Source organism: Bos indicus, chromosome 19, assembly GCF_029378745.1.
Source record: "Bos indicus isolate NIAB-ARS_2022 breed Sahiwal x Tharparkar chromosome 19, NIAB-ARS_B.indTharparkar_mat_pri_1.0, whole genome shotgun sequence".
NCBI lineage: Eukaryota > Metazoa > Chordata > Mammalia > Artiodactyla > Bovidae > Bos > Bos indicus.
In genome coordinates, this window is record NC_091778.1 from 62,831,037 (window position 1) to 62,952,932 (window position 121,896).

Genomic DNA, 121,896 nt, shown 5'->3' on the forward strand with positions numbered 1-121,896 from the left:
CATGTGAGTGTGTGTGCACATGTGTGTGAGTGTGTGTGCGCACGCACACGTGTATGTGCATGTACGTGTATGTGAGTGTGTGTGCACACGTGTGTCCGTGTGTGTGTGCGCGCACGTGTATGTGAGTGTGGGTGTGTGTGCACACGTGTGTGAGTGTGTGTGTGCGCACGCACACGTGTATGTGCACGCACACGTGTATGTGCACGTACGTGTATGTGAGTGTGTGCGCGCACACGTGTGTGAGTGTGTGCACATGTGTGTGTGCACACGTGTATGTGAGTGTGGGTGCGTGTGCACACGTGTGTGAGTGTGTGCGCGCACACGTGTATGTGCATGTACGTGTATGTGACTGTGTGTGTGCACCATGAATTCAGGGAAAAGCTGACTGCAGCCCTCAGTCTGTGACACACCCCCTCCCCACCCCCCGGAGAACCCTACCTTTCTCTCTGACGCTCACTTTTCTCCCCAAAGTGGAGAAATTCTCCTGCCCAAAGGGCGGAGCCCCCGTCTGGCAGACAAGGCCGGCCTGGGGAACCACATACCACCATCTCTGCAAAACTGAGCCCCAAGCTCCAGGACACAGATCTAGAAACAAACTGCTATCACAGAGCTCTATTTTTCCTACAAAAATAGCTAATGACAAAGATCTACCCTATAACACAGGGGACTAAACTCAATAAGCTATAGTGGGAAAGAATCTGAAAGAGAATATATATGGATATAATAAGAATATACATATATTATAAGAATATATGTATGTATATACACATACATACGTGTCTGTAACTGAATCGTTTTGCTAACACCTGTCACTAACACAACACTGCAGATTACCTACGCTGTGCTGTGCTGCACTCACTCACTCAGTTGTGTCTAACTTTTTGGGACCCCATGGACCGTAGCCCACCAAGCTCCTCTGTCCATGGGGATTCTCCAGGCCAGAATACTGGAGTGGGTAGCCTTTCCCTCCTCCAGAGGATCTTCCCAACCCAGGAATCGAACCCACGTCTCCCGCATTGCAGGCGGATTCTTTACCACCTGAGTCACCAGGGAAGCCCAAATTAACTATACTTCAATTTAAAAAGTGAACCGAAGAACAAAAACAACAAATAGCCTATCCCATTTCTTTATGATTTTGTTATATCAAGAATTTTCAAACAAGTCTTGCTCCTCATAAGCAGGCCTGGGTCTCACATTATCCACATCCTTGTGAAGCCAAACAAAGCAGGAAAAAAAAAAACAAAACCAAGACTTGCTCACAGTTTTGTTTTGTTCCTATTTTTTGCTGACTGGGACTAAATGCTGCCATATGCTGAGAAAACATCCAGCGCTTGCATGTTGGGTTTTTTCTCTTGTTTAGTTTTATCTGGTCGAGTCACGGAGCCGTTGGCTAAGGAAGCCTATAATCTGTACTTCGTGAATAACCATGTAATTGAGCGATTGCAGTCACGGCTGCGGGCTGCTGTGTGGACAGTAGTCTTTGGGGTTTTTTTCTAATTTTTTTTCTGGAATGCCCAGAAAGGGAGCACGCGAGTTGGTTCTCAGGGCTCCAATCCTGGAATCTGCAGCCTTCTTCCAGGAGTGATGAAGGTGAGGAAACAGGGCCTCAGGAGCCCAGGGAATCCAGCTTGGGAGAGTTTCCCAGGGTGATTTTCTGGGTTGGTTGGTTTGTTTTGGTTGGAAACGGGAAAAGCTAGATCTGTGCAGAACCCACTTCAGTGTTTGGAATGGTCTTTTCAGAGCTCCGTGTCATGGGAGTAACTGTCTGCAGACAGGCTTCTCTCCTCAGTGCACCAACACAAGCCCACTGCTTGATATCTCAACACATAGAGGGGTGGGTGGAGGGGTGGAAGGGTGGGTGGATGGATGGGTGGGTAGATGGATGGATGAATGGGTGGGTGGATGGATAGACGGTGGATGGATGGGTGGGTGGGTGGATGGATGGGTGGGTGGGTGGGTGGGTGCGTGGGTGGATGGGTGGGTGGATGGATGGATGGGTGGGTGGATGGGTGGGTGGGTGGATGGATGGATGGATGGGTGGATGAATGGATGGGTGGGTGGGTGGGTAGATGAATGGATGGGTGGGTGGGTGGGTGGGTAGATGAATGGATGGATGAATGGATGGGTGGGTGGATGGGTGGATGGATGGATGGATGGGTGAATGGATGGATGGGTGGATGGATGGGTGGGTGGGTGAATGGATGGGTGGGTGGACAGATGGATGGATGGATGGGTGGATGGATATATGGATGGGTATGGATGGATGGGTAGATGGATGGACCACTGAATATTCTCAGGACCCAGAATTGCTTTAAGTTAATCAGATACATGAGAAAATTATAATGCTTCAAGGTGCCAATATTTCAACACTCCAAGTAACACAATGATTCAGCCCAAATCCTCAATATTACTTTAAGGAATGACACTCATGAGTGAGATGTGAGAGTTTTCAGAAGGTTGCAGGCATTGACATTTTTTGGTCCCGAATGACACCGACTCTGCCTGCATAAAATACTAGTCCTGGCAGGAAGTACCAGTGGCTCCTCACCACTTAGGAATGAAAATAAGTGGCAAACAGGAAACCACGTTTATTTTTTACTACAAGTCAGCCAAACTCCCACACCTGTGCTGTGCATTTCCTCTGTTGGGCGTCATAAAGGGCAGCAAGAAAGTGACACTTGCCTCCTCCCTCTCTCCCAAGAGGCCGTCTCTCTGCTGGGTAGCGTCTGTGAGGGGAAGCAGGGGAGCGCAGCTGAGACAGCGCAGAGAAAGTCTCCATCCCCCAGCCCTGATCCCTCAAGAGAGTCACTGAGCAGCTGGCCCTCCCAGGGATGCTGGGGCTCCTGGCTGTGGCTCTGGGGACAAGGTAGCATTTGATGAAACACCCCATCCAGGACTCAACTGAGTCCCAAGGCAGAACAAGTTGCTGCTGGAAATTATCCTGTGATGAGATGATTTGGAAGGAAGCGATCGGCCCTGAGAGCCACTGGCCGCGTTCCCTGCTTCTTGCTCACCGGGCTGGATAAGGTTTGCCTTCAAAAGATGACTTTGCCCACAATTCCTTCAGGAAGGTTCTTTATCCCGGGGAGCCTCTTCTTGAGAACGGCTGAACTGTGAATACCCGTTCTAAGTTAGACCGCTCTTTCAGCTCCATTTAAATTACTATCATCATGCTGGCTTCCTTAATGACGCACCTTGGGAGGCCAGAACGTCTCTGAGGTGCAGGTCCTTAATGAGGAGCTTCGTCCAAGAGGTATAATTTGAGCTGTCTGCCGTGAAGCGGTCCTGACTGAGCCGGGCCCGGTCCCCGCTGGCGCTGAACTTCCCCTGCCCCTGAGGAGCGCTCAGCTTGGTTCTCTCCCTTTTCCTCACGGCCCGGGCACTGACGTGTCTTTCTGCTTGGAGCTGCCCGTCTGGTCCTCTCGTAAGAACAGCATCACAGTTGAACACGAATAGACAAATTGGAGACACGTCCTTCTTCATATTCACAGGAGTCAAAATATGACCATCAGTTTGTCTAGTTGAGGACCAAGTTGCTTTGTTTTTTAACTCTTTTTATTGTACTGGAGTAGAGTGGAGTCACTGTGCTGTGTTAGTACCTGATGCACAGCAAAGTGACTCACTATATACACTCACACATGCATATGTATGCGGTCTTTTTCACTATGGTTTATTACAGGACCCTGAGCAGAGTTCCCTGTGCTGTGCAGTGGGTCCTCGGTGTTCATCTATGTTATATACAGCAGTGTGCACCAGCTAATCCCAGATTCCAGTTTTATCCTGGCCCTCCCTGCGCTTTCCCTGTTGGTAACCGTAAGTTTGTTCTCTATGCTTGTGAGTCTTTTTCTGTTTCATCGATGAGTTCGTTTGCAGCCTTTTTGTAGATCCCACACACAAGTGGTACCGTATGATGTTTGTCTTTATCGCACTGACTTCACTTACGTGACAACTTCTAGGTCCATCTATGTTCCTGCAAGGGGCATTATTTCATGCTTCTTATGGCTGAGGAATATATACGGACCACATCTTCTTTATCCAGTCCTCTGCTGATGGACATTTAGGTTGTTGCCGTGTCTTGGCTATTGTAAATAGTGTTGCAATGAACACTGGGGTGCGAGTATCTTTTCAAATTATAGTTTTCTCCAGATACCTGCTGAGGAATGAGATTGCTGGGTCATATGGTAGCTCTCTCTTCAGCTTTATGCTGTTCTCCGTAGTGACTGCACCGATTTACATTCCCACCAGCAGTGTAGAAGGGTTCCCTTTTCTCGACACCCTGCCCAGCAACTGTTATTTCTGGACTTTTTAATGATGGCCATTCTGACCAGTGTCAGGTGGTAGCTCATTGGACTCGCAGCTGCATCGAAGCTCAGCCCTCTCATTCCCGCCCCACGTCCCCACCTCCTCCACAAGTGAGCCCCTAACAGCACACACCAAGGGACCTGGTCACACGCATCTCCAACTCAGAGCCAACCCTGCCCTCATGGCAATCCACCGGCCTTCTAATCCATCCCCCTCCAACCTGGATCCACTCTCAGGTCTGACTTCTCTGAGCGTCTGCTTAAAACGGAGAATTTAGCATCTGGAGAGTGAACAGCCAGGGCCTTCAGGAAAGTCTGCCAGCCGTTGTTTGCAGCTTGTCAAAATCACATCACCTCCACCCTTCCCTCTGGCCAGTCTCTCTTTACGTCTCCCTGTCTCCACTGAAGCTGCAAACGCCACGTCTTCACAGTTAAAGGTTTGTTTAGTCAGGACAGCGTTCACCCAAAACAAAATCTCTCGTGAGTGGTTTTCTGCTCGCCCGTCACTCCCCTGCCTGCTGACCTCGACTCTCAGACCAAAGGAAATGAGGGCCAACAGGTCACAGGCAAAGCCGAGCTCAGACCTCAGCGGCGGTCCCCGGGCTGGATGGGCCTGTCCTCACTCCCACCGTCCTACTGATTGCTAGGTCTCTGCTCCTGTGGACTCACTGGCATGTGGGCCTGGTCTGGTCTTGATTTAAGAGGAGGAAATAAGTCACAAATCTTTATGGGCAAAGATAATTGCCATGGGCCATGTTTTTCCTACTCCGAGTCTGCTCCTCATCGGCACTGGACGTCACCCCCCAGAGCGGGCGTCCGGGCCCTGGGCCTCGTGGCTTTCAATGCGGCCATCGGCTAGACTTTGATTTCCTGCTCCTCCACCTCCTGCTACAGAGTTCCCGGGCTTAAAGAAGTTTCCCTTAACTCTGCTCAGGGTTATGTGGCAGCCTGGGTGGGAGGGAAGTTTGGCGGAGAGAGGACCCGTGTACGGCAGGGCTGAGTAGCTCTGCCTTGCACCTGAGACCATCCATGCGGTGTCAATCAGCTACGTGAAAGCCAAAGTGTTAGTCGGGCTCAGTCCTGCCTGACTCTTTGCAACTGCACGGACTGCAGCCTCTGTCCATGGGATTCTTCAGCCAAGAACACTGGACTGGGTTGTCATTTCCTTCTCCAGGGGATCTTCCCAACCCAGGGGCTGAACCTAGGTCTCCCACATTGCAGGTGGATTCTTTACCTTCTGAGCCACCAGGGAAGCCCAGTTGGCTAGAATTCAATATAAAATAAAAAGTTTAAACAATAAATAAAAAACAAGAGAAGTTTCCCTTTAGAGAAACAACTCCCAATTGTCCAGAGAAAGGATTGCATACTTGGCCATTGTCCATAGACAGAGGAGCCTGGCAGGCTGCAGCCCATAGGGTCCCAAAGAGTCAGACACAACCGAGCAACTTAGCCCACATGCACTGTCTAATTTTTCAATTCATAAATTGATGCATGAATTGGCCTCTTATTTCTAAATCTACTTATGTTGTGAACTGGTCTGGGGCTCAGGCACAACTTGGAAGTTGTTTAGGGAGACCATGACAGCTGCTGAAGAAGCTGAGGGTGGGGAAGGTCTAGCTACTCTCTCATAAGCTCCCTGTCAGGGTGTAAGGAAAAAGAGCCTCAGACCGAATTCTTCCCATCACACGCACATTTACTCGACAAATGTTTCTTGGCAAGCAGACACAAAATAGTTCATGCAATCAGTTCTGTAGACACAAATAAAGTCCCAGCCCTGTATCTCTTGGACGTGATGAACAGTTCATTTATTAGAAAGGTTTGGTTAAGACAGACACAACTCTAGAAGCAGGATTCAGCTCTCTCCGCTGGACCCAGGCCACTGGAAATGTTCCAGTGTCAGAGGCTGAACACGAAATTGCTCACTCTGAGTGGATGGGCAACAGCCTTGCAAGACTTTCCTAGCCTGGTCTTGGAAGATAAGGGCGTCTTCAAAGCACTTTGTTGTTGTTATTATTTAGCTATTCAGCTGTGTCCAATTCTTTGCGACCCCACAGACTGTAGCCCACCAGGCTCCTCTGTCCATGGGATATTTCCAGGCAAGAATACTGGAGTGGGTTGCCATTTCCTCCTCCTCGGGATCTTCCTGACCCCAGGGGTCAAACCCTCATCTCCTGTATCTCCTGCATTGCAGGCAGATTCTTTACGCTGAGCCATCAAGACATGGGTGCTTATATGCATATACACGGCATTAAGAAATGGATTCCTTTATAAAGGAACTAGTTGGTTGAGTCTGGATTTGAGTTGTCTGAAGTAAAAATTCTAAGAAGTCTCTTCTCTTCTCTTGACAAACATGAGCACTTATTTTAGCAAGACTCAAGTAGGCCCCGATGCAGGGCTGGCAGGTTGAAACATTACGATTCCATCCATCATGTTCATAATTCATGCATTTGCATCTCTAAGGAACCAGATCAGAATAAACAAACCCCTGGCACTTTCTCAAATTTTGGTCTCTGTCGTCTATCTCTTAATGATTTCCAGAAGAGGCGGTGGAAACAAGAAGCAGCGGTTCACCCGGGGTCAGCTTCCAAGCAACTGACTGATGCTAGCGTCAGAATCGTTCTTCAAAGACATCTTCAGAAGGGAAAGGCGTGTGGGCGTGTAACGAGTAATCCCCTTATCCCGAAAGGATGCGACACTCCACAGAGACACTTACAATCCAGCGCTTTGGATTTTCCTTTCTTTCTTCTGTGGCTTTGCTGTTTAATCTTGTTAGGAAGGTACCCCAGCTTGTTCCACTGAAGTGAATGTCAGCATGGCCTTTGGAATAACAAGACTCAGAAGTATATCTGTACCATCTCTTGTTGGGAAACCAGGAAAAGCGGTCCTGGAGGATCATTCACTGCCCCAGATGTTTTCTTCTCACAGGTCTGGTTGCCCAATTGTTTTATTTACAAATGAGAGATTAGCCATTAGGAAGAGCAAAGTGAAGTGACAGTGAAAGTCACCCAGTCGTGTCCAACTCTTCGAAACCCCATGGACTACACAGTCCATGGAATTCTCTAGGCCAGAATACTGGAGTGGGTAGCCTATCCCTTCTCCAGCGGATCTTCCAGACCCAGGAATTGAACCGGGGTCTCCTGCATTGCCGGCAGATTCTTTACCAGCTGAGCTACCAGGGAAGCCCAGGAAGAGCAAAGCCCTAGCTTTTCAAAGGTGCAGATTCTAGGGCAAAGCCGCAAACCAGTCAAGTGTGGGGGTAGACCTAGGAACCTGAATGCAGTTCTGATCATCTATGACTCCTCCTCACTCCTCAGAGTCCAGGGTATTGTGGTTTCTCCTGGAAGCAAGTAAGACAAGGTCAAAAGAATAATCCAGAAGCAAAGTCTGCTGAAAGTGGCTAAAAGCAGAGCTCCATAGAGAACCACACACTACTGGGGAATATGCAAGATAAAAAGCCACCAGGACTTCCCAAGTGGTCCCGTGGTTAAGGCTTTGAGCTACCAGTGCAGGGGACTCAGGTTCCATCCCTGGTGGGGAACTAAGATCCCACGTGCTGTGGAGTGAGGCCAAAAAACAAAAAAAGCTACCAGACTTGCTGCCATTTATTGGGGAAATCAAGTCTTTTCACATGGTGAAATGTTACAGAAAGAACACCGAGTAACATGCCGATGGGAGAAAGGAGACCAGCCATAAACGCCAAAGGTACAAGTGGTGAAAGAATAATCAGAATTGGAAGGGGACTGTTTCTTGCAAAAAAAAAAAAAAGTGTTTTTATATCAGGGAACCCCACATCTTCATTAGCAATATTGACTTGGTGACAGTTATATATTTAAAAAATTAGGGTTTCACCAACAGCTCAGTGGTAAAGAACCCACCTGCCAATGCAAGAGATGCATGCAGGAGATGTGGGTTCGATCCCTGGATTGGGAAGATCCCCTGGAGAAGGAAATGGCAACCCACTCCAGTATTCTTGCCTGCCCAGTACCATGGGCTGAGGAGTCTGGCGGGCTACAGTCCATGGGTTCGAAGAGTCGGACGTGACTGAACACACACATACATATATTAAAATTAATTAGTTTCAGCCCAGAAACAAAAGCATGAATGTGCGGGCATATAACGTAGGATGTAGCATTGTCAAAGTGAAGGGGGAAAGAACGGTATTTAACAATTGTGTTGAGATTTTCCATTTTGTGAAATGAGTGAGATCTCTGCCACATATAAAAAATGAATCCCAGCTGGATTAAATAATCAGAGACAAACCACAAGCTACAAAAGAATTAGAAAAATAGACAAAATATTTTTGTAGCTTTAAGGATAAGGAAGACTTCACAATGAAGACATAAAACTGAGAAGGTCAAAATGAGAGACTCTGACTGACCTGACAGCACCGGGATGGGAGACCCGCAGATGGAGGGCGTCCAGAGTCAGAGACGCCAGAGAGTCAGACCCCAGCACGGGACACCCGCACACGGAGGGCGTCCAGAGTCAAAGACGCCAGAGAGTCAGACCCCAGCACGGGACACCCGCACACGGAGGGCGTCCAGAGTCAAAGACGCCAGAGAGTCAGACCCCAGCACGGGACACCCGCACACGGAGGGCGTCCAGAGTCAAAGACGCCAGAGAGTCAGACCCCAGCACGGGACACCCGCACACGGAGGGCGTCCAGAGTCAAAGACGCCAGAGAGTCAGACCCCAGCATGGGACACCCGCAGATGGAGGGCGTCCAGAGTCAGAGACGCCAGAGAGTCAGACCCCAGCACGGGACACCCGCACACGGAGGGCGTCCAGAGTCAAAGACGCCAGAGAGTCAGACCCCAGCACGGGACACCCGCACACGGAGGGCGTCAGAGTCAGAGACGCCAGAGAGTCAGAACCCAACAAACCGATAACAGCCTGGAAAGAAATGTCTCCAGCAAAGAGAAAGAAGCGATATCCAGAATGCTGTGTTTATTACAAATTGACAAGAAATGGGTGAACATGGCACAGAAAACTAGCAGACAATGAGACCAGCTGAAGGGCAAGACCCGGCAGCAGGAAAGGAACCCAAATCACGAGCACACACGAAAATAGGCTAAACTCTGTCTAAACTCTAGAAGGACAAAAATGGTTACAGCAAGTATTTTCATAATATTGATAATATCCACTGTTAGCAAGAAGGCAAGATCAAAGACCCTGCCACACACTGTTGATATGATTGTAACCCCATAAATATTAACTCATTAACGCCCACATCTCTGGAATCAGAAATTCCATTTCTAAGAGTCTATCCTCCAAAAATATCGGTACTACCAAGAAAAGTCATTTAAAAAAAAAATTATGCAGTTGCCCGTTGCCACGATACGGAAGAAACCTAAGTGTCCATCAACAGATGAGCAAATAGAGAAGATATGGTTACACATGGGCTTCCCAGGGGGCGCTAGCGGTCAAGAACCTGTCCGCCAATGCAGGAGAGGTAAGAGATGAGGGTTCGAGCCCTGGGTTGGGAAGATCCCATGGAGGAGGGCATGGAAACCCACTCTGGTATTCTTGCCTGGAGACTCCCATGGACAGAGGAGCCTGGCGGGCTATGTAGTCCACAGGGTCACAAAGAGTCAGACACAACTGAAGTGCCTTAGCATACACACACACACGTACATACACAGGCAACAGAATACTACTCAGCTACAAAAAAGAACAATTTTTTTTTCCATTTGCAGCAACATGGACGGACTTAAAGGGCATTGTGCTAAGTGAAACAAGTCAGGTCGAGAAAGACAAGTACTGCATGGTATCCCTTACGTGGACGGACTTAAAGGGCGTTGTGCTAAGTGAAACAAGTCAGGCCGAGAAAGACAAGTACTGTATGGTATCCCTTATGTGGAGTATAATAAAAACAACAAACCAGCACATATAACAGAAAAGAAGCGGATTCACAGATACAGAAAGCAGACTAGTAATTACCAGTGGATTGGGGGAGGGGCAATGCAGGGATGGGGAGAGGGCACAAACGATCGGTGTAAGACGGGCTCAAGGCTGCACTGTTCAACATGGGGGATACGATCAACATTGTGAAATAACTAAATGAAGTATAGTCTTTAAAAATTGCATAAAAAATTAAAATGAAAAAATAATTTTAAAAAATTAGAAACATCCAAAGGCAGAATTCTTGGTCAAAGGGTAGGAAGATTTTTAAGTCCTCTATTTTAAACTGGCCTATTTCAAAAAATACTCTGTACATGTTCCACACAGGACTCAGGATAAAAATACTTACCCTACCCTATAACTGTTCATTCCGCTATATTAGAGTTCTGCTGTGTTCTGTAAGCCACGCCCAGCCTGGGCCTGATGGTCATTACGGAATAAGCGAAACTTTCCCAGCCTTGATCAAACACCAAATTCTAATGAAAGAAATAACTTCAGCTATTTATGAGAGTATGAGACTTAATCCAAAGGGAAGTCAACTCTGAATATTCACTGGAAGGACTGTTGCTGAAGCTGAAACTCCAAAACTTTGGCCACCTGATACAAAGAGTTGACTCACTGGAAAAGACCCTGATGCTGGGAAAGATTGAGGGCAGGAGGATGAGATGGTTGGATGGCACCACTGACTCAGGGGACATGGGTTTGAGCAGGCTCCAGCAGATAGGGAAGGACAGGGAAGCCTGGCAGTCCATGGGGTCACAAAGAGTCGGACACGACTTAGGGAAGGAACAACGACGTGAGCCTCCAAGAAGGACCAGGCTTTGTCTAATGAAGATGAAATTAAACTAGCAACTGGAGGACGAGATGACCTGAGTCAGATCCCCTTGCTGTTTAGCCCCTAAGTCGTACCCGGCTCTTCTGTGACTCCATGGACTGCAGCCCCCAGGCTGCCCCACCCATGGGATTTCTCAGGCAAGAACACTGGGGCGGGTTGCCATCTCCTCCTCCATTTCCAAGTCACCTTAAGCAAGCTATTTCACCTCCCTGACCTCCGACGAACACGTTTGCAGAATGACGATAATAACACCCATCCTTCTGAAGGATTCTTGTGAGGATTCATGACACGAACTAGGAGATCGAGCTCTACGGAGACCTGGAGTATTATCAGGGCTGAGTCTCTTGGGCAATAAAGTGAAAACTGAAAGACGTGCCTGACAGCTAACTGCCTCCTCTCAGGAAATGGTTTCTCCTAATTCTTAGAAACAGCAGCGACGGTTTACCCCGTCCCTGGCACCTGTGTGTCAGCAGCGCCAAGAGTGAGCAGAAAGGACAACCCCCCCCTGAGCTCTCAGGAACCAGGACTAAGCTTCAGGAAACGAGCCCTTGTCACTTTGTTTCCATCTCAAGCTGGGGTTCTGACATACATCTAATCTTCGCATCACCTCCTGACTTCGTGTGCTGGGTACTTGAACAGGGTGGGTCCGGAAACCCAGGACATGTCCTTGGGTCCCTCTGCAAAGCCATGAATGCCTGGGACTCATTCTGGGCGTGGTCAGTCCCTGGCCACAGGGTGAGAAAGGGGTGGATGCCCAGGCTGGTCCAATCAGAGCATCTCTTCTAGACTCCTGCAAAAGGTCAGCCTCTCTGTTGACAGAGGCTGTTAACTTTAACCCTGAAACGGTACAGCAACCTGGCCCTGCCTCACCGCAGAGGATTTACAGCAGAGGTGAAGCCGAACTCACAACCCCTTCCGTGGCTCTGGCCCTGGCTTTCCTCTCTGTCTTCCCCTCTCCCTCCGTCTCTTCCTCTCTGTCTCTCTGATCAATCTCTTGATAAACACGCACATAAATGGGGGCAGAGAAAGTCACAGAACGTTCGTACTTGTTAGGAACAACTTCCCCCACCGCTGTGCATGTTGAAAAAGCAATAACAATAGTAAGCTTTCTCATGCACACCTCCCGCTCTCCACCAGCGGTTGATACTTTATGCACCAACAAAACAAGCTTGTGGCTGGACAAAAACAGCACACCATAAACAGACAGACTGCTTCCCAGGTCAGAGTTCACCTGGAAGCAATAGCGAACTCTGTGTGGCTTCTCCCGGGCATCAGTGCAAATTTTTGCGGCAGCGAACACATGAGCAGAAGCACGTGACCTCGGGCTCATCAGTCAATATGACAAACGACTTCGAAGAAGACCTGTGTCACCAGTATGGAAAGTCCCCAAAAAAGTGTTGTAAAATAATGTCTTGCAAAGCCAAGTTCATACAGATATCCTCCCAAAATCCCCTTCCCCACAAAAAGTAGCTGAGAAGTGAGTCTGATGGGTGGGGTGAAAGAATGAAACTTTCAGCAAGGGAAAAGTAGAAAAGAAAGAAGTTTTTATTCCTGGATTGCCACTGGCTTTCCTGCTCCTGGTTTTTTTTTCCTCTTAAGTTACATGAGGTAAACCTGGGGTAGGGAAAGAACCATGAAATTAAAAGACACTTGCTCCTTGGAAGGAAAGGTATGATGAACCTAGACAGCTTATTTAAAAAGTAGAGACATCACTTTGCTGACAAAGATCCGTCTAGTCAAAGCTATGGTTTTTCCAGTAGTCGTGTACGGATATGAGAGTTGGACCATAAAGAAGGCTGAGTGCCAAAGAACTGATGCTTTCAAACTGTGGTGCTGGAGAAGACTCTTGAGAGTCCCTTGGACTGCAAGGAGATCAAACCAGTCAATCTTAAAAGAAATCAGTCCTGAATGTTCATTGGAAGGACTGATACTGAAGCTGAAACTCCAATACTTTGGCCACCTGATGCGAAGAACTGACTCATTGGAAAAGACCCTGCTGCTGGGAGAGATTGAAGGCGGGAGGAGAAGGGGACGACAGAGGATTAGATGGTTGGATGGCATCACCAACTCAATGGACATGAGTTTGAGCAGACTCCAGGAGATAGTGAAGGACAGGGAAGCGTGGCGTGCTGCAGTCCCTGGGGTCACAAAGGGTCAGACGTGACTTACGGGCTGCACAACAGCATGAGACACAGATGCAGACTTAAGATAGACTGCTGAGGTTGTCTTGAGTGAGGTTCCAACGTTTATAACAGAGGAAGTCTGAATATTTCTGATAGATGTTACGGGTCCCCTTTCTTAATGAGGAAACAGAGGGTTAATGAAGAGAAGGGACTTGGTCAAGGGCAAATGGTTCTCCACCTCTCTCCCCACCACCAGGCTCATCTAACCCAAAGCCTGCGGTCTTTCCCCTGAGCTGATGAGCACAGGATGCGTCCAAGCCCCCAGCGGTCTGAATTATCTGGGTACACTGTCTCATTGATTTCCTTCTTGGCTCCAGGCAGTAAGTTATCCAATGAGAGAATCTCGTTCCTTCCTTCCTTCCTCCGCTGCTTCCCATTCTCCTGGTCAGGACTGGGATTCCATGCCCGGCCACAGCCCTTGAAATCTCTTCGTCATAGCAGCTCAGGGAGAGAGGAACCTGGGGAAGAAAGCTTTGCGTACCTCTCCTCTCAGACTCAAGGCTGGAAACTGTTGACCCCTGTATTATCTGACTGTGCTCTTAAAGATTAAACGGCAAGAGATAAACTCAAGTCCTTCCAAAGGTCAACTCACTCCATCTTACCTCCCACTTTGCCTCACAGAGAGGCATTTCTGAAATCAAGGATGTGGGCCCTGCTGTTGAACAGAATTAATGAGTTATCCTTATTTGAATTATCCTTATTTCAGTAAAAATTAGAGGAGGGCTTCCCTGGGGGCTCAGTAGTAAAGAACCCGCCTGCCAATGCAGCAGACGCGGGTTCGATTCCTCGTCCAAGAGGATCCCACACGCTTTGGAGCAGCTAAACCTGTGCACCCCAACTACCGAGCCTGTGCTTTAGAGCCCGGGGGACACAGCTACTGAGCGACGTGCGGCAACCACTGAAGTCTGCGTGCCCGAGGCTGCGCTCCTCCGCACAGGAAGCCACTGCCGGGAGAGGCCCACGCGCCGCAACTAGAGGAAAGCCCGCACGGACTGAAGACCCAGTGCAGCCAAAAATAAGTAAATAACACATGTTTAAAAAATAGAGGACCAGAAAGATGTGTCACACAGAATCCTCCCATTCTAGCACTACCAGTGTTAGGAGTTTGGTACATTTTTTCCCATCCTTTTTCTTAAGCATCTGTTTCAAACACAGTTGTTATGAAGAGGTCTAATTTTGTAGCATATTTTCTTTAATAAGCATTTTCCATGTTGCTGTATGTTCTTTACAACCATAAATGTAAGGATAGACCAGTCCTAAGGATGTCGTATCATCGCGACGGACATTTACAGGGGTTCTTTGCAGGGAACTGAGTCCCTTTGCTGTCCACCTGAATCACCGTAAATCAACTTTAATTTTTAAAAAAAGGTTAAATAAGCCCTAGGGATGTTGTGCACAGCAGGATGACTATAGTCTCTATTGCTGTGTGATACGTAGGAAAGTTAAGAGAGTAGAGTCTAAAATTTTTCATCATAAGGAGAACATTTGCTGTCTTTTCTTTCTATTGTATCTACAAGTGGAAAAAGTGAAACTTGCTCAGTCATGTCCAACTCCTTGTGTGACCCCATGGAGTGCAGCCCACCGGGCTCCTCTCTCCGTGGGATTCTCCAGGCAAGAATACTGGAGTGGGTTGCCATTTCCTCCTCAGAGGATCTTCCCAACTCAGGGATCGAACCCGTGTCTCATATCTCCTGCATTGGCAGGTGGATTCTTTTACCACTAGGGCCACCTTGGAAGCCCCTTATTTCTCAGTAATACTGGGAAAATACATATACAGTTAGTGGGTTTTGAAAAACACACACATCTGAGTAACTACCAGCATAATTAAGATGTGGAGCTTTGTCTTCACTCCAAAAAGTCCCCCATCTCCACCCTCAGCCCCAGACAAGCACTAAACCGCCACTGTGGATGAGCTTTCTCTGCTACAGAATTTCATATAAATAGAAACATACATTTATTCTACTTTCATGCATCATAATATTTTTGAAGTGCAGCCATGTTGTTGCATATGTAAGTCATTTTTGTTTCTTTTTATTGCTGAAGTATTCTACTGAATGGACGCGTTACAGTTTCTTTACTCATTCACTATCTGATGAACATCTGGGTTGTCTCCAGTTTTTTGTTTTTTTTTTTTGGTTATTATAAATAAAACTGCACTAAGCATTTCTGCATAATTCTTCTTATGGATGTATGTTTTCATTTCTTTTATGTACATACCTAACAATGAAATCTCTGGATTGTATGGTAAACGTATAAACATCATAAGAAGCTGTTTGTAAAGTGCTTCTACAATTTTACATTCCCCCCAGTAATAAGTTAGGTTCTCATTTCTCCACATCCCCACCAACACTTTTTGTTGTTAGCCATTTCAATGTGAGGTGGATGGAGGCAGGATCAAAATTTCAAACTTTTTTTATTTTTGGAAAGAGGTAAAGTATTATTCTACTATAAAAGATATAACTTGTGCCATGCCAAACGATACTGGTTAATTTCTGTGATGTTCGTTTCGTTAGAAAGCAGACTAGAAAGACTCTAGAAAGACTCTACTACGGTGGAGGTAGAGATGCGGGAATATTAAAGAAGTGGAGGAGAGTCTATCGGTGGGAAGAGGGGCCCTATGGAGACACTCCAGGAGGATTAGCTGGGTGACATAGGAGCCACCCACATGAGCCGGAATTCAGAGGTGGGCAGATGTTTATCACTCCCAAGCTTAGGGTCCTGGATTTAAACTCTATAAAAGGAGTTCCTTATATGTGGAATCTAGGAAAATGGTACAGATCAACCTATTTGTGAAGCAAATAGAGTCACAGACGTAGAGAACGGACGTGTGGTCACGGGGGCGAGCAGAGGCAGGGGTGAATCGGGAGGTCGGGCCGGACGTGTACACCCTGTTGATGCTGTGTGAAAAGCAGACAACGGCCGGGCACAGCTGCTCAGCACAGGGACCTCCACTCACTGCTCTGTGACGGCCTGAGGGGAAAGGAAGCCTAAAACAGAGGACCAGATGCCTCTGGTGCCTGATTCACCGTGCTGCACAGCAGAAACTAGCATATTATAAAGCAGCTGTACTCCAAATGAAAAGTTAAAAATAAGTAAATTTCACCTTTATAAGTTAAAAAGCGGGGAGGAGTCCATAAAATTGGAGCAGAAGCCCAGAAATCACACTTATGACAGCAGACAGATTCCTCCATATTTATAAACTTCCCAATGGTAAGACGCAGCTTAGAGTTCTGTGAATTTGATCAGTCCTTACTCATGGCCTTGTGAACCCTTGTCTAGAGTTGAGAATATCTAGCCTCAGTTACTGAAATGAGCCGTGTGCTCAGGGTGAAAGTACTCTTTCCCTTGCCAACTCCAAACCACACGTCTCGCTTTTTGGCCGTAACCAATCATGAGGTCAGCAGGTTCAGCCTAACCTAGCCTACCTAACACAAGCATTAGGGAATATTTTGCAAGTGGCCATGCTTCAGATCTTGTATGTTAAACCCAGGGTCTGAGGTTTGTTGAATCAACACACTCACAATAAAATATGCGAGAGCCATAATTCCCATGCAGAAAGACACAATGGTTAGTGTACATCATAGGCTTTGCCCGCTTTCAGAACCTCACACAAGTTAAATGACGTCTTTGTGCCTCTTGGGTTTTTTCCATCTTCATAAACAAGGACCGAACAAAGGACCTCCTTGATGATAACTGAAGGGGGGAAATTTTGAGAAAACCAATGCTATTTGTACAACGATCATCATAAATTAACATTTATTCTGTGCTGGCCAAACTCCAGGCACTTGTTGTCCTGAGCTCTCACCATGCATTAAGCAGCCCATTCTGTCATCAGACAGTCCTGCCCCACACGCCCTTCCCTTGGCACCCATGGGGAATGTGCCCCAGGGGTCCCTGTTGATGCTAAGATCCAACGATGCTGAAGCCTCTCGTGGAAACACCTTCTAAGGGAAGAAGTGTGCTTCCCAGGTGGCTCAGTGGTAAGAAATCTGCCTGCAATACAAGAGACCTGGGCTCAGTCCCTGGGTCAGGAAGATCCCCTGAAGGAGGAAATGGCAACCCACTCCGGTGTTCTTACCTGGGAAATCCCATGCACAGAGGAGCCTGACGGGCTGTAGTCCATGGGGTCACAAAAGAGTCAGACACAGCTGAGCAACTAAACAGCAGCAATGAAGTGAATACGCAGACCCTCCACACCTGCAGATTCAACCACAGTGAAAGTCATGGTCGCTCAGCCGTGTCCGACTCTCTGCGACCCCATGGACTGTAGCCCGCCAGGCTCTTCTGTCCATGGGATTCTCCAGGCCAGAATCCTGGAGTGGGAGCCATGCCCTTCTCCAGGGGATCTTCCAGACCCAGGGATCAAACCACGGTCTCCTGCATTGGAGGCAGATTGCTTACCATCTGAGCCAGCAGGGATTCAACGAAGCACAGATCTAAATTTCACGACTGGAAATCCTCAGTGGGCTGAATTCCCAGAAATAAAACCCCAGGACGCGGAGGGTGGGTACTGCACTTGCCCACAGTCAACCACATGAGGCGTGTGAGACCCAGGAACCGAACACAGGCTTTCTCACCCCGACGCTAGTGTCCTGAACCACCCCCCAGCCATAGCACACAGTAGAATGAACTTGCCTCCAGCACTGTCTTGATGAATTGAACTGAGTTAGCTTATCTCACATCGCGACAAATGCACAGAGGTTGGGGCCTCGGTGTAAGTCACATTTTTTGAAAGCATAATCCAGCCAAGTTCCTGGGCGAGTTCTTTTATTCTCCTTCCTTTTCCAGCCCTGAATTTCCCACCTCTTGGGCTTTGGTACTACTTTAGCAGACATGGGGTGAAACTGAAGGAAAAAAAAACAAATGTGAAGAGCACCTTCTAGGAGAAACATAGCATCATTAAAACGCCTACAAGGTGGAAAAGGAGTCGAAACACACTTATTACACACAGATTACACGGCAATTCATCTGAGGCGTTAGATTTTGCAGCAAGGTTGGCATATTTCAAATACTCTTCACTTTGGGTCTCTCCTTTTTGGCCCTTCGTTTTTAACAGCAAAGGTATTGTATGCTTTTGTTTCAGGGGATGATGTAAAGAAGGAAGTAAAGAGGGGAAAAAAAACAGTATTTTCCTGGCTCTACTGTTTTAAAAGCTTTGGATGGCAGGAGCCTGGAAAGGACTCTCAGTTTTTACAAAATACTTCTTGGAAAACATCTTGAATAAGAGGAAAGCCAGGTAGGAACTGTGCAGACAGGAAAAAGGGAGTTCCTACAGAGACAAGCTTGGGCCAACAAAGGAGGACCGAAGTGGGTGGCAGAGGTCTCATCCAGGAGCCTGACAACCAGATTAAAGAGGAGATGTGCCCACGGGACGTTTATTTCCCCAGATTTAAACACAATCCAGGAGCAGAGAAAGAAAAAAAAAATTAACTGAGGTGAAATGCTTTTCCACTCTGCTGAAATGAGGGTTGGAAAGAGAAGTTAGACTGAATCTCAAAAATCCATCGAAAGTTGTTTTTCCTGTATACTCGGGCTTCTGGGCTAAGATTCGATTCACACCTACAGCAGCTCACACAACGGAGTGCAAACCAGGCGCGCACTCCTGGCAGGCTGCTGTCCCCCAAGGTTTCTCAGGGAAGAAGCGAAAGGAAGAGGCTACAGGCCACGAGTCAGGGAAGTTTCTGGACAGCCGAAGGGACGGGCCACACTCTCCTGCCAAGTCAGCCCGGGTGAAAGGACAGCTTGTCTCTTTACAGATGTCCCACAGCAGAGACGGCAGGCGGTTTCGAAACACTTCTTCTCAGGAAAAGGGCCAAAATGTTACATAAAGTTAAAAACCAGTGTGCAGCCTAAACCCCAAGATGAGCGAGCACTGAACCTTCTCTGAAGGCTCTGGGAGCCCTGCTAACCTCCACTTCAGTGCTCCGTGGACGCCAGGCCATAGCTCGCTCTTCTCCTTAAGAGGAGCTAGACAGGCTTCATTTTTAGCCCAAAAAGTGATAGGAGAAATCCATAGAAACGCAGGTGCTGAATCTAGCTCCCCTCTGATTGCAAACATCCCAAAGTGCATCCAATTTCCTACACACTTTTGACTCAATCGATGGCTTGGGGATGGCGCAAGAACAGAAAGGACAACAGAGGTGCCTCCTGCAGACAGAAGATTCTGGGTCCTTACGTGCAAGGTGTGTGTTCCAAGGATCCACAGGAACCGCGGCGCCCAGGAGCTTGTTAGAAATGGATGGTGGACCACACCCCAGGGCACAACAGAGGATTTCTATAGCAGTGAAAATACGCTGTCTGATATTATAATGATAAGTACGTGTCGTTATATCTGCCTGCAATGTGGGAGACCTGGGTTTGATCCCTGGGTCGGGAAGATCTCCTGAAGGAGGACATGGCAACCACTCCAGGGTTCTTGCCTGGAGAATCCCATGGACAGAGGAGCCTGGCAGCTACAGTCCATTGGGTCACAAAGAGTTGGACACGACTGAGCGCATGCATGCGCACACACTCACACACAAACACACACACACACGTCATTATAAATTTGTCCAAACCCATAGGATGCTCAACATCAAGAGTGAACCCAGGGACTTCCCCAGTGGTCCAGTGCAGAAGACTCCCTGCTTCCACTGCAGGGGCTACAGGTTCAATCTCTGGCCGGGGAACTAAGATCATGCATAGCAAATGGCCCGGCCGAAAGATGTTTTTTGAAAAAGAGAGTGAACACAACGGTGAACGAGGGACTTGGAGCGATGGCGATGTGTTAATGTAGGTTTGTCCATTGTACCAAACGTCCTGCTCTGGTGAGTGATAGGGATCTCGGTGGGCGGGGGTGGGGAGGAGGGGCAGGGCTACGGAGAAAACTCTCTGCCTTCCTCTCAACTTTGTTTTCAACCTAAACTTCTCTAAGAAATATTGTTGCTACTGTTGTTTAGTAGCTAAGTTGTGTCCAATTCTTTAAGACCCTATAGACTGTAGCCTGCCAGGGTCCTCTGTCCATGGGATTCTCCAGGCAAGCACACTGGAGTGAGTTGCCGTTTCCTTCTCCAGGGGATCTTCCCGACCCAGGGATCGAACCCAGGTCTCCTGCATTGCAGGCAGATGCTTTGTCCTCTGAGCCACCAGGGAAGTCCAAAATTCATGGGCAGTTCAGCCAGTTCTAGGAAGGAGAGGTTTACATCGATGTTTCTCAAACTTCATTCATTCTAGAAACATTCACTCTTTTTTTAAAAACCATTTCCATATACAACCCTTATACATTATTTTTGCATTAGTCAATTTACAATGAATTTGGTTTCTTTAGAAGCAACCTTCAAGTCAATAAATAAGACCAATGAAATCAGAAATCTGATGGTCTAAGTTGTGTTTTTTTTTTTTCCTAATCCACTTTAAAGGGAGACTATTACTTAGGAAATAAAAACAGTCACACCTGCATAAAAATGTGACTTAGAACTCCAAGAAGCCCCTTCGTTCCCACATTCGCTTCTTATTAGCTCTCAGTGGTAGCTCTGTTTTGACATGGAATCTCTTCACCCAAGTGGTGGGAGCAAAACTTCTCGGCTCCCAGCTCGTCCAGGTCAGTCAGGGACCAGAACTGACAATCGATTTGCCCAAAGTGACGCGCGTGCTGCGAGGTGGGAAGACTAGAGCGCGGCTCTGCCCCGCAGGGCTGAGCGTCCACACCCCACCCCAAGCCCCAGCCGCTCCGGGACTTGGGTCTTGCTCCTGCAGGTGTATAGCACCCCTCCCTTCATGTCAGGATGACTGGTGGGTCTGTACCGCAGAGTGAGGAGAAACTATTCCTGAGTGTCAAGCCTTTCATTTTGCAGCTTTCTGACATCCAAGGGGCCCGATTTCTTTCAGAGCCGCTCATCAAAGTTTCTCTTCACAGAAGCAAAGCCACGTCTTGCTCTTCCTGCCATGCTGCTTGTCACAGAGCAGATTTCAAAGGCTGAGCTTCCCAGGCCAAATTCTATCCTCCTTAAACATGTTTTTTAAAAACAGCTCCTACAAAAGGACTGTGTGAGCAAGCTCCCGTGACTGACAGCCTCTGGCCCAATTATTTCTTCTCAAAGTTTTTTTTTCTCTGTGACTTTCCTGGCGATATTCTAGTGATTCTTGGCAATATTGATTCATGTCTGAGGAACGAGGGTAAATTAGCAGTGTCTTTCCGCTCTGCTCTATGACAAGCATGAGAACATCCTTGCACACTATATTATCAATTCTCAGTTCAACTCTGGAAATACGTTTTGAGGGTCCCAGACAAGCCACAGGTGGTAAATGCTTCCGGGTCACAAGAATTCCATGTGACATATTGCAGTCTTCGCAAAAGAGGGATGTGTCTTTTCCACCCAACAAAAAAGTTGTCAACTTCTATTTTTCTAAATCATGTGTCCTCAGTGGGGGCAAAGTTTGTTCTTGGAGGAGAAAGTATCTTGGCTATGAGAATGGTATGTGGCCCTTCAAAGCTCACCTCAACTCAACAAAATCTTCTTCACCCTAGAATTTAATTTCTCTCATCAGACTGAAATTTAATTTTAATCAATTTAAGTAGTCCATTGAATTTAAAATTCAAGTTTAATTTTTTTTTTCCTTAGGGACAGTGATAATGGTGGCGGGGGGAAAGGTTGAGAAACACTGAAAATGCAATGAAATTGTATTTCAATTGTACTTCTCCTCTGACCTATAAATTCTTCTATTTCCCTCCTAGAGAAAAGATTCCCAAAAGAAGCATTTACACGGAGTTGCTGACAGCACCATCTTTTTTAATGGTGGGAAAACCTGAATGTTCATCAGTTGAAAATGGTTAAAAAAAAGAAGAAGAACGTCTGTATTACGAGAGGCTATGTACGAGTGCTCCTTGGAAGGCAAGCTGTGACAGACCTGGACAGAGGATTATAAAGCAGACATCACTTTGCCAACAAAGGTCTGTAGTCGTGGACTGATGTGAGAGTTGGACCACAAAGAAGGCTAAGTAAGCACTAAAGAATTGGTGCTTCTGAACTGCGGTGTTGGAGAAGACTCTTGAGTCCTTTGGACTGCAAGGATATCAAACCAGTCAACCGTAAAGGAGATCAATTCTAAATATTCATTGGAAGGACTGAAGCTGAAGCTCCAGTACTTTGGCCACCTGATGGAAGAACTGACTCATTGGAAAAGACCCTGATGCTGGGAAAGATTGAGGGCGGGAGGACAAGGGGACGACAGAGGATGAGATGGTTGGATGGCATCACTGACTCACGGACATGAGTTTGCGCAGACTCCGGGACACGGCAAAGGACAGGAAATCTTGACGTACTTCCAGCTCCTGGGCTCACAGAGAATCGGACACAACTTAGCGACTGAACAACAGCAAAGGACACGCTGGCGTTTTCTGTTCCTCCTGGAAGTAAATGAGACGCTCCCAATAAAGTCACAGCACAAAGTTTACTTATCACTTTGAATTTTCTGTCTACTTATTGAAAAAGCTGCTTTAGACATCAGCGATTGTTTATCACAGATTCCTCATGTGTCTTAATGAGAAAGAAAATATAAGAGATATAAAGTGTTCAGAGTCTGAATGATCTAAATTGTTTTTCAATTCGAGTCAGCAACCATCACATTTCTCCAAAATCACCCGTCAAGCGACCAACGATTCTCCTCCAGGATTTTCTTTTAACGCTGACACCCGTTCTGCAGCTTTTGATGTCGGCGCTTTCTTGATCAGCAACAATCCATCACAACAACCTTTCATGGCTTTGAAATTTTCTTCATCCAGTCTGTGGAACTTCACAATTTCTCCTGCCTTCAATCACATGGCTTAGCATGGGATAATAAAAGGAAAAAAGCCCTCTTGTGTGCATTTCCAAAATAAATAAATAAATAACAGCTTTATCAACTTAAGAATCCCTTCCTTAGGTCTCATGAAGCAGTCATCATCTGGCAAGAAAAAAAAACACATGGAACCGTGATCATTTCTCTAATGACGAAAACTTGCTTCACAAATATGCAATTTATGCACCAGCTGGCAATAATTGTAAGATGCATCACTGATTTCAAAGATGTTAAAATATGTACTATATACACCCTAGAATTAATGACATATAGTGTCTTACTTGGGGCTTCCCAGGTGGCACATTCGTAAAGAATCCACCTGCCCACGTGGAGGACACAAGAGACTCGGGTTCGATCCCTGGGTCAGGAGGATTCCCTGGAGTAGGAAATGGCAACCCAGTCCAGTATTCTCGCTGGAGAATTCCATGGACAGAGGAGCCTGGATACATTAAGTGTCCTGTTTGAGCCTCCCAGCAGCCCTGTGAAGTAATTACTGTGTTTACAGACGAAGAGGCTGAAACATAACTAGTGAAAAGAACTCTCCCAAGGTCACAGAGCCATCGAGCGAACACAGATACTCAACTCCAGAATCTTCTGACGCTATACCCAGAGCACATGACCTCCGCACTCTGGCTTCTCAAGTCAGCAGAGTCATCTTCATCCCTGGCACCATTATCAACACGATGGTCATTGTCACCACCAGTCGTCCTGGGCATAGCCCTCATCATCAAAGTCACAGTGAGACAGACGGGGCCTCGGACTCTGCTGCACTGCCTGCGCCTGGACGGACGTCTCCCTCAGCAACAAAGCGCAAAGTGACCATGAAAGTGCTGCTCAGCTCAGCCACGTCCAACTCTGTGGCCCCATGGACTGTAGCCCACCCGGCTCCTCTCTCCTTGGAATCCTGCAGGCAAGCAGTTGGAGTGGGTTGTCATTGCCTTCTCCAGGGGATCTTCCTGCCCCAGGGATCGAACTCCCGTCTGCATTGCAGGCAGATTCTTTACCATCTGAGCCACCAAGGGACTGAAAATATTTATAAATACATGCATGCGTAGTTGGGGCAAATGCTGGACAATGAGATACAAAGAGACCAAGAAGTCCAACTGCCACTTCTGAAGAGCCAGGAGCGAAAGCAGAGTGCCCCCTGCACACAACACCACATCAGGGGTGGGCAAAACACCCAAGCCACCCCTCCGTCCTGATTCCTGGACACCTCTCTACCCTGACCCCAGGTAAAAACCAGCTCAGCCCGCCTGAGTGGGCAAGGAAGCCTGTTACTTGTTCTTGCTCCTTCCTGCTGCAGCAAGGGCCCCGTAAAGCCTTGCCTGAATGTCCTGTCCAGCCTCTTATCAATTTCTATTGATTAAGGAGGCCAAGAACCCTGGTCGGTAATGACAGTAATCAGCAGCATTGTCGTCACCATCGTAGCTAATATTTACTGAGCACCTATTTACCGTGTGCTAGGTTCTATGCTAAAGTTCAGTTCAGTTCAGTCACTCAGTCGTGTCCGACTCTTTGCGACCCCATGAATCGCAGCATGCCAGGCCTCCCTGTCCATCACCAACTCCTGGAGTTCACTCAGACTCACATCCATCGAGTCAGTGATGCCATCCAGCCATCTTATCCTCTGTCGTCCCCTTCTCCTCCTGCCCCCAATCCCTCCCAGCATCAGAGTCTTTTCCAATGAGTCAACTCTTCACATGCCAAAGTTAGCATAACTACCCTATAGATACATTTATTATAGCTTCATTCTACAAGCACTGATAGTAAGACTCAACAGGATCAAGTAACTTGTTTAACATCATTCATCTGAGGCCCAAATTCATACCCTGGCCATCTGACTGTAGATACCACACTCATAACTACTAAGGATTAAGTACAGGACCCAGCAAACTGTAGGCATTCAGTAAATGATGCGTATACTTGTGCCTAGCCCAGTGACTGGTATGTGGAAAATAAACAATTATAACAACAGTAGGGGCTCCCCTGGTGGTTCAGTGGTAAAGAATTCACCTGCAGTGCAGGAGACCCGGGTTCAATCCCTAGGTAGGGAGGATCCCCTGGAGGAGGGCATGGCTACCCACTCCAGTACTCCTGCCTGGAGAATCCCATGGACAGAGGAGCCTGGAGGGCTACAGTCCATGGGGTCGCAAAGGGTTGGACATACTGAGGAACTAACACTGAGAGCCTTCCACTCTCCGATGGCAAGATGTGGGGCCACCGTAAGCTGGATGGAGACACACGCAACGTCCAGCGTCTTTACCACGTGTCTCTGGTCCCTAAGGCAGGACTCACCCCACAGCAAATGCTCATTTGTTTTCCCCTACGTGTGATGCTTTGTTCACTTCAAACTCCCTGTTACAAAAGCACAACCTTTGCCACCTCTCAAACTCGATGTAAACACACCCAAACGCAACGTCCTCTCCTCACTTGCTCCTCCTTTTTCTTAGAAGGTCCTTCAGCTGCCTCCAAGTTCTTCAGGGGCCCAGGCGCACCCTCCACTATGGTTGGAAACTCTGACCACTCTCCTGAATTCTGCCTGAGTCAGCCTCTTCCCCAGCCTCCCTTCATCCTGGCCCATCCTACACACTGCTTCCCAGAAATGTACAGGGTTGAAAAAGCCTGACTCCATGTGGATCTCCTTCTTCTACTTTAGCTTTTGTGCTCTGTTGCCTGGGCTGAGTCATCCTGACTCGGCACCTTCTGTACAAGAATGCTGCCTATAGCCTGAGATATATGGGACAGCCTGTTCCCAAGGCTCTGACCTTTAAGGGTGTAACACTTTTCCATTCATACAGAGATAGAGAGCTGCAGAACAGAAAATAACATTTGTCTTGTTGGAGGTTTACGGGAAGATCTAGACCTGACCTAGGTGGACAGCTGCAAGAACAAAGCATTCCAGCACCAAGAAGTTTGTACCAACCAACCCCACACCCCTTCTCGCCTGGCCTTTAAAAATGCTTTCCTGAAACCCTGTGGGGAGTCTGGGCTTGGGGACAGCAGCCACCCGTCTCCTTGCATGGCCCTGCTATAAACCTTTCTCTGCTTCCAACTGATGTTCCATTTTGTTCGACCTCTTGCGTTGGGCACATGAATTTGTGTTCAGTAACAAAACCCACGGAGAAGGCAATGGCACCCCACTCCAGTGCTGCTGCCTGGCAAATCCCATGGATCAGGGAGCCTGGTGGGCTGCAGTCCATGGGGTAGCGAAGAGTCGGACACAACTGAGCGACTTCACTTTCACTTTTCACTTTCATGCATTGGAGAAGGAAATGGAAACCCACTCCAGTGTTCTTGTCTGGAGAATCCCAGGGACGGGGGAGCCTGGTGGGAGCGACTTAGCAGCAGCAGCAGCAACAAAACCCAACTATTCACTCCGATGCTTAAAAATGCGCCATGGCTCCTTACCTCCCATCTGCTACTGCTAAGTCCCTTCAGTCGTGTCCGACTTCGCGACCCCATGGACTGCAACCTACCAGGCTCCTCCGTCCATGGGATTTTCCAGGCAAGAGTACTGGAGTGGGGTGCCATTGCCTGCCGTCTAATAAAGACCAAATCCCTTAATGAAGCTTGGGAAGGCCCCTTCTAGCTCCTCCCAAGCTCAGTTTCCCCCGTCTCTTCGCCCTGTCGGGAACACCACCCGCCCTACGCTCTTGCGTCTCTGTGGGTCTCTCCATGCCCAGCGCTGCTTCGCTCTCACGCGAGGTCACAAGTCGCTTGAACCCCAGCACATGTGCTGTTTACCTTTACGCCTGCCTGGGCCGCCGCACACAATACGAGCGCCTGGTTTGGGGAGGGGCACTTAATACACAGCCTACAGGAAGGACATCTACTAGATTCACACTCAGGGCTCTCTCTCCCCACTCGGTGACTCCACCCCAGGGAAGGGGAAGATGACCCGGCTGACTCACGAGTTTGGCAAAAGGATCTGAATGTGCTCAGCTCAGCATCCCTTCCTCCATCCTCCCTTTGAGGAAACAGCCACTTATACTTAACCTGTATTCGCGCTGAATTCTCTTTTCTTTTTGGCCATCCAGAAAGTTTATTCAGGCAGGATCATTCCAGCAGAGAAGACTTCCACTTTGCGGGAGGGATGGAAGTTTGAACGAGGGATATGTAAACAAACTTACCGGCCAGATTAGCTCCTGCCCTCTGACAGAGCGCTTTGTGAGTAAGAAAGGTGATATTTTTATCTCCATCTGTCTGCTTCTTATAACAATTTTTCAACTCTTTCCAATTAAGGCAGGTTAGAGGGATGTTATGTTTTAGGTTGTCTTAAGACCTAGTGTCTCGTACAGACAGTGTGTGTCTTACATGTGTCCTTGATTTAACTGACTTGAATTCCTTCCCAAAGACTTATTTTCAGCTTTCTTATCCTGAGTGAGATTGAGCAAACAAAGCCTTACTTTATAAATAGTACAGCAGCGAGATGGCATCTTTCAGCTGAGGAAACTGAAACATTTGGGGTTTGAGAAACATCATTTGTTATTTCACAAATAGCAGGCGGTTGGGAAAAGCCAAAAATGGATTTTCCATGTCAAATTTCTCTTCATCTATAAATCCGTCCCTTCTTGGGGAAATTTATAGGTTTCTGGCTTCCTTTTCCCAATGGTCATCAAATTTAATTTCCCAGGAGCTTTTTTTTTTTCTTTCTCTTTTTAATTTCTACTCAAAACTTGTAAAATTTTCCTGATTCTTGATGTTCCATATCTTTTAGCTTATTCCTTCCTTCCACCTCCACTCTCCACTTTTATTCCTCTATAAATTCTAGAGATGACCAGACCTCCTGCTTCTCTAAGATCTATGTTGAGCCTTTGTATTTAACATCTCAAAACATCTGCCAACATTTTCATCCTTCTCTCCAGCCTCTGATTATACATATGCCTCTCTCCCTCCAAAGTGAGCTTTTGACTTCTACCTTCCGTTGAACCCAGGAGACCCCCTTTCCTCCATTCCTCTTGCATCCTTTCTATCTCATTTTCTCCCCTGGCTCCTCCCCGCCTGCCTGTAAACATACCCAGATCCCCTCATTTTGAAAAACCTCTCATTTTTCACTCTGTTCCTTGCCCACCTCTAGCTGCTTCCCTCTGCTCCATTCACTATCAAAGCTCTAAAAACCTCATCACACAGGTTCTACCTGAATTTCCACGTCACTGAACTGTTCCACGATTCCATGACCTTTTGCTTCCAACCCAAGCATTCAATGGAAAGAATTACTCTTAAAGTTCACCAGCATTTTGTTTATTGACACATTCTTCAGCCTTTACTCAGTCCTAATTCTTCTTGATTTCGTTGCTTCTTTCAACACCGATGGCCACTGTCCACCCTACCAACACCAGCAGCTTATTTACGTGTCTTTCGTCTTAGTCTAGTATTCTTTCTCTCAGAACTGGGATCCAGTCCTGAGTCCTGATAAACTTCACAGCAAGCACTCCTGGTTGCCAGTTGACAGCGAGAGGCGCAGGGATGAGCGGGTGGGCCGTTTCTGATCCAGGGTAAAGGGGAGACCTCTTAGGAGCTCAGGGAAACATTTTGTTTCCTGTAAGAGAGAGGCCCAGGGAGAAAAGCACTTTTTTCCTGCCCATCCCTTTTTCCTTGGGATGTTGTCACATAAGAACATGAAGTCCTGAGCTGTGCCACCTTGTCACCAAGCAGGAAGGTCAACAGAAGAGCACGGAAGCCAAGACTGTTTCTGACATGAAGGAAAGCTTCCAAGTCAATGCTGTAACTTCTGACGTGTTTGAGTAACAATAGGTCTAGATGTAAGTAATAACTATTGGCTATATTTCTATTACTTGCAGCCAAATACATTGAAACATTCTTCCAAAATGCACTGCCTCATCCACTCTCAGAGAATAGGTTGTAGTGTCTAAGCTGACATCATCAAAATCCTTATTTCCGAATGTCTATCCCACCCTCAACTCCCCAGATCCTAGATGTTTCCACTCGGATTCTCACACCATCAGCTTGAAGCGGCGTGTTCAAATCCACACTGATCAGTTTCCCCCTAAAGTCAGCCAGCCTTCAGTCACCTTCATAAAGACTAAGAAGCCCTTTGGGCTTTATTAGAAGAATGTGCATCTCCAACCAGCTAGTTGCAGTGGGGGAGGCAGCCAATGTGCAGACACGACAGACAGAATTCAGTGTTCCTGTCTTATGGGGCTTATCTCTGTCTGGGTGTGCTAGGGATTTCACGATGGATTTGGGTATAAAGGCGTGGATGACACACAGGATACCCAGCAAGAAGTGGCCAAAGATAACGCTGAAATGAAGACCATCAGGGGGCCACGAGAGATGCCTTCCTAAAGAGCGAGGCTTTGGGAGTGAAGATCCTGTCAGATTGTAAGCGGTGGAACAGCGGGATCAGATTTACATTTTTCAGAAATAGCTTCAGCGACAGCATGAAGAATGGATCAGAAGATGAAAGCCTGAGATACCGGAGCTCTCAAGGCAGTTAACTGAGCCAAGCAGCAGTTGCCAAGATCCCTTCTTAGCTGAGGTAGCCCTGCCAACGACGGAGCAAAGCATGGTGAAAACCCCCACCGACACAGGACGCCTCCACCAGGCACTCCTGACTCCAGAGCTCTCTGAGGGGCTTGGAGATGGTCAGAGCTGCCTTGCAGTCAGATGGCCCCCTCTGCCCAGGAAATCTTGTGCACTTAGCCTCTGCATCCCAGAGAACCCAGCTGATACCACATACATGAGTTAACACCTATTATTTGATTTGGTTAAATAAGCATTTAATAAACATTAAAAAGGTGACAGGCTGGTGATTTCCTCAACTAACTAAGACTACCTAATACAGCAATTCTTACTCAAAGCAATTCACTTTCTATTAATTAATGTGCTCCGTCCTCCCTGGTTCTTTGCTTCTCTTAACTTAGAATATAACCACATCCCAGCAATATTCTCTCCAAAATATCATCCATTTCTGTTGTCCTACTTTGTTCTTAAATTTTACCTTGCAATCAAATATTACACAGGAAAAATAAACAGGGATGAATCAATCAGTCACGGCTAACAGAATTCATCCAAGCCCCTTTATGCATGTCATTACTTATTATTTCCCAGATTCAACTATATTCGACATAAACCACAATCATTCAACACAGAACTCCATATGGCAAAAGGTCTGTATGGTGAGATGAACATACAAGGCATGTATTATGTCTGTTCCCAGGACATCATGGTCACAAGCATTGCCAATAGGAGTAACTGAAAAGATTCTTGTTTCTGAGAATCAAACCGTTTAGTTAACAAAGACAGAGATTCATTTTCTCTTTCTTCCTTTTATGCCAATCATCACTGATCCCAGATTAATCTTCCAAGAAAAGCACATAGAACTACAAATATGTTGGCATTTCCTTCTTACAAGGAAAACATCAAAGTAGGTAAAAATCTGCTTTCTCAGATTCTAGAGAGCCAGTACTGTATTACTGGTATCCTATTCAACTTTCAGGGGTCAGCAACCTACCAACCTTGGACCTAACCTGGCCCACCACTTGTTTTTATGTATAAAGTTTTATTGAAACACAGAGATGTAGTGAGTTTATGTATTGTCTCTGGCTGCTTTCCTACATCAATGACAGTGTTGAATCATTGCAACGAAGACCATCGAGCCATAAAGCCTAAAATAGTTATTATCTGGCCCTTAACAACAACAACAATAAATATTGCCTTAGTTAAAACAGCGTGGTATTTACTCTCATATTGGGTATTTATTCAATCATCATTTTTCATTCATAATATTTTAACTGACATTTTAACATCATTGCTAATGTGTCAACCTGAAATTAGCAATGATTTTTGAAGATCACAATGAATGCTCTCCTTTACTTTTGATTAATCAGTTCAGTTCAGTTCAGTCGTTCAGTCGTGTCTGACTCTTTGAGACCCCATGAATTGCAGCACACCAGGCCTCCCTGTCCATCACCAACTCCCAGAGTTCACTCAAACTCACATCCAACGAGTCGGTGATGCCATCCAGCCATATCATCCTCTGTCGTCCCCTTCTCCTCCTGCCCCCAATCCCTCCCAACATCACAGTCTTTTTCAATGAGTCAACTCTTCGCATGAGGTGGCCAAAGTACTGGAGTTTCAGCTTTAGCATCATTCCTTCCAAAGAAATCCCAGAGCTAATCTCCTTCAGAATGGACTGGTTGGATCTCCTTGCAGTCCAAGGGACTCTCAAGAGTCTTCTCCAACACCACAGTTCAAAAGCATCGATTCTTTGCTCTCAGCTTTCTTCACAGTCCAACTCTCACATCCATACATGACCACAGGAAAAACCATAGCCTTAACTAGACAGACGTTTGTTGGCAAAGGAATGTCTCTGCTTTTGAATATGCTATCTAGGTTGGTTATAACTTTCCTTCCAAGGAGTAACCGTCTTTTAATTTCATGGCTGCAGTCACCATCTGTAGTGATTTTGGAGCCCAAAAAAATAAACTCTGACACTGTTTCCACTGTTTCCCCATCTATTTGCCATGAAGTGATGGGACCGGATGCCATGATCTTCGTTTTCTGAATGTTGAGCTTTAAGCCAACTTTTTCACTCTCCACTTTCACTTTCATCAAGAGGCTTTTGAGTTCCTCTTCACTTTCTGCCATAAGGGTGGTGTCATCTGCATATCTGAGGTTATTGATATTTCTCCCAGCAATCTTGATTCCAGCTTGTGCTTCTTCCAGTCCAGCGTTTCTCATGATGTACTCTGCATATAAGTTAAATAAACAGGGTGACAATATACAGCCTTGATGTACTCCTTTTCCTATTTGGAACCAGTCTGTTGTTCCATGTCCAGTTCTAACTGTTGCTTCCTGACCTGCATATAGGTTTCTCAAGAGGCAGGTCAGGTGGTCTGGTATTCCCATCTCTTTCAGAATTTTCCACAGTTGATTGTGATCCACACAGTCAAAGGCTTTGGCATAGTCAATAAAGCAGAAATAGATGTTTTTCTGGAACTCTCTTCTTTTTCGATGATCCAGCAGATGTTGGCAATTTGATCTCTGGTTCCTCTGCCTTTTCTAAAACCAGCTTGAATATCTGGAAGTTCACGGTTCACACAGTGCTAAAGCCTGGCTTGGAGAATTTTGAGCATTACTTTACTAGCATGTGAGATGAGTGCAACTGTGTGGTAGTTTGAGCATTCTTTGGCATTGCCTTTCTTTGGGATTGGAATGAAAACTGACCTTTTCCAGTCCTGTGGCCACTGCTGAGTTTTCCAAATTTGCTGGCATATTGAGTGCAGCACTTTCACGGCATCATCTTTCAGGATTTGAAATAGCTTCACTGGAATTCCATCACCTCCACTAGCTTTGTTCGTAGTGATGCTTTCTAAGGCCCATTTGACTTCACATTCCAGGATGTCTGGCTCTAGGTGAGTGATCACACCATCGTGATTATCTTGGTCGTGAAGATCTTTTTTGTACAGTTCTTCTGTGTATTCTTGCCACCTCTTCTTAATATCTTCTGCTTCTGTTAGGTCCATACCATTTCTGTCTTTTTATTGAGCCCATCTTTGCATGAAATGTTCCCTTGGTATCTCTAATTTTCTTGAAGAGATCTCTAGTCTTTCCCATTCTGTTGTTTTCCTCTATTTCTTTGCATTGTTCACTGAGGAAGGCTTTCTTATCTCTTCTTGCTATTCTTTGGAACTCTGCATTCAGATGCTTATATCTTTCCTTTTCTCCTTTGCTTTTTGCTTCTCTTCTTTTCACAGATATTTGTAAGGCCTCCCCAGATAGCCATTTTGCTTTTTTGCATTTCTTTTCCATGCGGATGGTCTTGATCCCTGTCTCCTATACAGTGTCACGAATTTCCATCCATAGTTCATCAGGCACTCTATCTATCAGATCTAGTCCCTTAAATCTATTTCTCACTTCCACTGTATAATCATAAGGGATTTGATTTAGGTCATACCTGAATGGTCTAGTGGTTTTCCCTCCTTTCTTCAATTTAAGTCTGAATTTGGTAATAAGGAGTTCATGGTCTGAGCCACAGTCAGCTCCTGGTCTTGTTTTTGCTGACTGTATAGAGCTTCTCCATCTTTGGCTGCAAAGAATATAATCAATCTGATTTCAGTGTTGACCATCTGGTGATGTCCATGTATAGAGTCTTCTCTTGTGTTGTTGGAAGAGGCTGTTTGCTATGACCAGTGCGTTCTCTTGGCAAAACTCTATTAGCCTTTGCCCTGCTTCATTCCGTACTCCAAGGCCAAATTTGCCTGTTACTCCAGGTGTTTCCTGACTTCCTACTTTTGTATTCCAGTCCCCTATAATGAAAAGGACATCTTTTTTTTCTTACCCAAGTAAGACGGTAGGTGTTGCGAGCAGGCATCAGAGGGCAGACACACTGAAACCATAATCACAGAAAACTAGTCAATCTAATCACACTAGGACCACAGCCTTGTCTAACTCAATGAAACTAAGCCATGCTGTGTGGAGCCACCCAAGACGGCGGGTCATGTGGAGAGGTCTGACAGAATGTGGCCCCTGGAGAAGGGAATGACAAACCACTTCAGTATTCTTGCCTTGAGAACCCCATGAACAGTATGAAAAGGCAAAATGATAGGATACTAAAAGAGGAACTCCCCAGGTCGGTAGGTGCCCAATATGCTACTGGAGATCAGTAGAGAAATAACTCCAGAAAGAATGAAGGGATGGAGCCAAAGCAAAACAATACCCAGTTGTGGATGTGACTGGTGATAGAAGCAAGGTGCGATGCTGTAAAGAGCAATATTGCATAGGAACCTGGAATGTCAGGTCCATGAATCAAGGCAAATTGGAAGTGGTCAAACAGGAGATGGCAAGAGTGAACGTCAACATTCTAGGAATCAGCGAACTGAAATGGACTGGAATGGGTGAATTTAACTCAGATGACCATTATATCTACTACTGCGGGCAGGAATCCCTTAGAAGAAATGGAGTAGCCATCATGGTCAACAAAAGAGTCCAAAATGCAGTACTTGGATGCAATCTCAAAAACGACAGAATGATCTCTGTTCGTTTCCAAGGCAAATCATTCAATATCACAGTAATCCAAGTCTATGCCCCAACCAGCAACGCTGAAGAAGCTGAAGTTGAACAGTTCTATGAAGATCTACAATACCTTTTAGAACTAACACCCAAAAAAGACGTCTTTTTGATTAATAGGTGATTATTATTTTTCAGTGAACCTAATCTTTAAAAAAAATCTACATCCCAGAAGACATTTAGAATTTTGAGTTGCAGTCAATATTTATCCATGTTTTAGGCTAGCTTTAAACTTTAAGCTTTAAAACAAAAAGAGATTAATCTCCAAATGAGGCTGGAAATAAAACTACAGCCTTAAGAAAAATTAAAAGATAATTTTCCCCTAACTGCCATGTTTTCCTGTCTTTCCTCTTGGAAAGATCGCCTCTCTAAATACAAGATGTCAGCCTTTTAAAATGCCTTTCATCCCCAGATCTTTTGACATCACAGACCTTCTTTTTTTAATGGAGCAACATCTTCCTAGGAACTTCTCAATGAATCATAGCCTGAGAATGAAGAGGAAACGGAGGAGGTCTGCCCTGAAACAAAGTGACACAGGGAGGCTCCAGCCTTGATCCGGACTCTAGGCAGTGAGGGCTGCACAGGCCACAAGTCTGTTCAGTAAAGACTTACTGAGCACGAACTGTGAGTTGGATCTTCTACGGAGGAATTGTCTGCAAGACACCAAACCTTTCAGTCTTTTTCTACTTCTATATAGAAATATATGCAAAAATATATTTTAATGGGTAATAATGTATAAGTTGCAATTATTACATCTTTTTACCTGATAATATAGACACATTTTCATGAAAATAAATAAATAGAGGAGCTTCCCCAATGGCTCAGAGGTAACGATTCTGCCTGGCGATGCAGGAGACACGGGTTCAATTCCTGATCTTGGAAGATCCCACATACTGCAGAGCAACCAAGTCTGAGCGCCACCACTGCTGAGCGGGTGCTCTAGAGCCTGGGAGCCTCAGCTGCTGACGCCCGAGTGCCCTGGAGCACATGCTGCACGACAGGAGGCGTCATCGCCTGTACTGCAGGAGAGGGCAGCCCCTGCCTGCTACAACTGGAGGTAAGCCTGCACAGCAACAGAGATCCAGCCCAGCCAAAAATAAACAAACAAAATTATTTAAAATAAAATTATTTTAAAATAAAATAGAGCTTCATTTTATAGATGAACCATCATTTTTCTTAAGTAGTTCTCAATTTTGGAACATTGAGTTTATTTCCTTTTTTCTTCCCTATACAGCCATAACCATTCTTTATCTAAATACTCATGTACACCTTTGATGACTTCCTTAAATTTTTTAAAATGGAATTTAGAGGCCAAAGTCTGTGCCGACGATGCTGGATGCTTGGGGCTGGTGCACTGGGACGACCCAGAGGGATGGTATGGGGAGGGAGGAGGGAGGAGGGTTCAGGATGGGGAGCACATGTATACCTGTGATGGATTCATTTTGATATTTGGCAAAACTAATACAATTATGTAAAGTTCAAAAATAAAATAAAATTTAGAAAAAAAAAAAAAGAAGTCTGTGCCGATTGTCAATTTCTTATCTCCGTTCCAAATCTGTTCCTCTTCCCCCTGCCTTGTGAAACCAGAGCCGGACCCTGTACACGTTTCTCCTCCACCAGCTGGCACCACGCGGGGCTTTGTCAGCAGAGGCTGTTGGAGAAACCCCGCAAGCCAGTGGTGGTAGAAAGACTACGGGTCCTGGCACACAGCGGCTGGAGACAGCACGGGTGTGTGAAGTGAGGGGCCACAGGTGAGGCTGGCGAGGAAGCCCGGGCCGAGACGCGGAGACCCGGAGCCGGAGCAGAAGGGAACGCGTATTTCCAAGAGGGAGAAGCAGCGGCTTAGACAGACCTTGAGGCTGGTGACACGCACTGCCCATCCCGCCCCTAGATTTCTCTCTGCCCACAGCCGCCGCCACACTTAATATCTGGCTTCCACGTGCAGTTTGCCCTTGACCTTTATGTAGCAGAGGAAAACGTGTTTAGACAGTTTCTACTTGAGTTAGGAATATTGCTTCCTGAATGGAGCTCAGACAAAATGGGTGTGGAAGGAGGGAAGTCGTAAGACTCGTGATGGCTCCGCGCCCACACCCTTTGCCAGCCCGGAAACGCAAACCACACTTCCTCCTCGTTGTTACCGACTCAACGCCGACGGGTGCCTGACTCCTTCATCCTGGCCAGGAGGCCTAATTAGGCACGTCCGAAGCGTCTTAGAAACTGGAGACCTGCTTGAATATGATTGCGAAAAAGAAGGTGGTTCCAAAACCCTAAAACTCCCGCCAGCATCCTCAGCTGAGCAGAGCAGCTGGCGATGGGATCATCCGGGCACCCCTCGCATGGACGCGGCTCCGCAGGCCACCACGTTGTATTGCTGACCACGGTCCTTTTCTGGCGTCTTCCTTTTCAGTACTTTCCTGTCTTCGTCCCTCTCATGAACAGTCTCCAACCTTCCCCAGTGTATGACAGGAACTAAGAAGCAATCGTATTTCTGACAAACACATCTCTCACACTCACCACGTGCTGGGGGCTGTTCAAAGCGGGTTATATACTTAAAGTCCCTTAGTGAAAGTGAAAGCCGCTCAGTCATGTCCAACTCTTTGCCATCCCGTGGGGTAAACAGTCCATGGAATTCTCCAGGCCAGAATACTGGAGTGGGTAGCCATTCCCGCCTCCAGGGGATCTTCCCAACCCAGGGATCGAACCCAGGTCTCCCGAATTGCAGGCGGATTCTTTACCAGCTGAGCCACTTTAAGCCACACAGTCACCCTATGGGTATGTGTGTGTGTGTGTGTGTGTGTGTGTGTGTGTGTTCTTCACTTAGTTGTGTCTGACTCTGTAACCCCATGGACTGCATCCTGCCAGGTTCCTCTGTCCATGGGATTCTCCAGGCAAGAATACTGGAGTGGGTTGCCATTTCCTCCTCCAGGGGATCTTCCTGACTCAGGGATCTTACCCCAGTCTCCTGTATTGCAGGCGGATTCCTTATGGCCTGAGCCACCAGGGAAGCCCAACCCTGTGGGGTAAGCTCTATTATTAGCTTCATTAACAGATGATGGGGCTGGCAGAGGCCACAGGGATCTCCCACCAAGCCACAGGGGGAGGAACTCGAATCTGAACCCACAAGCCCAAGTGCGTCTGAGAGTTCTGACTCCAGGAGGGCAGGAGGGGGTTAGAGAGCCAAGTTCACAGAAGGAGGACGTTCTGTGCCTGGGCGGGCAGCTCCTGGCAAAGATGCCTCTTCATACCCAGGAAGGGCTTCGGGGTGGGGGGGTGGGGTGCTGCCTCCGCCGTCAGACCAGCATGTCTCCATCCCACCAGCTCATTAAACGGAGGAGCCAGGAGTTCAGGGCCGGGCAACCACCTCGCCCTCCGTCTTCCTCAAAGGGAAAAGGGGTGGGAAGGGGTGTGAATGACCTCACAGGATACCAGGGGAAAGCCTAACACAGTCCTTCAGTGATTCATTTGGGCGGACCCGCTTTCGCACCCAGCTGAGCACGAAGTTCGGAGTGGGGTCAGCTGGAGGGCCCGCTCCTTCGCGAAAGGACACATTCCCGCTCCGTAGACGCGGGCACAGCGGGGACCGCGCTCCATCCAGACAGGAAGTCGGCAAGACTTCTTTTCAAAGGTCAAACTTTTTCCCTGGCTGAGCGCGGCTGTTTCCTGAGCGCCTACTACGCGCCGAACACCGGACACGCGGTCTTTCTGGATCTGGACGGGGCTCTGCGGGAAGACGCAGAGAGCGAAAGGGCCACACACACGCACGCACACACACCTGGCAGCTCTTAAGGGGAAAGGCTCTCAGGGAGCTGTCTTGTTTCTAGGAAATAAACACGAAAATCGAAGGTCTCTCGTGCGCAGCTTCGAGCCCCCTCAAGCGCTTGGCTGAGCCCCGAGCGGGGCCCGCGCGCGTCCGGGGCGAGAGGCCGGCGCGCGGTGGCCGGGCGACCAGGTGGCCGGGCAGGGCCGGAAGAGGGCCCGGAGTCGGCGGGCGGGCGGGCGGCGCCGGGGGCAGGTGCCAGCGGCAGTGGGCGGGGGCGGCGGCGTCACCCCTCCCCCGGGGGCCGGGCGCGCACACCAACTCGGCCCGAAGAGCCGGGGGCACGGGCGTCCCCGCCGCCCGCCGGAGGAGCCGGAGCGACCGCATCCTCCGGAGAGACGCCCCGCGCTCCGCGGCCGCCCTCCGCCGCCGCCGCCGCCGGGAGGCGAGCGCCGCCCGTCCCCGCGGCCCGGCGCCCCGATCCTCCACCTGCCGCGGCTCCCGGGGCGCAGAGGGTGTGAGAAGCAGGGGCCCGGGGACACCGGCCTCCGGCGGCCACTGGGCGCGGAGAGGGACCGCCGCCCCCGCCCGCGCGCTCTGCGCCCCGGCCGCGACTTCAAGGGCGACCCCCTCGGAGGGGGCTCCGCGCGCGCGGCGCGTCCGGCCGCGGGGCTCGGGCGCCTCTGCGCGCACCCGGCGGGGCCATGCCCGGGCTGCGCCGGGACCGCCTGCTGACCCTGCTGCTGCTGGGCGCACTGCTGGCCGCCGACCTCTACTTCCACCTCGGGCCCCGCGTGCGGAGCCGCCTGCAGCCCCGGGAGCGCCCGCTCGGCTGCCCGTGCGCCCGCCGTGCCGCCTCCCCGGCCCCCGCCCCGGCCCCCTCGGCCCCGCGGCGGGTCGAGCCGAGCGGCGGCGGCGATCCCGGCTCCAAGCTGCGGGCCCTCTTCGCGCACCCGCTGTACAACGAGCCGGAGGAGCCGCCGCTCCTGGGGCCCGAAGACTCGCTGCTGGCCGGCCCGGAGGCGCTGCGCTATTACCGGAGGAAGGTGGCCCGCTGGAACAGGTGAGCCCCGCCCGGCCCCCGGCCGCGCCGCGCGCCCCGCGCTGCGCCCGCGCCCATCTCGGGGAGAGAAGTTTGCAGGCAGTAGCGCGCCCGGAGATGCTCCCAGACCCGCCCCTGAGCCCCCGGGGTTCACCCCAGGCCCCTTCCGTTCCCGGGCCATCTCCTCGCTCTTTCTCCCGCTCCTGATGTGGGATCTCGGTTTTCCAGAATGAGGTTTCCAAACAGAGCAAGTCCAGCGCTTCTCCGCACCCAGCACTTAGCTCTAGACCTGGGCGCCTTTCAGAAACCAGGGCTACTCCCGGAAACCCCGCTCTCCCCTCTTGTTTATTCCCCTGCCCGGGGTCAGAGATCAGGAGAGGTCAGCGGGCCAGAAAGTCAGTTTCCCCAAGTGGTCACCACTCTGTTAAGTGTAAAGCGTGGCTTGCCCCTTTCTCCTGAGTGTTATAACCTACGAGCAGTTTTATTATTGGGGGGCTCACTTGGAGCTGAGCCTCCATGCTTGCATAGACTACCTGGGAATTTTTTTACATCCAAGACTAAATATAGAGGGGGAAATGCCAAACATATGTAGGGTAATATCAAGAAGGATTTTGTGTGTGTGTGAAGGGGTGGGGAGGGAGGGTGTTAGAGAAGCTGGGATGGTCAGTTCCGAGACCCCCAGCTGATGACAGAGGCCTTGGAGGAGTTAGGACTCTGGCTGAATATGGACTGGTCTGAGGATAACTCAGCTCACGTTTGGACACATTCATCACTTTTCTTAACACAAGAGATTTCCAAATGAGCCCTCTTGGCTGGTTTTATGGTCCCCCCAGAGGATGGACAAACATAAGTCTCTGGAAATTCAGCGCTTGTCCAAGTAAAAACTGTTTGCTCCTCATTCTATAGCACTGAGAGTGGCCAGGGGTGGAGGGGGCCTTTGGAAAGTAAAGAGAAAAAAATGAGAGTTATCAGCTGAAGTCACTACAGTGCGTTTCAATTGCAACTCTGTGGCTGATAATTTTATATTAAAAAGTGGTTCCCAAGTCTCTTGCTAATTGAATGCAATAAAAAGGCAGTTTGAGATTGCTTCTCAGATGCTGTCATTTTCGATATTACCTTTATTTCATCAACCACATGAGGATCGGTGAACTACTAAATTATGCCCTTGGAAAATGATCGACACGTCAGTTGAGGATTTGAGGGGGGACGCGGGAGACTGCGCTGTGTCAGTGTTGATCAGTATCCACTTATTCACACAGCTGTGGCCTTAAATTCTGTATGCTACTTTGGTCCTTAAGGAGAGTCGGAGGAGTATTTTGGCAGAAAAGCAAGACTCTTTGTCACCAGTCTGTCCTACAGACCATTTTGAGCTTGACCTCTGTGTCATTACGTGTCAGAAAACTTCGTTTACTGATTAGGAGTGATGTTGGCCGTTTAACAGTGGATGGGTGGGGGCTGTGGCCTCGTGTACTCGGAGGTAACAGGATGGGTTTGTGTGGTCGGTTGAATGTGATAGTTGTGATATTGACTCATCAGTGAAGTGAAAGTCGCTCAGTCGTGTCCGACTCTGTGTGACTGTTGAGTCCATGGAATTCTCCAGGCCAGAATACTGCAGTGGGTATCCTATCCCTTCTCCAAGGGATCTTCCCAACCCAGGAATCCAACTGGGGTCTCCTACATTGCAGGCAGATTCTTTACCAGCTGAGCCACCAGGAAAGCCCATTACTTCCTCTTAATCCATGAGAGCTCAGATGAGGTTTGTGGGCTGTAACAGGAGGGGGAGCTGTTCTTCCAAGTGTTGAAACTGGACCCTAGAGGCAGAGAAGCTTCACCCAGAGTGCATGGTAAGCATCCAGGCAAGGATGTTAATAAGCATATTCCGGCTTATGGGGTGTGTATCAGGGCTTCCCTGGTGGCTCAGCTGTTAATGAATCCACCTGCAATGCAGAGACCCGAGTTTGATCCCTCCGTCAGGAAGATCCCCTGGAGAAGGGAACGGCAACCCACTCCAGTATTCTTGTCTGGAGAATCCCATGGACAGAGGAGCCTGGCGGGCTACAGTCCATGGGCTCGCAAAGAGTCGGACACGACTGAGTGACCAGCACTTCATCAGGCTAGAAATGGAATGTGGGGGGCTGCCCTGGTGGTCCAGTGGTTAAGACTCTGAGCTTCCAATGCAGGGGGCCCAGGTTCAATCCCCAATCAGGGAAGTCAGATCCCCCATGTCGCACAGCATGGCCAAAAAATAAATAAATAAAATAAAACCATGATGTAGAAGAATTTTTAACAGAAGATAATAATCATAAATGGAGCATGGAAGGCCCACTAGCCAGGATGCATCTGCATCGCACTCAGAGTTCCGTTATAAGAGACAGCCACCGTCACCTTACGTGAGGTGGTGCCCCGTCGACGTGAGCACACGTGAACGCACCTACTGTGATGCGCAGGGCCAGCGAGAGCTGCAGGCTTCAGTGCCGACGGCGAGAACGAACAGCAGAAGAGAGAAGCAGGGAGGGACCGTGCCAACCGCTTCTCTCTTGCACACACAAGCCCGCGCCCCCACCCTCGTCTGCAGCCACTATCCAGCCAGTACTGAAAACCCAGAGCTTTGCACACATATGTGGATGCCGTCGTGCCAATAATTACTTAACGTTAGCTGCTTTCCAAAATAACTGTGGCAGCAAACCAGCTGCCTCACCTGGAGAAGCGCAGGTAACACAGTAGCCAAGTCAGCCACCCTCCCACGTGCTCAGGTGAGCCCGTCGGTCTGCCTGACTGATTCTTCTAACCACCGCCCTAGCAAGCAATGCATGAAGTCAGAAGTACGTTCCTATAACTTGAGCTTGTGACCAGAGTTAGGATATGTCCCATCTTACCTGCCGCCTCCCAGCACATCCCTTTTTTATTTCAGTGGAAGATGGAGCTCACACACTGTTTTGCATATTTCAGGTCCTCAATCAATATTCATTCATGGAATGTCAATATCTAGTTAAGTTGAAGCGATGTGAAAGGCATGTCATGGGTCGGGTGGGCGATCCCCGTGCTGACCTGAAGCCTGCTGCAGACCTCCTTAAGTGCCGTCCTTCCTTCCCTTCCTCTCTGTCCCCCTCAAAGTGTAACTAAGTGAGGCACAGTTCAGTTCAGTTGCTCGGTTGTGTCCGACTCTTCGCAACCCCATGAATCGCAGCACGCCAGGCCTCCCTGTCCATCACCAGCTCCCGGAGTTCACTCAGACTCACGTCCATCGAGTCAATGATGCCATCCAGCCATCTCATCCTCTGTCGTCCCCTTCTCCTCCTGCCCCTAATCCCTCCCAGCATCAGGGTCTTTTCAGATAAGTCAGTTCTTCGCATGAGGTGGCCAAAGTATTGGATTTCAGCTTCAGCATCAGTCCTTCCAATGAATATTCAGGACTGATTTCTTTTAGGATGGACTGGTTGGATCTCCTTGCAGTCCAAGGGATTCTCAGAAGTCTTCTCCAACACCACAGTGAGGCACAATCCAGGTTAAAAAAGTAATCAGGGAAAATGTTCCTGTCGCATCGTCGGCCGCTGATCCCTCCAGTGGTCCAGGACCAGCCCTCAACGGGCGTGAGGACACAGGGGGCACGGGGAGCCAGGGGGGCCATGGGGAGTCAGGGGGCCACGGGGAGCCAGGGGGCCATGGGGAGTCAGGGGCGGCCACGGGGAGTCAGGGGGCACAGGGAGTCAGGGAGGCATGGGAAGCCAGGGAGCACCAGGAGCCAGGGGGGTCACAGGGAGCCAGGGGGCCCACAGGGAGTCAGGGGGGCACGGGGAGCCAGGGGTGTCGCGGGGAGCCGGGGGGGCCACAGGGAGTCAGGGGCGGTTACGGGGAGCCAGGGGGGCCACAGGGAGTCGGGGGGCATGGGGAGCCAGGGAGCACCAGGAGCCAGGGGTGTCACGGGGAGCCAGGGGGCCACAGGGAGTCAGGGGGCATGGGGAGCCAGGGAAATGGGGTCGTCAGTATTTCAGACCTTAAACCAACAAGCTGCTGCTGCTGCTGCTAAGTCGCTTTAGTCGTGTTCAACTCTGCAACCCCGTAGATGGCAGCCCACCAGGCTCCCTGGTCCCTGGGATTCTCCAGGCAAGAACACTGGAGTGGGTCGCCATTTCCTTCTCCAATGCATAAAAGTGAAAGTGAAGTCGCTCAGTCGTGTCCAACTCTTAGCGACCCCATGGACTGCAGCCCACCAGGCTCCTCCATCCATGGGATTTTCCAGGCAAGAGTGCTGGAGTGCGGTGCCATCGCCTTCTCCGCCTTTTCCTGTCAAAGCAGTGATGAAGGGCAGTGCATACCTGGAGCCCAGGTTCACGGTGCCACTACCCTCACAGCTTAGAGGCTGAGCTCTGGGTTTCGCCCCCTCCCAGAAGCTGCGAGAACCAGACCACATCTGTCCTTTGACTTGTCAAAGCCGGTCAGCTCAGCTTGGCCTTGCGCCCACATATCTTTGGTCGGTTCCTCTGTAACCCTCTGGTTCTTACAGTCAAGGTCAAACGGGGTCATGCCTCCGTGGTGTAAAAACTCCTGCAGCTGCGACACAGACACACATTCTCTTCTCTCTGCTTTTCTCTCTGGACCCCCTCCTCCAGGATCAAGAAGGTTCTGTTTTCCTGTAATTACGGACTGTGTCCATCTGTGCTCTTCCCCCCATCAGATGCCCCGTCTCCCTCCTCCTGCATACTTGCTCTCACTGAAGAAAGTCTGGCCCAAGACTCTCTTTGAAAGTCACAGCAAAGAGACGCTGCAGCTCTGCAAAAGTGACAGGCGTTCATGGGGAGTAAACTGGCTCCAGTTTTTCTGGGAGAAGCTCTGACAAACTCCAGAAGCCAAAGCAGTGATAGGAGGGCAGGGAGAGAGCCAGACAAGACGAGAAAGAGTTCAACCAGGCACGAGAACGGTCTGGCCTAGGAATCGGCGGAGGGAAAGCTGCTTCCCACCGTGCATCTGGAGAAGGAAAAATAAAGCCTCTTCTCGCCTCTTCCTTTTTGCCTCTTTCCTACTGATCTCACGCTCGCCCAGATCACTTGGAGAGCAGGGTTATTGGGAACGGGCGGCTCCCCTACAGAGCCTTGGATAGAAGCCCAGGGCCCAGCTCAGAGACTGCTGTCTGTCTTTCGCCCAGAGTCAGCAAGGCCAGCACCCCCTGCTGGTTCTTCCGCCAGTGATGCCAGGCTGAGAACGGGTCTGAAAAGGGCCCTCAGCCACCACCCACCCGCATGTGGTCAGCAGAGGGGGTGGGAGTCCGGACGTCCATTTCTCTTCTCTCCCAATTAGAGCCTTGCTGGGCTAGTTGGGGAAAAGCTATGACTTCAGTGGTTTCTGAGTCCCTGGACTTTCAGCTGGAGGAAACCTCCCCTCTTGTCAGAGCCAAGAGCTCCAAGCAGATGGTTTCGTAGAGGACTGGGCCAGCTTCCTAGTGCCTCATCCCAAAGCCCAGTCCTCGCTGTGGTCAGCACGGCAAAGAGCCAAACTGGGGAGGGTACCACGAAAGGGAGACCCGCACCTCCTGTCTCCAGTGTCATCAGAAAGAAGCCCTTTGGCCGAGAGCCGGAAGGTGCTCATCGACTGCTCTGCTGGTCCTAACATCTGCCACCCTGCCTCCTTCACCCCCAGCCAAGTCCTTGTCCATCTGCGAGAAGGGCTGGCCAGTTCTCTGCATGCAAATCCTGCCCGAGACAGGCGTGGTAGCTGCCGTGTACTTGACATACACCTGCTAACTCAGGCCTCACAATTTCTCAGGAAGAAGGTGTATGATTCCTAGACACGTCCCTAGAGGCCCGGCCCTGGTGGGAGTTTACAGATGTAACTAAACCTCTCTACCAGAGAGGGTGACCTTGGGATAGGGAGATTACCCAGATATTTGTTGTCCTTATTGTTCAGTTGCTACATCGTATCTATCTCTTCAAGACCCAATGGACTGCTGCATGCCAGGCTCCTCTGTCCTTCACCATTTCCAGAGTTTGCTCAAATTCAGGTCCACTGAGTCAGTGATGCCATCCAACCATCTCATCCCTTCTCTTCCTGCCCTCAATCTTTCCCAGAATCAGGGTCTTTTCCAATGAGGCGGCTCTTCGCATCAGGTGGCCAAAGTATTGGAGTTTCAGCTTCAACATCAGTCCTTCCAATGAACACCCAGGACTGATTTCCTTTAGGATGGACTGGTTGGATCTCCTTGCAGTCCAAGGGACTCTCAAGAGTCTTCTCCAACACCACAATTCAAAAGCATCAATTTTTTGGTGCTCAGCCTTCTTTATGGTCCAACTCTCACGTCCGTACATGACCACTGGAAAAACCACAGCCTTGACTAGATGGACCTTTGTGAGCAAAGTGGTGTCTTTGCTTTTTAATACACTGTCTAGGTTGGTCATAACTTTCCTTCCAAGGAGTAAGCTTCTTTTAATTTCGTGGCTACAGTCACCATCCACAGTGATTTTGGAGCCCAAGAAAATAGAATCTGTCACTGTTCCCACTTTTCTCCCATCTATTTGCCATGAAGTGATGGGACTGGATGCCATGACCAAAAAACTCAAGTTTTTTGAATCTTGAGTTTTAAGTCAGCTTTTTCACTCTCTTATTTTACCCTCATCAAGAGGCTGTTTAGTTCCTCTTCACCTTCTGCCATAAGTGTTGTGTCATCTGCATATCTGAGGTTATTGATATTTCTCCCAGCAATCTTGATTCCAGCTTGTGCTTCATCCAGCCTGGTATTTCGCATGATGTACTCTGCATATAAGTTAAATAAGCAGGGTGACAACACACAGCCTTGACGTACTCCTTTCCTGATTTGGAACCAGCCCATTGTTCCACGTCCGGTTCTAACTGTTGCTTCTTGACCTGCATACAGGTTTGTCAGGAGGCAGGTAAGGTGGTCTGGTATTCCCATCTCTTGAAGAATTTCCCGCAGTTTGTCGGGATCCGCACAAAGGTTTTAGCATAATCAGTGAAGCAGCAATAGATGTTTTCTCTGGAAGTCCCTCGCTTTCTCTGTGACCCAGTGAACGCTGGCAATGCTGACCTGGCTGTGTTGGACATGATGACATGAGCCCTTTGAAGGCAGAGAGTTTTCTCCAGCTAATCAAAGAGGAGGAAGTCGAATAAGGGCTGGAAGTGCCTCTGCTGACTTGCAGATGGGGTGGGGGGGGCTGTGGCAAGAGAGACAGTGACCTTCAGGACCTAAGCTGAGCCCCGCTGACAGCCAGCCGGGAAACAGGGCCCTCGGTTGCACAACCACAAGGAGAGGAATTCATCCAACAACCGGAACAAACACGGCAGCAGAGCCTTCTGCAGACTCTCCGGAGGAGCACGCAGCCTGGCGGACAGCTTGACCTCAGCCTTGTGAAGCCTGCGCTGGGCACTCAGTCACGCTGAGCTGGAACCCTGACCTGCAGCTCGGAGAGCGGGTCAGTGGGGGTAGCGTAAGGCCACCAGGGTGGCGGTAATTTGCTCCTCGGCATAGAAAACAAACGTAGCACTACCATTGACTTCGTTTTCTGGAGAAAACCGGGGATGGGAAGCTGGTTGCCACTTGCCTTCTGTGTCAGGCAGCTGGCAAACCTCAGACGGGCTTGGCACCCCGAGGGGCTAGGATCCACGCGGTCTCACCATCAGCTCCAGCCCTCTGCATCCTTGGAAGCTCCAGGTCCTCATTTCTCCTCTCTGGGAAAGGCCTTTCCAGCCACCTCCCTCCACGCCGGTCCCTCCCCGACGGGACGCATCCTCCCCTACAGCATCACGGGAACTGTTGTGACTGTGCAGCCTCACGGCAGCTGTCACATGAGCATGAATGGCCCTCGCTCCTGGCATGAGAAGCCCCAAGCCTGCACGTGGTCGCACGGATACATCTGTTCCGTGGTTCCCCCTACGGGAGAGCCAGAGTGAATATCTGTGGAACAAATAATTAGGAACAGACGACCTCAGGACTTGGGGGCTGTTACTCAACATCCTTTTAGCCCCTGTGGGGGATGAAAGCCTTGAACAAAAACAATCTTGACCAAAAACAAGTCATCCCACCTATAACCTGCCTCTTCCCCCTTTGAAAGTCTCAGGCGAAACCCTCCTACTGAGACATCCTGGCATTTAGACCAGGGGTGCTCTCTCTATTGCAGTAACGTAAATAAAATCAACTTCCAAAATAAAATTTTTTTTAAAGCCCTGGAAGAAAGTCGAGAAGGTGCCGTTTGCCAAAAAGAGAGAATTTCCTCAGCTTCCTGCATTTTCTGAGGAAAGAGCAGCCAAGAAGTCATGCATTTAAAAAAGCGGGAACCACAGAGAAACCCTGATTTAGCCAAAAGCACTCCCCACTCACCCCTCTGTAGGCGCCGACCTGTGTCTTCCCCGTGATCATCTGTTAAACCAGACACTGCTGAGGACCTGAGGGTTCTGCTGAAGTCGGCTTTCCGTGGCTCCAAGCCGAGGCGGGGACACCATTCCAAACAGCTGCAGCCCGGATGGAGCAGAAGTTCTAGGAGCCAGAGCATATGAGTACCTGTTATTATAGGCAGGCGCACACACACAGGACTAATGAAAACCACAGTATGGAAAAAAAGGCCTAGTTCTCTTTATGGCTTGTCACTTGGCAGGATGTCTTACAGTGGAAATGTGAAATCAACCCCAACCCTGAGTCTGAGTGCCCTGGAGACGCCGGGATCTGGGAGTGTGGGTCCCTGGAGGCCGACCTTGGAAATCAAGACCTGGAGCCCGCCAGCATCTTTCGTCTGGAACAAGAGGCGAAGCTAAGACCCAGAGAAGGCCTGTTTTATTGGACTCTCTGGTAACAAACCCGATAAATTTGGACAGCCACAGGGGATAGAACATGGTGGAGGACTGTGACTGCTAAGAAGCCAAGAACCTGTAAGAAAATTCAGCAAAATGTGGAGAGGAGAGCGAAACTGAAGGAGTTGTTGGCACGAGGGCAGATGAACGGAAGAGCTGGACGATGAAAGTAAGACGGCCTGGGAAGAGACAGGGTTTTAGGAAATTCGGGGGAGGTGGGTGGGTGAGAAGAGCGTTCTGCTGGCAGAAGAAAAAGGAAAGCTGTTCAGCCCTGGGAAGCCGAGTTCAGCTCTCACGTGGCACCCTGGCCTTCAGCTGTCTGTACCGGGTCAAGCGCATGGGCCGTGGGTAAGCTCATTTTTCGTGATGCTCACCACAATGGAGTCTGTGTGGAGGGACAGATTGTCATCCGAGTTTCATCCATTTAAGTGGGACTTTTATTTTATACTGGAGTACAGGTGATTAACAATATTGTGATAGTTTCAGGTGGGCAGCAAAGGGACTCAGCCACACATACACATGCATCCCTTCTCCCCCAAACTCCCCTCCCACCCAGGCTGCCACAGAACACTGAGCTGAGTCCCCTGTGCTGTACAGCGGGATAACCGGAATTTTTCTATTTCTGGTTCATTTTCTTCAGTGGCCGAGTAGTGACTTTGTGGGGAAAGTGTGTTTATCTGCACTCACAGCCCAGCTCCTGTTTTGTTTTGTTTTAACTCTGAGTTAGGAATCCTGCACCACCAGCAGCTGCTTATTTCTGCCTCCTGTGCTTCTCCGGGCACTTAGAGATTCTGGAGGAAGTCAGACTGACCAGCTGCAATTCCATCATCAAGTCAAGCCCCGATTCCCCAACATTTCATTGCAGCGTTGTTTTTTAAACCGGGATCATCGGATCCTACCCAGTTCAACTGATGAGGTCTATATTTCCCTTACATTTTACACATACTTTGCATTCTGTGGCTACGTTTATTTTCTTAAGAAATAGTACATGATATTTGCAAAGTGCTGCCTACTCTCTTCAGGATACTTTGATGTCAAGCGACAGAAATCCAACTCCAACCAATGCAAGCAGTTAAAGGAAATGTGGAGAATCAAGTAACCAAAGCTCGGTGAGGTCAGCTAGCTCTACTCTGTCGCTTAGTCCTTCTGCCTGCCTTAATCCCCTCTGCAGGTTCGGAGCCCCAAGAGCACTGGGACCCGAGAGAGAGAAAAGTGCTTCTCAGATTTCCAAAAAGAAAGATCCTGGGCAAAGTCGCTGATTGGCCAGACCTGGGACAGCCAGGCTGTAGAGGGTTATGATTGGTCCAGTTCCGAGGAGTGCAGGCGCTTCAACCAATCACTGGCTCTGGGGAGGTGGAGTCATTGGAAACTTTCTATTGATGCTCTCTATTCGAGCCACGTGGCTCAGGGTGGGAAGAACAGTTCCCCCAAACCAGGCTGGCTGCCCAGACCTCAAGTGACCTGGAAGAACTTCTGTGACGGGCGTGAGCTAGACATTTTCTCAACTTGTGCCTGCTGCAGTTTCTGACTCTGATAGCCACCGTTCTCGAGTTTTAATAAGACCTTTTAAATTTTTATTTTTGGCTGTTTGTTGCTGCTCTGGCTTTTCTCTAGCTGTGGCGAACGGGAGCTACTCCCTAGTTGCAGTGTGCAGGCTTCTCATTGCCGTGGCTTTTGTTGCGGAGGCTTCTGTTGTTGCCGCGGAGCACGGGCTCTGGGGTGTGAGGGCTTCCTTAGTTGCGGCTCGCGGGCTCCATAGCACAGGCTTAGCTGTGGGACAGCAGCTCAGCTGTTCCGCAGCACGTGGGCTCTTCCCGGATATCAGGGATAGAGCCCATGTCTCCTGCGTTGGCAGGCAGATTCTTTACCACTGAGCCTTTCGGGAAGCCCAATAAGACATTTTTAAAGCAAATTCATTTGTTAACAAGTTCCTATTGTGCAAATCTTTTACACCAACCATTAGAATTCCTGCAAGAGGATAGGAATCTTTATTAATTTGGGCTTTCCTTTAAATCAACCGTGCTCTCTTTATAGGAGTCCAAAGGAGGAGTGGATGTGAGCTCATGTGTCTTTCTCTCAAAACTCCACTGGGACCCAGGATGCCTTGTGTCAGTCCCCAGGGAAGCACTTGCCTCCTTTTTAACATGAAGAGGGTGAGTCTGTGGTTCTTCTTGAAGCTCCAGCAGCCCTGTTTTCCAAGCTCTCTCCCCCCTCAACCAGGATTTCTTCTGTCTGAGTGAAAACACTGGACAAGCACTTTCCAAGTGTGCTTCATGAACTTCCAGGGTTTCTGGAGGTGCTTCACAGGTTCTGAAAATGATTGCTTCCGTTTGCATTTTGAAAACCTGTGCTTCAAGGTAATTTTGACAGAATATGAGAAAACGCACACCAAGCTGTGTTATGCACACTGAGCCATTGGATCTCTTAGCATTTCCTGAGCAAGGTCTGAAAAGGGAGTTCAGTCACTGTATTCGTCTCCCAGGGCTGCCGTAGCAAATTGCCCCTGTTTAAGCCACTGTTGGTTGCTTGGAATAATGTAAACTTACTCTTTCACAGTTCTGGAGTCTGTGTTCTGAAACCAAGGTGTGGGCAAGGTAGCAGGCTCCGCGGAGGGTCTATGGGAGAATCCGTTCTGCGCTGCTTCCAGCTTTGGTGGCCGCCTGCATCACTCCAGCCCCTGCGTCCCTGACCGCCTCGCCTCCTCTTTCACCTCTGTGTGTCTGTCTCTGTCCTATAAGGACGCAGGTTGTGAACTCAGGTTGTGGTTGTCCAGTCACCCAGTCATATTCCCCCAGTGACCCCGTGGACTGCAGCACACCAGGCTTCCCTGTCCTCCACCATCTCCCAGAGTTTGGTCAAACTCATGTCCCCTGAGTCAGTGATGCCATCCAACCATCTCATCCTCTGTCGTCCCCTTCTCCTCCCGCCTTCAATCTTTCCCAGCATCAAAGTCTTTTCCAGTGAGTCATCTCTTCAAATCAGGTGGCCAAAGTATTGGAGCTTCAGCTTCAGCATCAGTCCTTCCAATGAATATTTAGGGTTGATTTCCTTTGGGGTTGACTGGTCTGACCTCCTTGCTGTCCAAGGGACTCTCCATTCCATCTGTGTCTGTCTCCTATAAGGACCCAGGTCGTGGACTCAGGACTCACCTGGATAATCCAAGACAGTCTCACCTCAAGAACGTTACTTACCTCTGTCATAGCAGATCCAAAAAAATCGGCTGGGGAGAGGCCAGCTGCTCCCAGCCCTTATTTTCCAAGTAAGGTCATGGTCACAGGTTTCAGAGGTTAGGGATAGGATAGGTATGAGCATTCAGTCATGTCCGACTCTGAAACCCCATGGACTGTAGCCCACAGGCTCCTCTGTCCTTGGGATTCTCCAGGCAAGAACACTGGAGGGGGTTGCCATTTCCTTCTCCAGGGGATCTTCCTGACCCAGGGCTCAAACCCGTGTCTCCTGTGGGTCCTGCATTGGCAGGCAGATTCTTTATCACTAGCGCCACCTGAAGGTTAGGTCATGGACATGTGTTCAGGGGAAGCCCCGCGAAGCCCGCTGTAGTCACGCACATCTCATGATGCCTAGGAAGGCCATGCAGCTGCCATTTTACTTTCAATTTTTAAAAGGATTGTTTTCCTGTTTACACAAAAGAGCACTTTACCATTTACACAGCAGATCTTGCTCTCTCTGCCAGAGCTTCTGATAGGCGTTGAGCAGCAGTGCATTTAGGATGAGACTCCGGGGGGTGCCTGGAGTGTGGTCGTCAGGGTCGTCATTCGGGACAGGGAAATAGATCTGCTAATTAACTGAACTTGGATGTGGGAACAAAGGCTCTTTATGAAGGTCTCAAACAGGACGGGCAAGGGAACTCAAGCCACCGGCCTCAAGCCACAGAGCCCAGACAGGGGCCAGACTACTGGGACAGCCCGCAGCCTCCTCGGCCGGTTCGCCTGGATCTGCTGTGACAGGCAAGCCAACGGGAGGTCCATACGTGAAGCCCACGTGCTGCGGAATGTGACCACAACACGTCTGGCTGGAAAAACACCAGAATAGACGATACGCCAGTGCTCACCTTAGGTATTAAAAAGCCATCAAGAAAGCGACCATTGGATGCTTAATTTGAGCAGTGTAACTTACCAGGGGCCCCTCCAGGTTAAACTCGGAAATGTGCACCCCAGGTAACTGGATGAGGTGGCGTTCTGTTCTGCCATGGGCTGTAAATCCGTCAAAAGGTCAAAGGAGGTCAGCCAAAAATGATGGGCTTGGATTTATAGCAGTGGATCTGCAGCCCTTCTTTTTGGCAGGAACTGAGCTAGTGCTGTTTAGGCCACTTGTGATTTGTGATGCTTAAAATCACTTTATCTGCATCTGTGACAATGCTTCGTTCTCACTCTCTGGGCGGGGGTGGGGGGCAGTTGCTGTGCCTAACACACCCCGTAATGTTATTTACTCTTTAAAGTGTAAATAAGCAAGCAGGTGAACAAGGCGAGAACCCTGGGCACCACTGGAGGTGGTCAGCTAACTCCTGTCCTTCAGGACAGCCTGCAAAGTGGCCCACTCGGAGAATCTGTCCTGTCCCTCCAACCCAAAGAGAGGCCCGGCCTCTTTGACCAACTCCTGCGTGACTTTCATCACGGCTTTTGTCACGCCGTACTGGCCTCTCATTTACTGGCATGCTTCGGGTACACCCTCACTGGACTGTCAGCTTTTCAAGGACGTGTTGAACTGAGTGGATGTAGCCAAACCCCGATCCCCAGAACACCATTATCTTCTTTGGAAAAAATATCTTTGCTGAGGTACTTAATCGTCTTGACAGGAGGAGACCCGGCTGGAGTACGTGGGTGGCCCTGAATCCCACGGCACGTGTCCTTGGCAAGAGAAAAACAGAGCGAGCTTAGACACAGACAGGAAAGGAGATGTTGGGACCAAGAAGGCAGAGGCTGGAGGGACGTGACCACAAGCCAAGGAACGTCAGCAGCCACCGGAGCCAGAAGAAGCAAAGAGTGGGTCCTCCCGGAAGGAATGCAGCCCTGCTGACACCACAGTCTCAAACTCGTGGCTCCAGAACTCTGAGAACACATGTCCGTAAAGCCCCCAAGTCTGAGTTGCTTGTTAGGGCTGCCACGGGAAACAGGCAGAAGGCTGGATGTTTGCTTGCTTCTTGGCCATATGACCCCAGAGTCTAAAATGCTGCTTGTGTACAGCAGGTGCTTGATAAGTGTTTCCAAATGAGTGAAGAAGGCAGAGCACTGAAGAACTGATGCTTTCAAACTGTGGTCCTGGAGAGGACTCTTGAGAGTCCCTTGGACTGCAAGGAGAGCCAAGCAGTCAATCCTAAAGGAAATCAACCCTGAATATTCATTGGAAGGACTGATGCTGAAGCTGAAGCTCCAATACTTTGGCCACCTGATTTGAAGAGATGACTCACTGGAAAAGACTTTGATGCTGGGAAAGATTGAAGGCGGGAGGAGAAGGGGATGACAGACAATGAGATGGTTGGATGGCTTCACCGACTCAGTGGGCATGAACTTGGGCAAACTCTGGAGGATGGTGAGGGACAGGGGAGCCTGGCGTGCTGCAGTCCATGGGGTCACAAAGAGTCCGTCACGACTTGGCAACTGAACAACAAGAAATGAGTGAATACATGAGAACTCCAGAGGCTTTGTGGTTGGGCAGCTCTGGGTTTAAATCCTGACTCTGCTACATAAACACTGGGAGAACTGAGGCTCATTTTCTCGGTTTCCTGCTCCGTAAAGTGGGCCGCAGACCTGACCCAGTGGGTAGAGGGCAGAGTGAGGTCTCCAGGGTAAGGCACAGGGCAGAGGGCCTGGCTCCCACCGCCCTGAGTCAGCAGCAGGTAAAGCACCACCAGTTGGTTATTGCTCTGTGTTCCGTGTGGGTGATTTGATTTCCATCAACAGCCCACCATATTCATTAATGTTTAATGCCTGCTTGGGTGCACGAGACACGAGAAGCAGGATCTGCATTCTCCAGATGCCAGGAAAAAACCCCGGAGCTTCCAGCCCAGCCCTGGCCTGCCTCAGCCTCTGCTGCTGCTTCCAGAGAGAAAATATGCATGTTCATCTCTCCATAGGCACTGTGATATCTAGAGCTTACCGAGGGGGAAAACACAGACGGGGCATCTGCAATTAGTCTACCTACCTCAGAAATTACAGGGCTTCCCCAGTGCTCAGTGGTGAAGAACCCGCATGCCAATGCAGGAGACCCAGGTTCAATCCCTGGGTCAGGAAGATCGCCTGGAGAAGGAAATGGCAACCCACTCTAGTATTCTTGCCTGGAGAATCCTGTGGACAGAGGAGCCTGGTGGGCTACAGTCCATGGGGTCACAGAGTCAGCACGACTGAGCGACTGAAAGAACAACTCCAGAAATTATATGCGCCCCCCCCACACACACACGTGCACACACACACACACACACACACATGTACACACAGGCACACATGTGCTCGCACAAGTGCACACACACATACGCACACACACACCTGGGGAAAGCCATTAGCTGATGTTTCTCACTGACTTGGCAGAAATCCTCCTTTTCCTCTTCTCTTTTTTTCACAAAGCACTTATCAAGCCAGTTCAGTAGGCTGCTCTTGCCTCACTGGGGACCTTTCCCTCTGACCTTGAGCTGGTGGCATTGAAAATGGGTGACAGCCATTCTGCATGGGTGCAGGGCTGGCCCCACCCCACGGACCATCACCTTGAACCCTCAGAACCGCCCGCTACGAGAGGCACTGGTACCCCCACCTTCACACGAGGATGGCCGCTCAGACAAGCTGGGTCTCACCGGAACACGGACGTCAAAGGCCGTGGTGCAGCAGTGATGGCAACTTTGCCTTGCGTCTCAGGCTGGGTCCTGGAGACAAAGCTGAGATGCCACCGGAGCGCACTGGTGGGCAGCAGTCAGCGTCCCAGAGGCAGGACGGCCAGCACCGCGTCCAGCTCTCTGCTCTGGATGCAGAGAGCCTGTGCGGTCCTGCCAGAGAGGAGGTTGTCAGTAAGCAGCAAAAGCTTTGGAAAGAGCCGAATTCGTCCGCCCTTATACTCCACAGACCTGCTTTGTATGGTTATACTGTAATTTCTTTGTTTTTATAACCGAGGGTGAAAGCGTTACTGGAATCTCTCCCCCACGTTCTGACTCCAGGCTGGAGTCTCATCACACATCTGCCGCTTCTTAGCCGGGCGACCTTGGAGAGTTCACCTGTGCTGCCTTCATCCGGGCCCCATTTCTTTAGGGTGGATGGAGTAACAGTCACACTGACCTTATAAGCAGTTTCTGGGAGGAGTCCACGAGTAAAAGTTGCAAATTGCTTCAGACAGTGCTTGACAAAAGGACTGATGCTGAAGCTGAAGCTCCAATCCTTGGGCCACCTGATGCGAAGAGCCGGCTCACTGGGAAAGACCCCGATGCTGGGAAAGACTGAGGGCAGGAGGAGAAGGGGAACACAGAGGATGCGATGGTTGGATGGCATCACCCACTCAGTGCACATGAGTTTGAGCAAACTCCGGGAGACAGTGAAGGACAGGGAGGCCGGGCGTGCTGCGTGCAGCCTATGGGGTCGCAAAGAGTCGGACGCGACTGAGCAACTGAGCAAGAACCATGAATAAAACCTGCACAGTGCTTCAGGCAGCACTGGACGCGATCCAGGAGCGAGGTGAGGGTGAGCGATCGCCTTCCTTCATTCAGGCCTCTTGGCCCAGTCGGGGTCGCTGCTCCTCTTCCTCCTGATTTCTGTTCTCGTGAACGCGGCCCTCGTGGTTCTCCGCCAGGGCTGGCCTCTGAGCGCCCCTCCCCGCGCTGGTCCCCCGCCCTCCGTCCCCTCCGGCTCGAGCTCTGACCTCTCACCGTGAACCAAGCCTGAGCCATGACTCCGGGAGGTCAGGATGGGCCGGGCCAGTGAAGCCTGAGTGGAAACACAGGGTCTATTGCGACACCGCTTCCAAGGAGGAAGTGATTGTATTTCAATCAGGAAAGAAGGGGTTTGTGTTGGGAAATCAGCCCAGTTAGCAAAATCTCAGTGAAATCTTGGTACAGTTATTACTTTCTCAACAGAAAACAGACCAGCGGATTCAGTGTTTCCACCACCATCCTGATGCTTAAGAAGTTTCTATCAGCATTCTCAGTGTGAGTGTGTGTGTGTGTGTGTGTGTGTGTGTGTGTGTGTGTGCTCAGTCCTGTCCAGCTCTTTGCGACCCTGTGGACTGTAGCCCGCCAGGCTCCTCTGTCCCCGGCGTTTCCCAGAATACTGGAGCGGGCTGCCATTTCCTCCTCCAGGGGATCTTCCCGACCCAGGGATCAATCCCAGAACTCTCGTCTATCCTGCATTGGCAGGCGGGTTCTTTACCACCGCACCAGCTGGGAAGCCCTAATAGCCTCGATATTCCTTGCAAAGCCTCACGGTCTGTGCGGCCTCCGTGGGAGAGCAGAGTGGTCTCGGCTCAGAACCGTGGTGTCAGGCTCCCCCTTTCCACTGACTCTGTCGTCCGCTCACCTATGCGGACCTTCATCTCCTCCCGTGTAGTTTGGAGAAATGTAGTTTGGTCCCAGGACTTCGGGGAGTTAGACTAAGACAATGCAGGGGGGAACCCCAAAAGCCATTTGTAATAAGCTCTTCAGAAACGCAGGTGTAAGAGCGTTAAATAAAGTGAGCCATTTGTAATAAGCTCTTCAGAAACGCAGGTATAAGAGCGTTAAATAAAGTGATGCCTCCGATGCTAAACAAGCGCCCGAGGCTGGGGGCGGAAGCCCCAGAATCCACGTGCCCCCGAGTGGGTCCCAGCCTCCTCGCGGCTGGGAGCTGGGAGGCCCGTGGGCCAACTTCCAGCCCAGCCTGTGGGCGGAACTTCGCAACGTCACTTCCTGGCCAGAGCCTTTAAAAGCTGGGGCTTCCCAGGTGGCGCTAGTGGTAAAGAACCCGCCTGCCAACGCAGGAGACATAAGGGACTAGGGTTCAGTTCCTAGGTTGGGAAGATCCCCTGGAGGAAGGTACAGCAACCCACTCCAGTATTCCTGCCTGGAGAATCCCATGGACAGAGGAGCCTGGCTGGCTAAGGTCACAAAAAATGAGATACAACTTGGGACTGACTGAACAGCAACAAGAAGACAAGGAAACAGAGTCCGCCACCTTCTTAGAACAGGGGTGGGTGAAATTCCACCCGAACAGAAACCATATCCGCTTCTCAGCAGGCCACCCTCCCCCACAGGTCACTTCTTGGGCTGAGGAGGAAAGGAGACCAATTATCCTCTCCGTGGGGAAATCAGATGGAAAAATAATACATGCAAATCAGCACAGTGCACAGGCCAAGGGCTGGGGAGAATTTAACCTGCAGGGAAGCCGCAGGGAAATCTGCCTGCCAACCATGGAATTATGCGACCCCCCTCCAGAACCCCTAATTCAGATCCCTCTCTACTGGGGCAGCCAAGGCCTGGGTGACAGGCGGTAAGGCCAAGTTCAAACACTGTTGAAAACAAGTATATTTGGGTCACCGTTTGTTTACTGAAGGATCCAGTGTTTGGGTCTTTAAGGCACTTCTTTTTCCTTAGTTCACTCTGAGCACTGCCTTTAGACTTAAAGTTCTGTTTTCTGCCCTTGGGAAATGGTGAAATAGCCATCCAATGTCAGTGTCATTGGTTTACTGTGTGTGTGTGAGAGAGAGAGAAACATTTATTTGTTTATTTCAGGTCTCACAGTCAGAGGATGAAAAAAGCCAAAATTCAACATTGCCTCTTTTGCAAGTACCACGTGTGTTGCTATTTTATCCATATGCTTGCTGGGTTGGTACAAGCGGGACAGCTAAACAGCTGCTGACTCACACTTGTCTTTTTTTAAACAATTAAATAATATTTAAATTTTTGCTGGGCAGAGTGTGCAGGGGGAGGGTAGCAGAGCCTGAGGAGGGTTTTAGGCTGTGTATGGAAAATCTTGAGTTTCTCAGAGTCCAGAACCCATCACAGCAATTTTCAGGTCGTTATCAGAGGATTAAGTGCTTCATTTGCTCATGATTCTGTGGCTCCGGGCCAGGGCTTCTCAGCCTCAGCACTGCTGACATTTGGGGAAGATGATTTTCTGTCTTGCTGGGCTCAACAGAAAATTAAATAAAATAGGAGAATGCATTGCAGGATGTTTGGTAGCGTCCGTCAGCACTGCCCCCACCAGCCGTGATGCCAAGATGTCTCTCAGTGGTGCCACCCACGAGGGGTGCGGTTGCCCCTAGTCGAGAACCTCGGGTCTACACCACGCAGGCGGGATCCTATGGGAACATGTCGTTCTCAGCCGTGGGCCCTCCGCTCTGTAAACGGTCACACTGGAGTGAGAGTGAGGGCTCAGTGTCAATGTTTGGTGTTTCTCAAAGTCCATCGTACCCACACAGAATCCACGGCATGCCCTCCTGTGCTCGGAACGGAAAGGTTTAGGAAGTGCCTCCTGCACAGGAGGCCTGACTGCAGGACTTCTCAGAGCCTCGACTGTCTTTGTGTAACTGAGACTCTCCCTGAGAGGCTACGCTTTGCAACTCTTTCCAGTTTTGCTTGCATGGAGCGAGTGATGTTTGGTGGTCACTTCGGTGCTTAGCTCTGGGCCCAGGACCAGAATCTGGGAAGCTTGGCCCAGCTGGAAGCTACCTGCTAGTTCCTGCCTCAACTCCGGGGATCCCTTGAACCAGAGATCATGCTGCCATCTTCTCCAGGGTGTCCCATCTACTGTCACCTTCGGCGACAGGTCTGGAAGTTGTTGCTGGGGTAGAGATACAGGCTGCTCACTGAGACCAGAGTCCCAGCTCCAGGAATGTCCCTCTAGGCTTGCCATAGCATCCAGCTCATTGTGATGGGCCGCCCAAAGTCGGCAAGGTCTGCTGACAACGGCCAGGACATGGTAACAACCTAGGTGTCCATCCACGGATGAATGGATAGAGAAGATGTGGTTTATACAGTGGAATATTAGCCTTTAAAAGGAACGAGGTCTTGCCATTTGCAGCAGCATGGGGGGGACCTGGAAGGTGTCATGAAATAAGTCAGACTAAGTGAGATAAGCCAGACCGAAATAGAGATACTGTGCATCATTTATATGTGGAATCCTAAAAAAATACAACGAACTAATGACTATAGCATAAAAGAAGCTTCAGTTCAGTTCTGTTCAGTCACTCAGTCGTGTCCGACTCTTCGCAACCCCATGAATCGCAGCACGCCAGGCCTCCCTGTCCATCACCAAATCCCGGAGTTCACTCAGACTCACGTCCATCGAGTCAATGATGCCATCCAGCCATCTCATCCTCTGTCGTCCCCTTCTCCTCCTGCCCCCAATCCCTCCCAGCATCAGAGTCTTTTCCAATGAGTCAACTCTTCGCATGAGGTGGCCAAAGTACTGGAGTTTCAGCTTTAGCATCATTCCTTCCAAAGAAATCCCAGGGCTGATCTCCTTCAGAATGGACTGGTTGGATCTCCTTGCAGAGTCCAGGGGACTCTCAAGAGTCTTCTCCAACACCACAGTTCAAAAGCATCAATTCTTCGGTGCTCAGCTTTCTTCACAGTCCAACTCTCACATCCATACATGACCACAGGAAAAACCATAGCCTTGACTAGACGGACCTTTGTTGGCAAAGTAATGTCTCTGCTTTTGAATATGCTATCTAGGTTGGTCATTACTTTCCTTCCAAGGAGTAAGCATCTTTTAATTTCATGGCTGCAATCACCATCTGCAGTGATTTAGCATTATGGCATTATATGACTCACAGATGTACAGAACAGACTGGGGTTATCAGTTGAGGGGGGAATATAAGGGGGTGGGGTGGGAGGTAGAAGCTATTGGGTGTAAGATGGGCTCAAGGCTTCCGTGGACTTGTCTTGGCCTCAAAGACACAGGGATAAATGCAGTGGGAGGCAGGGGAACAGAAGGGGATAAGGTGGGGCTGTGCTGTTTGTTGGCATCTGCAGGATGGAGCAGCAGGGAGACGTCCCGGCCTGTTTATGAAAAATCACAGGGTTCATTTTATTTTAATTGTAGTGAAGTATAGTTGGTTTACAATATTGGGTTAATTTCTGCTGTACAGCAAAGTGACTCAGTATATATGAATATCAGTTCAGTTCAGGCGCTCAGTCATGTCCAACTCTTTGCAACTCCACGGACCACAGCATGCCAGGCCTCCCTGTCCATCGCCAACTCCCAGAGTCTGCTCAAACTCATGGCCATCAAGTTGATGATGCCATCCAACCATCTCATTGTCCTCTGTTGTCCCCTCTCCTCCCGCCTTCAATCTTTCCCAGCATCAGGGTCTTTTCCAGTGAGTCAGTTCTTCGCATCAGGTGGCCAAAGTATTGGAGTTTCAGCTTCAGCCTCAGTCCTTCCAGTGAATATTGAGGACTGATTTCCTTTAGGAGGGACTGGTTTGATGTAAGTTACTCAGTTTATATATATATATATATATATATATATATATATATATATGTTGTGCTTAGTCAGTCGTGTCTGACTCTTTGCGACATCATGGACTGTAGCCCACCAAGCTCCTCTGTCCATGGGATTCTCCAGACCAGAATACTGGCGTGGGTTGCCATGCCCTCCTCTAGGGTATCTTCCCAACCCAGGGATCAAACCCAGGTCTCCCACATTGCAGGTGGGTTCTTTACCAGCTGAGCCACCAGGGAAGCCCATAGATACATGTTCTTCTCCATATTCTCTTCCATGATGGTTTACCCAGGATATTGACTATAGCTCCCTGATGTCAGGGATTTCAGTGGAAAGCCCACCAGACTGCTGAGGGGCATTTGGAGAGAATCCTCTGTTCCAGATAATTCTGTCGTGGGGACATGCAGCCTGCATGGGCCCAGTGGTCTCAGAAATAAAGTGCATTTCTGAGGCAGGTTGCAATCAAGATGTATTTCTATGTTATGTATGAAATCTTATGTATGTATGAAAAAAAGGTTCTAGAAATTTGTTGACATCCTTTCTCATTCCAAAGAAATAGTCACTCATGCCTGATTTTGTGATCACAGTTTTGTACTCTTTTTCTTAGAAATTGTCTTCCAAATATATAAGCATCAGGTCCCATTAAACCTGGATCATTCTTATTCACAAGAGAAATAGGATAAGAAAGAGGAAGGTATTTCCAAACTTGTCACCACCCAAACAAAATAACTCTGGGAAAATGTTCTTCCTATGACCATTGTCAAGGATAAGAATATTGAAACAGACAATATGGATAAAACAGATGCACAGATTTAGGTAGAAAGCCAAGTCTCTCAGAGGCTCACCGTAATGCTTTTATAATTTTCTTTATGGCAGAGTGCTTTTGGAAATTCAGGAAATGAGTAAGATAATAAATAAGTCAGAAAGTAACTTTGTGCGTTCCCATCCAGCAGAGATAGAACTCTAGGGTGACAGTGTGACCCCTGTATTCCAAACATTTTTCCCCTTGAGTTTTTTGATGCTAGTATTTTGGAGTCTGATGGAGTTTTTGCAGCAGGAAAATTGTTCGGGCATCCAAGGACCAGTTATTTATAGAGCATTTCCTGCACGCAGAGCACTTTGTCAAATACTAAGATGCAAAAATCTTAGGCAGGTTCCTGCCCTCAAAAAACGTAGAGTTTAGTTGGGAAGAAAACACACGACGTGGCTCTGAAATCTTTCCCTGGTGCCCCCATCTCCCTCCCAATGCGGCCGCACAAGGACCATGGAACTGTTTCCAGCAGAAGGAATTTGCCTGAGCACCTGCCAGCCTCTCCTGCCTCCCTCCTGCTGTTCAGGATCTTACATGCGGATGGTCTGGACTCTGTGAACCTCCACAGATCATCTGTCCTGAGCCAGGTGATGGGGTACTTCTGCACCTGACTCAGCATCTTCCAAACATGCTGGGGAATGAACAGAGCGGGGCAGGGCGGGGACACAGTAAATTAATTAGAAAATAATTCATGGATAATCACCAGATTCCTCCCTAGGGGACCTCAGTAAAGCAGAGAGGATGTCACTTCTCATCACTGCTTCGTAACCAGCGAATGTAGCAAAATATAAATTCTAAGTCATGCAGTTGAAATAGCTCTGCTGAGAGGGCTTGGCACCCTTGCTCTTGGCAGGGAACATGCGTCCAGATGCCAAAGAGAGACTGGTTATTTGAGCAGAAAGGACAGAAATTAATCCTCAAGATCAGTTCAGGCTGTCCTGACTCAGGAGAACAGAGAAATTTATGAGATGATACAGTCAGAAAGAGGGAAGAGTGGCAGGCAGGATTTCAGGGAACTTTAGCATCAGAGCAAACCTACGCTATCCGAACAGCATGCAGGTCAGCTTCTCCTGAGTAAGCCTGTGATTCCCACTAACTGTCTTTCCAGAAAAATACAGAGGGTAGTTCTCACTGCAGCTGAGATAAGGAGCACATTCATTCATTCCCCAGGGATTTGTCAAGTACCTGTTACATACGGCGAGGACACCAAAAGAGATGGGAAGTGTGTACAGATTTGCAGGCTCGAGAGAGAAGCTCACATTCAGCTGTACAGCTGGAAACGCTTCAAAGAGGACATTCCTAGGGAGTTTGGCCCTGGAAGCTGGAGAAGAAAACGCGGAGGCGGGCATTCCCACGGGAGAAACAGCATGAGGCGGGGAGGAACCATCGCAAAGGCAGTTTTTGTGTGCGTCAGTTGTTTAATTGCAAAATTACAGAAATACGTAAAGTAAAAAGTGGAAGTCATTCCTCATCACCCCCTAAGGCCAGCTATCACTAATGTTTGTGTACTTGTCATGCACAGCAAATCGTCTGTGTTTATATGTGTATGTAAACAATATTTTTAACAACAACAAAAACATGAGATCCACTCCACAAACTGTGCTGAAATTAGAAATTCTTCTATGTCACTAAATACAGAGCCATCCCTGTAATACCCTATCATAGACGCTTGTATTTTCTCCATTTGTGTAGTTATAAACAACACTGTGTGTTTAGTCACTCAGGCGTGTCCAGTTCTTTGCTACCCCATGGACTGTAGCCGGTCAGGCTCCTCTATCCATGGGATTCTCCAGGCAAGAATACTGGAGTGGGTTGCCATGCCCTCCTCCAGGAGATCTTCCCAACTCTGGGGTCGAACCCAAGTCTCCTGCATTATGGGTGAAGTCTTTCCTGTCTGAGCCACCAGGGACACACAAACAGCGCTGTAGTGAACATCTGTGAACACACTTTCTTGCACACTTGTGCAAGGTGGATAAGCTGCAGAAATTAAATTGCTGAGTCAAGGGGTGTGTATGTGTACGCTCAGTTGTTCGGTTGTGTCTGGCTCTTAGCTTGCCAGGCTCCTCTGCCCAAGGAATTTTTCAAGCAAGAATACTGGAGGGTTGCCATTTCCCACTCCCATAGATCTTCCTGATCCAGGGACTGAACCCTGGGTCTCTTGTGCGTCTCCCACATTGACAGGCAGATTCTTTACCACTGAGCCACCTAGGAAGCCCCACTGAATATAATTCTGAAATGGAAAATTGCCCTCTGCAAAGATGTGCCAATTACACTCTCATCAATAATGCAAGAAAGCACTATAATAATGCTATTCAATATGCCTGTTTAAGCCCTTTTAAGGTTTCCATTTTTAAAGTGTTTTGTAATTGTGAAGTTTGTGTAGATAACCACACAAGTTGGGCTGTATAGGACAACTATTGACAAGAGTGTAAAGCAAGTTTCCGGACAGTGCGGATGTTATCAAATCCATAAGAATAAAAGTGGAGAGGGACAAGGGAAAAAACACTGGCCACATCAGTTACCTCTGGGGACGGGAAGTCGGTGAACAAGCAGACATGAATGGAAGAGAGGGTTCCGAAATTTAAGATTTTGAACCATGCAAATATTTCCTATTCAAAAGTAAAGAATGTTATATATATTTTTTAAATCTAAAAGAGGTGCTGCTTCTTCCAGGAAACAGTTTTCGTGGAAAATTCCAGTTCTGCAGAGAAAAAGGAGCAGAGTGGTGTTTCCTCCTTCCCTCAAGGTCACGGGACTTGTAACCCAGGTTTTCTTTTTATCGATGAAAGCAACATCTGTCAGTACTTCGTGCTTTGTTTTTTGGTATCTACTTTCAGATCAGATCAGTCGCTCAGTCCTGTCCGACTCTTTGTGACCCCATGAATCGCAGCATGCCAGGCCTCCCTGTCCATCATCAACTCCCAGAGTTCACTCAAACTCACGTCCATCAAGTCGGTGATGCCATCCAGTCATCTCATCCTCTGCCATCCCCTTCTCCTCCTGCCCCCAATCCCTCCCAGCATCAGAGTCTTTTCCAGTGAGTCAGCTCTTCGCATGAGGTGACCAAAGCATTGGAGTTTCAGCCTCAGCATCAGTCCTTCCAATGAACACCCAGGACTGATCTCCTTTAGGATGGACTGGTTGGATCTCCTTGCAGTCCAAGAGACTGGCAAGAGTCTTCTCCAGCACCACAGTTCAAAAGCATCAATTCTTTGGCGCTCAGCTTTCTTCACAGTCCAACTCTCACATCCATACATGACCAGTGGAAAAACCATAGCCTTGACTAGACGGACCTTTGTTGGCAAAGTAATGTCTCTGCTTTTGAATATGCTATCTAGGTTGGTCATAACTTTCCTTCCAAGGAGTAAGTGTCTTTTAATTTCATGGCTGCAATCACCATCTGCAGTGATTTTGGAGCCCCAAAAAATAAAGTCTGACACTGTTTCCACTGTTTTCCCATCTATTTCCCATGAAGTGATGGGACCAGATGCCATGATCTTAGTTTTGTGAATGTTGAGCTTTAAGCCAATTTTTTCACTCTCCTCTTTCATCTACTTTAGGTCTTCCTTTAAAGTAAGGCTACTTTGCCAGGAATATCTTGGCTGATATTATACATAGCAATCCTCTGTACATATAATATTTTTTCATACAGTGATATTTACTGTTGCCACATTAAGTTGCATTTTTAGAAATCTACTTTATTTTTTTCATTGGGTATAGCAAACAGGGGTAAAAAGCGGGTAGCTTCTGTGTTCACCATTTTTTTTAAATCCTTATTTTATATTGAAGCAGTGGTAAAGAATCTACTTGCCAATGCAGGAGATATGGGTTCGATCCCTGAGTGGGAACAATCTCCCTGGAGAAGGAAATGACAACCCACTCCAGTTTCTTGTCTGGGAAATGCCACGGACAGAGGAGCCTAGTGGGCTGCAGTCCATGGGGTCGCAGGGTCAGACCAGCTGAGTGAGTAAACAGCGCAGATGAGTAGCAGTGTTGTGTTGGTTTCAAGTGTGCACCAAAGTGGTTCAGGTGTACACGTGCGTGCACCTGTCCTTTCCCAAATGCTTTTCCCACTTAGGTGACCACAGACTCCTGAGCAGAATTCCCTGTGCTATACAGTAAGTCCTGGTTGGTCACCTCTTTTTTCACTGTTATCTTTGCAAGCACACAACCCTAGTCAGAACACAGGTCAGCAGGCTGCAAAACGGGCTCTCCTTTAGGGGAAAAAGCCCCGATATGCACCACTGGCCAATTTCCGTGCTGTAAATTCTCTCACGATGGCATTTGTCAAGCTCCCTGTGCAAGTCAGCTCAGGCAGTCTCTGCTGGTTGTCCCCAGGGAACAAAGGGCACACAAACATTTCTAAAAAAAAAAAAAAAAAAAGATGACTCTTAGCAGCTCTACCTTAACCATTAAAAAACAAACAAACAAACAGGCCCAGTGGGAAGGATCCCCTGACGCCCTCTCTCCCTCTGCCCCTGCTCTGCCCAGGTTGTGGGTCAGGCTCTGGCAGGGGCTGAACAGCTACCCAGAGAGTCCTGAGTCCCCACCCAAAGGTAAACATGGACATTTAAAGAGCAGCTTGTCCGCTGTCACAAGTGACACTTAATTTGCCACGTTTATTTTTCTGTTTGGAGGCTGGAACCCTGACTGTTGTTATAACCAGAAGCCGTCAGCTCTCACCTCCACTTAAGAAAACTCGACCCCGCCCCCCTGCCCAGTCCAGTCTGGCCGCGATCCTTGTCTCTCTTTCTCTGAACTTCTTCTCTGAGCTGCCCGACCTCAGGGAGCCTGACGCAGTTCAGGACTGGGCAGCCTTCCCACCAGGCTCCTGGCAGAGCTAAGCAGTCCCAGAGTTTTAGCCTCAGAGCAGCCTTGGGAACCAGAATAAAATACAGATGAATGTGAATAAAGTAAGCAAAAGCTGGCAGGTGTGGCCCAGCAGGTAAACATCAGGGGCTGCCGCAGTTTAACGGGTCACATTTCAGATGACAGCAGCAGGAGCTCAGGGACCCCAGGACCAGGTCACAATCGGATGCGCACTGTGGCCTAGAGGGAAGGTGAACGGGATGCAGAAAGTCAGCCTGGAGACCGGCCTGTGCGGTCCCTCATCCGATATTCAGAAGGCTGCAACATAGGGAAGGAAGCTATTCTGCATCAGCTCGTGGGGTAGAGCCAAGATCCGCGGGGGAAGCTCTGGAAAGATCTTGGCTCAGTTTTGGAAAGTGCTTTCTCACAGAGCTAGCCTGATGGATTGGGCTACTCCTGGGTGTAGCCCAGGAGGAGGAGGGGGTGACAGGGGAGGAGATGATTGAATGGCGTCACTGATTCAATGGACATGAATGTGAGCAAGCTCCGAGAGATGGTGAAGGACAGGGAGACCTGGGGGGCTGCAGTCCATGGGGCCGCAAAGAGTCAGGCATGACTGAGCAACTGAACAACAACTCTGGGTGTTGTACACCCCCTTCACAGGAGCTGACCAAGTACAAAATAGACAACACCTTGGTAGGAATGTTGTAAGTGGAACAAGGCACTAAGTTCAAGGGTCTTTCAGATCACTCCCAAGAGAAATAAGGATGTAGCAGGACACCCAAATCCTGCCCCATCAACCCACATGACCCTCACCGTCACTTAACTCGCCAGATGACCGGTACCGCCTTGCCTTGCCTTCCAGTCTGAAGGGCTCCATCTTCCCACGCACCCATCTGTTTGTCCACCTTTCCTCCCCGACCCTCAGGTACGCCTGTCCCTTGCCTGCCTCTTGCAGTTGTGTGCACCTTGTCCCCAGTCCCAGAGCACGTCTCCTCTTCAGTCCAAACGCCACCCATGTGAACCCCCTGAAGTCCACTTTCTCCCACCTGGGTCTTCCTCTGACACTTGGCCACACAGCCGCCTGTCCCTTCCCCAGCAGGTCAAGACGTTTTAGTCTGAACACGTGTCTAGCAGTTGATCTACAACTGCCTCACATTTGCTCTGAGTATTTCACAGACGCGCAACTTGTCTCCCAGACGAGACTCTGAGCCTCTGCACTGCAGTGGCGCTGGTTTTCACTTTGCTTTTTTTGTGCTGGCAGAAAATTTCCTGAGCAGAACAATCTGTACATGGCTAATTAATTCTTCTTATCTTATAGGACATACTAATTAATCTAACTCAGCTTCCAGCTCTCCGTACTGACCCTGATCCTCATCCTTTTCGTTGTCACCAATTACCTTCTCTCTCCTATCTCCTGCCTCCTAAGGTCAAGAAATCACTGGGAAATATAAAATATAGACTTTTTCGTGGCAAAGTCCAGGAAGAGGCCCAGGATCACTCCCGGAGATACCAGATTGGATGAGGCCCCTAAATTTACTCTCAACCACACCCATGTCCCTCACAGCATTTGTCAGTGTCTGTGGTTAGGTGCTTGTGTATGTGCATGTGGCACTGTGGACCTGTCAGGCCGTTTCACTCACTGGATTGTAAGCGCTCTGAGGGCAGGGAGTCTGGTGGCCGCTGTGCCCCCCCACAGTAGCTAAGCTCATATCGAGCCTCGTGTATATTAGATGCCTCGTGGTCTTGCTGAAGGAACGAAAGAACGGATGGAGCGTCCAGATGCGGCGCTCCTGCAGGCCTTTGCATTCTCTTTCCCCAAAACTGAAGAAACACTCTTCACGCTTTCAGACGACGCAAGATGTACAAAGAGCAGCTGAACCTCACGTCCCCGGAACCCCCAGTGCAGCTCCGCCAGGAGGCCAGCTGGGTCCAGTTCCACCTGGGGATCAACCGCCACGGCCTGTACCCCCGGTCCAGCCCCGTCGTCAGCAAACTCCTCCAGGACATGAGGCACTTTCCCACCATCAGCGCTGGTGAGCGTCACAGACCAGCAGGGAGACTTTCTCCCCGAGAGGCTGGGAAACCACCTCAGGCTGGGCTCCAGGGTGAAACAGTAGAGGGCTGATTCTGACACTCAACAGAGAAAGAAGAAGAAAAACACAAACATTGATCTTTTAACCTTTGAAAGAGCTCTTACAGCCATGATCTCATAAGGGAGGCACAGGAGGTGTCTGTACCTAAAAAGGTGATGTCACTGTTGATCCTGTTCGCCTTTCCAGTCTGGCCACTGTCTCTCATACAGTGATCTTATGATGTAGACCAGGGGTCCCCAACCTCCTGGCCACTAATTGGTACCTCCTGCCTGATCAACAGTGGCATTAGATTAGAAATAAAGGGCACAATAAGTATAACACGCTTGAATCGTCCTGAAACTATCCCCCCCAACACCCCTAGGTGGGTAGAAAAATTGTCTTCCACGAAATTGGTTCCTGGTGCCAAAAAGCTGGGGACCACTGAGTATAGACAATGTCATTGCTGTTTCACAGATGGGAACACTAAGCCTCAGAAAGCTTAGGCAGCCTGGCCGAGGACCCAGTGGTGGCCTGCTGTCTCAGGTCACAAGCAGTACGCCAGCCTAAGGGACACACTGAGGGATTTGCAGACTCCAAACTATTAACAGCATCGGTTTCCCCAACAGGCGTAGCTGGAATGTCCATTGAAGGGCCAGGGAGCACGAGGTCAGGATGGAGCAGGGTGGGAGATTGCAGCCCCAAATGGGGCTCGGGGAGACTCCCTATGGAACAGTCAAGGGCCCCAGGCCGCCTCCCACTCTCCCTCCTCTGATGTCTGAACTAGAGTTGATGTCCTCACAGGCCTTCTCATCCTTTTTGCAGATTACAGTCAGGACGAGAAGGCCCTGCTTGGAGCCTGCGATTGCTCCCAGAGTAAGTGGCCGGGCCCCGCCCCGCCCCTGGCCCCGCCTCATCCCTGGTTCCTCCCTAGCCATGGCCCCGCCCTGTCACTGGCCCCGCCCCTAGTCTTGACCCCACCCCACCTCTGGCCCCGGCCCCGCCTCATCTCTGGTTCCACCCTAGCTGTGGCCCCGCCCCTGGCCTTGGCCCCGCCCCACCCTGGCCCTGGCCCTGCCTCATCTCTGGTTCCTCCCTAGCTGTGGCCCCGCCCCTAATCTTGACCCCGCCCCACTCCGTCCCCGGCCCCGCCTCATCTCTGGTTCCTCCCTAGCCGTGGCTCCGCCCCTTCCCCACCCCCTAACCCTGGGAACCCGGTACCTGGCGGCAACCTGGAGGTCCCACAGGCCTCCCCAGGGGACCAGGTAGCGAGCGGAGGGGCATGAGTCCCCTGCCTCCTCTCCGCACTCGCACAGAAGGGAAGGTGGGCCCGGTCGGGCGGCCTGCGGCCCCCACCCAGAGTTGTCGCGGGGTCGAGGAGCTGATTAGAAAAGCGGAGTCTTGGTCTCCACTCTGATTTTCTGAATCAGAATCTGGGTTCTCACAAAATCCTCGAGGGACTGGAGTACATTTTCAGAGTTAGGAAGCCGTGGGGCAGGGAAGTGTCTGTCAACCCGGCGACAAGTGACAGTGACCCGGGGGGGGAGGGGTGGTCAGTGGCCTGGGGGAGGAGGCCCAGGCGTCAGCATGGCAGAAACCCTACAGCGTCTCAGGCAGCCAAGCTGACTCCCTGGGGTGAAGATTCATGCAGGCCAAAGATGGGCCTGGGGTGCAGTCCTTGGGAGGGGGTGCTCTGTACTGGGGTTCAGACGTTCACAGACACTGAGGCCACAGACAGTCACCATCGGTCCAGGAACCTCCTCCATTGGCCTCAGTGAACTGAACACACGTCAGAAATGTCCATGTGTCCTGACTTGTCAAAGGCTTAAAAGACACAAGATTGTAGGGCCTGGGGCTTCCCTGTTCTTTACTTTCGCCCCTGCCATCCGCTGTTTGTTGGAAGGCAAAGGTGAGGGGCAGGGCCAGGGGAGTCAGGGTTAGGGTTAGGGAGTCAGGAGGCAGCACACGCCGGCAGGGTCTCGCAGGGGCCCCTCAGGTGTCACGAGGCCCCGTCACCGCCTGGGTGTCCAGTCTTACTAGGAAGAGATGTTGGTCACAAGTCCAGTGCGACGTGACAGGTGGCAGGTTCAGAGTCTCTAAGGCAAGGCTGAAGCAGAGAGGAAGAGGTCAGCTCTTCTCAGGAAAATGTCCTTTTGGGATTTTCAGAGAGTGTCCCTCTGGGGAAACCTGCGCTGTGTGCCCCTTTCCGATAACAGCAGTAAAAGTCTTACCTCGAGTCCCTGGACACTCTCCATAACCTGACCGGACTTTACTCCGCAGGCTTTGAGAGCAAATTCTAGTCTTTAGTGTCTCAAGTGAGAGAGAAGAGAAGAAACGGGCTGGGTTTGTGGGATGAAGAAGGGCCGCAGCCCAAGCCTGGGCCCAGAAGCACCGTTAACCCCCCATTATTCCCGTGCAGTCGTGAAACCCAGTGGCGTCCACCTCAAACTGGTTCTAAGGTTCTCAGACTTCGGGAAGGCCATGTTCAAACCGATGAGGTAGGTGACTGCTTTCTGCACCCCCACGCCCAGCTGTGGCAGCCATAATAAAAATTTAATCTTCATTTTATAAAGCTTAGTCCCAAGTCAGAGTATCATTTTAAAATGTACTTCTTGAAAAAGCATGCATTTTTTTTCTATTAAGCAATGTAGACAGAATTTGTCCCTTTTTATAAAAGGAAAGTAGAAATTTATCTTTGGGTAATATAAATGATGACCACAGAGATTATTTTTTTGATGTAATATAATACAGTACAGAAGTGAAAGTCTTATTCACTCAGTCATGTCAGACTCTTTGCAACCCCACGGTCTGTATCCCGCCAGGCTCCTCTGTCCATGGGATTCTCCAGGCAGGAATACTGGAATGGGTTGCCATTTCCTTCTCCAGGGGATCTTCCCAACCCAGGGATCAAGCCCACATCTCCTGCATTGCAGGCAGACTCTTTACCATCTGAGCCACCTGGAAAGCCCATAATACAGTACATACAATAAGAAACCTGAATATTCATTGGAAGGACTGATGCTACAGCTGAAGCTCCAGTTCTTTGGTCACCTGATGTGAAGATACAACTCATTGGAAAAGACCCTGATGCTGGGAAAGATTGAGGGCAAGAGGAAAAGGGGATGACAGAGGATGAGATGGCTGGATGGCATCACTAGTTCAATGCACATGAGTTTGAGCAAACTCTGGGAGACAGTGAAGGACAGGGAAGCCTGGTGGGCTGCAGTTCATGGGGTCACAAAGAGGCAGACACGACTTAGCGACGAAACAACAACCGTAATAAATATATCCACGCTAGTCAGGCTTTGGGAAGTAAATGATTTTCAAATTTAAAATCATGCCTCAATGTGCCGTGCAAAGATGAAATGATGATTCAGAAAATCCAGAAGGGCATCCGAAGGACCGTATATTCTTTTTTCAATTTTTATTTTTTCTTTACTTTTTTTTTTTTTTAGCCTCCCCAGTCGGCTTATGGGATCTTAGATTCCCAACCAGGGACTGAACCCATGGGTCATGGCAGTGAAAGGGTTCAGTCCTAACCACTGGACCATCAGGGAACTCCCAGAGCGTGTATTCTTACATACAGAATTCAGGAATTAAAGCAAGCTCAGGACACACAGACGGTCCTCAGACCTGGACATCGGGCGATGCTAACGCGTAGCCCAGGGTCAGGCCTGGCCCTGGGAGCCTGTACTTCAAAAGTGGCTGTGCCCTTGAGAGTCCCCACTTTGGGCAGCCCCTTGCTGTGGTTTCCAGGACTGGCTGGTGATTTTCTTTTATGTTTTGTTTTGTTTTTTGAAGGTTTTCTTTTATTTGGACCTTTTCTAAAGTCGTTATTGAATTTGTTACAATGTCGCTTCTGTTTCATGTTTTGGTTTTTTGGCCACAAGCATGTGGGATTCTAGCTGGCTCTGGACCAGGGACGGAGCCCACACCCCCTGCCTTGGAAGGCAAAGTCTTAACCACTAGAGCGCGGGGGGAGTTCCAAGGATGCTGTTTTTCAGCAGAGCGCACGTCACTGTTCCCGGGCAGGTGCTGCTTACTTAACGGCTTTCCACAAAATGACATTTGTTGACATTGACATCACTCTTGCAGCCACCGTGCAGCCCCACGCAGTGGATTATAAAATTATTCCAAGACCGTCCCTCTTCAAATGATTATCGGCGTCCAGGCCAGTCACCGCGGGGCCAGCAGGCAGGGCGCCCTGCACTAGAGGGAGACGCCTTTCTGAGCTTATATACCCAGCAGCCGGCTCCTCACGACCAGGCAGGGGATGCTTTTCAGCGATGCAGTAGAGATTTCTTAATGTTTATAAACAAATATCCTCGACGCCAGCCTCCCTCCCATCTCTGGCAGGGCCGGTCTCACGACCCAGTGGAGGTGCCTCTGTGCGGACGGTGGGTCCACGCACCCAGGACTTTCCTGCTCTTCCAATGTCCATCCTGCTGAATCGCATCTCTGGGGCACTTTTCCTTTTATAAGGTTCTGTCTCGGACCCGGCCTCTCAGTCCTCGGCCTCCGAGTCTACCCCACCTCTGGTCTGCTAGCCAGCACCCCGTCCTCCGTGTGTCTGCAGGGAAGTGCATTTCTTCACTCTAAACGACTGGGCTTTTCAGAGAATCAGCCACTGTCATCAAAGCGGCTTGAGTGGGAGGCCTGGTGAGGAGGGGGCAGGGGGCTACAGGACGGTCAGCGTCCTACAAGCAGCCTGGCTCCTCCCACTTGCAGGTCCAGCAGAGCAGAGGGGCCTCCAGCCGCTCCTACGTGGGGCCCCTCCCCTGTGCGAGCTGGGAAAGCACAGATGCGCATCTTCTTTCCAGCCAGTTGCCTGTAACAGCTCTGCTCCCAGGCTCCCGCCTGAGGACTGAGTCCAGGGCCTGACTCCTCCCTTCCTTCCAGACAGCAGCGAGATGAAGAGACGCCCGAGGACTTCTTCTATTTCATCGACTTTCAGAGACATAACGCGGAGATCGCCGCTTTCCACCTGGACAGGTAGCGCTGGCCCCACGGAGGTGGTGCTGGCTGCAGAGGCCAGTCGCGAGAGGCGCCCCAGCCCGCCCACCCCCGCCTCCCCACTCCATTCCTCCTGCCGGACTTTCTTGGTGGATCCCAGTGATGCCTTCAAACCCAACACAACCCATCAGCCCCGGGGATCGCAAAACACAAGGCCTTTTAATGTAACAAGGAGTGCTTGGTAAGGAAAGGAGCCCTGCCAGGCTGCCTGTGGCTTAGTCTCCTGACCTAAGAGTGGGGAGAATGCACCCCCTGCCACTTCCCCATAGTGCCTCCTGGCCTGTGAAAAGGCGAAAGCGCATTCCCGAACTTCCCAGCCCCCTGCCTGCCCATCATTCCTGGCTGAGGTGTGGTCTGGGGACTGGCAGCCCAGCACCCCAGTCCCCTCCCTGGAACTTTCCAGAAACACAGAATCCCAGCCTCAGCCTGGCCCCGCTGACTCAGAGGCGCATCTGAACAGGATTGGGGGTGACTCATGTGCACACGAGCGTGAGGAGCTCTGAGCCAAGCACAGGGTCATGCTGGGGTTTGCCCGGAAGGGCTGATGGGATAGAGTCCTTCCCCACGCCCCCAGCCCCTGGGGTGCACGCTTGCCTTGGACACTGAAACCCCCACCCTCCACTGGGTGCAGTCAGGAAGGCCCATCCATTTCTTTATTTTTTTTGGCTGTGCCTGGGAGCTGGTGGGATCTTAGTTCCCCAACCAGGGATAGAACCTGTGCCCCCTGCAGTGGAAGCACAGAGTCCTGACCACTGCACCGCTGGGGAGTTCTCAGCAGGTCCGTTTCTAGTGGAGGCCACTTCTTTCAGGCGGTCATCCCTCAGACCTCAACAGGCCTCCGTCTCTTTCAGGATTCTGGACTTCCGGCGGGTGCCGCCAACCGTGGGCAGGCTGGTCAACGTCACCAGGGAGATCCTGGAGGTGACCAGGAATGAAATCCTGCAGAGCGTCTTCTTTGTCTCTCCAGGTGGGCTTCTGGCAAGAGCGTTTCTCTGGGTCTGAGAGCGTGGGCTGTCGTACGGTCTGACCTCCTGCCAGCGGTCCCCTGTTCCTGGGTGGCTGCCTGCCGCCTGCAGATGTGGGCCTCCAGACAGTCACACTCAGTGACCTGTGGACCGAGACGGCTGGGTGCCAGGTGCCCGTGCGGGCCCTGAACTCTGATGCCGGCAGCCCCGGAGGCAGATGTCACGTGTCCAGACAGAAAGCAAAAAGAGACTGCAAGTGTCAGTCACTCAGTCATGTCCGAGGCTCCTCTGTCCATGGGATTCTCCAGGCAAGAATACTGGAGTGGGTTGCCATTCCCTTCTCCAGGGGATCTTCCTGACCCAGGGATGGAACCCAGTCTCCCGCACCGCAGGTAGACTCTACCAGCTGAGCCACCAGGGAAGCCCCCGCTAGTGTGGGCATGATGCAGTAGGCTGGGCCCACAAGTCTCGACTCCGACAGTTGAGAGGTGGTTCCCAGGATGCGCGAGTCTGTGGTATCCCCCACAGATGGCAGAGGCCATGTCTTCTCCTCCTGCCTTTTCCCGAGACACGAGTTCAGGGATCCCTGGGGCAGGAGGATGGTGCCTGCTCCTCCTCTGACTGTCCTCTCCTCCTCCGCCCTCCAGCGAACAACGTGTGTTTCTTCGCCAAGTGTCCGTACATGTGCAAGACGGAGTACGCCGTGTGCGGCAGCCCGCACCTGCTGGAGGGCTCCCTGTCCGCCTTCCTGCCGTCCCTCAACCTGGCCCCGCGGTTCTCCATGCCCAGCCCCTGGATCCGCTCCTACTCGCTGGCCGGGAGAGAGGAGTGAGTGGGTCCTGGGACCAAGGGCGCTCACCTGGCCTCGGGAGGCCCACCGCTGTCTCCGCCCCTCCGCCTCACCCCATGTGCCTGCAGGTGTCACTGCCGTCCCTTTAGTTCACAGATGGTTATAAAAAGCCCCCTGTCTACCCCGTGCTGGATGCCCGGGGAGACCGAAAGGACAGCCCGGGTTCTTCCTTCGAGAAGCCCCCCGGTCCAGCGTGGGGGCAGAGAGCAGCCAGGCTGTGAGAAGGCACAGATGCCCGTGGGGGACCCGGGCTCCCCAAGGTGGTTGTTCCTAGGGCCTGGCCGGGCACAGAGCAGGTGCTTAGTGAACGAGCCGACTGGATGAATGGGTTCATCCCTCCAGACTTCCAGCCGTGGTGGGAAGAGGAGGGAACAGGCAGGACTTCTGGGGGCCGTGGAAGATCCTTAGGGACTCGTGAAGGCTGAGGTGGAGCCCCCCCGATGAAAGGGACCTGGGGGCCTTCTGGTGCACAGAGAGTGGCAGAGGGTGGCTGGCGGGGGCTGCAGATGGCTCGGGAGACAAGAGAGCAGCAGCCTAGAGGCCGTTGGGGGGCGCTGCAGAGGAAGCCGGGCCCAGGCACGTGGTCAGTGCAGCACCCCGCTGGGCCGGTCACTGTGAAAGGTCTGGAGCCTCCTCACGCAGCGAGTCAGCCGCTGCCGGGGGCCCTTACCCAGGTCCTCCTGGGGGTCCCCACGGGCCCCAGCCCGGGCAGGAGCGGGGAGGCAGGGACGTGGGGGAGGTGAGGCCGGACTCCTCCACCCCGGCTTTTCCTCCCCCAGGTGGGAGGTCAACCCCCTCTACTGCGAGGCGGTGAAGCAGGCGTACCCGCACAACAGCAGCAGCCGCCTGCTCAACATCATCGACATGGCCATCTTCGACTTCCTGATCGGTGGGTGCGACGCCGGGGACCCCCTGTGACCCTCCCACAGGAGTGAATGGTTGTCCCATCTGGAGGGGCAGACCCACGCGAGGCCGGGCGGGGATGGAAGTCGTCCCCTTCACAGTGGCAATGTGGGGTGAAGGTAGGAAGTGCAGCAGTGGGAGGAGCCAGGGAAGGGACCTGCCATCTACCGTGGAAGCCCCCGGGCGATGGGCAGGCTCGGGAGAAGGGCAGGGGTGCAGGCCTCCGCCCTGGGGGCCGGTGAGCTTCTGGAAAGGCAGGGAGCCAGACCCAGTGCGGGCACTGGGCAAGGAGGGCCAACCTTCCAGGCAGGTATTAGGACCCCAGTGGGCTGGGGCGGCGGGATGGCCCCGGGAGAGAGGCTCGGGCGGGTGCAGCCTCGGCCCCAGAGGGAGCTGGGAGGCGGGCGCCGTGTCCACAGGCCCTGGCCTGGCCCCAGCGCCTCGCCTCCTCCACAGGAAACATGGACCGGCACCACTACGAGATGTTCACCAAGTTCGGGGAGGACGGGTTCCTGATCCACCTGGACAACGCCCGGGGGTGAGCACGCCCCACGCCCCCACCCCGCGGGACCTCCGTGGTCACGTCCAGGCTCCCGACCCTCCTGGCTCCTTAGCCTTTGCTCTTTTTTCTTTTTCGCCGCTGCTGGTTCTTTGTTGCTGTGACGGCTTTTCTCTAGTGTGGAGAGCGGGGCTGCTCACTGTGGTGCCATCTTTAATGGGCTCTAGAGCACCGCGCTCAGTGGTCGTGGCTCCCGGGCTCCGGGGCCCAGGCTTAGCTCAGTAGCTGTGGCACCTGGCCTTAGCTGCTCCCCGGCACGCGGATCTCCCCAGACCAGGCATGGGCCCCGCGCCCTGTGCGTTGCCAGACGGACGCTTACCTGCTGCGCCAGCAGGGAAGCCCTGCCTTCGCTCGTCTTTGCTGAGGCGGCGGCCTGCGGCCCTCTCCCCCTCTCCCTCCGCGTTCACCGCTGGCCGCAGAGCGCCCCTCTCCTCCTGTCAGCCTCCACCCGCGGGCTGGTGGATACAGGGACGAATGGGCGCTATTTTTGCCTTCTCTGGAGGAGGCTTGTGTGACCTGAGGAGGAGAGGGGCGGGAGGGGCAGCGGCCTCGAGCCCGGCGTGCACGCGGAGCCGGGTCCATGGGCCGCGCAGCGAGGGCGGGCGGGGGCAGGGTGGGGGACGCGGGGGAGGGGGCGGGGGCGGCTCCGCCCCACGAGCGCCCTCTGTCTGTCTCCCCCGCAGGTTCGGCCGGCACTCCCACGACGAGGTCTCCATCCTGGCGCCGCTCTTCCAGTGCTGCCGGTGAGCGAGCGAGCGTCCCCTTCGGGGCAGCTCTGGTGCCCACAGGGCTCTGCAGGGCTCCACCCATTTCCGCTGCTCTAGGACATGAGCGGGCGGACGACAGGAAGCTGGGTATCTCCTGTCCCTTAACTGCAGAATTGCCCCCGCAGAGGGAGACTTAGGGCCTGGGCTTTCAGACCTCTCAGCTGCCTGCCTGCATCCTTAAGCCACGCAGATAAGCATGCGCTCACTCTCGCCAAGCCTGGTGGCCTCTGCTGTGTCCCGGCTCACGTAGCTTGTAAATACCGCTCTCCTGTCACGGTCTAAGCAGAATCCTGACTCAAGTCCTATAAGCGCTTGTCGGAAGAGAGGAAGCCCCCAGGCCTCCATCTGGTCAGCACGTCTCCACAGCATCCCTGACCGCCTCCAGCCTGGCTGGCGCGTTAGCAGGCCGGCCAGGACCACACACCTGCTGGGCAGCAGCGTCCAAGGCTGAACAGAAACATGTGGCTCACGGGGAGCAAAAGTGTCTCCGTTCCCTGCTGGAGCCTGCACTTTCTTCCTCCACTTCCTGGGGTGACTTACACGTATCCCCCTCCCTGCCACCCACCTCCTGAGCAAGAAAGGCAGGGGTTGTGTGTGATCGAGGCTAGGCGCTTAAGTTGCTTACATGTGAGTCCAAGTCACAGCCCCACGTAAGAGAGATCGGAATCCTAAAGGTTGGCCTAACCCCATTTCAGAATCTGATACAGAGAAATCAGAACCATAGAGCTGAGCGGAAGCAAGGTGGGGCCAGCAGTGCCCACGGCCTTTGAGAAGGCTGGCACCCGCGCCGTCTCACCTACTGGGGGCTTCTCACGTTGGCTTCAAATTTCCTGGGAAAGCTCTCACTCAGCACTTGCTTGGATCCCCCGAGAAGCCCCGGATGCCTGGGGTGCCACAGTTGAGAGTCCGGACGGCTCGGCAGACCACTGGGCAAGGACCGCAGGGCGCTAACCGCCACCCCATCCAGTCCCTTCTTACCGGGTGTCATTCAAGAGTGCTCAAGAAGGCGCTGGGGGAGGAGACGGCTCTGCAGCACGAGCCCCCCAGAATGGGCAGTGGGGAGAGAAGGAAGTTCGGGAAGCTTCTCCCTTTACTGTTACTAACTGGGTTTTTTGACTCTGTCCTCCAGGATAAAGAGGAAGACGCTCCTCCACCTGCAGCTGCTGGCCCAGGCCGACTACAGGCTCAGTGACGTGATGCGCGAGTCGCTGCTGGAGGACCAGCTCAGCCCCGTGCTCACGGAGCCCCACCTCCTCGCCCTGGACCGCAGGCTGCAGACCGTCCTCAGGACTGTGCAGGACTGCATTGAGGCCCATGGGGAGCAGAGTGTGGTGGCCGACGGCCCTGTGGGACAGTGGGCCCCAGACTCCAGCCGGGCTAACGCGACGAGCTAGGGGCCGGAGGAGGCACACCCCGGAAAGTGGACCAGAGCCGCGGTGGACTCTGAGTGTGGACCACCGCTTCCCCAGGGCCCCCGTCCAGGCTGGGGCCTGGGGTCAGGAGCTCACGAGGCAGGCAGGGCGAGGGGATGATTCTGAAAGAGCGGAAGTGTGACCCAGCGAGCCTCCCTCCTCAGAGCACTGGCCTGGCTCCCCTCCCCCGGGAAGCTCTGCTCCATCGAGGCCACAGACACCTGCTGAGCCCACTGGCAACCTGGACACAGGTCTGGCCTGGAAGCCCGGCTCCCAGGACAGCATTAACTGTCACAAATAAAATGGCAGGACATCGGATGGACTCCTCCAGGTGTTTATTATGGCCACAAGGAGGTTCCTGATCCACACAGAAACATCTGGTGTCTCACAAGCAGACAAAGAAAGAAACTACTCATGGTGACTCTCCAGCTGGTTTAAAGTGCACTTCACTCTATTCACTCGCCAATCACTGTGGCCCCGTCTCAACACAGCCGTCCCCTGTGATCTCTCAGATGTGTATCACAAGAGGTAAACAGAGGGATCTGCTCAGGGTATCCGAAAAGGATGTTTCCATCTCAGAGTAAACACTGACTGAACTGGCATCAAGGATGTCGGGACTGGCGTCAGTAGCTACAAAAGGCAAAGCGAGGGGGTCCTGCAGTGGGACAACACAAGGCCAATCCGGCAGGGGCACGAGCCCGGCCTGGAACAGGGCAGCCGGGGCCCACCCGGCCCACCAACCAGTGCTGGCTCCCGTGAGACCTGGCAGTGCCCCCGCCAGTCCCTGAGGGCAGCCGGGGCCCACCCGGCCTGCCAACCAGTGCAGGCTCCTGTGAGACCTGGCAGTGCCCCCGCCAGTCCCCGAGGGCAGCAGGCTGCCCGGAGCAGTCTGACGCTCTAGATGCCCTCCCCTCCGCCACCCGCTCAGACAGGGCTCAGTCCACTTTACTTCCTAAGCCTCCAGCCGTTTTTGGGACTTACTGTCTCGCCAGCCTTGTCTCTGCTGACCTGCTTGCGTCTGAATAGGACGTTTTCTCGCTCACTCCGCAGCCCGTGACAGCACACGCGACGGGAGTGGACTCACGCTGATCGGTCAGCAGGTGACAAGCGCTGCTGTCGTAGGTCGGCTTTTCTGGTGAAGGCCAGAGGCTCAGATGCTCGTGATGAGCGGGGTAAGACTGAGGCTGAGGCGGGTCCCAGGTCAGCACCTCTCTGGACTTCATCCAGGACCTCGGGCGTGCGCCCAGGGACGGCCCCAGGGGACACACTCTAGACGGGCTTCCGGCCCCCCGGGGCCCCCAATGCCACGCCCCAAGGTGCGGACACCACGGCCGCTCCCCGAGCTCCCGCCACATAGACAATCCCCACCTCATCCTGACTGCCAAGGAACTGAGGGGCTCAGAGAGGTGAACTAAAATCACACAACCTAGGGGGTCACAGCTGTGCCAAAGTGTTTCTTCCACCGAACACAAAAATGCACCCAGCTTGTGAAGCTGTTGTTTGTTGACTTTACAACAAAAATCAGTCTTCAGTAGAGGGACCTTAACCCCAGAGGCCTGCGTCACTGAGGCGTCTCCCTGCCCCTGGGGCACCCACCTCCCACTTCTCCTGCTCTGAGCCAACGTCTCCTTCTGGAGTGGGGGGAACCAGGTAATGACACACGGAGGGACAGCCCGGAAACACGCAGGCAGGGGCGGCCGAGGACAGAACCGACGGTCTCAACACCCAAATGGCAGAGCCCCAGGCAGGTTAAGCCCAGCTCCACGTCAGGCCAGCCTCTTGTGTTCAGGTGGCCGCGATAATAGACGCTGGCCTCCTTCACAAACTCAGAGTAACAGAACCGAGTGAGACCCGTGTGCCCAGTGCCTAGGTGCCCCGACTCAGCTGTCCTAAACACACCATTATTCTTTCAATAACATCAACATTAAGACTCCACTATTTGTCAAAAACACCATAAAACAGAAGACCCCAGTCTTGGGACTATCAGGTTCTTCCCACACATCCATGACTAGAAAACTCTTGTCTCTGTAAGAACCTTCTGTGTTCTCCTGTCATTACCGACGGCAAAGTGAAAACATGAAAGGGAACAGACAGATTGTGAGCTGGTGGAGGGAGAGGTCTGGAGGAGCTCAGCCTCCCCCAAACCTGGAGGGCATCTGGGCTTAGGACTGTAACGAGTGTAGCTGCTTCTCTTATTGGTGGTGGTTTAGACAGAGGACGAGATGGTTAGATGGCATCACCAACTCAATGGGTGTGAGTTTGAGCAAACTCTGGGAGATGGCGAAGGACAGGGAAGCCTGGCGTGCTGCAGTGCATGGCGTCGCAAAGTCAGACACGACTGAGCAACTGAACTGCCACCACCAAAAAATGGTAGACAGAGTCACCAGAGACAGTGAGTCGGGGAGACAGCTGTTTGCTCCTATTAGAAACACGGGGCCGCAGGTTCCCCCGAGCCTCTCATTACACTTTTGCCCACCAACCAACCCGTGATCCTTTGCTGTGTGTGGGGTGTGTGAGCACCTCAGCTACTACTGTTGCTTCATGAATGCTGAGCTCGTGGCCAACAGCACTGCAACCCACGCCTGAGAGAAGGTCGTCACACTCGAGAACACGAGCCAGAAGCTGACAACTCCTCTGGGGCCATTTTAAACAGCGAAATAACCGACAGAGCAGCTCAAAAACACCAAAAAAAAAGGGCATTAAGTAGACCAACAGGAAGGGCGCTGGATCACAGACCTAAGTCTGAAAGGAGGCAGGGTGCCGCCTGCCCCGGGCCGGGCATGTGGCGGGCAGGACAGCGTCTCCTCCGCCCCACTCTGGCCTGGGCGTGGCCGTGACAGTGCTGCAAGGGCTAAGCTGGGGGTACAGACACGTCCCAGCGAGCAGGCAGGTTTGCAAAATGCGCAAATACAGCTTCCGTGAGGAACGAGGATCAACTGCGATGACTCTAAGGTGAACAAAGGCGATGACAAGCTCTCCACCTAGTGGTGACTGGGGAAACCACAGCGCTGCTTATCTACACTGGCAGAGCTTTCACAAAAGAACCAACCCTCGTCATCTGGGGTTTGGGTTTTAGGCTGCATCAGGATGAAGTCACAGCTCTGCACCACAGACTAGGGAGGGCCACAGACCCTGAACCACAGACTGTGCCAACTGTGAAGAGTCTGCACTTCACAAACTTGTCCTTCAGCAGCAACACTGGCTTCTGCGTAAAATTCCAGGGGTAAGAAGGGAGAGATTTCCGCTTCTCCTCGCCAGGCTTCCCTGGTGCTATTACGACAGCTACTTGGGGGTCACATTTAATGGTGATCCAGATGCTGCTTCTCAGTGCTGTTTCAGCCCACCTAGAAATACACTTGCTGGGGCCTAACAAAAATACAGAACAGGTTCGGCTGTCAATTTGTGGTTGGAGAGAAGGCAATGTTAAGAAAACTAACATCATACAACTTCAACTTCACGACATCAATACACTCACATCATTAAAAAAGGATTTCATATGAGCCAGTGTTTGAGAGGGACAATTAATCTACAACCAGTATAGTCAACCCAGGAAAATGCTCTTCAATTATAGTCCGTTAAATATTCGAACTCCAGTGGGCTGCGGGAGGAGGTGACTGCATCTGGACAAAGCGCATGTGCTACGAAGCAGCACAGTTCCAGCAGGGTGTGAAGAAACGAAATCTACCATCCTAACAGACTCAATTACCCATCCCATGCCTCAGAAATCTGAGGAGTAAGTATTAGAAATGACCTTGTATGTGTGCAAAACACAGACACACACCTAAATACACAAATGCACGTATTAAATTTAGACCAAGGAGCACGCTGATCCAGGAGTCAGAGAACCAGTCTACCCTTAACGAAAAGGAATTCTTTGACTTGATTGAACCTTTTCCTTCCATCATTCAGTAAACAGATCCGGTACATCTCAATTACCCTGAAAGTAAGGAGTTTAGATTCACTGACAAACTGAACTGGAAAACACTGAAAACAAACGTATTCTTCCGATGATCCCCTCATCCCCTAACTCACAATCAATTTTCATCCTTGCGGACCGGATTTGGATTCGGAGTTTCTGGGGGACTGGGGATGGAGAAGAGAAGGAAAGGAGAAAGGGAAGAAAGACTGATTCGTTAAAGAATTAAATTATTTAATCTTTTATTACTTGACCTACCGTTGAGACAATCTATAACAAAAAGAAGAGAGTATATTAGCACACACAGAATAATCGGACTAGTAACCAGGAACAATACAAAATGGTCCTTTGGTGTCCACACTGTTAGAGCAGGAGATCTCAAACTCCCTTACCAAGCCCAGAAATGACTGCTAAAGCTCAGGATGTCCGCTGAGACAAACGACGCAACTGTGATTTCGCATATACACCCAGACTGCACAAAGACAAAGCTTAAAATGTGATCATCTTTAAATTCAGACTTCAGTTTGCTTAGATTAAAAACTACAAAAAGGGGTAAACAGCAAAGCCAAATGACTTAAGAGCAAAATTCATTTACGAAGCATTGTGGGTATCTAAATATACACGAACATGATTTTATACATACAGGAAACTGTGCAAACGTATGACATTCTAAAGTACAGTTTGGCATTTAAACAAAGATCAAATTAAGCTTTAAGCTAATTAACAATTTTTAATCTTTTAAATATAAAAAGGCAGCTAAACACAAAATACAGATCAAAAATCCTCATTTAGTATAATTTTGAAAAATAAAAAATATGTAATAAGGTGGCTTTCTATTCCACACTAAAATGTAAATAAAATGTTTCCCAGATTTATACTCCAAACTAGTAACAACCTAAAAATTGTTCTAATCTGTGAAAAACATGTACCATGACCAATTTAATGACCCAGGAAAGGGTAAGAAGGGATTACTAATCAGAGCCAGTTGCATACAGATGGAAAAAGAAACACTTGTAGTCACTCCCAAATATACCCCTACATGTTAGGTTACAAAAATCACAATGCGAACAGAAGTGCCTACATTACGGAACTGTGAGATGCTGTTTAAAAAACAATAAAGATGAACAGTGGGGCTATCATTGGTGCAAGGGAAGAGTGTAACAGCACAAGGTTGATAGGGCTGGAAAACACCGAAACACAGTTAAGACTCAAAACAAGTTTACACAGAAAAGTCTCCCAGGGAATAAAACAGCGGATAGGGAAGCAGAACTTCTCAGCAGGATGGCCTCTCTGATGGATGTGTAACACAGACACATCCTACCTCACCCCCAAGCCCCCATGAAGTCTAGCTGATTGAAAGCGGGGCGAGGGGTGGTGCGGGCGCTGAAGCCAAGTAAAGAACGTCTTCCCGAGTCCCCTGCCCCAGTGAACTCAGGGCGCAGAGTCCAACACTGAACTCGTCTGCCCGCCATCGCCCCCTTTAGCAACCCCTCTTCCATTTTTCTGTTACATCGACATGGAGTGTATCTTTCCTGGAGTCAGGGCTTGCAGAGCCTAAGAGATGACCATCCTGGGGTCACCTGAAGGACATACGCTAACCAGAGGCTCTGAGCTAACAACCAGGAATGCAGACCTTGAACTCTCATTATCAATTCAGCATCTGCTGCTGAGTATTTGGCACTAGCTGGAAAGAGGAAGGTCTAATCAGAATCTGTGAGCTGAGGCAGATGTCGTTAAATCAGAACTGGTATTTGTGGCTTATGATTTGGTGTGAAATGCAGAAAGCAGGAATAGACAGGCACACCTCAACATGCTGCAGAACTGAAGAGGAAACCTTAACAACCAGAGATAAACAAAACCAGGCGTATCAGCCTGACAGATACAAATACTTATTAAAAAAGAAAAAGAACTGGTTGTATCATAGCAACAATGGGCATTTCCACCCTTAAGCTACTCTAACTACAGGCAGACATCCTACTACATGAAGATTCTTCTACACCTGTTCCTCCTAATCCTCAGAGCTTCGTGGGAAATCATTTATTCCATAGAGGCAGACAGCACACATGGCCACAGTCTAAAGAACACTTGCGGCAGCAGGAACGTGCATCACTTCAAGGAAACCTTGCGCTGTGCCTCAGACGCCACGCACCTCAGGGGAGCGGGGTCAACCCTCGGCAGACAGCGAGCCAGGCTGGGGCAGGGGCGGCGGGGGCTGGGGTGTGAACACCAACACTGCACAGACAGGCGGGGACAGCAAAGTCTCCAGAGAACCCTTCTATTTATTTAACTGTGTGAGCACTCAGTAATGCTCCAAAATAAAAACGGTGCCACAAAAGCAACTTGAACAGAAACCGACAAGAAGCTGCGGTGCCAGTGGCCACAGGGCGCTGCGCGGGCACAGAGCGTCTGCGTGGGGGCCTGGGCGGACCGGGCGCCGGGGCGGGCCTCAGACAGACAGGGACACGAAGCTGTTGTACTGCTGGATGTTGCGCTTGAGGATGTCGGAGCACGGGCCGAGAACGCGCTCGAACCGCGGCCGGTCCAGCTTGACGCACTTCAGCGGGCCACGGGCCACCACGGTGGCTGCACGGGGCCGGTTCATCAGCAGAGCGATCTCGCCTGGAGGGGAGAGGGGGCTGAGAGCGGGCACACTCCCGGAACGCTTTCCGAGAGGCACCCTTAGAGCAGAGAGAGACCCGCCCAGGCCACACGACATCTGCACTTCAGAACAAACGACAGACATGAGACAGTAATGTATCTACTAACTGAGTCAAGGTCAAACTCTCTGAGAGCCAAAAAATTAAAGTAAAAACTGAAACGCAGGAGAAGGAAAACAAGGCCAGGAAGGACTGTGGCGCTTGCTGAGGAGGGACGTCACCCTGCGGGACCCACTTACCGAAGTAGTCTGAAGGCCCCAACCTTCCCACTTCCACAAACTCTTCGTTCTCTGAGCGCCGCTGCAGCACCGCGGCTGAGCCCTGTGATGGGACCACCAGAGAGCAACACACGTGAACACGGCCCACTCCCAGGGACACGCTACCACCCTGTGCAACCTAGAGCTCTGCAAGGAGAACAAATAGCAGCTACTTCACATCTTCTGTGTTCACGTGATGAAGGGGACTGGAGAGTCAGCAAAGGCTTGACCTCCATCCCCGGGGTTCCTGCTGCCAAGGGACTGCCAGGGTTTGGACTGAGGCGAGAAACTGCGGGAGGAGGGCAGACCCAGGCGCACCGCCTCTTCATGGACACAGCGGCATGCGGGCGATGCCCCAGCTCCTCCAGGTACTGTCCCTGCCTGCTGCCTCTGTGACAGAGTTCTGTCTGCGACAGAAACGCCGGGGCTCAGAAGAGCCTGGACACATTCCTGCCTGGCCCTGCTCACTGAGACTTCCTCAACCCCTGGCCGGAGAGATACCAGCAGCTTCTCCTGACCACATTCACAGCACACTAGCTGTGTGGATCTCCATGTCCACGGTCATGAGCATATAAAACACAGGAAAACAGAGAATTTAAAGACCTGAGCTGGGCCCTTTATTGCCAAACAGCCCAAAAGCATGATTTTAACAAAAATGCACGTTGAGTGGTGGAGTTCTGTTTGGCCTGTATAAGCAGGATTAATTTGAGTAAGTCAGAATCTGGCTAATACCTCCCACAATTCTGACTTAAACTCATTTAAAATGTGGCGGCCTAGCAGAAAAGCAAGTATCAGCATTTCAAAGGGGACGATAACCTTTAACTCAAAGTGTCAGGTGACCCGAGAACAGAAGCTGTGACTGAGAACCAGCGCCCCCTTCTCCCTCCGGGGCTGCCCCCTCTTTACCTCTAAAATAATGAAGAATTCATCACCCGGCTCCCCCTGTACCACAATCTTCTGCCCGTCTTCAAACTGGACTGGTTCCAATGCATCAGCTACCGTGAGACGCTCCCACTTGTCCAGAGATTCTAAAAGGCAAATATCCAAAGAGTTTCTCTGTGTTATCTGGCATGCTAAGAATTTCAAAACAAAAAGTATAAAAAGTCAACTGAGACACTCCAGTGCGGCTCAGATTCAACTTGGCACCTGTCTCAACTGCCCCTCTCAGCAACACCCCCCGTCACTTGCAGGTGGCCCACGCACCCTCCTGAATCCAGGGGCCCAGAAGCCAGACTAACCTACACCAACTCATCCAGTGGGAAAGGAATGAAAAGAATGTGATCATTAAGTATTGCCAAAGACTGCCATCAATGCAACTCAAACCTGCAATTACAGGACCCAAAAAGAATCTGTTCCAGAAATGCAGAGAAATAACTCAGATTTATTTACAAAACCAAAAAGAATAACTAAAAAATAACTTATGTTCCCAAAGGCCAAACTAACACTCAAGACACTAAATAGTAATCATTTCCAAGAAAGGAAAACTAAGGGCACAAAAATCAAGTCACTGTAAAAAGCAACAATTCAAGACTGCGTGACCTTATGAAATCCACCATTCCCTCCCAATGAAGAGCAGCTTGTAATAACATCTCCAAGTCCCTGTAACATATCCCACAGCAGCACCTCCCATTACGCTGCTCTGCATTTCCTCAAACTTCTAGCATTTTTTCAGAGAAAGCCAGCAAGTGACACCAAACCTTTCCACAGAAGAAACACATTCTTGGCGACACTCACTTTCCTGAACTAAAAAAACTCACTGACAGAGCATGGAGACCAAGTCCCAGGGAACCGGCCGGCCGCCGTCTGGAGGACAGGTCCAGCCTTTCTATCCTTCCAGGAAGAATCAGTAGCACTGATTTCTAACTAAGAGGTCAGCCATCCACCAGCAAACTAAACACAAGGTGAAACTCCTTCTTGGCCAAACTTCGGTCTCACAGTTCCGTGCTTTTTGTTACTATGAGAATATGCTGATAACTTGAGCAATCTTTAGCAAACAGAATCCACTTCCTTAAGCACCACTAACACTTCAATTTAGCGATTCTCCATGCAACTTTCCAACTTACCTAAAATAGACACTTTACTAAGAAACTCCTCATACATCTTCCGCTTTCTCAGCGTGCTTCCCTGTAAATGAAAAAGAGAAAGTCGTGTCTCTGAAGCGTGTAAACCGCATAGCGCTGTGGAGCAACAAGCGCTGTGTCAGGTAAGCTGGCAACGGTCACCCAGGGCTCGCTTGCTCTCTCCTGTTGAAGACGGTAGGCCTGTGTTCAGTAAGAAGCTCTCGGTAACGTGCTCCTAAAAGGAACACCAGGTATATGGCCAAAGAATTCATCAAGGACTGAAACGTCAAAAAAGCAAATCATCAGTTCTCCAAAAAAAAAAGCCCCCAAGGAAAGCTGAGTATACTTCCAGCTCAGGGTCCTGCTCCACAACGCCAATCCTCTACAGAAAGAAGGACTCAAACTGCTATCGTAGAAACGTCAGAACAGCACCATCAAGCCGTCCGTCCGTGTGAAGATCTTCCTGGCTACAGGAAGATGCGCTGGCCAACGGAGGCAGTTGCAAACATCAGCTGACCACTGCACACACACCCTGTGTTTATCTCCCATATTATTTCAGCCAAAGTTCGGTTCTAAAAGACCTCTGTCGCAAACGGTGTAACGGGTAATGCTAAGACCAAGCATCCAACCGTTACAAGCACTCCCACCTTCCCGCGGTAGCACTGTCGAGCGCGAGTCGCACAGCCTGGACGGCAGGCTGCACCCACTCGCACGGGTCTCACCATGAGGATCCTTCTGTAGCTGTCCCGGTCAATGCCCCACAGTTTCACGTTCGTCTTGGCCTTGACAGTGGCCGCTCGAGGAGTCCCGTAAATCAGAGCAAGCTCCCCGAAGCTCCCTCCTTCCCCAACACTGGTTGCCCATTCATTGTTGACATAGACCTAAAATACAAAAGCACTGGTTATCTCTACACACACAAATATATACGGATTAAAAACGCGCACACTCTTTTAAAAGGTCAGAATCCTGAACTTTGTTGTAGAAAATAAAATGTTACCTTTCTGGAACACAACAGAGCAAAGCACCTGCCTTCTGACAACTCAAACTCCCAGAGTGTCTATGACACAGCTGGCCTAATCATCTGGGAAGAAAAGGGCCCCCAGTGCAGACGATGAGAGTGAAAAAGTGAACCAGGCCTTAACAGTGCTCATCACATATTTACTAGGCAAAAGGAGAAGGGGGCAGCAGAGGATCAGATGGTTAGACAGCATCACCAACTCAATGGACATGACTATAAGCAACCTCCAGGAGACGGTGGAGGACAGAAGAGCCTGGTGTGCTGCAGCCCATGGGGTTGAAAAGAGTGGGACACAACTCAGCCACTGAACAAGTGTACTTACAGAGCCCTGTGCCAGGCACTGTGCTGGTTAGCGCTTTACTTGCTGTGCCACTGAGTTTTCTAATACTCTTGTGGGAGGACAAGATGTACAGGACAGGGGCTGCACCAAGTCTCCCAGCTGACGACCTGCCAAGCCTCCCCCTGACCTTCTCCTGCAAAGCAGGCGCACATGCCTGAACCGCTAACCCAGTGAAAGCTCCGAACTGTACACTCAACCAAAGGAAGTACCTTTAGAAAGTCTATGTGTCAGTAAAAATGGCCTTTCTTGGTGTCAGTAAAACATCTGGCAAAAGGAATCTAACATACAAGGATGTAATAGTCCTTCAGACACTCTCAGAAGCAGTAAATAACAAGCTTTTAAGATTCTCAACATATTTTTATTATTAAATCTTACGTCCATCTCTCCTTGGTCAATCACGTAGAAGTTATCCCCTTCGTCACCTAAAAGTGAGGAGAGTAAAAAAGTCAGAAGCAAATTATAAACTAAAAAAGAACAAATCAAACCAAAAAGTCCAGCAATATATTTTACAAGTCATAAAACTGACCAGGTCATCAGTCATCTCATGGTGAAGATGCCTCTGAAAAATAACTTAAGCAAGCCACTTGTATGCATAGAAATTAGAAATGTTAACCACTATGTCATCTAAAACAACAAACAAGATACAATAGTAACAACATATCACCTTGTCACTAAAGAAGAAAATACATGGATTATGAAAACCCATGAAAATATTGAGAGTAAATAAGAAAGGAAAAAAGAGGAACACCCAGAAGATGAGCTCCATGTCAGTGTATGTGGGCAAAGTAAGAGCCGGCAGAAGGGACAGAGCCTTACACAGAGACAAGCTAGATGATGAAGAGTCTGTGTGTGGCTTATTCCCTGCTTCATCTTCCTCTGACTGGTTAATGATCCATATAAAAGATATATAAAATATATGTGGCTCTGGAATTCCTTACAAAGTAAAAATGCACAAATTTTCTTTTAACAGTTACTATAAACAAAACTACACTGACATTAGGGAAATACTAGCCCCTTAGGCAAAGTGTGCCGTTTACTTTTAGCTGAGAAAATTTTAATTAAAGAAATAAGAAAATCCAACAGTATACCAAAAGGAAGATGGTAGGCTGAAAGAGGAAAAAACTTCACAACTTTACTAATAGCACTTGCCATAAAAGCGGCCACCCTTACCCTGCTGAATAACAGTCTCTCCAGCAATAAAGGAAACCGGGAACATGGCGTCAAAAATGTCACTGCAGAGAGAGAAGGCTTCGTGTTACAAAACATTAACCTTAAAACTAACAGACCTTAGTCTGTTAGTTAACCTTAGAGCTTCCAGATTTTCAGCCTGGAGTGGCACCAGGTGAACAATTATGAAGACCCTTTAAAACTTGCAACAGTGAGGCAGCTAGTTTGGGATCCCAACTGTACCGAAAAAAAAATATCACCTACCTTCTCTCGTTATCATCAAGATGTGAAAACAGTACGTTCTTTTCAATGGCTTTAGCTAAAGCAGCCATTGTCTTATAATCTTTCGGTATAACCTAGGAAAGAGCAGGAAGTCCAATGACCATTCCCCACATTCCATAAACCAAAACAACTTCATGACTGCAACCGACATTTCAATTAGATGTCAAGCTACCTTAGGTACTTAGACAAGGCTGCTTCGAGTTAAGTATTTTCAACACAACACTCTCACACTATCTCTGACCCCACAGATACTGACTTTGAGTGAACAGATACTGACTTTGAGTGAACAAATACTGACTAATTAATCCCCTTTGTCTACAACTAGGCCTGCATTGAAAGGCTGGTGTTTGGTTCCTAGTCAACAACCCGAGAAACAAACCACAATCACCTTACCCACGGTCATTACTGAGGCACACCCAAGCGTTTTATGGTAACTTGTCATCGTCTGAAGTGTGATCATGCACTGTTAGTCTCTCAACCTCCTGCCAGCCCAATTATCCTCCCCCTTCAGGCTAATCGCATAACTGGAAATGGCAGACTGGCTCTGAGAAAAAGCCAATGGAGATGAAAGACACTTACAGAGCAAAAGGGTAAAGCCACCACACGAACGAGAGGACGTCAAAAAACTGACACCACAATGCAGGACAACAAGTACTGCCTGGTCTTTCACCGCAAAACACCACCACGGAAAAGAAAATCCCCCAAACTCAAGTACTCGCTGTTTTATAATCACTATAGATACTTCCTCTGATGGGCTATTATTGCAGAAACCTGCTCCCCAGCACCCAGGAACAGCAAGGATGGAGTACGGCCCCCCCCATTTGTGTTTACTGCTGGGAACAGCGCACGCTCATCAGAGGAGACATCCCCGCGGGCAGGTACCTTCCGAACATAGGACGCGGCATCCTCCTCGGTGTAGACCTCAGCGCTGATGGCCCCGCGTCGCCGCCGGCCCTTCACCACCGGGTTAGGGGGTGGCGGGGAGATTTCATCCTCCCGAGAGTCTGCACGGCTGCCTGCTTTCTGCAGGTTCTGGATCTGCTTTGCCTCCTCCTGAAAAATTACAAGTTCATAAAACGAGACCCTGCCTCGGTGCTCTTCACTGGCGTTCTCCTAGTCTAACCACAGTCCTCAGTCACTGCAAACCTCTCCTTATCAACGTGAGAGTTAAGGCGCAAAGGCGAATCATGAATGGCAGAAAGTGCAGAGTCGAATTTGAATAGCAATACTCTGAAAGGTCATATTGCTCCTCAGATGGTGACAGGAGCTATACTAACAAACAGAAAGCCACTGGTACAGGGCACAGAACACGCATATGCAAGCCATACACGCACTGAGGCAATAAAGCGACGGTGATCTGCAACGCACTCAACAGCCATCAACTGCAAAACTAAACCCTGGGAAAGGAGTGAGATCCCTGCCTCGCCCGTGCATGCCATCTAGGAATATCACTCAGGCACAGCAAGTGACATGAGAAAGTCTAGGCTATCAGGTTACTCCATTAACTCAATACAAATTCTGTGGACCTGCCACTCCACATCTACACTAGGCAAGGGGAACACAAAAAAACAAGAGAGAGAGTGCTGAGCCTGTGGGATTTATATTCAACAAATAATGAAATGTGATGGGAACCTGGACTTCAACTAAGATCAAACATAACAATACTTACCCTAACAGAGCTGGAAGCATTCTTTACGGGCAGGGCTGACACTCGGTTTACCTGTTTTTAACAACTTATTAAACCAATCCATATGAAACCAAGATCAACTACTTAAAAATCTTATTTTTCAGATCTAGGGCCTTAAAAAGAAATCCCCTCAGGTCTGCAGTAGAGAATGAGTTATGACTGACGCCAAACCCGAATGAAACAAGCCGAGAATGGCGAGCTATCACCTCCTCGTTCGTGACTCACTCTCCATTCTTTTCCTAAAGCAGCCTTGAAATTCTAAATGACAACATTTACTAATTATTTCTGAAAAATTCTGATAAAAAAGAATTTAAGGAGGTGGTGGCTTTTTCTCCCGCCTGGTACTCAGTTCTGCATCTGGCATCAAGACAAATCAAAGCACACACAAGTGCAGCAAGAACCATCTGGAACCACCACCACTGAGGCAAGAACAGTGCTTATTTCTATTAGTAGACTTGTGACTGATGGGTTTTTTTTTTTTTTTTGGAAGGAGGAACCAGCTTTATTTTTCTCATCTCTCTAGATTTTTCAATTAAAAACACAGTAACAAAGGCCTGTAACAAAACTACCGTGAATGTATTTGCATATTCAGTTACAAACGCACTTACCTGTTGATCAAATAATAAAGTGTGTCTACTGCTAGCAATTTATTTTAAACATGCATGTATGTGAAATTACATATACACAGAGTTATTCATTATACCAAAGCTTTTAACAGCAAAATACCAGAAACCACCAAAACAGTCATCAATGTGGCGATTAAGTAACACCCACAGTTAATGTGCGTCCATACAGTGGGATGCCATGCACACACTGGACACAGGTGTGTAAATGCCCGTGTATGATGGAACTCAGGCGGCACTCCAGGGAGACCACGGCGTAGGAAAAAGACTTTTCATTGTCATGTTGAGCCACGGGCAAATATGTAACTAAATTGTTTTTTAAAAAATTTTCAAAGAAAACCCACTTCATTATCGTTCTGGTAATTACAGTAACAGGTAAGGTTTTTCTCATTCCATATTAACAGAGAACTTTAAAACTCCAGTGTGCCCAAAGTTTAAAGTTCAAGAGCATAAATGAAAACACAGATTCTACCTCCCAAGATGTGTCATTGATATTTCACAAAAAATTCATGAAAAACCTCACAAGTAACCCTTCGTTTGGAAGTACTGTCTGTCTAAGTGAATTTTTATTGTCTTAGACGATTCTGAAGTGCCAAGAGCACTGTGGTTGTAACCATGCTTCCTGGATTTCCACCTTCCAACGGCGCTTGGACGTGTCCTGATCCTGATGACTTGGAGCCACGGCTGAGGTCGCCCATTTCTCCCGAGCACCGTGACACGTTTTATATCCTTTTTCTCGCTGCTGTCATTCTTCAGTCTCCTCACTCCTCAAAAGCACCCCCCCGCCCCCGTCCCCTTACTGTCAGTGCATCCCAGCACATTAAGTTCTGATTCTGCGCCCGCGGCTCACTCAGCGTGCTTTCATCCTCCCTGCCCTGACATCCATTCCTCCCAGAGGGTGACGTCAACGTCCCAGCCCACTGACTCGGGGTTTGGTACGTGGCTTGTTCTGCCACGCCACGCCCTCTTCTTGTAAGACTGTACTCTGGCCCCTAGAGCGCCTGCCCTGCTCTGCCTTGAGAACAGCATGCCTTATATATGGCTGCTCCTTCCACTGAACCCCGGAACAAAACATGTGCAGCCAAGACAAGACGGGCTGAGCAGAGAGGGCTGCACGTGACCCAGTATCAGGACATCTGGAGTGAACCACCGAGACGTGGGGGGCACGAGGTCCCTGTATGACCGCAGCCAAGTTCCCTGACCCCTCTCTTAGCTTTACTGCTTCCTCTCTAAAACGGTGACAATCACCAACCTCACACATTTGAAATAATGAGCATTTACAAAAGGTCAAGGGCTCACACAGAACCTGGCACACAGGAGGCACTCCACAGTCAGAGCCATCACAATTCCTCTCATCTACTAGTTGGCAAGGTTCAAAGGAACACATACAAAAGAGAGGACTCGGATGACAAACAACAGTCTGAAGAAAGATGCAGACGCTGTCAATGGACCAACTGAGACAGGTTTCTGGGGCATTTCTTACTGCGCAGTTGAGGGAACCAGAAACATGAGCCCTGGTTAGCATGGCAAAGAGGAGACAAGAGTGTGCCTGTATTCTCAGACATATAACTCAACACCTAATGTACAGAAAAATGACCTGTTGAACAGCTGAAACCCTAGTTTCTCCAATGCCCGGATATCCATAGTCAACCTCGGCTAAAGGAGTGGATGCAAATGAACAAAAATCCATGAACACACAAAAGTGGTAAGCTGTGACTTCTGTTAAGGGGTAGAGAGGCCGACACACATCACATCTAAAAACCCCATGTGCACAGAAATGACTTTCAGGGTCCTTTCCTGCTTTCCCTGAGGTCAGTGCTCCAACAGGGCCATCAAAGTGCAGCCCTGAGACGAGCACGGCACTGCACACTCCCTATAAAAAGACACACACTTCATGCCTCACCCACCTCGTCCGCTCAGCGGGTGGCTGCTATTGATGTCCAGAGAGAAGAGGGATCACCTTACAGCGACCAACTTCAGAACCAGACCTCCAGGAACGCACTTCACTTCCAAACAGGGAGGGAAGGCCCACGGCAGCCTGGCGCTACAGTGCTCCACTATCAGAAACTGCTTAAGTAAAAACCAGACTTCCTACCACAGTTCCAAAACACCAAGGCTACATGCACTGGGACTGGCTAGGTTTTCCTGCTGTTTTTAATTATTCCAATCATGGTACTAGACACCAATTTCAACAGCTTTCCAAGAAAACTGGAAAAAGGGTCCAATCACTGAGCCACCCAAACATTTTCTGAACATTAGTAAAACAGATTCTTTTACTAATAAATTATGCTGACTGAGAAGTTGTCCAAACCAGTGGGATACAGTATAAAACTTTCTGCAATACAACTAGATAATTAACAATCATACACCTAAGAAAATGCCTCCCAAGTGGTACACAGTCATTATGAACCACATCATAACTTCAATATGCGTTAAGAAAATCTGTAACTTTATCCTGCTGAAGTTTCAGGAGCAAATCAAACAAACTACTCAAAACTCTCAACAAACCAAACTTCCTCCTTCATCATTTTTTTGAGGGGACTGAACTAAAGCACTGACCTTGATGAAAAATGACCACTTTGCTTAGAGAAGCACATACCCCATGCTTAGGTCCCACCGACACACACACAATAAGGATGCGCAACAATGAGTAAAAACTGAATCTCTTTTTTCTCAAAAGGAAACAAGTCCTGACCAGAACTGTAAATAAAGTAAAATTCTGACAGCTGTCCATCTTGCTCTCTCTGCTCCACAGTCAATTTATGCTAGGACATATCCTACAGTAAGACATACTTGGACGACTCGGAGTTTCTAACGTACTAGTCACAAGCCGGACTCGGATGCTCCAGTACAGTGATTTCAAACGTAGGGTAAAGCCTGCAAGTTTACTTGTTTTGCTGAAGAAAACAGCATAAATGCTTTGAAGTACTGCAGAAGTTCTCAATCCACACCACTGATGTACTGGTTTTCTTTTTAATTTTTACTGGAGTATAATCAATTTACAATCTTGCGACAGTTTCTGCTGACCAGTGCTGTACTACTTCCAATCAACTGAATCAACTCAGGTACTTTATTTGGTCCATTTTATGTATTAATTAAAACAGTTACAAGGAACTATGGTTGGAAAACCTGTAGCCAAGTAAACTGAGCATTCAGAGTCGTTTTGATCAATTCTGATTACAATGTTACAAATTACTACCAACGCATTAACTGCATTTCTTTTCTGAAATTCTATTTTAAATGATGATGAGGATTATAAACAATTATTTGGTCAGAATTCCTTTTCTTCCCAATGATAGAAATCAGCGACCTTCTCCAGCCTTGCATTTAACAACCGTAAGGGTCAGCTCTCGCGCTCCCCCTTTTATTTTTACCTTCTCCAGCTTCTCGAAGTATTCCCTGAGGAAGGCCATGGGCCTCTCGGGCCGTGCGGTGCACAGCTGCACGATGGAGTCCTTGAGCAGCGCCTGGATGTTGTGCTTCTGGACATAGAGCTCGCATTCCCGGAGGCTGCGCTCCTCCTCGCTGGCGGTGGTGCCGGAAGCCATGGTTCACTACGGAGAAGACACAGAAGCTCGGGAAAACTATTCACAGAGAGCGAACGTCAAGCTGGCCTTCGATTTAACAAACTCACCAGGCAACTGGTTCACAAAGATTTCATTCTCACTAGGCAGATTTTTTAAATTGTAAAACAGGGAGGTGAGGGCTAGGGAATTCTGGCAAGGCAGTACTGCACTGAGGTCCCGCTGCACAGGGCCCAGGCCCGGAGAGGCAGGACTCGGCCGGCCCCCAGGCCGAGAGAGCAAGCACGAGCGGCTCTCCCGGCAGGGGCTGGTGCTAAGGAGTCAGGCAGGCCCCCAAGGGAATTTCATTCAGTTCTCTTCTGCAAAAGGAATCCTGAAGACGTGGGACGTGTGCAAAGGGTAAACAGGACACAAAACTACAAGGCACAGCAGTCAGCACTTGGTCAAAGCAAGGAAGCACCAAGAGGGACATCTGACGTCCCCTTCACGTAACCCGGATCCCAGGGGAGCAGGCCGATCTCAGCCAGCAAACCACCCGAGCGCAGGCTCTGATCAGCCAACACAACCAAAATGCTTTAAAACACAAAAGAAACCCCAGATGAGTAACAAAAGCAATTTTTAATCCCAGACTCTTTGTACCAGATTCCAGCCTTAAATGATAACACAATTATCCACTAGTAAAAGGGAAAATCTTATACGTTATTAATAGAAAAAAAAAAACCACCATATAAACACCTTAACAAGTAAATTATAAAAGATTTGAATAGGGAAGTGTTAAACCATCAAGTTTTTAACTCACATGAAAACTAAATAGATAAACTACATTTAGTGAATTTTAGAGGGTTTAAACTACTTCGATGTGAAGTAAAATAAACAAATGCAATAATGGGCAGCTAACCTCAGCCTGGAATTCAAAGCTCACTAACTTAACAAAAGAGTCACAAACTGTTTTCCTTTCTAATTACCATGTAATTAAGATCAGAAGATAAAGGTGAGGTCCTCTCCACTCTGCAAGAGAATTCCTTACTAACCCATGTTTTCCAAATACAACGCACACAAAACCAAAGAGATCAAACTAAATTTCAAAGGACAAAGAAACAGCACAGGGAAGAGGGGCAGTACTATGCTGTTACTCATTCTGTTTTGACAGCTTTATAACAGTAGACTAGTTAACAGACCATGAGAAAGTTTGTAGATATCTGAGAGGCACATAAATTAAAGAGGCCACAGAAAAAGATTCCTGCTGCTCCTTTAGAAATAAACTCTAACACACACACACACACACAAAGATTACCTTAAGATAGATTCACACCCGCCTCTTTTACAGGTCAGACAACCGTATCAACTGAAAATCCACTTCAGGATTTTCTGCATTAGAAAATACATTGTACTGAAAGCCACCAAAATCGGTCCATGAGATCTGTGTTTCCAAACACTGAGATACATTTCGGAACATCAATACGTGTTTTCAACTACCAGAGAAACCATTCAAAGGTCAGGTTTGTGGTAGAAATGAGAGAACTGAGTCCAAGAGGTGAAACTGGTTTTTTGTTTGCAACAATGTATTTAAAAGACCAAAAAGAGGACACTGGAAATTTGGCGGCATATTAATAGAAATGCTCCAGGATTCATGTGTTCATCGTGTGAACCCCGGAAAATCCGTATTTCATGGTATTAATTTCTTAATGGACTACAGATTCACTCTGCACTTGTACTCAGTTCTAACAGCCTATAATTTAGCTCTCTCCCTCGCCCCCCGTTACTCAACTGCTAAAAAACGGACACCGCATTGTCTCTCCTAAGAAAACACTGGGGTTCCTTCTTCTGGAAATTCAGTTGTGACAGTAACACAACGCTGTGTCCAAGGGATTAGATGCGAGAAGTATGTCAGACCCTTTGAGAAGGTCGCTGATTGAGGCCGCGGCCAGGAGCCCTTCCTGGGGGTCATCCTCGGGGACCACGGAGATGGCCACTCCCGCGAGCTCCCCCCGGCGCGGGCGCGCGCGCCCCGAGCTGGGGGGGCCCCGGATACCCCGGACGTGCGCAGGGACGTGCCCTTCGCGGCACTTGGGCCCCGGCCGCGGGAGGGAGGGCCCCCATCTCGCTCCGGTCGAAGGCCGCGGGGAGACCCCGAGGGAGACGAGGGCGGACCGACGGGGCAGGCCGGCGGCGGCCGCCGCGGGGGCGGGGCGGGGCGGGCGGCAGGCCGGGACGGACGAAGAGCGCCGCGGGCGGCCGCGTAGGCGGCCGCGGGGGGAGAGCACGGCCCCCGCCCCCGAGGCGGCCGGAAGGGCTGGGGGCTCCGCGGGCCCCGCGCCGCCGCCCGTGGTGGGGGGAGGGCGAGCGCGGCGGCGCGGGTGGGCCGCGCTGGGAGCCGGGAGCAGCCGGGGCGGCCCGCGGGGCGAACGCCGGCCAGCGCGGGGCCCGCGGCAGCCGTGAGGAGAGGCCGCGCGGGCGGGCGGCGCCGGGGGAGCGGCCGTCCCCCCGCAGGGCGCTCCCCGCGACGCCATCTTGGGTCGTCCCGGCGCCCCCGGGCGGGCGGCGGGCGGCGAGGCGGGGCGCGCCGGGGCCCGCGAGTCCCCTCACCTGCGGACGGGCGGCGGCGGGCTCGGGCTGCGGGCTAGGAGACGGCCGGCGGGGCTCCCTCAACGACGCCCTCCCGGCCCCTCTCCACTCGGCGACAGCGGCTCCGCAACGGCGCCACCGGAAACGGCCGCGCCGCAGCCAATCAGCACCCAGCTGCTGACGTCAATGCGCCTCGCTCTGGCCAGAGCCGTCGCCCCGGCAACCTTAAAGGGGCAGCGGCCCTGCAGGCGAACCCTCGCCCCTCCCCCGCCCGGAGTGGTCCTCCCTCTGCCCTTGTTTCGGTCCCAGCGCGTCCCTGATCCGCACCCTACGGCGCGCAGTCTCCGGCTCGGGGCTCCCGTCGCCCGTCACCTTCCGCCCCTCACCTGTCCCCGTTCGGACGCCGCGAGCACCCAGCTGCTCCGCGGGCTCCCGGTCCCTGTGCGCGCGGCGCGGCAGCTCGCGTGCCCGTCCCGCGCTCGCCTAGCGCCCTCACTCCCGCCGCGCGCGCCGCCCGCGCCTTTTCTCCGGCCCTCCGCGCCCGCCCCCGCTCGGCCCCCTGGGGCGTCCCGGGGGACAGGTGGGCGGCTCCGCCCAGGGCCCCACCGAGGGGCCGCGGGACCCGGAGGGGGCTTCCCACCCGGGGGAGGCGGCAGCTGCGCCGGGGGCCGCGCGCGGGCGGGTGCGGGCCGCGCACGCCCGCCGGGCATCCGGCGCTCGCGGCCTCCGGGCTGCGGCCGGCCATCCGGCCCAGGAAACCCGAGCCCGGCCAAGTGTCCGCTCGGCAGGTCCGGCTGCCCGCCCCGCGCCCCCCGCCCGGGGTGCTGTGGCTGGCGGAGGCCTCTGCCCCTTTGGGCACCAAGTGCTGGGAAGGACTTTGTGGGGGTCCAAGAGAGGCCCGAATCCCCCTAGAACTTGAAGCACCCCATCCTCGCCCCTGACCCAGTGCGGTGAGAAGTGCAAACCATACTGATGGGCGCAGACCCTCTGACCGCAAGAGAAATCTCAGCCGCCTGCAAAACGGCCCCCATCGGGGACGATGCGGTTGGCGGCGTGGGGAGGGGGGTTTCTTCACCGCTTCAGCCATTTTTTTCTTCCATCCCAGACTCTGCTCCTGAAGAAGAAAGGGGATGCAGAGAGACAATAAATGAAGGCCCTTGGAACAAGCGCATCCTTGTGTCTGGCTGATACCTGTTGGACTCTTGGGGTATAGTTCTAGGGCTGCATGTGTGAGATACACAATGGATTTCACACTTGTATCCCTAGACTTAAAGGACATGAACTAGAGCAAATTCCTGGGAGACAGTGGAGGGCAGGAAGGCCTGGCGGGCTACAGTCCATGGGGTTGAACAATATATATATAATGACACACATATATAGATGTGTATATATTATAAGATGTATACATCATGAATAATTTTATATTGATTTCAGGTCAAAACAGTGTATTTTGGATCTATTCGGTTAAATATTATTAAAATTAATTTCGCCTTGTTTTTTACCTTTTTGATACAGCTATTAGAAAAATTTCAAATACCTTTAAGGTTCGTGTTTATACTATTTCTGTTGGTCATCACTGTCCTAACAGGCCAATTGCTCCCCTGGATCCAGCAGTCTGATAGGGCTCCTGCTTCTCAGAGTATTTCTTTTATTTAGTTGTGGTTATCCCCCGCTTTCTGAAAGTCAGAGGAAGCACAGACAATTATCAGAAGGGCCAGATTAGGTCGATAAGAGGAGGGTGTATGGGGAAGTGCCCACACCCCCATGAATCTCCCCCCAGGGATGGGTGGAATGACGGATTAAAGGCAGAGCCTCCGTCATATAGGATTTCACCGTGTCGGTACAAAGAGAACAAACAGCCTTAAGCTGGCAAGCAGGAGAGGGACTTCAATAGCAGTGAGCAGGCCCAGTCATGTTCCGAGAAGAAAAACTGCTGTCAGACAAATCTGAGTTTGGTTTCAGGCTCTGCCATCTCCGGTAATTGACTTAATCCCGATGAGCCTCAGTTTCCTCAGTGGGAAAGGACAAGCAGGGTGTGGCTCAAATTATTACTTAGGTAAAGATAGTAACAGCACACGTGTCTGTAGCACTTAGTATGTTTCTGGCTGTGCTAAGTACTTCATGCATCATAACTGAATCTTCATCATAGCTCTAGCATCAGTATTATTATTGTTACTGTTACCAAAGGAAAAGGAGGCACGGAGCAGTTAAATGGCCAGGATGGCTCACACCCTGGCAGCAAGCTTAGTCACTTTCCTCTGCAGCTGGTGTGCAAAGTGTCCAGCCAGGCGGGGGCTACAATAAATACAAATGAGTTTGCTTGCCATTTATCCCCACCTCTCATCAGCTCCCTGCATCACTAGGTTAAGACGGCCTTGGACAGTGTTACCTTCCTGCCACAGTCAAGACCCTTAGAGTAAGGAGACCAGCAGGCTGCTGACGAGGAGCCGGTGGCTCTGAGGGACCGCTGACCCGTGCTGGGTGGCCTGGCTGTGGCCCCACTCACCTGCACTCAGGCTCCAGTCTAGCCACAGGCCGTTTCCTGTTGCGCTCAACCTTCTTGTAGCTGCCAAACCCTCCTGAGCTGGGGCTCTGAAAGACAAAACACAGAAATGGGCAGCAGATTCTTGAGCCTAGAGCCCACTGAGACGATGGTTCGGAAAAACCAAACAGCCCTGGGGGTTTCCAAGAGAGGTGAAGGCTCTTTCAGTCCCACCCTGCCCTGGGGAGAATTTCAGCTCCTCAATTTCGTTTCAGAAGCGACCATTGCTCCACCCTAGTTTCTGTGTGGTTTTACCCTCTCCAGAGGCCTTCTGCCCTGAATTCCAAGGTCTGCCAGCCTTTTTTTTTTTAATCTATGTCCTTATAAAGGCTCAACAAGGGACTTCTGGTGGTCCAGTGGCTAAAAAGAACTTGGCCATCGCAGCGCAGGGGGCCGAGGTTCCCTGGATCCCTGACCAGGGAACTGGATCCCATATGCTGCAACTAAAGATCCCATGTGCCACAACTCAGAGCCGGTGCCACCAATTAAACAAGTATTTGTTGAAAAGGCTCAACAACATGAGTTTCTACAGTAGGGTTGTAAGTCAATTTTTCTCTTTAAAACAAAATTCCTTAATTGCTGTTACAGTGTTTGTGAAACAATAGCAAACAATTTTAGAAGCAAAATAAACATCAGTTGTGCATTTAGCCAAAGTGGAACTAAGCAAGCAAGTGTATAAATGGAAGGAAGGTCTTGGGAGACCATTTCTTGGCGTTATGGCTGAAGTCTCCGCTGGCTAAAGATAGATGCACCGACTTCAGGTTTCCAAGGGATACTTTTCAGACTATCACCGCCTTCTTGAGCTGAGTGTATATGCTTCCTATGGAACCCAAGATTGTGGTTTCAAAGATAACCTAGTTCCAGCAAGCTTTCCAATGCCAGTGAGGTCTTTCCTCACTGGCAAATGCTTACCTAACCTGAGGACTGGTGGTCCTGTGGTTAAGACTCCGGGCTTCCACCGTAGAGGCCAGGAGTGCAGGAACTAAGTCTGGTGAGGAGCTAAGATCCTGCATGCCTTGCCGCAAGGCCACACCGCGCCCCCTCCCCAAAACAACACAGAATAAAGCCTGAAGGTTGGTGTTGACCCGAAGTATTCATTGAAAATATTAACCCCAAAACCAGAGAAGTGGCAATTTTCACTCTACTACTAAAGAGAGTTTTCCAAGTAAAAATATCTTCATCCCAAATATATCTTCACCCAGAATAGCATATTTAAATCCACAATGTTCAATAAGAGAAAGTTAAATTAGTAGCCAGGTTCTCCAGACAAATAGAAGCAATAGGAGAAAGAGAGAGAGAGAGGAATTTATTTGAAGAAATTGGCTCACACAGTTGTGGGTCCTGGCAAGTCCCAACCTGTAGGACATGCCAGCAGGCTAGCAACCAGGGAAAAGTTGGTGTTGGAGCCTTGACTCTGAAGACAGTCTGGAAGCTGAACTCCTTTCTCAGGAACCTCAGTGTTTCCTCTTAAGGCCTTCTACTGGCTGGGTAGGGCCACCCACACAATCAAGGATAATCTGACTTAAAGTTTGATCACATCTAAACAATACCTTCTCAAGGACATTCAGACTAGTATTTGAACAAAAACTGGGTACCAGGGCTTAGCCAAGTTGAATTGTAAAATTAATTGTCGTAGTTCAGTTTAGTTGAATGGCTCTGTCGTGTCCAACTCTTTGCGACCCCATGGACTACTGCATGCCAGGCCTCCCTGTGCATCACCAACTCCCAGAGCTTGCTCAAACTCATGTCCATCGAGTCAGTGATGGACTATCCAACCATCTCATCCTCTGTCATCTCCTTTTCCTCCTGCTCTCAAACTTTCCCAACATCAGGGTCTTTTCCAATGAGTCAGTTCTTTGCATCAGGTGGCCAAAGTATTGGAGTTTCATCTTTAGCATCAGTCCTTCCAATGAATATTCAGGACTGATTTCCTTTCAGTTCAGTTACTCAGTCATGTCCGACTCTTTGCGACCCCATGGACCGCAGCACGCCGGGCCTCCCTGTCCATCACCAACTCCCAGAGTTTACCCAAACTCATGTCCATTGAGTCAGTGATGCCATCCAACCATCTCATCCTCATCTCCTTCTGCCCTCAATCTTTCCCAGCATCAGGGTCTTTTCAAATGAGTCAGCACTTCGCATCAGGTGGCCTAAGTATTGGAGTTTCAGCTTCAACATCAATCCTTCCAATGAACACTCAGCACTGATCTCTTTAGGATGGACAGGTTGGATCTCCTTGCAGTCCAAGGGACTCTCAGGAGTCTTCTCCAACACCACAGTTCAAAAGCATCAGTTCTTCGGCGTTCAGCTTTCTTCACAGTTCAACTCTCATATCCATACATGACCACTGGAAAAACCATAGCTTTGACTAGACGGACCTTTGTTGGCAAAGTAATGTCTCTGCTTTTTAATATACTGTCTCAGTTGGTCATAGCTTTTCTTCCAAGGACCAAGCGTCTTTTAATTTCATCGCTACAATCACCATCTGCAGTGATTTTGGAGCCCCCCAAAATAAAGTCAGCCACTGTTTCCACTGTTTCCCCATCTATTTGCCATGAAGCGATGGGACCAGATGCCATGATTGCAGTTTTCTGAATGTTGAGCTTTAAGGCAAATTTTTGACTCTCCTGTTTCACTGTCATCAAGAGGCTTTTTCGTTCCTCTTCACTTTCTGCCATAAGGGTGGTGTCATCTGCATATCTGAGGTTATTGATATTTCTCCCAGCAATCTTGATTCCAGCTTCTTCCAGCCCAGCATTTCTCATGATATACTCTGCATATAAGTTAAATAAGCAGGGTGACAATATACAGCCTTGACGTACTCCTTTTCCTATTTGGAACCAGTCTGTTGTTCCATGTCCAGTTCTAACTATTGCTTCCTGACCTGCATACAGATTTCTCAAGAGGCAGGTCAGCGGTCTGGTATTCCCATCTCTTTCAGAATTTTCCACAGTTGATTGTGATCCACACAGTCAAAGGCTTTGGCATAGTCAATAAAGCAGAAATGGATGTTTTTCTGGAACTCTCTTGCTTTTTCGATGATCCAGCGGATGTTGGCAATTTGATCTCTGGTTCCTCTGCCTTTTCTAAAACCAGATTGAACATCTGGAAGTTCATGGTTCACATACTGCTGAAGCCTGGCTTGGAGAATTTTGAGTATTCCTTTACTACCATGTGAGATGAGTGCAATTGTGCAGTAGTTTGAGCATTCTTTGGCATTGCTTTTCTTTGGGATTGGAATGAAAACTGACCTTTTCCAGTCCTGTGGCCACTGCTGAGTTTTCCAAATTTGCTGGTATATTGAGTGCAGCACTTTCACCGCATCATCTTTCAGGATTTGAAATAGCTCCACTGGAATTCCATCACCTCCCCTAGCATTGTTCATAGTGATGCTTCCTAAGGCCCACTTGACTTCACATTCCAGGATGTCTGGCTCTAGGTGAGTGATCACACCATCGTGATTATCGTGATCATGAAGATCTTTTTTGTACAGTTCTTCTGTGTATTCTTGCCACCTCTTCTTAATATCTTTTGCTTCTGTTAGGTCCATACCATTTCTGTCCTTTGTCGAGCCCATCTTTGCATGAAATGTTCCTTGGTATCTCTAATTTTCTTGAAGAGATCTCTAGTCTTCCCCATTCTGTTGTTTTCCTCTATTTCTTTGCATTGATCGCTGAGGAAGGCTTTCTTATCTCTCCTTGCTATTCTTTGGAACTCTGCATTCAAATGCTTATATCTTTCCTTTTCTCCTTCGCTTTTGGCTTCTCTTCCTTTCACAGCTATTTGTAAGGCCTCCTCAGACAGCCATTTTGCTTTTTTGCATTTCTTTTTCTTGGGGATGGTCTTGATCCCTGTCTCCTGTACAATGTCACAAACCTCTGTCCATAGTTCATCAGGCACTCTTTCTATCAGATCTAGTCCCTTAAATCTATTTCTCACTTCCACTGTATAATCATAAGGGATTTGATTTGGGTCATACCTGAATGGTCTAGTGGTTTTCCCTACTTTCTTCAATTTAAGTCTGAATTTGGCAATAAGGAGTTCATGGTCTGAGCCACAGTCAGCTTCTGGTCTTGTTTTTGCTGTCTGTATAGAGCTTCTCTGTCTTTGGCTGCAAAGAATATAATCAATCTGATTTCAGTGTTGACCCTATGGTGATGTCCATGTGTAGGGTCTTCTCTTGTGTTGTTGGAAGAGGGTGTTCACTATGACCAGTGCATTCTCTTGGCAAATCTCTGTTAGCCTTTGCCCTGCTTCATTCTGTACTCTATGGCCAAATCTGCCTGTTACTCCAGGTGTTTCTTGACTTCCTACTTTTGCATTCCAGTCCCCTATAATGAAAAGGACATTTTTGGGTGTTAGTTCTAGGAAGTCTTGTAGGTCTTCATAGAACCATTCAACTTCAGCTTCTTCAGCATTACTGGTTGGGGCACAGACTTGGATTACTGTGATATTGAATGGCTTGCCTTGGAAACGAACAGAGATCATTCTGTTGTTTTGGTGGTTGCATCAAGTACTGCCCGAAAAATCCAGCATATTCCACCTATTTATTCCTTTTCCTTCTCTCAGCTGGTGGCAACCACTGACCATTTTACTGTCTCCATAATTTTGTCTTTTCCAAAACGTCACACCGTTGCGATCTAAAGTTATGTAGGCTTTTCAGACTGGCTTCTTTCGCTTCCTGCTGTGCCTTCCATAGCTTTTCATGACTTGGTGGCTCATCTCTTTTTAGGACAAATAATGTTTCATTGTCCAGATATACCACAGTGTACTTATCCATTCATATGTTAAAGGGCATTTTAGTTACTTTCAGGTTTTATTATGAACAAAACACCATAGGCATACATATGCAGGTTTGTTTTTTTTTTTTTTTTGGCTGTGCCATGGCTTGTGGGATCTTACTTTCCTGACCAGAAATAAACCTGGGCCCACAGCAGTGAAAGCACCAAGCCTAACCACTGGACTGGCAGGGAATTCCCTGGCATGCACAGGATTTCACGTGGATTCGTTTTCAGCCCATTTGGATGAATACCAAGGAGTACACTGGCTGGTTCGTATGGTTAAGAGTGTGTACACTTTTGTAAGAAACCCCCAAACTGTCTTCCAAAGTGGCTGCACCAATTTTGCGTTCCCGTCAACGGTAGATGACAGCTCCCGTTGCTCCACACCCTCGCCAGCATCTGGAGTTGTCAGTGTTTTGGATTTTCGGCCTCCGGCCGGGCAGTACATCATGCTTCTTTTCACTTGCAGTTCCCTAAGAGCCTATGAGATTCAGCATCTCTTGGCATGTTTATCTGTGTATCCTTGATGAGGTGACCGTTAAGATCTTTTGTCCATTTTTTAATTGGATTGTTTTGTTTTCCTGTTGGTAAGAGTTCTTTGTAAATTTTGAATAAAGTTCATATAATTTTTACATGTCACATTCACTTCTTTCAACAATTTTAAAATGTAAAATCATCTGTAGCTTGTAAGCTGTACAAGAACACATCAGGGACCAGAGTCAACCCATAGGTCATAGTTTGTCTGAGATGTTTGGGTTTTCTTCTTAGAACCACTCGGGAATCAGCCCACGGTCACATGCAGCGAACAGATGTGGTCTAGTGCATGCTTATCACTCTGCCTCTACTGAAATGAGGGCAGGAGCAAGGTGTATGAGGGAGCTTGGAGCAAAGATGCTTGTTAGAGTTTGTTGCAGTGATCTAGGTGAGCGGTGGGGCTGGCTGAAACTAATTAAGTTTTGATGCAGCTGAGTAGAGCGGGGCTGTAAAATCCACTGTGCATGGTAACTGCAGCCATGAAATTGAAAGATGTTTGCTCCTTGGAAGAAAAGCTATGACAAAACTGCTGCTGCTGCTGCTGAGTCCCTTCAGTCGTGTCCGACTCCGTGCGACCCCACAGACGGCAGCCCACCAGGCCCCGCCGTCCCTGGGATTCTCCAGGCAAGAACACTGGAGTGGGTTGCCATTTCCTCCTCCAGTGCATGAAAGTGAAAAGTGAAAGTGAAGGTGCGCAGTCGTGTCCGACTCTCAGCGACCCCATGGACTGCAGCCAAACCTAGACAGCATATTAAAAAGCAGGGACATCACTTTGCTGACAAAGGTCTGTCTAATCAAAGCTAAGGCTTCTCCAGTAGTTATGTACAGATGTGAGAATTGGACCATAAAGAAGGCTGAGCACCAAGGAATTGATGCTTTCAAATTGTGGTGCTGGAGAAGACTCTCAAGAGTCCCTTGGACTGCAAAGAGAATCAACCAGTCCATCCCAAAGGAGATTAGTCCTGAATATCCATTGGAAGGACTGATGCTGAAGCTGAAACTCCAATACTTTGGCCACCTGATGCAAAGAACTGACTCCTTGGAAAAGACCCTGATGCTGGGAAAGATTGAGGGCAGGCAGAGAAGGGGACAACAGAGGATGAGATGGTTGGATGGCATCACCGACTCGATGAATGTGAGTTTGAGCAAACTCTGGGAGACGGTGAAAGACAGGGGAGCTTGATGTACTACAGTCCATGGGTTCGCAAAGAGTTGGGCATGACTTAGTGACTGAACAACAACAAAGAGCTGAGTATTTTCCAGAAACATTTAAGAAATAGGAGAGACAGAACCTCAGGCCTGACATGGAGAATCAGAGGAGGGGATACTCAGAGATGATCCCGAGATGTCTGCCTCAGCCAGCGAATCAATGCTGCTGCCCCTCCCTGAGTCAGAGGACTCGGGAGGAGCAGTGCAGGGGGGCGGGATGAGGGGCCGTGACTCATCCACGAAGGGCTGTCAGCTGTCTGCTGGTTGAAAGCTCAAGAGACAGCTAAAGGCTTTGAAATCATCAACTTATTAATTATAAAGCCATGGGCGGGAATGAAATCCCTCCTGGCTGTGGGCGTTGAGAGAGAAGCAAAGGGGAAGCAGGAAGGTGGCGTGAGGAAGACCGAGAATAAGAGGAGAAGAGAAGGGGACCAGGAGGGATGTAAGGGAGCAGGCAGAAAGCTGGGAGAGGGTGGAGGCCGCAGGAGCCTCGGGGAGCACGTGTCCAGAGATGGAAACAGAGGCTGCCGAGAAGTGGCGCGAGAAACGGAGAGTCGGGGCAGCTCACAGCACAGGCGGGGTCCTGGGAACCACATCGGCACTTCCGACCCAACGCCAAGAGGGGAGGGGTGCTCACAGCGCCTCCACATGGACTCTTTGCATGACCAGCCAGCAATAGATTGCTGTTGTTGTCATTCGCCAAGTTAGGTGTGACTCTTTGTGACCCCATGGACTGCAGCACGCCAGGCCTCCCTGTCCATCACCAACTCCCAGAGTTTACCCAAACTCATGTCCATTGAGTCAGTGATGCCATCCAACCATCCCATTCTGTCCCGCCCCCTTCTCCTCTGCCTTCAATCTTTGCCAGCATCAGGGTCTTGTCCGATGAGTTGGCTCTTCGCATCACGTGGCCAAAGTGTTGGAGCTTCAGCTTCAGCATCCAGTGAATATTCAGGACTGATTTCCTTTAGGATGGACTGATTTGATCTCCTTGCAGTCCATGAAACGAGAGATTAGAAATGAAACAATCATGAGGTTATTGTGCTGATTAAAGTCGTGTGAAACTTGTCTCCCTCAAAAGCACAGGGAAAAGACACAGATTACGAAGGCTGCGTTGTTTCTCTTAACTGCTTTTCTACACGTGTTCCGTGAAGCGAATCCCAGCCACTCCCACACTAGAGTTTTGGGTGTTGCCCCAAGTGGCACATTCTCGCCCAAACCTGGTTCTCAGCTCTTCCCAGAAGTTCTGTAAGTTACCTGATATATGTTCAATACATTCCTTTTGTACTCATGTCATCAAGGAATTGTTCCTTTGCTTACTAATAGAACTCTGACTGATAGAAGTCCCTGATCTTGTCCTGGAAAATAACAATATTAAGATCTCCAGGCTCCTTTTGGATAAGTGAAGAAATGATTTATTCATTAACATGCCATCTTCATGTCAACCAAAAACGGAAGCTGGGACTCCCCTGGTAGTCCAGGGGTTAAGACTTCCAGTGCTGGGCTGCAGTTTCGATCCCTCATCAGGAAACTAAGATCCAGAATTTAAAATACATAAAAATAAAAAGTAATAAATAAATTTTAAAATAAAAAGCGTAATAAGAAAATTTTAATAAAATAATTATTAAAAATAAAATTAATGAATAAACAAATAAATTTTTAAGATAAAAAATTTTTTTAAATGAAGCCTGATCTCTCAATGGGAGGAGCCCCCAAAATCCTGGATCATCTTTAATCTGCGCCATCAAGAAATAGGGAGCTGGTGAAGGGTTTCTTTTTTCTTTTTGGGACTCTGTGATTTCTTAAAAACATTTTTAATGTGGAAAAATACAGAAAAAGGCATTAGAAATCGTCCACCACCTAGAAACGATGCCATGACATCGTGAAGAATTCCCTTTCGATACCTTTGAAGCTCCACCTTCCCAGACTCTTCATATATTTCCTCACTTTTCCTCAGAAGGACTTTAAATAGGAAAGAGACATTATTAGATTTGCATGTCGAAACATTACTTCGTCCTCAGCGCGGGGAACAGTCTGGCAGGGAGACAAACCGGGCAGCTATTGCTGTAACGGCGGCAACAGCCCGCGAAGGCCCCGCTGCAGAAGGCAGGGGCTTTAGTGTTCCAGGAGCCTCTCCACACTTAGGTTTTTGGACAGTTCAGAGCTTCCAGGTGGCTCAGTGGTAAAGAATCCACCTAGAATGCAGGAGAAGCAGGTTCAATCCCTGGGAAGATCCCCTGGAGGAGGAAATGGCAACGCACTGCACTTTTTACCTGGAGAATCCCACGGACAGAGGAGCCTGGTGGGCTACAGTCCGTGGGGTCACAAAGAGTCAGACACGACCTAGCAACTAAACGAGAATGGACAATTTGACTTTTAACAATCCTACATAAAATGCTTTGCAGATGCAACTAGCGCAAGCCCAGTCCAGAAGCAGGCTGGAGAAAGAGCCCCTTGAAAATGTATTTCTCACTCACACGACAAGTCTACCCCAGAAGGCCTGCAATTCCGTTCCGTCTTATCTTCACATCAGATCTCAGTTTTTAAATGTGGCCTCTGTCCAGAACATCATGGCAGAGGGAAGAAACTATCTCTTCAGGCTTACGTGGAGGAGGGACCCAGAGCGGTTCCTCGCGCGTTTCGCTGGTCCAAGCACATCTTGGGTCAGGGAAGTTGGAAACGGAGCCAAGCAGACTCAGGCCGGCCTGCATGCCCCTGCGATCTGGTCTTGTCACCCCAGATCTCAGCCCTTCTGCTTCCTGCCCACACATCCTCAGGCCACGAGGAAGCCTTGCTGCCGTTCAAACAAGCCCACATCAGGGCTGGCCGTCCACTGACCCCTCGCCCGTGCAGGTCACCTGACTGTCTTATTCCAGGTGCAGCCTTCCTTCTCCTTCTGTGCGAGCCCCGTCACAGTCCTACTCACTCCGTATTCTCGCTGTGTGACGTGCGCATTTTGCTGGTTTGTTTGATCTCTCTGGGGGTCTCTTTCTTATTGTTTGTCTCTGTCTCTCTCCCCCGACCCCCCACATACACACACACATACAGAGAGACAGAGATCAAAGCTTCACAAGGGCAAGGCTTTTGCTTTGATCCCTGTTGTGCCTCCCATACTTGGAACAGCATCTGGTACATAAAAGTGCCCAAAATATCTTTGAACGAGTCCATAATGGATGGACGAATACTAGAAAGGGAATTAGCACAGGAGAAAGACATAAAGTGTTCACTAAATTATAACTATATACCTCTCACTACACAGCAGTGTCTGTGGCTAAATAAATACTCCTTAATTCATTTGATTGGCCTTCATGTGAAAACTCCAGAATGTAAAAGTGAACCTCCAGATACAGTGTATTTACCAGCCTTCCAGAGGACAGGTAGTTTTCAGTTTAGTCACTCGGGCATGTGGACTCTTATCGACCCCATGGACTGCAGCACGCCAGGCCTCCCTGTCCATCACCAACTCCCGGAGTTTACTCAAATCCATGTCCATCGAGTTGATGATGCCATCCAACCATCTCATCCTCTGTCGCCCTCTTCTCCTGCCCTCAATCTTTCCCAGCATCTGGGTCTTTTCCAATGAGTGGGCTCTTTGCACCAGGTGGTCAAAGTATTAGAGTTTCAGCTTCAGCATCAGTCCTTCAATGACTAGTCAGGACTGATCTCCTTTAGGATGGACTAGTTGTATCTCCTTGTAGTTCAAGGGACTCTCAAGACTCTTCTCCAACACCACAGTTCAAGCATCAGTTCTTCTGAGCTCAGCTTTCTTTATAGTCCAGCTCTCACATCCATACATGACTACTGGATAAACCATAGTTTTGACTAGATGGACCTTTGTTGACAAAGTCATGTCTCTGCTGTTTAATATGCTGTCTAGGTTGGTCACAGCTTTTCTTCCAAGGAGCAAGCGTCTTTGAATTTCATGGCTGCAATCACCATTTGCAGTGGTTTTTGAGCCCAGGTAGTCTTAGTCACCTATCTTTTTTTTTAAACAGAACAATTTTGGGGGCTACACTGCACAGCTGGCTTGTGGGATCTTGCCCGGGATCAAACCTGTGCCCCCTGCAGTGGGAACACAGAGTCCTAACCTCTGGACTGCCAGGGAAGTCCCCCAGATTTCTAACTCAAGCTTAATTCTGGAGCAAGGGCCACCCTGTATACTCACTTTCCTCGGTGAGCATACTTTATTCTTTGAATGTGAAGAGGGAAGGCGAGTACTTATTTAAATGAAGAAGAAAAAGAGAAAAAGGAAGAGGAGAAAAGAGGGGAAGGGGAAAGGGGGGAGGAAGAGAGAGGAAGACAGAGAGGAAGAATCTCCTTGAAATCAAGAGCCCATGTCTCCTGACAGCATAACCCGTGATCTCCTTGCCGTCCCAGGGACTCAAAGCCCAGTGACTTTCACAGGACAGTTCCCTGGAAAGCTCTCAAGACTCCACAGCCACACAGACGTTTCTAAACCTCATGGGGTCTTCTCTGCCTGGTCCCAACATCAGCTGTGAAATGGATTGCAGAGGTGGCTGCTTGCTGAGAGGGTCTGTTCTGCCACGTTGACCCATCCACGGTTCGCTGAAGCACAGGACACATCGGACTTGATAACTGAGCCTCAGGAATGTTTCTTGAGAATCAGTGGAACCAATGTAATTTTTGTATCTTAAGTTCTTCAGACTTTGCAAGCATAGGAAGATTTCCTCCCTTATTCCCCACAACCTCTCATCTCCAAGAGCTGTGGATGCAAAGTGAAGTCTCTGCTTCTGTGGTTCAGGCATTACCACCATTTTACGAACACGGAGAGGGGACTAGGGCACTTAGAAGGTCCTATTTCCAGAGTAAAAGATCAAAGAGGTCAAAGGAACAAGTGGTCGCTGAACGAGAAATATTTTTAGGAGGCTTAACTCACAAAAGTAACAGATGTCTTCTCCTTCCTACTCTGCCCTCCCTCTCCACAAAGCAGACCCACTGCTGTCTTAATATGACGTCATCCAAGGATAATGTAGTCACGAGGTCTACGATGATATCCTTGTACAGACAACAGAAGCTGGTCTGAGAGGTCAACGGGCACCCAACTTTTTGTGGAATGGAAGTCAGGCACGGTCCCCCACGCTCCTTCTCTGCTGAGCTTTCCTTTGACTCCAGACAAATAGTACCACATGCAGAAGCAACAGCTCTTCTCCATGACGATTTGGTGGGTGAAATAATCTGATTGGCAGAGAGGCAGCCCACCATCTACCCTAGAATTGAGCAAGCAAATCATAAAAGTTCAGGCTGTTCTTTAAGGCTTTGGAGAAACAGATTCACCCATGATGTCTTCGTGTATTCCAGGAATTTCTTACAAACTAGGCCACTAATTTGTTAGTGCTTTGCTGTGTCACGATGGAGAACACTGTCCTTTTATTTTATTGAAGTATAGTCCATGGGGTCAGAAAGAGTCAGACACGACTGGGCGACTAACAGCTTCACTGTCATGGCTGATTTACACTGTGGTTTGGTTTCTGCTTACATCAGGGTGACTCGGTTACACTGCATGCATATTCCCTTCCACATTCTCTTCCGTTACAGCTTGTCACAGGACACTGAGCGCGCTTCCTGTTTCATACGCCAGGACCTTGCTGCTCACCCGTCTCACACTGAACAGCTTGCACCCGCTCCTGCTGAACTCCAGTCTGTCCCTCCCACTTCCCCTCTCCCTCCTGGCACCACGAGTCTTCTGTGTCAGAGGACGCTATTCTGATGATCAGCCTTTTCTTGCTGGGTTGCATGCTCAGTCCCTCAGTCGTGTTCAACTGTTTTGCGACCCTATGAATGCCCATCAGGCTCCTCTGTCCATGGAATTTCCCAGGCAAGAATACTGGAGTGGGTTCCCATTTCCTCCTCCAGGGGATCTTCCTGACCCAGGGATCAGACCAGTGTCTCCTGTGTCTCCGGCATTACAGGCAGATTCTTTACTGCTGAGCCACAGGGGAAGCAATGAGTTTTCCAAACTGATCCAAACTGAATATCCGTAATCTGATAAAGGACGACCATGAAAAACCCATAGCAGGCACATATTAAATGCTCAATAAATACCAACCATTGCTGTTTGCACATGTAAATTTTCAGTTGTATCCAATCAAAACTGTTAGTGTCCTTCCTTAGGTCGTCATCTGGTGACTGACAACTCATCTTTCAAAATTCAACTCAAGAAACTCATTGAAGGCGTTGCTCCCCTGACAGCCTGTGTCTCCCCACTGGAGCGTGTGACCGTCACCACACTGCCAGGACCCATGTCCTTGTCCGTCCCTAGCTCCCTCTACTCAATGAGAGACTCCTTAAAAGTAGAGCTTTTCTCCCACTTTGTACCTTGGCACCCACTTCTGATCTTGGGTCACATACAGACTGAAAGTGAGGGGATGGAAAAAGATTCTCCATGCAAATGGAAGTCAACAAAAATAAATCCAATTCGGCTTTTATAACTTTTAGAAGACATTTTAAATGTTTTGCTTATTTAAACAAATAGGAAAACTCAGGGGTTTTGACTTTTTAATTAATTTTTACTGAGTTTAGTTGGTTTACAATGATGGGTTAGTTTCTGCTGTACAGCAAAGTGAATCAGCTATCTGTATACATGTATCTCCTCTTTTTTGGATTTCCTTCCCATTTAGGTCACCACAGAGCACTGAGTAGGGTTCCCTGTGCTATAGAGTAGGTTTTCATTAGTTACCTATTTTATACATAGTAATGAATATATGGGGGCCTCCCCCTTGGCAGAGCGGTGACGAACCTGCCTGCCAGTGCAGGAGACGCAGAAGACCTGGGTTCATTCCCTGAGTCGGGAAGATCCCCTGGAGAAGGAAATGGAACCCACTCCAGTGGTCTTGCCTGGAGAGTCCTCGTGGACAGAGGAGGCTGGCTGGCTGCAGTCCATAGGGTCACAAAGAGTCAGCCACGACTGAGGGACTGGGCACAGTGAGCGTATGTCCGTTCCAATCTCCCAGTTCAGCCCAGCCCTTGTTCGTCCTGGGGTTTTGATCTGGAAAGCTGGTGCTCTTTGGTTTTCATCTGAGGAGCTGTTGGAGAGGACTCGAGGGGGATCTTCCGGAGAGGAAGCGCCGGACACCCTGCCGGGCTGACTCTTTGTCACACGACCGGAGGTGCCCGTCTGCCAGCCTCCAGCCTTCTCACTATGCCTGACACCAGGCAGCTGCAGGGACCGGGCAGCCCCTTGGGCACCGCTGTCCGAGGCAGGCAGCCCTTGACCCTCCTGTGCACAGGCGCGCGCACACGCACACACACACACGGCCAGCACAGGATATAACTTTCTGTCAGCATCCTCTTCATTCATTAGCAAGCACACCTCATCTTTTTAAAAACAGTCACCAAAATGACAGCTGACTCCCTGCCTTTCCAAAAACTTAGCCCCAGGAAACAGCAGTTGATCCGACTTAATGCTCTACATTTGGCCGTTTTACAGGCTTGCCATTTTTCAGCTGAAATGAAGGTCCTGAATGATAGATAGCTATGTCTCATATAAAAAGAATACTATATGATCCATGTAACAGATTCTATTTTAATACTGTTTATTATGAAATCAATGATACATTATTACATTGCAGGAATGAGAAGCCAACCATGTACTGAACTGACTTAGACATATTAATAGATTCCTTCATGTATTAATATGAAAAAAAGAATACTGTAAAAATGTAGGGCTTCCCAGGTGGCTCAGTGGTAAAGAATCTGCCTGCTAATGCAGGAATCACAGGAGACGCAGGTTTGATCCCTGGGTCAGGAAGATCCCCTGGAGGAGTAAATGGCAATCCACTCCAGTATTCTTGCCAGGATAATCCCATGGACAGAGGAGCCTGGTGGGCTACCGTCCATGGGGTCGCAAAGAGTCAGATGTAACTTAGCATCTAAACAACAGAATACCAATTAAATTTGGAAAATATCTTTGTTAAAGACAGGAAACTGACACAGATGATGAGTTCGTGGAAAACTTAACTTTATAAAATTAATAATTTTTTTATTTTTAAATGACTGATCCTATAAGTAGGTCATTCAGCAAATATTTCATGAGCCCCTACTGTGTGCTCAAGCATCATTCCAGATACTGGGAGAAGACCATGCTCTCATGGACCTTACCTTCTGGATGGACGAGATAGACAGCAGATAGGTAAACAGATAAACAGAGAAGATAATTTCAGGTTGCGATAACTGCTTTGAAGGAAATACACAGGCTAACATAAGAATCCCTGCTGGTAGAAGGCACCGGGCTATGTGTCTGTAGGAAATCACAGACCTGAGTCAAGAAGACCTTAAGATTTATACTATGTTCATGGATTGGGAGAACAGGAGAGGGGACGAACAGCCCACCACATGACAGTCCTTGCATGAAAGGGCACAGAGTCAGTGACGCCCGCTCTTCAGTCCAGTTCAGTTCAGTCACTCAGTCGTGTCCTACTCTTTGCGACCCCATGAATCGCAGCACGCCAGGCCTCCCTGTCCATCACCAACTCCCAGAGTCCACCCAAACTCATGTGCATCGAGTTGGTGATGCCATCCAGACATCTCATCCTCTGTTGTCCCCTTCTCCTCCTGACCTCAATCCCTCCCAGCATCAAGGTCTTTTCCAATGAGTCAGCTCTTCGCATGAGGTGGTCAAAGTATTGAAGTTTCAGCCTCAGCATCAGTCCTTCCAATGAACAAGTTGTTGGTGTGCACCAAATCTCTTTTTAAAAAGCACCTCTCCCACCTCTGCTGGGAGTTGCTGAAGCAGGATTCTTTCAAGAGCTCAGGAGAAAGTGATCCTGTCAGGAATGCCGCTGGGAGGGCATGTGGATTTGCCCTGAACGTCAGAAGCAGGCAGGGCATTCCAGAGAGCGAGGTCAGACCGCGGTCAATTGTAGATAGAGACTGACTTAAAGCACCAAGTGTGGGGAGAGATCCTGGGGAGAGAGCAAAAAAGAGAAGAACTGACAGCCTAGGAAACTGCCACTGTCCATACTTTAAGATACATTTTGTTGACTCAATGTCTTCAATAACCTCCGCAGCCAAACTTCCACAGGAAATTAAAGTCCCACCAAAGGATGCTTCCAACCTCAGAGGAATCGTGAAACACTAAATCACGCCCACTCCAGGTATGCAGCCGTAAAAACTCACAGTTGTGTTTTTGGAGAACACGCCAGCTTTTTATTCCCTGCATGTATTTGCAAGCAATAAGGAAAATAGGTGATCTGTGGGTAATTAATAGGCACCAAAATAAACCTGAGCACTTAGTTTCAGCTGATGAGCGTCGGGCAGTTCGAGTTTCCATTTATAACGGAGCCTCTCACTCATCAGCAATGTGTGACTTAGAGCTGCCACAGCCGGCTAAACACACAAGCCAGCTTCCCTTCCGATAGTGTAACTAAAATTAAAGGAACAGTCCAGACATCAAACCAGGACGTTGCATTCCAATTCTCCGGGACCTGGCCTGTTTTCCATCACAGGTTACCTGGTCTCACGGCTTCAGCTACTTCCTCTCCGCCGTTGATCCGGTTCTCCCTTGCGCTCTCCCTCCCTCCCCCAACCCTGTCTCTCTCTTTCTGTCTTTCTCTCTCAATCCCATAAATCTACTCCGTGCCCGGGACACGGGTATCAGTTGCCGCTGAGACGTTCCCTCTTTGATGTCACCTGCATCTTTGGTTCAAAGGAACCAGAGGCTCTGGTTCCCAGTGCAATGTCTCCTCCTGTATCAGCTGCGATTGGTACCACATTTCGTCCTAACACAGAAACCTGCAGAGCGGAGAGCCTAGGCTGAGCCAAAGCTGGGATCGCACAGCCAGGCTCATCTGAAGATCCTGTCCCAGCACATCTACAGGACCAGCGGTGCATCAGGAGAAGTTAGCTAGAGAATAAAAGACCAGAATGAAATGAACAGGCCAGAGATGGCAGCCCAGAATCTGCTCAGATACTGATCCCTCGACATGGCCCCGTGGATTCACCTCTGAGCTTGTGTATTGAAGCTGAACGAATTTCTATTATGACACAAAGCTTTGTAGCCCAGAGCATGGCCCAGAATAGACGTGAAGACCTTGAGAAGAAGAGACGTGAGAATACAGGAGATTGCATTCCCAAGGAAAGATGAACTGAAAAGGGGCCTTTTACAGAAACATCAAATGGAATACCAAGAATATCTGCAAGGCAAGAACAAACACACAGCTGAAATTTTCACAAATCAGAAGCATCCGAGATTGACAGAGACGGAAAGGAAGCGAGCCGCTCAGATGCACCAGCAGAGCTAGAATGGCCGTGGTCTCTGGTTGTGGAAAATCAGCTCAAGAGGAATTAGCCTGAGGCTGCCAGGGGAGCTAGGAACAGCCCCCCTAGAGCCCCCAGCCCCCTGCCCGCTCTTCAGGAGCAGGTTCACAAGCAGATTCATGGGGCTGCTCTGTCCTGTTCTCCCAACACCAGAACAATTCTGTGCCGAATGTCCCTGCAGACCAGCTGGGTAAAAGGATGTGATCAGTGAGGCCAGCCTCTTCCTGCCAACAGGACCTTACAGCAGCAGCTTATCTAAGTGCCGAGCATTTGGCGGGTGGAGGACTGTGTTTTATCAGGAGATCTTGGCCACACATTTCTGCAGCCGGCAGATCTGATCAGTGAGGGGAATGGAAACCCGTGGAAACTGCCACTTGATGAGTTACCATCATCCACGTGGTCGTGCCAAAGCAGCCTGGGGGCCCAGACCGTTGTGACACCGAGAAGTAGAAGAATTATTCCCAGTTTGGGGTCAGGAGGATCTCTCATTCTGGGGTGGATCCAGACACATCCACTCAAACTGCAGTCTCATCCAGCGCTGGTCGCCAGAGGTTACTGACGTTTGCATGCATGCGCGCTGAGTCACTCCAGTCGAGTCCGACTCTTTGTGACCCCACGGACCCCTCTGTAGCCTCTACTCCTCCACTGTAGCCCACCAGGCTCCTCTGTCCATGGGGTTCTCCAGGCAAGAATACTGGAGTGGGTAGCCATGCCCTCCTCCAGGGGATCTTCCCAACCCAGGGATTGGACCCAGGTCTCCCACATTGCAGGCTTATTCTTTGCCATCTGAGCCCCTGGGAAGCCCTCTCCAACGGGTACATCAGACACTTCAATGGGATGCAATGTCTCAGCTTTAGAGTGAGGAACTGTGCAATAGGAAGTACAATAGGAACCAGAGATCAAATTGCCTACATCCATTGGATCATAAAAAGCAAGGGAATTCCAGGAAAATATCCACTTCTGTTCCATTGACTACACTAAAGCCTTTGACTGTGTGGATCACAACAAACTGTGGAAACTTCTTAAAGAGATGGGAATACCAGACCACCTTACCTACCTCCTGCAAAACCTGTATGCAGGTCAAGAAGCAACAGAACTGGACACTGAACAACCAACTGATTCAAAATTGGAAAGGAGTACGTCAAGGCTATATTGTCACCATGCTTATTTAACTTATATGCAGAATATATCATGAGAAATGCTGGGCTAGAGGAAGCACAAGCTGGAATCAAAATTGCCGGGAGAAATACCAATAATCTCAGATGTGCAGATGATACCACCCTTAGGGCAGAAAGTGAAGAAGAACCAAAGAGCCTCTTCATGACAGTGAAAGAGGAGAGTGAAAAAGTTGGCTAAAAACTCAGCAGGCAAAAAATGAAAATCATGGCATTCATGGCAAATAGATGGGGAAACAGTGGAAACAGTGAGACACTTTATTTTGGGGGGCTCCAAAATCACTGCAGATGGTGACTGCAGCCATGAAATTCAAAGACTCTTGCTTCTTGGAAGAAAAGCTATGACCAACCTAGACAGCATGTTGAAAAGCAGAGACATTACTTTGCCAACAAAGGTCCATCTAGTCAAAGCTACAGTTTTTCCAGTAGTCTTGTATGGATGTGAGAGTTGGACCATAAAGAAGGCTTAGTGCTGAAGAATTGATGCTTTTGAACTGTGGTGTTGGAGAAGACTCTTCAGAGTCCCTTGGACTACAAGGAGATCCAACCAGTCAATCCTAAAAGAAATCAGTCCTGAATATTCATTGGAAGGACTGATGCTGAAGCTGAAACTCCAATACTTTGGCCACCTGATGTGAAGAACTGCTCACTAAAAAAGACCCTGATGCTGGGAAAGATTGAAGGCGAGAGGAGAAGGGGACGACAGAGGATGAGATGGTTGGATGGCATCACCGACTCAATGGACATGAGTTTGAGCAAGCTCTGGGAGATGGTGAAGGACAGGGAAGCCTGGCTTGCTGCAGTCTGTGAGGTCATGAAGAGTCGGACATGACTGAGCCACTGAACAACAACAACAATAGGAAATAATCATTTCATCCAGCTCTTCTTCAGCCTGAGCGCACACAACACTGAGGACTGACCCCAGTTCCAGGAAAGGATCACCAGCTTCACAAAGTCAGTGTCAGTTTCATAACCGACAAAACCAGTTACAAGGCTGTGTGTACACCAGACGGGGCGTCTGAGGAAGAGGCTGCGTGGGGAGGGGCTTTTGTAGGACTTGCGTGTGTGCCGAGTTATTCTAAGGCGGGGAGGGCAGGGGCAACTGGAATCAGGCAGAGTTGGAGGTGATCCTAAAGTGGGGTGGTCTAACCATCGGGTGTCCCAGGGATCTTTGTCCGGGGGCGGGAGGAACAGAGCGAGCCTGGGGAGCAAAGCTGGTGATAAGGAGGCATGGGTCAGTCCCGGGCCATCGTGCGGCTGTGCTGTGACCGCGAGTCTGTGACTGTCGGGAACACCAGAGCCGTCTTATCAGGGCTGACTTTTATTTTCTCAAGCCCCACAAGAAGTTAGTGGGTGTTCTGTGGGGGAGAAAAAGGAGATCTGAATAAGCCTGTGACACAGTGTTAAACAAACACAATACTGAGCTTCCAGGAGCTTTTTACACACTCAAGTCTCCCAAGACACCCCCATCGGGGGTCAGCGCAGCCGCCTGATTCTGTTCAACCAGAAGCCGAAGCCGCCAGGGCTTCTCCCCTCCCCGCGCTCATCTCCACTCTGACCGCTCTTTCTCTCTACTCTGTGCCCACTGCTCTCCGCTCCCACCACCCGGCCTCCTCGCGTTTCACGAGCACTTCTGTTCCTTCTTCCCAGAGTGCTTTTCCCCGTGTGGCTGCAGAAAACCATCCCCTCCCCTCCTTCAGGCCTTTTGCAAATGGAACCTTCCTCCCCCGACTCTTCCAGATGCCCTGGTCATTGCTTAATTTTTCTCCTGAGCACTCATTACATCTAAGTTACTCCCCACTTTATTTTTTTCTTTATGGTCTTTCTGCCTATGCAGGCATGCGCTTTATTATTATTTTTAAATTTAATTTTTATTTTATATTGGAGTATACTTGATTTACAATGTTGTATTCGCTTCAGGTGTGCAGTAAAGTGATTCAGTTCTACAAGTACATGCATCTACTCTTTTCCATATTCTTTTCCCATATAGCTTATTACAGAATATTGAGTAGAGTTTCCTGTGCTATACAGTAGATCTTTGAAAGAGAAAGTCACTCAGTCGTGTCCACCTCTTTGTGACGCCATGGACTATACAGTCCGTGGAATTCTCCAGGCCAGAATACTGGAGTGGGTAGCCTTTCCCTTCTCCAGGGGATCTTCCCAACCCAGGGATTGAACCCAGGTCTCCCGCATTGCAGGCAGATTCTTTACCGACTGAGCTCTCAGGGAGGCCCACAGTAGGTCTTTGCCGATCATCTGGTTTTCATGTAGCAGTGTGTATCTGTTAATCTCAAACTCCTGTTTTATCCCTCCCCACTCCCTTTCTCCTTTGGTAACCATAGGTTTGTTTTCTATGTCTGTGAGTCAGCTTCTGCTTTGTGAATAAGATCACTGTATCATTTTTAAGATTCCACATGTAAGTGATGTCCCACGATAGCTGTCTTTCTCTGCCTGACTTGCTCCACTTGGTATGATAACCTCTAGGTCCATCCATGTGCTGCAAATGGCATCATTCCATCCTTTTTTTGGCTGAGTAGTATTCCACTGTGTATATGTACCACATCTTTATCAATTCATCTGTTGATGGACATTTAGGTTGCTTCCATGTCTTGGAGAAGGAAATGGCAACCCACTCCAGTATTCTTGCCTGGAGAATCCCATGGACAGAGAAGCCTGGTGGGCTACAGTCCATGGGGTTGCAAAGAGTCGGACACGAGTGAGTGGCTTCACTTACTTACTTGCCATGTCTTGGCTATTATAAATAGTTCTGCAATGAACATTTGGGTACATGTATCTTTTCAAAGTATAGTTTTCTCCAAATATATGCCCAGGAGTGAGATTGCTGGGTCATATCGTAGTCTTATTTTTAGTTTTTTAAGGAACTTCCATACCATTTCCATAGTGGCTGTACCAATTTACATTCCCTTCAACAGTGTAGGAGGGTTCCTTTTCCCTACACCCTCTCCAGCATTTATTGTTTGTGGACTTTTTAATGATGGTCATTCTGACCAGTGTGAGGTAATACTTTGTTGTAGTTTCAATTAGCTT

The 121,896-nt window shown here is 49.6% G+C and overlaps 2 protein-coding genes and 1 long non-coding RNA gene across 6 annotated transcripts; 2 read left to right on the forward strand and 1 right to left on the reverse strand.

The window, feature by feature from the left end:
- Positions 1–19,012: 19,012 nt before the first annotated feature.
- On the forward strand, positions 19,013–29,798 carry LOC139177665 (uncharacterized). The gene is made up of 2 exons (XR_011562208.1): positions 19,013–20,026; positions 21,934–29,798. It is a non-coding gene; the product is annotated as an uncharacterized lncRNA (long non-coding RNA).
- An 8,623-nt stretch (positions 29,799–38,421) lies between these two features.
- On the forward strand, positions 38,422–79,728 carry FAM20A (FAM20A golgi associated secretory pathway pseudokinase). 3 transcript variants are annotated; one of them, XM_070774197.1, is made up of 12 exons: positions 38,422–38,887; positions 66,561–66,623; positions 67,547–67,731; positions 68,593–68,643; positions 70,187–70,265; positions 72,667–72,759; positions 73,632–73,747; positions 74,393–74,573; positions 75,375–75,484; positions 75,955–76,036; positions 76,741–76,800; positions 77,954–79,728. In XM_070774197.1, exons 1-12 carry the CDS (start codon positions 38,529–38,531, stop codon positions 78,216–78,218), a joined length of 1,644 nt encoding a protein of 547 aa, XP_070630298.1. In that variant the 5' UTR covers positions 38,422–38,528; the 3' UTR covers positions 78,219–79,728. The 3 variants fall into 3 exon arrangements, with proteins under 3 accessions (XP_070630298.1, XP_070630299.1, XP_070630300.1); XM_070774198.1 differs by lacking the exon at positions 66,561–66,623 and having other exon boundaries at positions 38,427–38,887; XM_070774199.1 differs by lacking the exons at positions 38,422–38,887; positions 66,561–66,623 and adding an exon at positions 49,694–49,812.
- A 2,649-nt stretch (positions 79,729–82,377) lies between these two features.
- PRKAR1A (protein kinase cAMP-dependent type I regulatory subunit alpha) lies at positions 82,378–98,854 on the reverse strand. 2 transcript variants are annotated; one of them, XM_019980540.2, is made up of 11 exons: positions 98,719–98,854; positions 95,618–95,797; positions 90,816–90,986; positions 89,916–90,007; positions 89,655–89,716; positions 88,860–88,906; positions 87,849–88,007; positions 87,130–87,190; positions 85,973–86,094; positions 85,049–85,130; positions 82,378–84,771 (listed from the first exon to the last, which is right to left on the reverse strand). In XM_019980540.2, exons 2-11 carry the CDS (start codon positions 95,789–95,791, stop codon positions 84,599–84,601), a joined length of 1,143 nt encoding a protein of 380 aa, XP_019836099.1. In that variant the 5' UTR covers positions 95,792–95,797; positions 98,719–98,854; the 3' UTR covers positions 82,378–84,598. The 2 variants fall into 2 exon arrangements, with proteins under 2 accessions (XP_019836099.1, XP_070630301.1); XM_070774200.1 differs by lacking the exon at positions 98,719–98,854 and adding an exon at positions 98,354–98,501.
- Positions 98,855–121,896: the final 23,042 nt, after the last annotated feature.

What these genes read in the sequence shown, in the direction of transcription:
- FAM20A (XM_070774197.1), top strand. Translation starts at nt 38,529, where the DNA reads ATGCCCGGGCTGCGCCGGGACCGCCTGCTGACCCTGCTGCTGCTGGGC. An exon ending in AAGGTGGCCCGCTGGAACAG is followed by an intron (nt 38,888 to 66,560) that starts GTGAGCCCCGCC and finishes CTTGCCTTCCAG; the next exon opens with TCTGAAGGGCTCCATCTTCC. An exon ending in AGCCTGCGATTGCTCCCAGA is followed by an intron (nt 68,644 to 70,186) that starts GTAAGTGGCCGG and finishes ATTCCCGTGCAG; the next exon opens with TCGTGAAACCCAGTGGCGTC.
- PRKAR1A (XM_019980540.2), bottom strand. Translation starts at nt 95,791, where the DNA reads ATGGCTTCCGGCACCACCGCCAGCGAGGAGGAGCGCAGCCTCCGGGAA. An exon ending in GCTACAGAAGGATCCTCATG is followed by an intron (nt 87,191 to 87,848) that starts GTGAGACCCGTG and finishes TTTCATTTACAG; the next exon opens with GGAAGCACGCTGAGAAAGCG. An exon ending in GGGGCCTTCAGACTACTTCG is followed by an intron (nt 84,772 to 85,048) that starts GTAAGTGGGTCC and finishes TCTCCCCTCCAG; the next exon opens with GCGAGATCGCTCTGCTGATG.